Source organism: Lepisosteus platostomus, chromosome 15 (assembly GCF_059453375.1).
Source record: "Lepisosteus platostomus isolate fLepPlt1 chromosome 15, fLepPlt1.hap1, whole genome shotgun sequence".
Classification (NCBI taxonomy): domain Eukaryota; kingdom Metazoa; phylum Chordata; class Actinopteri; order Semionotiformes; family Lepisosteidae; genus Lepisosteus; species Lepisosteus platostomus.
Genome location: NC_142625.1, coordinates 27369222 through 27510130, shown reverse-complemented (window position 1 = coordinate 27510130; position 140909 = coordinate 27369222). Strand labels below are relative to the sequence as shown.

The following is a 140909-nucleotide window of genomic DNA, read 5'->3' as shown; positions in this document are numbered from 1 at the left end:
GGGAAACCAGAAGCCAGGAAAAAGGGCAAGAGAGACCAGAAGCCAGGGAAGAAGGAAAGGGAGAAAGGAACAGAAGCCAGGGTGGCCAGGAGACCGCTCACGGGTTCCAGTACAGACTCGGCATTCTGTCACGGAAGCTGGGGGCTAGCCGTGGAGAGAGACCGGCGAGACAGGAGGACCCTCTGTGTAGCTGCAGGAACGGAGCAAACGAGAGGGTTCGGTCCGGGCTGATGGTATCGGGCGGAGTCGGGGACGAGACACAAGCCCTCAGGTAGCAGACGTGGGGCGACCTGGTGAGGTGAGCCTCTCGACAACCGATCCCAATGCAGAGCGAGGAGGAGAGGGAGACCCAGAAATATAAAGCCCCAGACAACAAGACACACCGGAAGAATGAGTAAAGCACAGGGAAACTAGGAACAGGACCGAACAGATATGGAGGGCGTGACAGTTATTAAGAACAACAACAGAAATAGCCAAATCTCCTATAGCCCTAAAATTATTTATATAATTAATAGTAAACATGTGCGAATGGTAATAAATTAAAGCCATTTCCATCCACCAGGATTCCTGTGTATCCTGGGTATCCAAAGTCAGCAGTTTGTAAAACTGAATAGACTAGTAATATAAGTGGAAGTTAGGGGGAACCACACTCCAATTCTCCTGGTTTCAGCAAGATTGAATTTTTAATTATTTGTTTCTTTACACCACTTGGAACTTAGAAATCAATCTATCTAAAATTCCAAAGATGAAGAACAATAGCAAGGAAGCTACTGATAAAGATAAATCAGTTTTAGAAGGACATTCATAGGAAAGATGATGAAGTGGACAGTGGTGAAGAGTTAAATTCCTCAAGCTTAGCTTTGATTTTATTAATCATTCATAAATAAATATCTTTAAAAAGTGTACATTTAAATCCAGCTGGAATCCAAGCGAAAGTAAGAGTATTTGTCAAGGATGATTTTACGAAAGAAGCATTTGATTTATCAGAATTAATCGTGATTTCAGTGTTGTTGTGTTTCTCAGTAACAGGTAGTGTGGAGAGGAGCGATGATCCTGAGCAGCTGTTCCTGTCAGGTCGGATCTCTCCTCTTTAAACAGTACCATCACTCTCCTAACATGCAGCTTTGGAAATCTGAAGAACAGGATTCCAGTCCTGAAAAGTATTTTTGGACATAAGAAAGGAAAATCAACCATTAGACATTTATTTACGTTGAACAGAGAAGCCTGTGTAACAACAAAACTGTCAATAACAGTTACTCTGTGCAGCTCTGCTCTGACTCATTATGAAGAGCTCAGCAACACCTCTTGTCTTCCTCTGTCACAGGCTGCACTGCGCCAGCTTGTCTCCACAGACGTGTAGAAAATGTCATAGTGCCTGGTGTCTGTGTGCCCATCTAACTGTGCAACTAATTATTAGCAACAACCACATTCACTGGTACCAAAATCTGTTTGAAAGTCTTAAGGGTGCCGAATACTCAGATTGCCATTCCAGCCTGATCAATTATCTGTCTCATGATCCACTCTGGCCTCATTAAACTTTTGCTCATCCCAGAGCTCCCCTGTGACCTTCTGGTCATAGATGACATCACAGCGCAGGGGAGCAGCAGCAGAGAAACCCTTGATATAATCCGGCTCCCCTTCCCCTCTGTCAGAGCAGCCTGCGGGAGGTAAGGACCAGGAGTGAGTGTGAGTCTGGCAACGGCTGGGAAATGGGCTTAAGACAGGCAATAGCGCTGTAAGAGCATGATTTGTGCAATTTCTCAAATGTTCTGATTATATACAATGACACTGTCTCCTGTCCTCTGTAGCTTTCCAGGGAAAATCGTAGTCTTTTCACACACTAAAGTAGTCTTCCTTCAGACAGGAGACATGAAAAGCAAAGTTTCACAACTCTGCTTTCTAATTTCACCACATGAATTGTGTGCTGTGTGTGGTTTTATGTCTGTGCAGTAATTGTAGTTACACATGAATAGTATTTGGTGAATAATCTTGTTGCTCCTCTGGCCTTCCAGTGTTGTGTCAGGAGCTCCAAGGCAAAAGTAAAAAGACATTTTTTGTACATTGCAACTCAATAAAGCTTTTATGACATGAATCATTAAATATTACACTAATTCCTTTTATTTTTGTACAGATCCAGCAAAGCTGACAAAATGAATACTTCTGGAGACGTTGGGGGCATTGATGTAGCTTATTTTAAAAATTACATTCCTATGCAGCCAAATGCCATTGCTAAAGCTACTGTCACTATTGCAATGTATATAGTCACAAACATCATGAATGGAATGCTGATATTTACATATTTTAGGCATTCTATATTTTATGAGAATTCCCGTTATGTGCTCTTTGTTCATTTGGTTATTAATGATGTGTTTGAGCTGAGCGTAGCATTGACTTTGCACATTTGGAATGAGGTGAAGACCTTCATGCTTGTGCCTGTTTGCTATGCCTTGGTCATTTTCGCATGCAACACCACTCTGAACACTCCTTTAAACCTGGCTGTGATGTGTCTGGAGCGATACATCGCTATCTGCTACCCCCTGCGCCACTCCCAGATCTGCAGTCTGCAGAGGACCTACATCGCCATTGGAGTTATTTGGTTTGTGGGCATCATCCCTTCAATCACAGACCTCTTTATAGTCCTGGCAGTAGAGCAGACCAGTTTCTTCAGTACATCCATTTACTGCCTCCGTGAGACTTTATTGAGGCTTTCCTATCAATTTGACAAAAGACTGTATCTAAAGATCTTGTATTTTTCAGTGGTGTGGCTGGTCATAGTGTGCACCTATCTGCGGATCATGTTCGCAGCCAGGTCGGCCAGCTCCTCTGAGAAGACCTCTGCTAAAAAGGCCCGAAACACCATCCTGCTCCACGGGCTCCAGCTCCTGCTGGCCATGCTGACCTTCATCGCTCCCTTCACTGATAATTTCTTCTTAAGTCTGCCTCCAGAAATGCTCCTGGATCTTCACTATACTCGATATTTCTTAGTTTACATCATTCCCAGAACACTAAGCCCTGTTATCTATGGGCTGAGAGATGAGAACTTCAGAAAGCACCTGAAAGGTCACTTACCTTGCTTTCAAAACCCAGTAGCACCCAGTAAAGCGTCACATAATCACAGCTTGGGGAAATAAACTTTTTTTTGTGGTGTTGGGTCTTCGAGTTGCTGGTTGTAGGTAGAGAATCCAAAACAAATGAGTACTGAAATTAGTAACATTAGTTAATTTTTTAAAACGTCTCAGAATACAAATTAATATAATTAATAAACATTGATTTTCAGTACTTGGTTTATTTACAGTAAAAATGAAAAGGGAATTATTGTAATTTTGAATTCCAATATGTTTTGTAAAAAATGAATTCCAGTATGTATGTACTTATCTGACTTTATTGTGCCGAAAAGTTGACAGATTGGAATAAATGTAGTGCTTTCTGCTCAGATTTAATTCCAGCAGACATTACCTCATAATTATGGGTATGTAGCCATTTGAAAATAAAATGTCACAGATATAAAACTGAGTTATTTGAATATGTTAGAGAACGGCTCTTTTATTTTTGACAGACTTTAATAAACTGGTCTCACACTCTTTTGGTATGAGGGTTACAATTTTGGATTCCAAAAACATTTATACACAATTACATCAATACGTGATTGAATCATTAGTGATCATCTCCATCCTGGTAATTTCTAATATGCTATATTAAATATATACTTTATATAGAAAGTTTATTTAATTAAGAATTTCCAAATTCATCTTCATGTATTATTATCTAGAAATACTTTTATTTGCTAGAAATTTAGAAATCTAGAAAATTTTTCTGCTACTTCGTGTGATATAAAAAGAAATGAAATAACACAAATAAAAGAATAATAAATAATAAGCTTTAGCCTTAAATGGCTAAATTAAGCTACAAGGGCTGCAGCCAGGAGATTGACACGAACAACGCATCCCTGCCTGACGAGCTGAACCATTTCTATGCCCGCTTTGATGCTCTGTACACGGGCAATGCTGAGAAGACCCCAAGTGTGCAGGGCGAGTTTGTTCTGAAACTCTCAGAGTAGGATGTGCAGAAGACTCTGAGCAGGGTGAAAATCCGTAAGGCTGCAGGGCCTGATGGGATACCACCTTGCATTCTGAAGACATGTGCAGCCCAGCTGACCACAGTGTTTACGGACATCTTTAACTCCTCCTTGTCACAGTCCATGGTCCCCACCTGCTTTAAAAAAACACTATTGTTCCAAAAAGGCAAAAGTGACATGCCTGAATGATTACCGCCCAGTAGCATTAACATCTGTGGTGATGAAATGCCTGGAGAAGCTGGTGTTGTCACACATCAACTCCTCCATCACAGAGTCCCTGGACCCCTCGCAGTTCACCTACCAGAACACCAGATCAGTGGATGATGCTGTCTCCCAGGCTCTGCATACAGCCTTGGAACATCTGGACACTAAGGACTCGTATGTGAGAATGCTGTTTGTGGACTTCAGTTCAGCATTCAATTCCATCATACCCATTCAACTGGTGACAAAGCTCAGGGGATTAGGTCTGTGCAACTCTGTCTGCAACTGGCTGCTGGACTTTCTTATCGAGAGACCACAGGTGGTGCGGATAGGCAATAAAACATCAACACCACTCACCCTGAGCACTGGAACCCCACAAGGCTGCTGTCTGAGTCCAAGGTTGTACTCCCTGTTCACTCACGACTGCACAGCCGTCAACACAGCAACAACCGCATCATTAAGTTTGCAGATGACACCAGTATAATAGGACTGATCAGTGGTGATGACAAGTCCACTTACAGGGATGAAGTCGTACAGCTGCTTAGGTGGTGTCATAGCAATAACCTGGACTTGAACGTAAAGAAAACGAAAGAACTAATAGTGGACTTTCGGAGACACAGGCCACACACTCACAGCCCACTCAGTATTGATGGAACGGAAGTGGAAACAGTCACCAGCTTTAGGTTTTTGGGAATTCACATCTCTAAAGATCTGACCTGGACTGTGAACACTGACTCTATCACGAAGAAGGCTCAGCAGCACCTTTATTTCTTGAGGTGCCTCAAGCGATGGGGGATGCCAATACATGTGTTGGTGAACTTCTACCGCTGCACCATCGAGAGCGTCCTCACCAATGGGATCACCGTGTGGTATGGCAACACCTCTTCGCGAGAAAGAAAGGCACTGCAGAGAATAGTCAATATGGCCCAGAAGATCATCGGCTGTGGTCTCACCAAGATTAAACAGCTCTATGAGGACCGCTGCCATGGTAGAATTCTGTCCATCACAGAGGACAGTCACTACCTCGGGCATGATCTCTTCACCCCACTGCCCTCAGGCAAGAGATATAAGAGCATACGGAAACTTACCACTAGATTCTTCAATAGCTTCTATCCACAAGCAGTGAGACTGGCGAACACATTTAGCCATCCCCCTCGGACCACACCTACACCATCACCATCTACCTCATTATGATTTCTTATTTATTGCACATCTCCAGTCATTGTTTACACGTCTGTATTGTTTACATTCAAACTGTCTACATGTTTACTTGTACATTGTCTACTGTTTGTTTGTATATTGTCTTGATGCACTGTTTGCACTTTGTTTTGTTTTTTACAAAGTTCAAGTTCAGTTTCAAGTGACATAAAATATTGCATGAAAAACCTTATTTTGTTCATGCACAGAGGATGCACAAATATTGAAATAAAATGTACACTATTCGAGTAGAATATATCATTTATAACAATTTGTACACATAAAACCTTTATAAATCTTTATATGTTGTCGTCATACACTCTCAGAGCTACCTAGCGCTAGGTTATTGGTTTATTAGCCAACATAGCAAAACAAATGCATATATCTACGTTTTTCAAAAAGCCACATGTAGCCCCGAAACAAATAAGACACATGAGATGCTACGGGTATCTTGGGTTTTAAGGAGTACAGCCTGGCTTCCCGAATACAAGGGTTTTTTGGAACGCAAGGGGCAGTGCACTCGTTTGCTTATAGCACCTAGTGTCACGACTACCAGCCAGCAGAGATCAACGCGTAAGCGAACTAATCAGCACCAGCAGCCGATTGCTATTAACATGCGCCGCCGCACAAGTTAACACACCTGCAATTGCTCTACCGTGCGGCACGCCGGGTTATTTATACTATTCTAACCTACTTCCTGTTGCTCGGTATTGAGTTCACTTCTTGTTGCTCTGATTAGCGGTTCTTGGACTTCGGACTTCGGACTTCGGACTTCGGACTTCGGACTTCGGACTTCGGACTTCGGACTTCCCCTTGGATCGTTTGCTATCTGTGTCTATTTCGGATTTGACCTTGCAGCTCTCATTTCGACCACGATTCTGTGTCACATTTTGGATTGTTCGCCACCAGTGCTTTTACCGGATCTCGACGTACCTTACGCCTTCGGACTACGACTCGGCTCCTGGTTTTGCTCTGTTCGCTTACCTACCTCCCAACGACTCCTGCATCTGCATCGGATTCTTTTCACCTCTACAGAGCAGCGTTACAGAATACAAAGCCTGATTATGGATCCCGCAGACGCACAGACCCTTCGTTCCCTTCTCCCGCAGCATTCCCAAACTGGCTTTTTTTCTTCCCCTGTTTCGCCGGCTCCCGCACCGATTCCTGTAATGCCTTTTGTGCAAACACCTGGGGCTTTATTGCTCAGTGCTCCCTGGCTTTTCAGCTGCAGCCTGAGCGTTTTTCTACTTCTCGGAAGCAGATCGGATTCGCCCTTTCCTTGCTCACAGGCAAAGCATTGGATTGGGCAGCAGTATTGCTTGCTAGAGGAGATCAGCTGTTCTGACTTTCAGCTTTTGGCTGACCGTCTCCAGGCGCGTTTTTCTCAAAGCAACCCGGATTTGACTTGCCTTTGGCTTTCCTCTCTTTGCCAGGGTGACAGACCACTGCAAGATTGTGGCTGAATTCCAAGCCCTCGCCACAGAGTCTGCCTGGAACCCTGAAGCTTTGGTTTGCCTCTTCTCTAAGGGTCTCTCGGAGGATCTAAAGGACCACCTGGTGCTCATGCCTTTACCCACCTGGTCTCTAGAGGCGGCTATCGCTCAGGTGGTTGAATTGGACACCCACATTCGGCTTTGGAGAGCGGCGAGACACCCAAGAAGCAGACCTGTGCGCCCCATGGGTCCTCCCCTCTTGGTGCCCACCCTGCCACATGCACCCCTGTCCATGGAGGAAAAGGAAAGGTGCGGTCAGGAGGGGCAGTGTCTGTACTGCTCTGCGTCGGCTCACCTGCTCGTTACTTGTCCTTTGAGACCCCCCACATCCACCTCGAGCTCCCCCACTGCCTACTGTTAGTCAGTAGTGCTGTTTTTTCACAATCCTCTTCAGGGCCATTATTCCCAGCTGAGATTTCTTGGATGGACACGTACCTTCCCCTTTCGGTTTTGGTGGATTCAAGGGCAGCTGGGATGCCTCTTTTGCTAAGAAGGTGGGATATTCCTCTTGCCCCGCTTTCACCCCCTGTCTGCATTCAAACTTTGGATGGGTCACCGATCACTCCTGGATGCATTACCTGGCAGACCATTCCCCTATCCCTTACTGTTGGTGCCACTCACGTGGAGGACATTTCACTACTTCTCCTGGATTCCCCTGCTTACCCTGTGATCCTAGGCCTTCCCTGGCTCAAGAAGCATGATCCCCCACATCTCCTGGGCCAAGAATGAGATCATTATTATTATTATTATTATTATTATTTTTTTTTTTTTCAGCCGACCCTCAGGAACATGTCCATCACGTCCAGGATGTCTTGTCCAGACTCATCGACAACCAGCTCTATGCCAAGCTCGAGAAATGCATTTTACATGCTTCTAAGATTCAATTTCTGGGCTACATTATGTCTCCCCTTGGAGTCGAGATGGACTCGTCTAAGGTCGCGGCTATCAATGATTGGCCTGTGCCTCGCAATTTAAAGCAAAGCCAATGCTTTCTAGGTTTTGCCAACTTCTACAGGCGATTCATCCGGAACTTTAGCTCCGTTGTGGCACCCATCTCGGTTCTGACCCGCAACCGACCTAGTCGGGGTAAATGGAATCCGGAGGCTAACCAGGCATTCCTGCGCTTGAAACAACTCTTCAGCTCCGCTCCTCTCCTACGGCAGCCGGATCCCTCCTGGCCTTTCATTGTTGAAGTTGACGCCTCTGCCCATGGGGTTGGTACAGTCCTCTCCCAGCCCCTCGAAGAGGATCCCCTTCCTCATCCATGTGCCTTCTTTTCCAAGAAGCTCTCTCCCACCGAGGTTAACTACGATGTGGGCAATCATGAACTCCTAGCTATCAAGCTGGCCCTCGAGGAATGGAGACACTGCCTGGAGGGGGCTCATCACCCCTTTGTCATTATCACGGACCATAAGAACCTGTCCTATATTCAATCTGCCAAGCGCCTCAACTCGCGTTGGGGCCGGTTGGTCAGTTTTCGTCTCTTGTTTCAATTTTGTTATCACCTACACTCCTGGCTCCAAGAATGGGAGGGCTGGTGCACTCTCTCGGCTCCATGACCCCCCCCAGACCTGGACTACTCGCCTGAACCAATCATCTCTTCCAACAGAATTGTGGCAGCGATTCATTGCTCCATTGACGATCAAGTCAGGCGAGCCCTCAACGGAACTACAGTTCCTCTGTGCTGCCCCCTGGATAAACTTTTTGTCCCGGACAACTTGCGTCCTACTGTCTTGCAGTGGGGGCGTGATTCCTGGTTTGCCGGCCAACCTGGATGCAGACGCACTCTTGACCTCCTCACCAGGGACTTTTGGTGGCCTTCATGCGATCTGATGCAGCAGAGTACGCCCGGGGTTGCCCGGTCTGTGCCAGGAGCAAGACTCCGCGCTCTAGGGAGGCTGGCCTCCTTCACCCCCTTCCAATCCCACACCGCCCTTGGTCCCACATAGCTGTTGACTTCATTACGGACCTTCCTAACAGTCAGGGTCATACGGTAATCATGGTGGTCTCTGATCGTTTTTCCAAAGCAGCCCATTTTGTCCCCCTCCCAGCATTGCCCACAGCCCAGGAAATGGCATCTTTGTTTGTGCAACAGGTCCTTAGGATACATGGTTTGCCTGACGATGTCTCGGACAGGGGACCTCAATTTGTCTCTGCCTTTTGGAAGGCTTTCTGTCAAGCTCTAGGGACCTATGTATCTTTGACTTCTGGTTATCATCCTGGGGCCAATGGCCAGGTGGAAAGGACCAACCAAAGCCTCCTGACCTTTTTGAGAGCCTTCACCTCCAGCTCACAGGATGATTGGTCATCACTGCTTCCCTGGGCAGAATATGCCCACAATTCTCTTACCTCCCCCTCCACGGGTCTCTCTCCCTTCCTCTGTGCATTAGGTTATCAGCCCACTCTCATCCCTGTCATACTGCCGGACACAGCAGTGCCGTCAGTGCAACAATATATTTCCAAACTGCAAAGGACCTGAAGAATGGCGAGGGCAGCTCTCATTAAGTCGACCCAGTGCCACGCCAAATTCGCCAACCGACACCGCAGACCAGCCCCTCGTTTTCGGAGAGGACAGTTTGTTTGGTTATCTACATGGAACCTACCTCTACATCAGCCTTCCAAAAAGATTGGGCCTAGGTATATCGGCCCCTTCTGGATTCTCTCCCGGATCACCCCAGTTACCTTCTGCCTTGCACCCCCCCCCCCCCCCCCACCCTCAGAATGCACCCCTCATTTCATGTCTCCCTCCTGAAACCCTTTTACCGCTCGCCCCTTGTGGCTCCCCAACGTAGCCTGCCACCTCCTCGTCGCATTCAGGGGCGCCCGGCATATACGGTCCTCAAGATCATCGACTCCAGATGGAAGCGCGGTACCCTTCAGTATCTAGTCGACTGGGAGGGTTTTGGCCCCGAGGAGAGATCTTGGGTTCCAGAGAAAGATATTTTGAACCCTACACTAATCGGCTTTTTTTTTTCTCCAGGGACTATCCTGATCACCGTCTCGGGAATCGGGAGCCGCCTGTGAAGGGGGTGGTACTGTCACGACCACCAGCCAGCAGAGATCAACGCGTAAGCAAGCTAATCGGCACCAGCAGCGGGTTACTATTAACAAGCGCCGCCACACGAGTTAACACACCTGCAATTGCTCTACCGTGCGGCACGCCGGGTTATTTATACTATTCTAACCTGCTCGGTATTGAGTTCACTTCTTGTTGCTCTGCCTAGCGGTTCTTACCCTTTTGCCTTCCTGGAATTCTGTCTACACCTTTTGCCTTCGGACTTCGGATCTCGTCTTGCCCCTTGGATCGTTTGTTATCTGTGTCTATTTCGGATTTGACCCTGCAGCTCTCATTTCGACCACAATTCTGTCTCGCATTTTGGATTGTTCGCCACCAGTGCTTTTATCGGATCTCGACCCACCTTCCGCCTTCGGACTACGACTTGGCTCCTGGTCTTGCTCTGTTCGCTTGCCTACCTCCCAACGACTCCTGCATCTGCATCGGATTCTTTTCACCTCTACAGAGCAGCATTACAGCTAGAGCGAACTAGAGATCGTCTTTGTCTTGTCTGTTTATATGTTATTATTTCCAGCTATGTTTAAAAACAAATCATATTCTGTCACAATTAATAGGGTTGGTAAGAACTGTGGTACTGTTCTTGTGGTCGGGTCATTTTGTGGTTATTCTGCATACAGTGTTAAGTTTGCAGTTAAAAAGTTGTTGTGTAGTATTTTGGATACAGTGTTATTGCCTTTATTACCATTTTTATGGAAGCTCTGTGCATAAACGGTTGACACATGCCAAACATGTCCACTACCATCTCTGCCTTTTTGCCACAGAGCACAGGATTTAAATCCCAAAAAGACTGAAAAGTTGCAGGATTGAACAATTGACATTTTTTATTGTTTAAAGAGAGAGGCCCGTGTAGCACAGACACAAAACTGTCAATAACCGTTCCTCTGTGCAACTCTGCTCTAACTCATTATGAAGAGCTCAGCGACACCTTGTCTTCCTATTTCTCAGGCTACACTGTGCCAGCTTGTCTTCACAGATGTGTAGAAAATGTCATAGTGCCTGGTCTCTGTGTGCCCGTCTGACTGTGCAACTAATTATTCGCGACAACCACATTCACTGGTACCAAAATTTGTTTAAAAGTCCTAAGGGTGTCGAATACTCAGATTGCCATTCCAGCCTGATCAATTATCTGTCTCATGATCCACTCTGGCCTCATTAACCTTTTGCTCATCCCAGAGCTCCCCTATGACCTTCTGGTCATAGATGACATCACAGCGCAGAGGAGCAGCAGCAGAGAAACCCTTGATATAATCCGGCTCCCCTGCCCCTCTGTCAGAGCAGCCTGCGGGAGGTAAGGACCAGGAGTGAGTGTGAGTCTGGCAATGGCTGGGAAATGGGCTTAAGACAGGGAGCTATAATGCATGAGAAACAATACCTCAGTGTAATAGTACAATTTGTGCAATGTATTAGTATGTCTCACCTGTTCTGATAATATACAGTGGGTCTGCTCTCTGTCCTCTGTGGTTTGTCATAAAAAATCATTGAAATTTGTCGGTTTAAAGTTTACTGCACAATGCATTTCATATAGCAACTTTGTCTGTTAATTTCAGCACATTAATTGTACACAGTGTGTGTTTTTCATGTGTGTTCAGTAATTGTATCTTTGTTTAACACAGGTGTCCTGGGCTCCATTACAAATCCCTTTCTCTATATAAGGTATGTAGCAATGCTGGATACTGTGGGAAGATGAATAAGGTCCTTCAACCCTAAATCACCCTAATAAAACTGATTTATATAATTTGGTATCAGAGGTACTATTATTAGAAATACAATCGGAATAAGAAAAACATTTCTTTTGCTTTGCCATTCACTTTAGTAATATTTAGTAAATAATTGCCTTAGGAGTGATGTAATGCCTATGACAGTGAAAAGGAAAGGAATGTGTGAGGAGGCTATAGCTGGGCCTGCAGTCTCACGCTGCTATGATATGTAAAGGAGAGCAATGAATCCAAAACTTAAAAGAATATAAGAAATTTCATTTTTTGTGTCTCATTGTATATTCTAATAAGAATATGTTTAACTGCATTTTTAGTGAGAATACTCACACCAAATCTGGGGAAAACTCCTCACTACTATCTTGTGCACGGAACAGCCAGGTTCTTTTCTCCTACAGAAGGTACAGAATTGTACCTGCTAGCAGGAAAGGCCTGAAGGCACAAGAACTGCAATGCTGCCCACCTACTAAACATGTACTGCATTTGCAAGCCTCTCTGTTTTCTAGTGATGTTCTGCGCTGGCTTTTCAGTGTTTTACCAGCTACTGCAAAGCAAAATATATTTTTACTGGAATCCACTAAAAGTTCTCCAAACTGTATGTTTCAATATAACATTAATGTTTATATTTTTGAGCAGATCCAGCAGACCTGACTAAATGAATACTTCTGAAGACATCTCGGGAAATGATGTCGCCTTTTTTAAGAATTACATTCCTATGCAGCCAAGTGCCATTGCTAAAGCTACTGTCACTATTGCTTTGTATATCGTCACAAACATCATGAATGGAATGCTGATATTTACATACTTTAAGCACCCTATATTTTATGAGAATTCCCGTTATGTCCTCTTTGTTCATTTGGTTATTAATGATGTGTTTGAGCTGAGTGTAGCATTGACTTTGCACATTTGGAGTGAGGTGAAGCCCTTCATCTTTGTGCCTGTCTGCTATTTCTACCTGATTCTTGCTGTCAACACCACGCTGAACACTCCTTTAAACCTGGCTGTGATGTGCCTGGAGCGATACATCGCTATCTGCTACCCCCTGCGCCACTCCCAGATCTGCAGTCTGCAGAGGACCTACATTGCCATCGGAGTTATCTGGTTCATCGGTTTCATTCCCCCGATCACAGACCTCTTTATAGTCCTGGCAGTAGAGCAGACCAGTTTCTTTAGCACATCCATTTACTGCCTCCGTGAGAATTTTTTTAGGGTTTCCTATCAATATGATAAAAGAGTCTTTATAAAGACCTTGTATTTTTCAGTGGTGTGGCTGGTCATAGTGTGCACCTATCTGCGGATCATGTTCGCAGCCAGGTCGGCCAGCTCCTCTGAGAAGACCTCCGCCAAAAAGGCCCGAAACACCATCCTGCTCCACGGGCTCCAGCTCCTGCTGGCCATGCTGACCTTCATCGCTCCCTTCACTGAAAATTTCTTCTGGAGTTTTCCATCAGGAATGCTGCTAGATCTCCACTATGTCCGATATTTCTTAGTTTACATCATTCCCAGAACATTAAGCCCTGTTATCTATGGGCTGAGAGATGAGAACTTCAGGAAGCACCTGAAAGGTCACTTACCTTGCTTTCAAAACCCAGTAGCACCCAGTAAAGCGTCAGGTAATCACAGCTCGGGGAAATAAACGCTTTATGGGTGTCTAGGTATTCAAGGATCACTGATTGTAGGTACAGAATGTAAAATAAATGAGTATTGAAATTATTAGCATTAGTTGCTTTTAAAGCTTCTCAGAATATATATCAGTATAATTAACACATGTTGATTTCCACTGCTTGGTTTATTCCCAATAGATATGAAAGTGAAGTCCTATAATTTACAATCCCAATATGTTCTTTAAAACATTGAAAATAATATATTCATTTTCTGATATGGCTTTTTTTGCTGAAATGTTGACAGTCAGGAATAAATGATAATGGAGTCAAAAGTATGTACCTGATCTTTCTGATCAATACCTCATTAAGTATGCATGTGCAGCCTTCTTTTTTGAAAATAAAATATCACAGATATACAATTTAGTTCTTTAAATATGTTCTATAAGGGTTCAATTAAAATAAGCGTTTTTTATTTTTGACAGTGTTCTCTCACTCTCTCCGTATGATGTTTAAGAAAACATTAATGCACAATTACATCAATACATTGAATCATAAGTGATCATCTCAAGATTTCCTGGTAATATTAACATGCTATCTTAAAAATATATCATTATTTCTAGATTTCAGAATTTAAAGTTCATTATCACATTTTCATTACCTAAAACTGATTGAAAATTGTGCTTATTTGCAGTAAAATGTTGCAGAAACATTGTTTGATAAAGGAACAAAAGAAAGGAGACAAATAAGAGGCCTGGAATGCTGAGTATTGTGTTTCTCACACTGGTTGTTGTATCTGTTAGTTACATGTTTTAGAAAGAAGCTTTAGCCTAAGTGATATAAAATATCATATGAAAAACAATTTTTCATGCACAGCGGGACACAAATATTGTACATAAAACATACACGATTCAAGTAGAGTATAAAACTAGTAACTAGTAATTTGTACTACTAACAATTTGTTACATCTTTGATATTCATTCATGACTCATAAAAGATTCAAACATACTGAAAAAATAGCATATAAAATGTATATTAAATCCACACATATTAAGAAAGACATATATTTCTCAATTTAACCCATATAAAAATAAGTATTTTGAATATTTCCTAGGAAATAAATTTAATACTATATAATAAAATCCAAAATCAATTATTGTTTCAAAAGCTAAGTATAAAATGATTAAATAAAAGTGTTATTTTTAAAACATTAAACCCGAGAATACTTTAATCAATTGTGCTCTAAAAATAAGAATACTGTATGTTCATTTATCTGCAAAGGAACAAGTAAGGGTTTATTCCCTGCCGAAAGGAGAAGAAAAGAAAGACAGTGTTTCGGTTGTGGAGCCTCCTTCGGGTCCAAAATGTTGTGTTTCTTTTCTTCTCTTTTCAGCAGGGAATAAAACTTTTCTTGTTTCTTTGCAGCCTGTGCATGCTGACTCAGCTCCTACTTGAACTGCTTCCATTTATCTGGTTGTTTGTGTACCATGTTAACATGAATATTCCTGCATGCCTGTCATTTACAGCAGGTTTTCCAGAAACTACATAACCTGCTGCTGCACTCTGTCTCCACCCCACCACACTGGGCACACAGCCCACTTGCTCAAATAACACCAGGCTGTGTGGAATTGGCCCAAGCCCGGTTCTGCAGAGAGGGTGGCGACAGAGAGCAGGTGGGAGGCAGGTTTGCAGATTCCCGTGCAGGGGGTTTCCTTTACAGAGGAAGGGACAGCATGGAGAGATAAGGGGGGAGACAGCAGGCAGAGACAGAAGGGGGTACTGTTTCCCAGAGCTCGCCGTGCAGTGGGAAGTGGGCGAGCGCTAAGGGGGACCCCCTTATACAGGGCGTAGTGGGGGAGGAGGGAGCTGTGGTTCAAGGTCATGGGGCAGCAGCTCAGCCCATAACTCTGGGAGGGAGCAGTGCTCTACAATATCTACCATGCAGGATGAGCAGAACAGCAGAACATCATCTGAAAAAATGAAAGACAAACTGAACTCTGATACCAGTCTTTCAGCCTGTACTGTTGCAGTGAAGTATGTGTATTTTGGTCACAGTAGGGAGCGCTCACACCTCTGTCCATGACACGTCTCGTCTGCAGCTGTAGGTCGAAATGACTTGCCAGAGCGGTCGGTGGCTTCTGGGCTCGGAGGCCCGCGCTGAGCCCCAGGGTGGAAAGACTCCAGATAAACCAGCCCTCCTGCCCCACTGTGAGAGCGTCCTGCAGACAGTGGCGCCACAGGGCTGATCGAGACCTACTGCAGGTAAGCTCTGCTTAAAGAATTATTCAGGCATAACTTTAATGTCACGGGGGGTTAATGCAAAGCAGGAGTTCTCCACCATTACCACACTACCACACATACTAGAAAAACAACAGACAGGTGCAACGAGGTCAGAGCTCTGTGTTTTGTGTAATAATGGTGGTTGTGTTCTAGATCGCACATGTGTAACAAAGTCAGTTTTGATTTGTCCTAAGGAACTAAATTAGAAGCTTGCAGTAGTCCTTCTGCATGCCAACAGTCAGTAGTTCAAGTGATTCCTCACCACAGGCCGAGCAGAGGTGTGTTTCATACTTTCACACTTATCGGCAAGACTCACCTGGCTGAGGGGACGACAGCCTCAAAGTCTGTGAGATCCAGGCTGGGTTAGAGGGTAGAGCCAGGGAGCTGCTGAAGTCATTAGTCATTTTAAATAATGCGCAATTCATTGAGGGATGACAAACAACAAAAGATATTATTCTACAGTCAACACAGCCAGATCAATTTACTTTTAACATAATTAGTTCTCATGATCCCCTGTATCCCAGAACGCACTTCAATCCCATGTTTCTGCTCGTCCCTGGACTCCTTGACTACCGAAAGGTCACAGGATACATCACAGCTCAGACGAGCAGCAGAACAGAAAGACTCCAGATAAACCAGCCCTCCTGCCCCACTGTGAGAGTGTCCTGCAGACGGTAAGGACCTGCTGCCTGCGGCTCCACAGGGCTCAACACACACTGCGGTGCTTGACGCTGATCGGCCTGAAACAGGGAAGTGTTGTTAAAACTCCTGCCGTCTGATGTTTAGACACATACAGCATTAAATTGCTTTTGCCTACTGCAATGGAAGAATACTCTTCCATGACCAGCCTCAGTATAAACTGACAGGAGAAGATAGGCACATGCAGCACAGTGTAGCAGGAATATCAGAACACAATAACCTAAGAGCTCATTGGTTTTCTAAGCAGTAAATTGATCTGAAGATCTCAGCCAGCTGTTTCCTGACAGCAGCCAGGCTATGGGCTCCAGCAGTGTGGCTGGGCAGCTTGTTCTGTACTTCCACATTCCATTGTGTAAAGAACTGCCTCCTGCTGTCTCTTTTCAATTTGCCTTCTTGCAGGAAAGTTGCAACATAACATTTTTACTTACTATACTTAATATAACATACAACTTGCTATAAATGCACTTGAGTACCATCTGTGTGATTTGGCTGAATCAGCAGTTTCTGTAAATAATGTAAATCTCTTAAGTAGTATTTAATTACAACACTATACAGTAACTTTATTTATTGTAAATCCATAGTCATTCATGCTCTGTTGTTAAGCATTACTTTGTAACTGAATTTTCAGTTACTCTCTGTAGTCGTTTAGTTTAGATATCTTTTTAGCTTCTATCTTTTTAATTTTTGCTCTTTTTTATTTTGAAAGCCATATGACCAATGCAAGCTAATAGTGAATTTATGATAGGTGTGCCATAAAACACAGCCAGAGATCTAATGTACTTATTCTGGTCTGCGAGTGCTTCAGTTTATGCTAGTGAATTGCTTCCTGCTTAATGACTTTGACGGAAAGTTTTAGTACTGTCTCAGCACCTGTAACACCCAGCCATATTACATGTCTGCAATGAAATCATTCTTGTGTAAACGAGTACAAACTACTGTATGATCTAGCCACCCATTAAGCATGTTTAATACAGTTTAAAGCAGAGAAAAGTGAGGCAGTTTTCATACTTCTCAGAAACATTCCTTATGCCTACATAATATGTTTGTTAAAACACACAAGTCTTGCTAGTACTGTTGAGACGTTTATTTAAGCTGTATAGCTGTATATTTAAGAATGTTAGGAAATTGGGACTCTACAGACAGCGAAGCTGTAATCTGCCTTCTTTTTCTATTTCTGTGACAGTATTTGATTCCAGAAGACTGTAACATTTCTGTTTACTGGAGAAAATATAAGTATATCCTAAGCACCTCCATTGATGATGTGCATTACTGAACATGCTTTTTCTGTTGCAGGTGCTTCAACATTAATGATATGAATTCTTCAGGGGTTACATCAGGGAACATTCTCACTGTTAAGGATGACTATTTGTCTATTCTGCCTCTCACCATTGTTAAAATTTCTTTTATTGTTTTTACATATATAGGAACCAATTTCGTGAATGGGATGCTCATATTTACATATTTTCACCACCCTATATTTTATGAGAATTCCCGTTATGTGCTGTTTGTTCATTTGGTTATTAACGATGTGTTTGAGCTGAGTGTATCAATGACTATGCACATTTGGAATGTGGTGAAGTCCTTCATGCTTGTCCCAGTCTGCTATGCCATGTTCATTCTTGCATCCAACACCACCCTGAACACTCCTTTAAACCTGGCTCTGATGTCTCTGGAGAGATACATCGCTATCTGCTACCCCCTGCGCCACTCCCAGATCTGCAGTCTGCAGAGGACCTACATCGCCATCGGTCTTATCTGGATTGTGGGGATCATTCCTTCAATCACAGACCTCTTTATAGTCCTGGCAGTGGAGCAGCTCAGTTTCTTCAGCACCTCTGTGTACTGTATTCGTGAGAGTTTTTACAGGACTTCCTATCAAACTAAAATAAAGACAGCCATCATGTCAGTGTATTTAACAGTGGTGTGGCTGGTCATAGTGTGCACCTATCTGCGGATCATGTTCGCAGCCAGGTCGGCCAGCTCCTCTGAGAAGACCTCTGCTAAAAAGGCCCGAAACACCATCCTGCTCCACGGGCTCCAGCTCCTGCTGGCCATGCTGACCTACATTCCTCCCTTCACAGATCTTTTCCTTGTGGGAATACCTAGAGAGATGTTCTTGGACCTGGACTTTGTCCGGTATTACTTAGTTTATATTGTACCCAGAGTGCTGAGCCCTGTGATCTATGGCTTGAGGGAAGAGAATTTCAGAAAGCACCTGAAGAGCCACATGCCTTGCTTTCAGAAGAGAGTCACGACAATGATTAAACTGTAAGCGTTACAACAGATTCTGAAATGAGGTGGAATTGTTCAGGGGACAAAGGCAGTGATTACAGAAAAAAAACTCCAATGCTTATATTTTTCCTTTTCCATTCGATTATAATGACGGACATACCTTGTCATGATCTTTACGAATCATTTTAAAATACAGCAACACTTCAATTTTTGTGTCTTTGACCAACAGCTGCAGAATGAAAACCACTGGACAGACTAATCAAAGTGTATTAACAGGGAATTAACAGACTTGATGCTCCAAATATTGTTCTATTTTAAATGTTGTTTAATAAGGAAAACTACGTTTATATTTACTGAATTTTTACTGTTGAAAATATCTAAGAAATAATCATGATAACAATATTAAATTGTTGGTTTACTAATCTATCATTTGCAGTGATAAATTCCATGTAGTTTTACATGACATTTAATAAATATAGCTCAAATTACTTTTACATATTAGTCAGTCCATCATTATCAGCCAACCTGAACAAAGTTACATTATCTCCTTTTCCTGTGTTACATTGCTTTGAAGAGGTTGTGGAAGTGACTATAGAGAATACAATGAATTGTACATAAACCCATTCATTATCTTGAGTCTCTAATTTAAAAATAACCTTTGTGTCACAAAAAAATACTAGGTCTTCGTCTTGCCCTCTGGATTTGTCACACTCTCTTCCTGCCTCTTGGATATGACCCTGCCTGCTAACCCGGCTTCATCTTCGTCCTACTGGACTCGTTTACTGCCCGACCAGAGTAGGGCTCTTCACACGCCTTTGACACTTTGAAGCCAACCATTAGCATGCTTCTCCTGTTTTCTTTTGTCTGTATAATATATTTTCTGTTCTTTGAGTTTAAATGTGTCAGGCTGTGAAGCTCTGCAGAGAAGGATAAAATCCTTCATTTGACACACAGAGTGATTTTTCAAATTTGGACTCTTCTGTCCACCTTTGTCAAGAGTACAGTTTACTCTATAGAGTCTTGTTTTACTCAAGGAAAAAAAACTGCATACATTTTACACAAATCTGTAAATGCATACAGAAGTAATTTTACAGCCTCTGAACTAGACCCTGAACATTAGTGTATCTGGTTGTCAGCGACTGATTGAGGGATGACAAACAACAAAAGATATGATTCTATAGTCTACACAGCGGGATCAATTTACTTTTAACATAATTAGTTCTCATGATCCCCTGTATCCCAGAACGCACTTCAATCCCATGTTTCTGCTCGTTCCTGGACTCCCTGACTACCGAAAGGTCACAGGATACATCACAGCTCAGACGAGCAGCAGAACAGAAAGAGTCCAGATAAACCAGCCCTCCTGCCCCACTGTGAGAGTGTCCTGCAGACGGTAAGGACCTGCTGCCTGCGGCTCCACAGGGCTCAACACACACTGCGGTGCTTGACGCTGATCGGCCTGAAACGGAAGTGTTGTTAAAACTCCTGCCGTCTGATGTTTAGACACATACAGCATTAAATTGTTTTTTCCTACTGCAATGGAAGAATACTCTTCCATGACCAGCCTCAGTATAAACTGACAGGAGAAGATTGGCACGTGCAGCACAGTGTAGCAGGAATATAAGAACACAATAACCTAAGAGCTACAGTAGGTGCCTATTTAGCCCGTCTACTGTAGCTCATTGGTTTCCTCAGCAGTCAATTGATCTGAGGATCTCAGCCAGCTGCAGCAGTGTGGCTGGGCAGCTTGTTCCATACTTCCACATCAAGTCCTGCAAAAACTGCCTCCTGCTGCCTCTTGCCTTCAAGCAGGAAATTTACAACAATTAAACAATGGAATTTCTCTATTTTTACAGGGTTTTTATTAAATGCAACAGTATCTCTGGCTTTAATAGTTAGCAGAAGATCTCCTCTCTTATTTTAGAGGCTTTAGATAGACTTTATACTGAGAGAAGTGCTTGGCTTTCTAATTTCTCTGGATGGTTGAACAACTGTAGGTTTATTGTGCAGAATATCACTGTGAGTGTTGTCTTCCTTTGCAGCCACTGTGGTGTTCTTGGTTCAGGTGTGTGTTCCTCTCAGGTATGAGTTTCCACTAGCATTGCACTGTGACTGCCATAGTGTTTTATCTCAGGCATTCATTCAAGTGCTGCTTTTAACAGTGACTCACATCACTCTGTTTTTTTTAATTAGGATCAAACAGTATTCTTACTTTAAATGTACTTGTCTAGCATGTGTGTCATTTATCTGCACCAGCAGTTTGTGTAAATAATGTCCATATCTTAAGTAGTACTTAATTACAAAACTACAAAGATTTTTTTTTTGGAAATCTTGAAAGCTTTTTTCATTATTACTTTTTGCTCATTTTGTTTCATTAAAAAGCCATACAGTATGACCAATGCAAGCTAATAGTGAATTTATGATAGGTGTGCCATAAAACACAGCCACAGAAATCTTGTACTTATTCTGGTCTGCGAGTGCTTCAGTTTATGCTAGTGAATTGCTTCCTGCTTAATGACTTTGAGGGAAAGTTATAGTACTGTCTCAGCACCTGTAACACCCAGCCATATCACGTCTGCAATGATATCATTCTTGTGTAGACGTGTTCCAGCTTTGATCTCACCACCCATTTAGCATGTTTAACAGAGCTCAAAGCAGAGAAAAGTGAGGCAGTTTTTATATTGCTGAGAAAGGTTCCTTACTTCTACATAATGCATTTGTTAAACCCCACTCAAGTAATGTCTTGCTGTTACTTGTACTGTTAAAAGCTGTACAGTATATCTAGGAATGTCTTTTGGGTCTTTGGGTCTCTACAGACAACGAAGCTGTAATCTGAGCAGGTCTTCTATTTCTATGACAGCTTCTAATGCCAGATGACTCCCAGTGCTCTCCCACACTGTTTACTGTACAAAACGTAAATATGTACAAAGTACCTCCATTGTTACTGTGCATTACTAAACATGCTTTTTCTGTTGCAGGTGCTACAAAACTAATGAAATGAATTCTTCAGGAGTTACATCAGGGAACATTCTCACTGTTAAGGACGACTATTTGCCTATTCTGCCTCTCACCATTGTCAAACTTTTTATTCTTGTTTTTACATATATAGGAACCAATTTCGTGAATGGGATGCTCATATTTACATATTTTCACCACCCTATATTTTATGAGAATTCCCGTTATGTGCTGTTTGTTCATTTGGTTATTAATGATGTGTTTGAGCTGAGTTTAGCAATGACTTTGCACATTTGGCTTAGGGTGAAACCATCTGTATTTGTCCCTCTCTGCTATACCTTGGTCATTCTTGCATCCAACACCACCCTGAACACTCCTTTAAACCTGGCTCTGATGTCTCTGGAGAGATACATCGCTATCTGCAACCCCCTGCGCCACTCCCAGATCTGCAGTCTGCAGAGGACCTACATCGCCATCGGTCTTATCTGGATTGTGGGGATCATCCCTTCAATCACAGACCTCTTTATAGTCCTGGCAGTGGAGCAGCTCAGTTTCTTCAGCACCTCTGTGTACTGTATTCGTGAGAGTTTTTACAGGACTTCCTATCAAGATAAAATAAAGACAGCCATCATGTCAGTGTATTTAACAGTGGTGTGGCTGGTCATAGTGTGCACCTATCTGCGGATCATGTTCGCAGCCAGGTCGGCCAGCTCCTCTGAGAAGAACTCCGCTAAAAAGGCCCGAAACACCATCCTGCTCCACGGGCTCCAGCTCCTGCTGGCCATGCTGACCTACATTCCTCCCTTCACTGACCCTTTCCTTGTGGGAATATCTACAGAAATGTTCCTGGACCTGAGCTTTTCCCGGTATTACTTAGTTTATATTGTACCCAGAGTGCTGAGCCCTGTGATCTATGGCTTGAGGGATGAGAATTTCAGAAAGCACCTGAAGAGCCACATGCCTTGCTTTCAGAAGAGAGTCATGACAATGATTAAACTGTAAGTTTTACAACACAGATTATAATGACAGCCATACCTTGTCATGATCTGTCCCAGTCATTTTAAAATGCAGCAAAACCTCAATTTCTGCGTCCTTGACCAACAACTGCAGAATGAAAACCACTGGACAGACTAATCAAAGTGTATTAGAAGGGAATTAACAGAGATTAAATATGTTTATATTTTTTTCTATGTTATTTTATTATTAAAATATTAAATATTTCTCCCAATCTGTCATTTGCAGTGATAAATTCCTTGCGACCTTACATGATATACCTTTTACTGGCGAAGGCCCTTTTAGCCAATGTCTGCCTGGAATTTCCTCCCTCCCCTTAAATATTTTGTTATATCTCTGCAGCAGAACAGGAGCAGGAGCCTGGTTCAGGTCTTAAATTGAAGCTAACCCCCTTGGCTTTGAGTGTGAACAGTCAAATTTCTTGTACTTCTTAATGTGTCCACTCCGCAGACAAATGTAAAAAAAAACCCAAAAAACAGCATGCGGAAATTTGGTTTTGGTCTTCAGAGGTCAGAATTTTATAGAAAAATGTTTCTAGGAAATGCTTTGAAAACCTTGTTGTAGGTGTCTACTAGTTTGGATAAAAATCTGGGTCAAATTGATCAATTTGAAAAAAATCAACATAATGTTTTGTGAAGACTGGATCTGGAATGAAATTTCTCGCATATAATAAATAAATCATAAAAAATATTGAAAGCAATAACAATAAAAAAACATTGCAATTGCTATAAAAAACCTTTAGACACTGCTAGAGAGCCTTTTTCTGCTGTTAGGCATTGAAAAAATAACCTTAGAGTTGCCTTCTGGTGTGAAAAAAAGGAGCACTGATAAGAAACTGATGGCAGCCTGAGGCTTCTAGAGGAAGTCTCACCCCTAAGGGCTCTGAATGGCTGAAAATACAATGAATGACAGCGTATTTTACCAATCGGATCACCTTATTTCTGGCGGTCGTGCTTCAAAAATCTATTCCAAAGTCAATAACGTTCAGTTTACTCCAGGTCTGGAGGTGGGTTAGTCTAGCCTTTTGTGGATATATTTTGTGCTTCAGAATAAGGTAAAAACATTGGATATATATATATATTTTTTGCTGGTTTTTGCTTTTGCGGTCTTGTTTTGCTGGCTTATTGATTACCGTATCGATGCATTTTGGAAGTTTTGAAGTGCATCATCAGATAAAAAGTGACTTTGTGATCAAATGTCTGTTTTTAAAAAAAAACATTTTTTAAAGCTCAGGTTGTCCTTTTTCGATTGATAACATGTTTTTGTGGTTTTGTTGGTAAAAAATGATGAAATATGATGCAGGAATCAAAAGTAAATATTGATATACACCACGGACACTTGCGACTACGCCTAGCACGGGACACGTTTGATTAAATAAACGTTTTTTTTTTTTCGGTTCTGAAAACAGTTTTGTGAAGCTCTAGTTGAACCTTTTTCAATTGATAAAAGGTTTTCTGTAAGGTTTTGTGGTTTTGGTGATGTAAAATGATGAAGTGAGATGCTCTTTTTAAGTCGTTTCTTAGACAGTAGCTGCATGCGGCCACGTTTGCACTAAAAGGTTAACCTTTTATGACATACAGTCATTTAAATACAGTTAGCGGCTGCTCCTGATGTGGGATTATGAATTGAGGTATGGGCTACTTCCTATGTTTACATTTTTAGTACTTAACTTTATACAGGCAGCAATGGATGTTTCATGGTTATCAGATCATAGCAAAAGTACTTTTTGCAGAATTATTTTTATGAAAAGGGAGAGGGAAATTACTGTTGATGCTGAAATTGGACACTTTAACAAGCTTCTAAAATCATTGTTTTTAAATTCCCATCTGCAGACGTGAGGCAAAGTATTAGAAATTTATGAAGAACTTGTTCCTTGCTGTCTTTGCATACTAAGTCTATAATTATAAATTATACAATTATAAAGCTGCTCAGTTAAGACCTTACTTATTGATGTGTCATATATCCACAGTTCTGTGGCACATAATTCCTGTCCTCTGGGAATTGCACTGGAAAACTGAGATCTACAGAGGACTTTGAGGTTCTCCTGCTCATTTGTATGACCGTAAATAATGCACCTCCAGATGATCGCATGCATGTATTTTATGAATAGAGACCAGATGCTTTTCTGAGGTCTGCTGATTTAGACCTCTCTCTGTTGAAGACCAGGCAGCACACGGGGGACCAGCCACACTACTGCTTGACACAGAGCGAGCCAGCCTCCACCTAGTTCTGTCTGAGCCCATATTGGGCAGTCCCGCCTAGCTTGACTGAGCTGTACAGGAGTGGGGTGGGTGAATCTTGTTCCCCTGTGGGCCCCTGGAGCTGCAGCAGGGACAGGAGTGTGTCTCATGTGTGCAGGATCCCTGAAGGCCACCGCAAGGGGAAAACCCTCTGTGCAGAATGAATCAGACAGGTGAGACGATGGAACCCCATTCTGGAAGCAGATCTGGTGACCTTATAGATCAAGACATTCAGCTCAGCTCGGGCCTTGCTAGGGCTCTTCAGTGCAGCGTATCCTCGCCCTGATTGCCCTCCAGGCGTTGTGTCTTTTAGTTCAACTGGCAGCTCCAATCTCTATCCCGGATGAAGACAGTCACTGGACATCAATCCAGACTGGATTTAAAGACTGTGCTTCACCTTAGCAGCAGACACACCAGATGCCGATCAGTTATGAGCTCAGAAACTTAATAGTGGGTATTGTTAATTTCTGAAACAATCAAACTAAACAACCTTTATGATTTCAATATCCCATTTTTCAGCACTTTACCTTAAGAATTATACCATAATTAACAAGAAAATAACATCATTAACAGTTATAACAGACAAAGGAGATAATGTAACTTTGTCCAAGTTGATTGATAATGTGGATCTGACCAAAATAAATTTTAGGAATTTTTATTTCTGGGATTTTCCACAAGCAGGATATGGGTGTATATTAAAAGTGCCTTTTATGGTGTCTTTAATAAGAACTAATTTCTCTTTCCTGTTAATCTACCTCACCTTTCATAAGCAACAATCATTGCTATTTTAAATCAGAGGCACCAAATTATTGTTTCAGAAATGAACTGACAGGTGCTGTGCAAGAGATTTCATGAAGAATTTCAAGATGTAAGAGTCAGAAAAAGTTAAAGGTCTTGCTAAACTGTGAAATAGGTCCAGTCTCACTCTCCCTGGACGTGTTCTGCTGTGCTGCTCTGCCGTTATTCTTTCACTGCTTAACAAAATCCCCAAGTGCAAACCAGTGGAACCTTCCATAAGCTCAGCTTCTAGACAGGCCCTGAGAGGAAAGAGCACCCATGGGATCCTGCCTGATAGTTGCTCTTATGTGGTGCTGTGCTCTGTGGGGAGGAAGGAACAGGTACACCGTGTGGTGGAGGATGAGAGACAGCAGCACTTTCGTGTGCGGCCTGGGCACTTTTAAAAGAGTGGGAATATTCAGGCTTTCCTCCTGCACTTGGCTCACTGGATTCCTACTCTGAAGGTCATCAAGGTAACAGGACCAGAAAGCTTGAAGAGTGGTTTAGTGACATACGATTGAATTCACAAATGTTAATAACATGCACATTTATGTTTCACAGGTAGATGTGACTACATACTGTGTACCAGCTATGAATTCAACTACAGCTGCATTTCTGAACCAAGATGTCTTTTACTTTGCTTTCCTAAAAAACTTCACAGTGGTTCTCCTTGGTGTTGTCATCAACTACATGAACACAATCCTTGTCTTCACCTTCTTTAAGAACCAAGTTTTCTCGGATAACCCACGGTACATTCTGTACATTCACATGGTAATCAATGACATCCTCCTGCTTACTTTGACTGTGAGCTTGCATGTTTTGTCTTACATATTCCAGGCATTAAATGTTTCCCTCTGCTGCTTTATACTTCTAATCACTGCCAATGCCACTATGAACACCCCTCTGAACCTGGCAGGCATGGCCATCGAGCGCTACATCGCCATCTGCCACCCCCTGCACCACTCCCAGATCTGCACTGTGTGCCGCACCTACATCCTCATTGCCTTCATCTGGTGCGCAGGAGCCATTCCCAGACTGACAGACCTCCTTCATTTTGTTTGCAACAAAGCCTCTAAGCCTTTTCTCCTCGAACATTTTATGTTACAGTTACGATGTGTTCCAATTGCCCTATAAAGAAGAGAAGAACTACGCCACCCATGCAGTGTACCTGTTCTCCGTGTGGCTGACACTGATAATCACTTACTTCAGGATCCTGTTTGCAGCAAAGGCTGCCTCTACAGACGCAGCTTCAGCTAAAAGGGCTCGAAACACCATCCTGCTGCACGGAGCCCAGCTGCTGCTCTGCATGCTGTCCTACATCACTCCTGTGATCGACACCATTATGCTTTCAGACTTCCCTCAGTACCGCACACACATACTGTTCCTTACTTACCTGGTATCACACATTGTACCAAGGATTCTGAGTCCTCTGATCTACGGGATAAGAGATGAGCAACTTAAAAAACACATGAAAAGGTACATTTTGTGTAAGCAGATTGTAAAGATCAGACCTACTAAAGAGCCTTTTGCCAAGGCCTGTAACCCATAAAAATTAACTACGTTTTTGTGCTACTTTTGCTGCAGTACCATGTGGTGGAACATGAATTTTACAGTAACTGCATGTGCTCTGTATATTACTAGTAAATATTATTGATAATCTATAAATATTCAAAATCAAAGCATCACCTACTGCACCAACTTGAATCATACTATTACAATTAAAGTAAAATCCACAAAAATATTTTGCATTCAATTATGCATTATATTGTACTCATCTAATAAGACGTAAAAATGTCTGCAGTAGTGTGTGACACTGACAGAGGTGAGTTCAATTGTTGTTAAACTGTGTTGATCTGACGCGGAAGCATTAACTGTATTGGAAGTGAGAGCAGCACGTTACAGTGCCTTGCGAAAGTATTCGCCCCCCTTGAACTTTTCAACCTTTTGCCACATTTCAGGCTTCAAACAAAGATATAAATTTTTTATTTTATGTGAAGAATCACCAACAAGTGGGACACAATTGTGAAGTGGAACGAAATCTATTGGATTTTTGAAACTTTTTTAACTAATAAAAAAAATGAAAAGTGGGGCGTGCAAAATTATTCGGCCCCCTTGCGTTAATACTTTGTAGAGCCACCTTTTGCTGCGATTACAGCTGCAAGTCGCTTGGGGTATGTCTCTATCAGTTTTGCACATCGAGAGACTGAAATTCTTGCCCATTCTTCCTTGCAAAACAGCTCGAGCTCAGTGAGGTTGGATGGAGAGCGTTTGTGAACAGCAGTTTTCAGCTCTTTCCACAGATTCTCGATTGGATTCAGGTCTGGACTTTGACTTGGCCATTCAAACACCTGGATACGTTTATTTGTGAACCATTCCTTTGTAGATTTTGCTGTACGTTTGGGATCATTGTCTTGTTGGAAGATAAATCTCCGTCCCAGTTTCAGGTCTTTTGCAGACTCCAACAGGTTTTCATCCAGAATGGTCCTGTATTTGGCTGCATCCATCTTCCCCTCAATTTTAACCATCTTCCCTGTCCCTGCTGAAGAAAAGCAGGCCCAAACCATGATGCTGCCACCACCATGTTTGACAGTGGGGATGGTGTGTTGAGGGTGATGAGCTGTGTTGCTTTTACGCCAAACATATCGTTTTGCATTGTGGCCAAAAAGTTCGATTTTGGTTTCATCTGACCAGAGCACTTTCTTCCACATGTTTGGGGTGTCTCCCAGGTGGCTTGTGGCAAACTTTAGACGAGACTTTTTATGGATATCTTTGAGAAATGGCTTTCTTCTTGCCACTCTTCCATAAAGGCCAGATTTGTGCAGTGTAAGACTGATTGTTGTCCTATGGACAGACTCTCCCACCTCAGCTGTAGTTCTCTGCAGTTCATCCAGAGTGATCATGGGCCTCTTGGCTGCATCTCTGATCAGTCTTCTCCTTGTCTGAGCTGAAAGTTTAGAGGGACGGCCAGGTCTTGGTAGATTTGCAGTGGTCTGATACTCCTTCCATTTCAAGATGATCGCTTGCACAGTGCTCCTTGGGATGTTTGAAGCTTGGGAAATCTTTTTGTATCCAAATCCGGCTTTAATCTTCTCCACAACAGTATTACGGACCTGCCTGGTGTGTTCCTTGGTCTTCATGATGCTCTCTGCGCTTTCAACAGAACCTTGAGACTATCACAGAGCAGGTGCATTTATACAGAGACTTGATTACACACAGGTGGATTCTATTTATCACCATCAGTCATTTAGGACAACATTGGATCATTCAGAGATCCTCGCTGAACTTCTGGAGTGAGTTTGCTGCACTGAAAGTAAAGGGGCCGAATAATTTTGCACGCCCCACTTTTCATTTTTTTATTAGTTAAAAAAGTTTCAAAAATCCAATAGATTTCGTTCCACTTCACAATTGTGTCCCACTTGTTGGTGATTCTTCACATAAAATAAAAAATTTATATCTTTATGTTTGAAGCCTGAAATGTGGCAAAAGGTTGAAAAGTTCAAGGGGGCCGAATACTTTCGCAAGGCACTGTATATTCAGTCACCCGGACTTGTCAGAAACGGAAATTAAGAGGAGGGAAAATAAATCAATTGATAAATACATAATAACGATCTGTTACGTTTAATTTTAATAGACCTTATAGAAATTCTGATTTATTTAGAATAAATAAATCAGAATTTATTTATTTATTCACTCATGAATTAAATCGCCTTTTAATCTCCAGTTCAATATAGTGCATTTTGTTAATGCCCGTGATTGACATAGTTGTGCATAATGTCAACAATGTTGTTCACGACTGATACATTCACTTTACAAACGACCATTTTAGCTTGTCCAACGGGAGGGTTGAGGTGCGAGACTGGACTCAAATCGCAGGCGGAACGTACATGAAAGTGCATGAAATGTAAGTCTCTTTTGAATTAAAAGCATTTTAAAATTACATTATTAAATATCTAAATAAATACTAAATATGTACTACTGTAAATAAATAGCTAAATACTTATTTAATGTACTTTATTAAATATGTTATTAAATAAGGAAATGGTTAGGAATAACAATAGCAATACAGCTACTGAATCCAGCAATGATGCAGCAGGAACAGGGATAACAGAGCACTGCATGAGTAATTGCAGTCTGAGCTACACTCAGAGCTTTTTTTATTGAGTCAAAGCTTCTGTCGCGTTGAACAGAAATGTACTACAGGTGCTCCAAAACCGCGGAACTCGGAACCAGATGACAGGAAGAGGGTTTTATAAATGAGACGAATACCGTGTGTCTCCATCATCAGGTTTAATTTTGTAACATCATATTTTTGTGAATAGTTTTTTTTTTAAAGCCATTTTAAAATGACTCCCCCTGCTGTTTGTGTCGGTTTAAGCCGCTAGAGATCTGCAGGACAATTTGAGAGCAAGCAGATGAAGGCAGATGAAGGCATTCAACGCAGCCCTGGTGCAGCCGGAGACAATTAGGTTTGACTTTAAAAAGGGAGACGAGCTCTCTCTCGGTTACAAGATCTGAATCAGACAGCGTCTGCGCTAGTGTGGGTTCAGTGTTACCTTGTCGAAGATAATGATAATGATAATGATAATGATAATGATAATGATAATGATAATGATAATGATAATGATAATGATAATGATAATGATAACAAACAAACATCAACATCAACAAGGTTTTATTATAATGGTGTGCGAGAGACGGTTTGATTGCAAGGAGAACCGCGATTCGCTCTCTGAGCGATTAAAATTATTTACCGCTGGTTAGCGCCCTCTCCGAGGAGCCGGTTTGCTCTGCTGGGTGAGGAGGTGGGGGGACCCGAGCTAAGGTCCTGACCCAAAGGCGGAAGAAGTTCGCCAAGGTGGGCTGGAAGGTGATTAGAGTACGCAGGGCAGCGCGGTTATCGTTATTGTGTGAGGTGCGGAGACCCGAGCACCCCCTAGGCCAAACAGTATATCAAATTGATTTAAAGGTGGTTTGTGTGTTCAGTTACTATTAATCAAAGTTAGTGTTACCTTGTTTGGAATATCTACTCGCAAATACTGTACCTAAACATATTCTAGAGCAAATCCTAAAGGTGGAGGTGAGAAGGACATATTAGAATTATTTATTAGACCCTAATTAAAGCAGGTGCTGGGATCACAACTGTTTATTAACAAGGGGAGGCCTTTTAGCTTATCTAGCATGTTTGATTTTTAGTACGGGTAGCTATAATTTAATCCCTAGATCTCATCAAACACAACAGATCAACCATGAACCCCTCCCTGCACTGGCCCACCCATCCAGTGCTGCGCTGTTTCCTCTTCTGCCTGTAGAATGGATCAGACATCAGACCAGTACAAAAAACAGAAGTGCAGGCAGGAAACTGCTCCTCCTTCTGGACTACAACTCCTTTAACACTACTCAACCATAGAACAAGCTGTCTGTATCGCTTCACTTCTTGTTCTGATGTAGTATATTATCAATGACGTTGGCAGCCGTATTCAATAACTAGTGTCTGCAGTGTGTAGGTAACCCTAAAAATCCTCACTTTGTTCCTTACAAGATCATTCTCCCACTCTTCTTTCATAAGAACAAGTGTTCTAAAAAGTAATTCATTTAGAAAAGTAAATTAAAAGTAAAAAGTTTACTTAGAAGAGTAAATTAGAAATCTGTTTTAAAAAATTGCAGTAAAGTATTTACCATTCGCTTTTTAGAGAATGTACTATTACGCATTTGTGAGAAGTATTTTACTGGGACCAGAGACCAGTAAAAACAAGGCATTAAATATCAGATTATTGATGTAGCATTTTTTCAGATCTTCACCCTGCATTTAACAGAATAGCAAGTTATTAAACAGAGCAGATGGTTCTTGTCCTGATAGTGTTGAATGTACATTCCGTTTATTAATTGCTGTATATCCACCCTTCTTGTAATAAACTATTATAAATCATACACTTTTATCTCTGGGAGCACCTTGACAAACTGAAATTCAGCTGCTCCACTTCTGATTAAGTATATCAGCTTTCCTGTTTTACTGCTTAATCCTGTTATCCAGCTGCTGCACAGCGTAAACTCTGATATCTCTCAAAGGTGATGCAGACACGCATTCAGAGTTTTAACTTAAATACACACGCTCACACAGCATACTTGAAGTTAATTGTTGTTCATTGCTAATGACCTCTTCGCTCTTCTGTCTCAGTTAGAGCTCATGAGTAAAGACTAAGAAGCATCTCACAAATGAAATGTAGGATGCCTGCTAGAAAGACTGCTGAGGCTCTGTGGAGTATTTGGAATGTCGGGAATTCACACGTCACTCAAAAGCTACGCAGGAAGAGCGATAGTTTAAATATTACATTTCTGTCGATGAGGGTGTCTGCTAAATGTGGAAATGTGGTACTTTGCTGATATCGCATTTTACCAATAATTTAGTCCTCTAAATGATCTCTTGATTAAGAGAGAAGAAATTTAAAAGGGACATGAAAGAATATGTTTTTGCATTTTTCACAACATGGCTTGACAGCTTGTTCCAGACTTACACAGCACATTTAAATGTGCTTCTGTATAGTTTCCACTTGTGCTCTGGTTCATGTCTCACTGTTGATTGTCATGAATCAGGTCCCTCCTTGTAGTCTTCTTGGTCCAAGACTAAAGATATATTCCGTTTTTTCAGCTTGTCAGTGTAGAATACTCCTTTAACAAGAAGAGGGTGTGTGCCTTGCTCTTCCCAGCAATATCTTTTTTTGGCGATTGGTGAGAAGTCAAAAACACTGAAGACTGTAAATCATACTGTACAGTTTTAGCAATGGTTAAACAATGGTGCTTTAAATTGTTTTTAATCCTACATCTAGATTTTACTGTGAAGCCATGAATGGACTCCCCATGTAATATAAAACCAGAATAGGTTAGTGGAGAAACTGAAAATGGATCAATGTTGGACCTGTGCTTTATTTGGGATTAGCTGTACTGATAGGCTTCACTTTGCTGTGTAGTGTATATGACCTTTGAATTAAAGATTAGAAAACTGTTTGCTTTTTTAATGTTTTTTTAGTTAGAGATTAAATACTGACAATCATATTGTTACAAATGGAGAGTTACGAAACTGGTGAAAATCACTTTGACCAAGCAGTTTAGTCAATCAGTGAAATAATTATTCATAACCCCCAATTTGTAATTGATTTCTTGCAATATACCTGAGCAGCTAGTATGATTGGAGGCACATTTTTGTGGAATACCTTTGTTGAGAGGAGTAATAATCCAGGCACACTTGGTTAAAACAAATATTTATTACAATGACAAAACACACAAACTACACTACACCAAACATACAACACACAAGTTACTTTATGTACAGTATTTACAAACAAGGCATTTCAGGGGCCTAACATTCTGGTCACCCAGAACACCCCAGACTGCTACTAAGCGTTAAACGCTTAATATGCCTACAGAGGCCACACAAGAGATGAGCTGCCTTCTCACTGAATGCACTGTAACCTGCAGTTAAATCTCTCTCTGCACCCCAGATGCCATGAAATAAATGGGAGCCTATATCCCTATCCATAAAAATGCACCCTAAGCAGGAAAGATGTTTTCTAACTGAGGTATCTTTTACTCAGGAAACCCAAGTTCCCTAAAAACACAGAATCTCATAATTTCTTTTACCAAAGCTAGGAGGGCTGTTGGAATTGCCTCAGTACTTTCTTTGAATTGCTTTGCTTTGCATTCAATGTCATATTTTTTAACAAAGTCACCATATTCATAGACATCTCCATTAGCTTCTAAAAGATGCACCACTGACCAAATACCTTTATTGAACTAAGATTAGTAAAATATGCTCTTTTTCTTTTGCAGGATGTATCTGTTCCAAATACTAGAATTATGAGGGGTGAAGTTATGGTTATATAATAGTTTACAATATTGCTGTACTTGTTGATGAAAAGCAGATAGTCTTATTGGGAGCTTGGTTAGATCAAAATCACATCTCAACAGGAGGTCAATGCCTCCTAATTCTCCCATTAATCTCCTAGGAATAGCAACTCAAAAGCTGTCTGTATCCTCCATAAAGGAACGCGACCATTTTATCTTTATGGTACCATTCATGATATCAAAATCTATCCCTTTGGCACCACCCTCTTCATACAATTTAATCATTTGACCTTTTTATATTATGTACTTTCTTGTTCCAGATGTAGGAGAAATTTATTCTTTTAATATTTTTAATTATTGAGGTGGGAATGGAGATTGAAGCTGCTGGGTAGATAAATCATGAGATACTTTCTGTTTTAACCAAAAGAATTCTACCAAATAAGGAGATATCTCTTTGCAACTAGCTGTTAAGCCTAGCCTGAGTTTTGGAGATGTTGTTAGCTGGAGAATGTTTAATCCCTGTTAGTTATCATGTCTCGTCATTATTTCACATTTATTAATGTTTAAAGATAATCCTGAAGCATTTGAAAATGTCTTAATAGTTTCAATTGACAATGATATCTGATCTTTATCTTTTAGAAATAATGTTTTGTCATCTGCCATTTGGCTAATAATAATAGGAGTGCCCATGGCATTCAACGGCTTGATGTTACTGTTTTTGATTAGGATTGCTAATGTTTCTGCAGCCAATATAAATAATAATGGAGCAATGGGACAACCCTGTCTAACTCCCCGATTGATGAGGAATCGTGGTGACATTCCATTACTAAGAGAAACTGAACTGTTAATGTTATTATATAGTAATTCAATTATTGTAATACATTTAGAGCCAAAACCAAACTTTTGTAAGGTTTGAGCAATAAACATTGTTCCAGTTCTGTTCCAGTCTATTAAAAGCCTTGTAGAAATCTAAGAATAATATTTAACTGTCATCCGATATTAAGTTTCGATTATCTAACAAGTCCAACACTAAACATATATCATTATGGCTGTTCCTTCCTTTTATAAATCTTGATTGAGTCTCATTTATTACTTGCGATAACCCATTGGATTATCCATAATCACGACACACAGAGTAAAAACAGTCTCAAAGAATTAATCATAGATGGTGAAACTATATCTGACCAAAGACAAATTTCTATGGAAGTATTTAAATTCTATTCAAAACTATATAAATCAGAGTTCTCAGAAAATGTATCTGTACTCTTTTTTTAAGAAAAATTGAGACAGAAGTACCAAAAATAACCACAGAATTCAGAGCTAGGTGTGATTCAGATTTAACAATTAAAGAAGTTGATCTGGAATTTAAGAGGCTAGCTAAGGGCAAGGCTTCAGGCACGGATGGATTAACTGTTGAATTTGATTAATTATTTTGGAAAGACTTAAGAGACTTTCTACACCAGACCTTTTTGGAGTGCATATCCAATAATACTCTGTCTACTACTATGAGACAATGTTTCATTACATTAATCCCTAAAACAGGAAAAAATATAAAATATATTGACAACTGGAGGCCAATCTCATTATTAAATATAGATTACAAGATTTTCTCACATGTCTATGCAAATAGATTAAAAAAAATGGATTATCGCAAGTAATAAGTGAGACTCCTTTGAAGTTAGAAGTGCTTACCCTTCCAAGTGTCACAAAGTTATCTAAAATCTAAGAGACACTTCTCAGTTACCTAAAGCTGTAACAATATAGACACATTTTTTAATGAAAAGAAGTTATTGCAGGTATTTGAAATTTAGGATCCTGGCTGGTGATAAACTTTGCATGGCTCTTGTGTACAGTCTTATCATTTAGACAGAATTTAACTGTATAACATCAAATGATTTTTTTACATATCTGTACAAATGTCGCCTATCTATTTAGAAGAACCTAATTATCACTAACGTATGATATAAATATGTAAAACTACTGAAGATATTAAACACTTCTTCAAAGACTATTAAAGTAAGTCAATTTTTTAGTTCTGTGTTTTCTCCATAGTTTATCATGACATACTTTGAGACCATTTCTGATGTTGATGAGTCCCCAACTACGTGTTTGAGAGCCTCTATGGGAAATACATTTTAACCCCCTGCTTCCAGACATAGTAAACTGTCTCATTCTGCTTGAACACTTGAGGGCAGCATTTACAAATCCAGGAACAATCATTTCTCTCATTGATGTGTCTGTCCAGTTTAGATAAAGGGATTGGGTTCAATTCAGTGACCTGTGCAGATAACAGTGTGGTATGTTCACTGGCTTTGTGTCCTACACACCTTATAGGTTTTAATCCCCCCAGTGAGCCCCATCAGCTCTGATCTTCAAGCAAATATGCAAAGCAGCCCTTAGTGTTTCTGAGATCAAAGCAGCTTACAAAATGTTCTGAACTTGGGGTGAAACCAGCAGTTTCCCACAGTCTTGTCATTCTCATGCCCTCCTGTTTGAATCACTGCTCAGTTCCTGTCCTGTTTCACCATTGATTTCAGTGTACCTGTGTCTGCTGAGTCATGTGCCTCTCCTGTTTCACTGCAGCATACAGACAGACATGCATGGCTTTTATTACAATATCTGACTGGTACATGTATTTGCACCTGTTCATGCTGCGGGGTTTTCATGGTGCAATCTGACTGACAGGTTACACACAGTCTTCTCTTCCCCTCCACACTGCTGTCTCTTTAGGCCTCTCTTTCTATTGTTTCTGCCACTAGTAGCTGCTAATTCCTTTAATCGACCAGTGCATTCATTTTCCCTTTTGAAAAAATATAACGAAGCCCACCACACACTTGCCTCTGCAGAACAAATAAAAACATGCAAACACTGTTTCCTGGCATTTAAATAAATTTATTTTGGTAAAAGATTTCCAGTACTTAAGAAAATAAAATGTCTAAAAGTGTTGAGGAAAACATACCGTATGGACGGTCTGTAACTGTGTGTCGTAAGTGTCATCACAACATACAGTATTCGTAGATCCTGGTGCGGAGAGAGCAGGAGCTCTGAGAAGGGGAGAGGGAGCGGGAGGCTGTGGGCAGGAAGTACGGGCTTATCCACGCGGGGGGGCAGCCGGTGAGCCCTCGTCTGTGAGCTCCGAGGACCCTTGTCTTTTCAGTGTCCCAGTGGGTTGACCTGCCCAGCGACATGTCCAGGACACAGAGTGGCTCTGGTGCCAGGAGGATATTCAGTCCATCTAGCCTGTTGGGTAGATGGACACTAATTAATCTCAAGCTCTCATCCAACCATTCCTTGAAAAAAAATACAAGGTATCATGTGCAACAACATTGCTCAATAGCTTGTTCCAGACACCCACAACATTTTGCGTAAAGATGTGACTCCTGTTCTCCATTTTAAATGCACTTCCTCTAGTTCCTACTTCTTCCCCTCTGGCTTGTGCTTCACTGTTCACTCAGTGTTGAGTCACAGACACTATTCCTCTTTAGTTTGCACATGTGACCCAGCCCTGCTGCAGGCAGCGATGGCAGGCATGCACAGGGACAGCATCTACACTGGGCTGGAGAGACCCAGCGAAGACGTGTACAGCACCGTGAACCCCAGGGCGAAGGGTAAGGCCTGCCTGCTCCTCGTGACCCCGCGGCTGACTCAGGTAGCAGGGCTCAGCTGTGAAGTGCAGAGTATCACCTGCTCACCGAGAGCCTCTGATGACGCCAGAGACACACTGCCTTTGCTGTACAGCCGACAGCAGTGAGGTGTGGTCCTCTGTTAGATTAAGTCTAACTCTGTTCTGTTTCTATGGATATGCTGAGTGCACCATCTCAGATTAAAGTGTGTGGCACAGCTTCACAAGTACAGTGGTAATGAATTATTTTCAAAAGATTTAGTCAACATTAAAGATATTTTAAAGTGATTCACACGTATGTAGTATATTTACCTAAAACAAAGTAAAATGTGCTCACTGGGTCAAGGGGAAGTTCTGAAACACAACACTGCCAGGAGCGCTTGTGCGCTGTCAGGGGTCACCATGATTGGTGTGGTGATTAATAGCAGGAAACAATGAGAATGAGCTCTACCAAGCCTGCTCTACACTACCACACAACTTCTTTCTGTCTTTCTCATGAGATCTCATTTGAACTTTATTGCTATTTTGTAATTGCACACGATGTACATTTTGGACTGAACTAAAATTGCACACTACAGGAAAATAGAGACAATTTTATACAGGAGAGTATAAAATGGAATAAGGCAGAACGCAGTTATTTCCAGTGATTCCTTTACATGGAACTCTTTTTTTTGTGAAGAAAGATAAAAACCAATTCTCTGCTTTGCTGTTCTGCTGATGGAGTACAGCATTCATACTCATTAAAGGTTTCCCCATAATCCCCATAAACCACAAGTACGTGTGGCAGTCAGGTGTATTTGTACATCACTGTGGCAGGCTGGCCATAACCATCAAGCCTTACTGGATTTAAAGGCTGTGCTTCACCTTAGCAGCAGACACACCAGATGTCGATCAGTTATGAGCTCAGAAATGTAATTGTGGACTTAGTTTTTTTAAGCAATCAAAATAAATAACCTTTGTGATTTCAACTCTCCTCTATTCAGCACAGTACCTCAATGATTCAACAATAATACAAATCATATATAATTCTATTCTACGCTACTTTTGAAAAAAATATAAATTTTGAACTACAGTATGATACTGAGATGGTGTCTGGTTGCTCTGGTGTGCACTGAGGTGTTTTTCACACAGATGTATTATCATCAGTGCAGAGTCCACAAGCAGGAACCCCGTATAATAATCCTGCTGCTTCCTTCCTCCCAGCAGGCAAAGGCCCTCCGTACAGACTGGCTGCAGTGCTGCTGGCCCTGCTGTGCTCTGGCTTGCTGGCTGCGGTCGCAGTGCTCGCTGTGCAATGTGAGTACACTGCACATCACACACCGTGGAGGGTCACAAACAGAAGACGCTTCTCAAACCCAAAAAATGAAAATCAATACTTTTTTTCCCACTCGGTAGAAAGGAGAAAAATCAAAAAGTAAAAACAAGCAAACAATTTTTGTTGTTTTAATTGTCTGTTAAATCCCATTTTGTACACTGTAGAAAGGAGCCTGAAGTTTGCTGGAAGCTCCCAGTACCCTCTGTTCTCCAGACACTGTAGCCCTTTCAAAGTAATCAAAATGCACAGAAACCAGCTCTTCTGACTAATGATGAATCTGTTAATGGACACAAATACTACAAAACACCAGGGCTGATGCTAAAGTAGGTTTTTTGGGGAACAAACACATTTACAGCGTAAGCATCAGTAAAAAAATTGACATTTTATTTCTTGTCTAACAGAACCATATTATCCTAAGTGTTATCTGCCATGTGAAACTGTCGCACAGCACCCTGTCAGAAGGTTGTGGAGCCCCACGGCACCAGAGAGGAGGAAGAGAGAGGCAGAATCCAGCCGGCACGCTCTGCCCTGAACCGCAGCTATGCCGAAATCGCGGAGCACTACGCACAGCTCCTGCAAGCCTACAACGAGACCACTGAGAAATACAACACGCTGTACCAGTACTGTGCCAGCACCCGGTCCCGACAGAGTGAGTGACTGTCCGGCAGTGCACAGGCAGACCTGCAGGGGCTGCACTCAGGGGGCTTTTCATTAGCAGCAGTGCAATTTGGGCAATCTGCATTGAGTTACATCTTACAGAAGCGCATTGCTGCCACCAAGGGAAAAAAAATCCTCACACTTATCTCGTAATTGCCAGAAACGTATCTCGCAATTACGAGAAAATGATCTCGTAATTAAGACTTAGTAATTCTCGCGTACTTTGTGCTCACGCAATAGCACAATTGTCCTATAATACCTATACCAAGTAGGTAGCTACGTCAGCATGCATAGGCTGCAAAGGAACACGTTAAAGTTTTATTCCACGCTGAAAAGAGAAGAAAAGAAACACAACATTTTGGCTGTGAGGGCTTCGGCTGCCCGTTAATGCACTGAAAGGAGAGGCAAGCACTCTTGTTCTTCCACATATTAATTGGTTAAACAGCCTGTCTGACAAGCAAGACAATACAGCTGCCTGTTTCTGATTGGACAGACTGTGCAGGGAGAGAGAACCCCCTGTGTTCCCCGCATGCTGCCAGTGCTGGTCTCCATGTGGTACGTTAGGAGCTGATTCAACCAGCCTTCAGAAGTGGGACTGTTTGAGACATTTAGTCATCAGGCTTACAGACTGTCTCCCTCAGTCCTCTAACATGTGTAAAGTTTGTCTCCATGATTATGGGGTTTTTTACTACTGTCTCATCATGCACACCGAACTCCTGAGTTTAGATGCAGCAATGAGCTTTTCACTCAGCACTGCATCATCCTGAAGCCTGGTGTCCCTTACAAAAGTTGTTTTGGCATTATAATAATAAAGTCATAGTAAAGTCAACTCAGAGCACATTATAGCAAAACCATGCCAAATCACAAAGAGGTGTAATAAACCATGAACAAAGCAAAGGTGTGATGATGTGTGATGAAATAATTGAATTACTGCTGTTACAAGGTGAAAATGTGTCATGGAGGACTTTGAGACGAGATTCTTTCAAACATGTGAAGCAATGGGGAAAAAAAACTCCGCATCTGCTGCAGGTCAGGTCTTCACAGGCTGTACCTGGTTCAACAGAGCCAGGGAAGGAGTGTGGGAAAGGCACTGCTGTGTTAATACAGCTGGGTTTACCAACAGATTTCCTCCTAGAACTCGTCCGCTCTGAGCCGCCTCTCTCCCTCTCCTCGGAGCACCTCGGAAGTGATCGAGAGTGAGCAGGAGCAGGTAGAGTCCGTATCTTCCTGGTCAGGGAGAGAGGGGAGTAGGTCACACACTTGAGCACACCATCCAGGCAAAGCATTGGCTCAAAAATTAGAAGCTTATTTTATTACTGAATAAGCCAGATATTAAACACTATGATACATAACAAACACTTGACTTAAAGAATAAAGCCATTAAAACACAATAAGAACAGAAAATAGTGGGGAAAAAAATGGATAATTATGAGAAGATGTTTTTGGATGGCTGTAGAGGACAAGACATAGTACAGGGTGTAGATTCACTGACGTTGCTCTGTCTCTGTCCAGAGCTTCCTGGTAAGAGAGACCAGCGAGGGAGCAAGAAGACTGAACTACTGGATTGGACTGGTGTGTGAGACGGAGGGAGGCTGGCTGGACAGCACACCGCTGAGCACAAGACAGTAAGCCCAAAGAGTGAGGGAGCAGATCCTTACCGATCTCTGTTTCATCACCTGCCTGGTACCTGCAGTAGACTCACACTTCTGGAGAAGCACCAGAAAATGAGGTCATGAAGTCCAAAGTTTGTGTACTCAGCTCTCTTGTGACTCAGTATATTTACTGTGAAACATAGTGGTCTCCATCCAGTTTCAGAAATCTGAAAGTCCTGGCTAAGGGTCTGGGCATCCTGAGTGATCCTGGAAGTAAGGGAAGCACACTCTGGGTAGGGTGCCAGTCCATCGCTGGGAGTGACCACACCCATGCTAAGACTCCCGCTACCCTGTTCTCAAAGACATGTGCCTCTTAACCTCTCTCCGAGCTGGGGCTGCTGTGGGCACACCAGGGCCAGGAGACGCTGATGTTTGTCTCCATTCTTGTAGGTTTTGGTGTGCTGGGCAGTCAGAGAATCAGGACAGAGAGCACTTCTCCACTGGACAGGACTCCAGTTACCTGGATTCTGACCAGCGCTGCAGGAGCTACGGGTTTCAGATGAATCATCTTCTTAGAACGTGAGAAATCTGCTTGGGCCTGAAATAGGTTTTGCTTATTGCTCATTGCAACTCTTGTGGTAGTGTCTAAATGTATTAAAGTTTCCATGTTTAGTGTTTATGCATTTTAATATATATATAAATACTATATACATACATTTGAATTCTAAAGATGATTTATTATAAAGACCTTTCAATGTTTTGAACCACAATGGAGGTTTAGAAAAGTAAATGAATTAATTGTAATGGGAAAAAAAACAACAATTAAAATTAAGCAATAGCACTGTGTTAAATAAAAATTATTCCTTTATTTAGTATAATGTCAATAATAAAGACATTTCACAATTGAAATAAATGAACTCTCTCAATAAAGAGATCATCCAAGTTGAGCTGTGTTGCTGGACTGTGTTTTCTCAGAACCAAGGCTTTTACTATACCTTCTCCTCCAATACACCAGGGAGTCAGTTTCACCAGTAAAGTTGCAGACTCTGTGAGGACGTTTATTTGATTGCAGAGACATAAGATGCAGACAAACAAAGACCTCACTTCCACATTATGAAAATGTAAAATCAAGCTCTCAAAATCATCAACAAAAACTAAAACAACATGGGACAACTTCATACGGGACAACTTCATCATGTAGGAAGTTATTCAATGTGTGTGAAATTTAGAGATGCTTGTGCTGCATGTGTGTGTGTATGTTTTCACAGGACATACTCAGGGCTGGTCAGTGACACTGGGGCTGTTTCATGTCACATTATGAGCCTTGTCGAATCCAATTTCACAATGAAAGCCTTCCGTACAATGACAAATGAGCATTAAGATTTACGGAAGCGGACTGCTGGCACTAAGGGAAAAAAAATGTGTTCCCTTATCTCGTGATTACGAGATAGCAATGGTTACGTCAGTGTATGTACAACCTGTAACGTTGTGCACTGAACGCATGTAGAAGCTACGGTGAACTTGGCTGGCACTTTCGGTTTAACGATTGTGTCCAGCGCAGCAGAATTTGTACAGATTTCGACTGGGGTTCAGTCATAATGAAATCTTTACATTTTTAGCAAATATGATCAGAATCATTACAAGCATGGGGACCAGATTTGTGGGATTTAGAGATCAAAGCAATGATGGTTCCGTTATGAACAGCTAGTTTTTTTTATCAAACGTATAAAGAGGTTACAAATACAAATCCAACCAGAGGATAAGAAACTTGTACAAGAGATAAAAACACAAACAGAAAAAAACAATTAACTGCCAGAGGTAATGAAGTAAATTATGTGATCAAATTGTATTTTTTTACATATATCAAATGTTTTCCTTGCTTTAGCATTTTTCAATTTTTTATAGAATTTAAATAGTTTCAACTCCACCTCAAAAGTACTAAAAAGGGGAAGTATTATTAGAACATTTTGATTTATGAATGTGACATTTACACAGAATTACTAATAAATTTACTATAAATAAATGCTTTTTCCAAATTTTCTATTAAACAGTACAATAAAATATCAAAATCCTTAAATCTAAAAAGAACCTTTAACTGCCTGCAAAGAAAACTCTGCAAGTCCATCCAAAAAAAACTTCACAACCATACACCTAACAAAACTTGTGAACAATTTTAAACAATATCTCTTTAACTTTATTTGTAATACAATATCTATCAAAAGTTGTCCAAACTAATTTCCCATTGATATTTTCAAACATTGCATTCCAAAAAGATAAACAAGGAGGGATAAGATGGGGTTTACAAAGATTCTTTATACAGTATGCATGTTATTACATTTCTCATCCTTTATTTCCACACAATCCAAGAATAAATCAGTTGTAGGACCAGAAAGGAAGTCAGTCCTGATAGCGCGTTGATTTGCTTTTTACAAGTTCACTACACCTCCCAGAATGGCATAAAAAACTATTGCATATTCCTTAGGGGTGACAGGGAACTGAAACCTCTCCAGGAATTCAGGATAAGTAAACAATCTACTGTCTTCATTCAACAGTTGAGCCACTAAATAAATTTTGTTGTTGTACCAAGTCTGTAAAAAATATTTTTTTATTTTTATACTTAATGTCTTTATTATTCTAAATATAATATGTATGTGGTGAAAAATTGTATAATAAAGTCCAATATACAGTAATATAATTATAATGTTCCTTTATTAGCCCTATACAATTTCTTGCATTAGGAATTTGTCTTTTTGCATACCCCAGCTTTTCTTCATGGAAACAGACAGGGAGAGAAGCTGGGGGTCAGAGTGCAGGGTCGGCCATTGTACAGCACCCCTGGAGCAGCTGGGGTTAAGGGCCTTGCTCAGGGGCCCAACGGAGTAGGATTCCTCTGCCAGCTGTGGGATTTGAACCAACAACCTTCCAGCCACAGGCACAGGTCCTGAGCCACAGTGCCACTGCTCCACCCCTGATAATACCTGCTTATGAAAATTAGACAATTTAATTGGGATTTTTTATATCAAAGTTACATTTTAACAGACTCACCTCTATGAATAATTAACCCTTTGAGGCCAGCAATCCAAACTTTCATCAAACACTGTATTAAAATCTCCATCCAAGATTATTTTAGCTTCCGAAAATCTATTTAAAACCTTTTAAACTATCTTCTAATTCCTGAAAAAGAAGTCTATTTTGTATTTTATTATTGGTGGCATATACATTAACAAGTATAAACTGTTTCCCCCTCAATGTCAACTGTTAAAATGATCCATCTCTCAGAATGACACATACTACTGTGAAGAATTTTCCCCTTAAAGTTCCCCTTCAAGACAGCAACTGAGCGGCTGAGTGATTAGTACCATTGGAAAGCCAAATATCATCCCCCCTAAAGTGCAAATCCGATTGACATGCATGCATTTCCTGTATAAAATAAAAATCAGCACCCACTTTTTTACAAAACAAAAAATACGCTTTTCTTTTTACATTTCGAATACCTCTGTTATTAATAGAAAAAAAAAGAAAAAGACATATAACTAACTCTACGATAAGTAACTCTAATATAATCTATATTATTGAGTTTTTCAAGAACCAGAACTATAACAGTCCTTAAAACATGACTACACCATTCCAAACCAACAATAAACACTAGTATATGCTGATATAATAAATATAATCAAACATAATCATTAACTGGAACAAGCAGAAGTTATTTCCGCAGTGAAAAGTAGAAGAAAGAAAGAAAAAAAACGATGTTTCAGCTGTACAGCCTCTTTGCACATCTCCCCAGCCAAATCTCTCAAAGTCTTGAAACTCTTTCCAGGATTGTCAGCACTGTAACAGCAGAGGGCAGCACCTAACCTATAACGAAAAAACATAATTGAGAAGGACTAAATAAAGCATGAATGTGGAATTTAAAGTTTTATATTTTGCACTGTGCTAGATGTCAGCTCTCTATTGAAAATGTTCAGTATCTTAAATGTAATAGTCTGACGCATAATGGAATTAAACAGGATGTTCTTCTGCGAGTGCTCCCTGCGATCGGACACTCCTACACACGGGAGCAGCGCTTGGGCGGCGAGACAGGTGAGACAGGAGACCGGTGAAGATTTCTGCGAACTCTGAGAGAAACAGAGATTAAGTTCAATATTGTATCTTTTGAAACCTAGTGCATAATAGCAATTGATTAAAACCCCTGGGATATCTGGGACGCATATCAATGAAGACGTATATTGGTTTCCGAAATATTAAATTAAGATACAGACGGAACGTTTTTTGGCCAACCCTTCTCCGAGTTCAAAATTGTATCGGCCCCCAGTGTCGAAAGGGTATTACCCTTACAACCCTTTTCAATCCCAAATTTGAAGATGTACAGTCGTTTGCTCATCATTCATCAGTTTTTTCAAGTACAATACGAAACGGAATGTGAATAATACCGTTTCTACAATTTTCAGTTTGAACTTGCGGTTTGTTCTTCGCTAATAAGAATATTCCAAGACATTTTTCTCTTTTTCTTATTAACACTCTCTTGTCCTTAATAAACCTTTTCCAGCAGCAAGGAAATATCATTTTCAGCTTTTGGGAAAAACAATTTCTGCTGTGTGAAAAGGTGCAGCAGGAAAATACTTTTCATGTCATATTGTTGCATATATGAGGCTTCAGAAAATTCTGGCTTTCAAACTCCCTGCTAACACTTGCAAATACGTGACACAGCCAAGCAGCTGCTTTTTTCAGAGACTACAACACTTTCCGCATGTTTTACGACAATTAAACATTTTTATTGTGTAACTATTGAATTTGACAAAAATGTGGTCCCTTTTTTCTCATTGTTTTGGACTGTTGTTTTTCTGCAAAAATGAAGTTGTGTATTTTTACAGTTAAATTTCAATATTTTAACATTCACAATTCACCGTGCGCTTAATGATTTGAGTCGCTTGCTATACAGATGCGCTTGGAAGGCAAAATCTACACGATCCCTTGTAGAGGACGCGGTAAAATATCGATGGACCCTAAACTGTTACCTTCTATAAGTGACTGAGTGTAGCGAGGATTCAAGGCTTGTGCCTCAGAAAGCGTTTGATGCTTGGATTCAGGATTAGAGCGGTTCACGCACTGAGTGAACGGCAGCTTCACTTTATATTACTCCTAAAAAAAGACAAAAACACAAAATAGTTTATATTTTCATCTTAGTCTTAAGTGAAATTGCATTTTCAGGGCTCTAACTTAAGTTCGGGTTTAAAACCGCATGTGGACAAGTTTGGAAAGAGATGTTTGTTCCCAGAAGCTGACGTGGGACAGAGGATGTAACGCAGAGTGAGATTAGGAAAATTCCCAAGAAAACGATTCCCACCCGATCCCATCCAGGTGAGTAGTACTGGTAGCTCGCAATAAACCCATGTCACTTAACGCACCGTGTGATTACAGGCGGTGAATTAAAGACCATCTTGAAGATATCTTCGCTCCTTATTTATTGAAGTTCCAGGGTGGAGTTGCCGAAGGGCCATTAGACCACAGAGAGAGAGAAAACAAGGTTTGGGGTCGGATGCCCACTCCGTGAAGTAAATGATTCGTACTGCTGCTAACGATATCCTTCTTAAATTGGTGTGTTAATAACCTACCACAATAACCGTGTTTCCCTATTGATATAATTGGTAGAAATACTTTATTCAGACCAAATTAGGCTATTAGGCTTTAGCACTCCTTCAGCTCTCCGGGTTTAGACCGTGGTTAGTTCTGTATTCTTCACTCCAGCACGCAGGTTCAGAGCCGAGCTGAATTGCTCTGCTGAATTATTGACAAACTTTCTTTTTTTATGTCTGCAAGTGGGGCATCATCCTCCGCACAGCCCGGAGCGGAGAAGCGCTCGGCGCTGTGAGAGAGGATTGGTGTCCACCGGCCGTATGTGACCGGTCAGCCAGGAGCCAGGACAGCACAGGCCCGTCCGGGCACCGAAATAGCGCTGGACTGTGCGAGGAGTGTACCAGCTCTTTCTTAGTTCGCACCATATTTTGTATTGGAATAGTACTGTTAGAAACTCCTCGTTTAGTCTGAGTCATAAAGCTGATCATTTTCCTACTCCTGTTACTGCTGTAACAGCAGCCAAAACCCTATACTACTTACTGTACTCTCTGAGACTGATCCAGGACTTAGTTTAGAACAAGAGCTAATTAATCGAATTTTAATTGCTCCTAAATTGCATGCTAGATCACACTCTGCTGCAAATGATAATTGCACACAAGGGTTTTTAATAAAACCAGTGGAGGTAATACAACGATACTGAAGTTATGAGGTGTTAATTTTGACTGCACATTCAATTAGTCTATTTGGTAGCACAGCGCGTGCAATCGGCCTGCAACGAAATCAACCGGTAGCTGAACTGCTGGGAGCATATTGCTATCTTGTCTCTCAATGGCGCAGCGAAAAGCTTGACTGCGAGAATAGATATAACTACTTGCTTCAAGAAAAAACATGGGTGAAGTTAGTGGCTCTGTTTGTGGGTCCGATTTTAGTTATTCGCCACTGTATGAAAATCTGGGATACACGTGGATAAATACATCCATAAAGCATTGTTTTTCTGCCGGAATGTACTCGGCAGGCTGCGTTTATTTAAATAATCTTACGTTAACACATTAGAGTCTGCACGGCCGGGGCAGAGCGGTCCGGTTCCGTGGTGACCCAAACCTCTGAAGCATCAGTCTAAGGAGTATCAAATGTTTAATATTATTCGAAAAATGCCAGGCGTGTTATATTTTAAGAGAAATTCTGTGATTTACTTTTTTTAAGTCCTGAAGTGTGCCGTTAGGATGAGATCTCCTCACCCTGCCGAAGAGGCTGGGCCAGGCGCTGTGTGCTGGGCCTTTGGAGAGCAGAGCCGCGGCGCTCCCAGACTCTGAATCTCCATTACAGCCGGACGGGGCGCAGAGAGAGCGCGGCTGTGTTTAATGGGATATCAGGTGTCCCAGGCTTTACTTTCGCGCTGTCTCCCCGAGCAAATCCTATTATTATCAACAACTGCAAAGCTGAGAGACGTCCTAACAGTTTCTCTGCATCCGAGATCACCAGGGCTTCAAGCTAAATGTCAGTGCAAATTGCCAAGGCTCAAAATATTTAACCTGACTTACACCTCTTCTGTCAAGAGAGCAGCTGCAGAACAGGTGTTTATTTTGCTGGTCACAAAGATCTCGGGTACACCAGTGTTTTGTAACCAAAACGCTTCCTTCTCTGCTCTGCATTTGAGTTTTTCTACCACTTTATAAAGCAGATGAAAGAAAAGTAAACTGCATAAAAAGCTGTCTTGAGAACAGTCCAAGTTCACTTGTACAGAATTTACTCCCTCACTGTCCTTCTGTGTCCCCTCTAAACAAACCTCAGTAAAGCAACATCTTGCCGGTTTCTGAACGCCAATTTCCATACAAGTTACGTTAATTAATATGGCTGTAAAGGAAACCCATGTGGTTTTGAAAGTTGTTTGATGCTGGGAGAAATTTTTTTTCTTTTAGTGGTGTTTATGAGGCAGACAGAGAGCATCTATTTTAAGGACCATCTGTTGCAATAAATCAAACTCCTATCAGCATGACTGTTGGAAAGAAGCAAATCCAGAAACAATACAAGTCTCGCACAGGGCTGTGAAGATAGTTAACAGTTATCTATCAGTTCGCAATAACAGTTTTGTTCATTTCCACACTCTGTACTCCTTACCAAGAACAGAGTTTTCAAAATGTTTTGGAAGAGAGAGTTTTCTGGAAGAATAATTTCAGGAGCAGCTGGCTTCTTTGTGTCTTCCCAATTTCATGAAACCGGATGAAAGGAGTTTCTGGACAACGGGACAGCGAAACTGACACAAGAGTTAGAATAAAGCAGCACATCAAGTTCTCTCTTCCTCTTGATGATGCAGTGAAGTGCAGTGCTTGTATTCACTGATGGAGTCTGCAGTGGGTCTTTCCTCTTCACGGGAGGCTCAGTATGCCGCCCTAGAACCTCACTGTGTTTAACGTGTCTCAGTTTGATTTGATTCATGCTCCTGGATGCCTGCGCCTCAGTCTGCCTGGCGATGCTCTGCAGCTTGCTCTCCCCATGTCTGTGTTTTTCTGAAAGACAGGCTGGCAGCCTGACTGGCTGTGCTGAGCATGCAGACTCCACACAGAAAGATTCAGGCCCAGGACTCTAGCGCTGTGAGGCAGGAGGGCTGACTGACGTGCCTCTTTCCCACTCAATAACAGTGCCAGTACCAGTAACGGTTTCTGCATTTCATGAATCTAGTCTGACTGGTTGTACATGGATCTTTTTGAAGATGGGATCCTGGGAAACTGTGCTTGGTGTCTTGTTGCTCTTGGTCTGCATGAATGTGACCCCCATGAAGGACACAGTCCAGTGTCAGTCAGAGGTTTTGGTTCTGCATGAGATAAAATTGAATTACCTTGCGGTGATCCTGTGGTGGACAGCTGTCAGCTGTGAGCTGGAGTGTTTGTGTGGAGATGGTGGAGGGGTGAGCTGCTGGTGGCTAGTGGACGAAAGCCACAACGCAAAAACTCCAGCAGCTGCACAGGAAGCTGAGGGAAGCACTGTGAAGCACTGCAAAGCAGTGAAGTGTTTATTAAGTCTGTAGATCACGGAGAGATCTTAGCTTCAGGGAAACACTGAGACAGTCTTCACAGGAAATTAAATTGAAAGTTTTGTTGTTTTTAGATTAAAAAATAATAAAAGAACATTTTTCATGTTTGTAGCAAATTTAATCTGCATTTTGCATTTACATGTGCATCAGGTGATCATAGTAGTAATAATTATGTACATTTTTTAGCAGACCCAACAATCTAATTTGAATTACATTTAGCAATAATAGACATTAATAAAAGCCAAAAGCTCCATTCCATAACAGGAAAACCGGGTCCCTTGTTGTATGGTGGAGCTCGTGTTGAAATATCGGTTTGTTACGGCTGCAGCCCTGTAAAACGTGCGACTGATCCAGAAAGACTTGTTACATCCTGGTCCCTCAAACCCCTGATCCGCAGGCTGCCATGCGAGCAGGTTAAAGAGTAATTGTCAGGCTTAACCCTGTGGCTGACTTACCCCTGCACTGCACGCAGGATTTGTGGCAGCACAGAGACTGCAGGTGTTGTCGTGCTCTTGTCCGCAGGAGCTGGGTGGCCTGGCTGAAGGGTGGAGCTGGATGAGGTGACCATGGTGAGCGAGACCCTGCCTGCCTGGGACCCCAACCCCGAGGACAGCCTGGTGCGCGTCAACGTGGGGGGCCTGAAGCAGAGCCTGTGCTCCAGCACCCTGCGCAGGTTCCCTGACACCCGGCTGGGGCGCCTGCTGGCCTGCGAGTCCGAGGAGGCCATCCTGCAGGTGTGCGACGACTACGACGTCCAGGAGAAGGAGTTCTACTTCGACCGCAACCCGGGACTCTTCCCCTACGTGCTGCACTTCTACCAGACGGGCAAGCTGCACATCATGGAGGAGCTGTGCGTCTTCTCCTTCTGCCAGGAGATCGAGTACTGGGGCATCAACGAGTTCTTCCTGGACAGCTGCTGCAGCTACCGCTACCACGATCGCAAGCTGGAGGGCTGCCACAAGAGCTGGGACGAGGACAGCGACGTGAGCAGCGTGGACACCTCGGTGGACGAGATCTCCGACCTCAACAAGGACATGCAGCACTTTCAGGACGTGCGCTGCGGCGGCTTACGCAAGCGGCTGTGGCTGACGCTGGAGAACCCCGGCTACTCCATCCCCAGCAAGCTCTTCAGCTTCGTCTCCATCAGCGTGGTCCTCACCTCCATCGCCACCATGTGCATCCACAGCATCCCTGAGTACCAGCAGCTGGATCAGGACGGGCAGCCGCGCGAGGACGCCACGCTGCAGGCCCTGGAGTACTTCTGCATCTGCTGGTTCACCTTCGAGGTGCTGGCCCGCATGGCGCTGGCCCCCAACACCCGCAAGTTCTTCCTGCACCCCCTGAACATGATCGACATTGTGTCCGTCCTGCCCATCTACATCACGCTGGTCTTTGACCTGAGCGTGGGCAGCGATTCCGAGCTGGGCGACATCGGCAAGCTGGTGCAGGTGTTCCGCCTCATGCGGATCTTCCGTGTGCTGAAGCTGGCCAGGCACTCCACCGGCCTGCGGTCGCTCGGGGCCACGCTGAGGGTGAGGCCCTGCTCCCCGTCTCATCAAGCTCCACCAAGATGCATGTCTGCCCACTGTAGAGGACCTCATTTTCACACTGTTGAGGCACACTGGGGAGTCGGGGTCTTCCGCTCCTTTTGAAAGTGTGGGTTGTCTCAGGCCAGAATGTTCTTCCGTTTCGCAGAGCCCCGCAGCACGCAAACTGCTCATCATGCTTAAACCAGCATTAATACTTGGGAATTAATTGTTTGAAAGATCATACGGTTGGCAAAAAAAACAGCTTTGTGTAGGGTTGGAAACGCATATAAACGAGCTCTGTAGTGAATATTTAGGGAAGCCATTATATATTATTTAACCAGGAATCAGAGATGGTTATCGTCCTACTGTCCAGTGAAGGTGTAGTGAGTATGGGGGAGGTCCTGTTCAGCTCTATATAGAGTAAACTTAAGTCACGAAAGAGGACAGCAGGCCTAGGCAGTATCTTTTATTACTGTAGCATGAGTTCAATGTATTACCAATACAGAACAAAAGCAAAATATGGTTCATCCTGTTTCACACAAGACGGTTTACTCTGCCTCCTGGTCAGCTCCTGAAGCACGGGTAGGCCAGATCATCCCTGCTCTGCCAGGTGAGGCAGAGGTGGCTGAGGTGCCAGGCACGCGCAGGAGAAGGCAGTGTGTACCGGAGGAGAAGTGTCCTGCCTCACGATTCCAGAACACACTGTTCTGGAACTCTCCAGGAAGTCAAGCGATGCATAAGAGCCCAGATGTAACTTGAAGCATTAGGCTGGCAGCAAATCAAATGACCACGGCCAGTGAAAGTGATCCTTCCTCATTCTGAACCTTCCTATGATCTCCATCTGATAGAGAAATATTGTTCATTAATGAATTTAAGAATTTCCTGTGCCCTTTCTAATGTATCTCTAGGATTAGTGTACACCATACTGACCAGCCCCTGTCGTGGTATATGAATGTTCATTGATGGACTAAAGTATCACCATGTATCTCTTCTACCTCTTACATTCCTGTTACAGTTACATTATACACAACAGTGCTTTCTGGTTCCTGGTGATTTCTGTGTCCACAGTTCTTAATAGGTGCTAATTTATTAACAGACAGGGGTCCAAGTGGCACTGTATCATATGTCCACTGTAAGCATTACTTTCCTTCTGCAGATATGTCCTGTTACATTTTAGACAGCACACCTGACTAAGGGGAGCTCTGAAAATCAGAAACTGCTAGTAAGGTGCTACCAATTATTAATCCCATTCAAAATATTAAGAGCTGAAAAATATAAAATAATATTTCAGTGACAAAACTGAAACCAATTAACTTGTGGTTAATTCAGCTTGAACATAAAACAGGTGTTTGTGACTGAGTTAGAGAAATACTGATGTACAGCACATCATTTATATATTGTTAAACCTTATTTATATGTATTTTACACAACAATGATCATTATTCAATAATTGTAATTTTTTTAGAAGTGACCCATTCTGTCCAAAGTAATGGGAAGGTCCCAGCACAAAACGTGAGCACTGCGAAGTAGTAGCAGACAAGGGTTTTCCAAGGCTCAGGCTATTGTCCTCCCAAGAGGAAGTTCTCCTTTCTCACAGAAGGCAATAGCAGAGCTGGCTAATGCATTTATTCAGACACCCCTTGGGGGTTAGCAGGTAAAGGTTGCTGGATAAAAATGCAAACTGACACCAATACAAAACAATTCAGACTGGCCGCTGAAAGAAGCCACGGAGCTCCTACCCCCATTTATCAGAGAGCTGCGTCAGCTGTGGTCGAGTGTGTGCTTCCACAGCTCCACAGGCTGGTGAGAGCGCTCATGGAACTCCTGCCTTCACGTGCAGCAGCTGTAACCCCTCCCCACTAACAGACAGGCGCTGCTGTGGTGTTTTGGTAGGGTGGTGTATGAAACGGGTCTGTCTCAGCACTGTGCCGACTGAGGCCTTGTCCTGTCTCTCTCTCTGTCTCTCTGCCTGCAGCACAGTTACCGTGAGGTTGGCATCCTGCTGCTGTACCTGGCGGTGGGCGTGTCGGTGTTCTCGGGCATGGCGTACACGGCCGAGTACGAGGAGGACGTGGGGCTGGACACCATCCCTGCCTGCTGGTGGTGGGGCACCGTCAGCATGACCACAGTGGGCTACGGCGATGTGGTGCCCGTCACCATCGCCGGCAAGCTGGCAGCCTCCGGCTGCATCCTGGGGGGCATCCTGGTGGTGGCGCTCCCCATCACCATCATCTTCAACAAGTTCTCCCACTTCTACCGCAAGCAGAAGGCGCTGGAGGCCTCCGTGAGGAACAGCAACAGCAACAACCCCCCCAGCCCGATGGCGAAGAGGCACTCGGTGGCGTCGGAGGGCTCGGAGGGGGACAGTCAGTGTCTGGAGGAACTGGAGGACGATGAGGACATGGGGGAGGAGAGATCGGGGAGCATCAGCAGTGCAGGTTTCCTCACTCCCTGGAAGAGCAGCAGCCCCGTGGTCAAGAGGAAAGAGCAGCCCAGCTTCCAGTAGGCTCCTCATACAGCTCTGCCATATTAAAGTAAAGAGCCTTGCTTATTAGCATGCAGAAGAACTTCAAGGCTCAAAACCAGAGCAGCAAGGACAATCTGGTGGCTTGGTCATGTGCATGTAAAGGGCCTGACATAGGGAGACTCTGCAGAATGCCTTTCTCCATTTTCTCTGGCTTTAGAAGCATTTGTAGGTCGTGTAGACAATTGTATCGCACAGCTGAGCAGCAGGTCTCCGTGAGACAAGAGGTGGTCTAATGGACGACTAAGCTGTTGGAAATAGGACATAACAGGCTGAGGGACTGAGAGACTTCAAACACAATGCAGGGCTATTTACTCCATGGAGATTCATTCACAGAGCTTGCTTTTGTGTTTATTCTGTGACGGAAAGGAAGGGAAACAACTGGCGAGCAGCAGGAAAGCTCTGCTAACACGAGGCGTCCGAGAGCCTTCAACATCAAGGGCAGAACCGCCGACGAGTCCAGGGGCACAAGCGCTGTCTTGCACCTGTGGCTGGGTGCTCAGTGGGACCCCAGCTCACCAGCCCCCTGGCTGCAGCCGTCAGACACCACGATTCCGCCTCTCCACTGCAGCCCAAGACATCTGCCAAACAGAAACCTCCGTCCTCAAACCCAATTTACATCACTTTGGTTCAGATTCGAACCCGGCGTTCGCTACTTCAATACGCACACAGAACACAAGCAGACTGAAGAGGTTGATTCTCTGCTGTTTGCAGTAGCTTTTAGTCATAACAGCTTATATTAACCATGATGAAGGATCCACTCTACCAGGATGACGTTTAAGTTTTTATTGCCTTCATAGCCTGAGGGCTAAATAGACGCTCCTGAGAGATGATTTTATTAATGCATTGAACTGCGCAGTTCCTGAGAAAGATACATCTTTATTCGCTTAGTGCTTCCATCTGCTGCTATGCTGCTTTGTCTCTGCCTTTATTTGAGCTCAGGCTCAGGAACCTGAATCATCCTTCCCTGCACTCCTGCCTCAGGAGCTCTGTCTGGCTCCTCCCATTTATGCAATTTCTTCATCTTCACCCAGCTGATGAAAACAACAGAAATTGTAGTTGATGAATGTGAGTGTATTTGTGGTTCAAATCAATATTACAAAAAGCGTGCACTTGTTCACTTACAGTTTTGCTCAATTGCTTATATGAAATTCCTGAAACTGGTGACAATGTCGGAGCAGTGAACCCATATCCCCAAACTCTATCACAGTTTGCAAAATAATGCAAAATGCCCTAAGACACTCAAAATATTTACCACAAAGCTCAAAATCAAAAAACTCTGCCAAACAGTACAACAGTGTGGGTAAATGGGAAACTCTCTCTCTCAGTGTTCAAATAGCACCATACAAAATACTATGTATCAACACTATGTATGATCTTGAGTGCATGTTGGACCTTACAGTCCAGCTGTGACTGGACATCACTGCAAGTGTCTTTAATGTATCAACAGTTTTGCTGTAAATAAGGACATTCCCACACACAATATAACAAAAAACAATATATTTGGGGAAAGTCTTCACTCAGAAAACTGAAACCAATGCACATACATAAAGAGAAACAATGTAATATTGTAAACAATTTTTCATTCCATAAATCCAGTAAAACAAGAAAGATTAGTGGTCCAATTAAACAAAAACCAAAACAAAAGTGAAAGAGACAATAAAGATCAGTTGTACACACCTCACTGGCCATTCAGTCTCTCTTCACAGCTGGGACAGATGTTTATCCACATCGCACCTCATGGATTCTCTCTTAGTGCAAGTAAAACCATCCTGCAGCCTCCTTCAGTCCCTGTTCTGTCCCCACAAGCAGCCGTCATGACCTCCAGCAGAACCCATGTGATCCTTCATATGTGTTGCAGGAGGGGTAACGTGACCATTCGCACACATCGAGCAGAGGTCACATGACCATTCGCACACATCGAGCAGAGGTCACGTGACCATCCGCACATGTTGCGGCAGATAAACAATATATTAGGTCACCAGTGAATCAGTGTCTGTTATATCCATCGGGTGTTGAACAATTTTAGCAGTTAAGATTTGTACCCATGAGGTAGTTGACCACACTTGGAACTGGTTTCTCTGTGAGCTAATGAACACATTCTGTTGCTCAAGTCATAATCTATTGGTCTGTGTGTCAGTTGCAGAGATCTATAATCATTGATTAGCACAAATGTGCTTGACCTGTGCATCTTGTGTGAACACAATCATAAATGATATAGTGATTCACAAATCATGCTACTGTTGCAGGGATTGCATTAACGGTTTTGAAAAAGTAGATAATGTTTCAGGAATTATGTTTAAGCATTTGAGAAAAACTATAACACTTACCTAGTGACAATTTTTATTTTTGTTAAAAGATCAGCAGCACATGGTGCCTTACAGTTTACTGGAGAGAAACTTCTAACTTTTCATGAAGCTACAGTGGATATCAAAATATTCACGTCCCTTGGACTTTGTCCTATTTCATTGTCTTACAATATGAAATCATAATGTACTGTATTTAACTTTCCTGCTGTGGTTACTGTCCCTGTAGAAAGAGACACATCTTGTATAGAAGCTGCGTATTTTAACCAAACTGTTTATGAGAAACTTTAATATTTAAATATTTTTGTTGTCACAAGTGTCACATTTAAATACAATTTCCAAAATAGCTCTCCAAAACATAATTTTAAAGTAATGGCATCAGATTATTAGCCAGGTTGGATGGAATCAAAGTTCGACATCTAGTAATTTTTCCAATGACAGGTAGCTTTTTTCAAATCCCTTATGTAAAGTGAAAAAGCCGGAGGAGCTGCAGCAGCAGGCCTGGGTTACAGGATGGTGCAAGCCCACTGCACAAGACGATACTTTCTCACAGTTGCCAAACGCTGCTTATGAGAAACTACGGATCCTAAATATTAACCCAAAGCAATAATGGAAGAGTCTTCCGTTCTCAGGGTCTGCTTTACTGAGCTTTGTGTCTTTAAAAGCATTTGGTGTTAATGCTTTTAAGAAGGTTAAGAGTTTGATACTAAGGCAGGCAAGACCTCCCAGAAACAACTGCCTCTGTTGTACTGGGATTCCAGACTTCCAAATTAAATTAAACCGCTTCCACTCAGCTCCTCTAATTAGTTTGACTTGAGGCACTGCAAATTCCCAAGGCTAGCTTCAGGATGGCAAATCCCCATTGAGGTCTTGCACTGTGGCAACCAGGAACAGTAAGACAGAGTATTTCAGCACTGTCTGTATTTATCTCCCTGACATTCTACTAAACGTGCCAGTGCTTTCTTGGGTTCAGGATTCTGTTCCCTGTATCAACGCAGCCCTTGTGCATTTGATAGAAACTGCCAAGCAGTAACACTGAGGAACATGTGCTTTAACACACCAGCCTGCTGGTGCCACAGGTAGCACCTGACCTCACAAGACCTGGGCACTTTGACCCTGAGTCACCCAGCTCTTCCTCTCATGCCCCAGGAGAAAGCCCACTTCAACATACCAGTCTTCCTTCATGCACTTTGGCATCTCGTCAGTCTTCCAGCAGCTCCCCGAGACAGAGCAATGAACATACCGATCTGCAAACCACCTCCTCCTCTATAGGTAATACACTTTATTTCTTATTTCATGCTAGCACAAGGGTAGGGGGGACTTTAATATCTAAACATGCTAGTTACATTCGTTACCTCTCCAGAACACCAGGAGCTTCCGTCCAGGTGAAATTCAGATTTGAGGGATGACTGAGCTTGCAGACGAGCATGGCCCTGTAATCAAATGCAGTCTTCCTTGACCAGAGGGCTGTGAGGTGATACGGTCTGAGGATTGTATTCACAGTTCAGTTCCTTTTATTGGGAAAGAAGACATTTAAAAATAGCAAATGATTAATGGCAGGTCTCTTGCTTCCAAAGGCTTTATACAGATATTGTATAGTATTGCATCTCAGCTCTGAGACGCTGGCAGTGGCTGGGGAAAAACAATCCTGACCTTTCATTAAAGAGCACCTGCAACTGCACGACTTCGACCACATTGTCGTTATTGCCCTCAGGTGCTCATCAACTTTACACCTCACAAATAAAATGTCAAACTTGTGTTTTTCTCTGGGCCACTATCTCGAAATATGAAATCTCATTGCTCTACAGGCCTAAAAAAATCCTTATTAACCTTAGAAACAATCTGTGTTCCTGACACTGTTTTGGGGGCTGCCCTATGACACTGTAAAGTCGATGTAGTTATTCTGGGCATGTCGTATGCATATAATCTTGGGTATGAGCTGGATATACATGTATATATAAATGTGTTTTATTCAATAAAGATTAAATAAGAACAAGCATGGCTTTTATTTTTAATGTGTAGCAGAAATAGAAAATAGCAAGAAAATCAAACAGCAAAAAATATCTTGGCAGAAAAGACCATCTCCACCTCTCGTAAAAGGCATTTTACCAGCAGCAGTCCGCATTATTTTCTGGTAAAGAATAAGAAAGAAGGGAATGCTCATGTTACAAATTGAGAATCGTGTAACAGGAAAAACTCATTGTTGAGCGGAATGCTTGTGGGAATTGAAGAAAGTCAGTCAGGAACACTGAAAAGGTGAAAACGCCTGAGCCAAGCGATGCTGAACCAACCACTGCTGCAAACATAGTAAGGCAGGAAAATCTCTCTTCCTCTCCACTTTTCTCCCTCTTGGTTTACGACTTGCTCTCTCCTTCTCTTTGCTACTTGATTACGCAGAAAGATCATGCAAAAGGCTTTCTTTCAATAGGTATCGCAACAGTATACAAGCAAATTTTTTTAATCTGGACAAAGTGGAACAACTCTAAATACAACAAATCGAGAAAGAACAGTTATGTTTTACTGAATTTGCAAGGGAAATACTGTTAGCGCCTTTGTCCCCAGTATTACAGCGTGCTCTCCACTTCAGCTAAAGCACAATAAACAAGCCCACCAGACACCAGGTGACGAAAGTGGCTCCGTATCGGACACTCCTACTATTAAAAATTCATACCCTTAGCTATTTTAGCTAACCAGGACAAATCAAACAGGAACATAGGAAGAAGGGGATGGAAATGAGCTGGAGTTCTTTTACATTCAGGAGTTTTATACCACAGCACTAAAACTTTTAAAGGAGAAGTAGAGGACAGATTTGCAAAGGTATTCATACAAATTGCACTTCCTCCTCGTCAGTTATTCACCTATGGAACAGGAAAAAAAATAATCTGAAAAAATATTACTACAAAGAGTGAATATTAAATTTTTAATGTACAAACTCTACAAAACACTTTAAAAAATGTGTTATTCCACATTATTGCAAAATTAAGGACTATTTTTGCTACCGTCATTATGGAATAACAGATCCGTTCATTCCCATAAAGACACGCCCTGATCCAGTGGACACTATACTTCTATTAAAAATATCATTTTTAAATGAAAGACCAAAAAAACACAATTTAAATTCATCAACATAACATCACACATACTGTAGAGATTGCATTCTTTAACACAATGTGCCCCCACAGAGTTTGTCAGATAGACTATAAGGCCACTGTGGTAGTAAGGAAAATGTGGTTTAATGTTAACCCTTTTCAAAAATGTATTTGCAATTAAAACTCAACAGATAAAAGGAAAGATGCACATTCCTTCAAATCTAAGACACAGTTTTCATTATATAGTGTAGCAGCCAGGAGGTCTGATAATGGATAGGAAGGCAAGAGACTCAGACTCTGCTCACACTATTACATCACTCCAAGCTGAAACACAGAACTCGAATTTTACGCTGTGCGCTAACATACTGACATTTCACTATTAAAATCCCTTTAAATCATTTATACACATAACTGAAATTATTTGTAACAGCAATTGACTGGCAGCATTTACAAGACTTAAGAGGAAAGATTCCAGTTCTTCTGTGTGGTCACGTGGGCTTTATGACAATACTAAAATCACTCAAAAACCCTGAGCAAACCCTGACCCCGAGAAGCTGGTTATCGCATAATTAAAAACAAGAAAAGGCTTTACAGACATTGCAACTGCATTGCTACTGTAAACAAAAACTGAACAATTAAAACACCTGAACTGAAATGTTAGCCGGAATTAAAGCCATGATCAAGCGGACAAAAGATCCACCGAACAGAAGAGGCCGACAGCGCGGGCTGGCACTCTCTGAGCAGCCGCCTGCTGGGCTCTGCATTTACTTGGAGCCCTGATTCAATTACACAGCAGTCTGCTGCTGAAACCGGCTAGGAGAGAGCACTTCAGGAAGATGGGAAGCTGCATTTCTGGACCACTTCCCCTCTATGATCTCCCAGTGGAACCACGTTATCTCATGACTGTAAGCTCGCCATCAGCAGTGCTCTAACCTCTCCGTGCAGAGAATCCCACAGATGTGGGCACTGGGAATATTTTTCTTTCTGACCGACTAGTGACTCTTCCCATGAGGTGGAATCATGGTTCAACTGCAGTGCAGTAATGAAGTGCATTGATCTAGGTCCTTACTTTTACTATACCAAAAACAACAGTGCTGCAAAAACACAGATCAGAGGATAGCAGACTATGTTACTGCTCTGAAGTGAAGAATTCACATCTATCTAATGGAAAAACACATATGCATATACAATGTACCTATTAAACAGTCTCTGTATTGATATCTCGCTCAAACCACTCCCTTAGATGTTTCCTTTTGTGGGTGGATACTGCAGCTAAACAATGCTGCAGCAATTTTTTCAAACCAGCTTCTAGGAGCAATACTCCAGTACCACAGTAGTAAAAAAAATATTCAGCTTGCTCATACAGTCAGACTTACCTGTACTGTATAAAAACAATAATAGTAATAAGTTAAGAACTTTTCTGCACCTCAGCAGTCCAAATTTACAGCACATCACAGTCTTGTACCAAATATGTTTTGTATGAAAAATAAATTTTAAAAAATCGACTTCAAAATCTGGAAAGGAATAGAAAAATCAATGGGATCAGCCCGTTTTTTCAGTTGCTCAGTACAGTGCAGAGACAGACTCGGAGAAGTCCTGTCTTTGGGACAGAGGTCAGGGAGCAGTGGCCACACTCCTTTTCCACCATGCTCCTCCCACAGCTACCATGGTAACTCTGGGCCTCAGAAGTTCTTCTGGCGTCGTTTCTTGGCCTCGATGGCATCCAGGATGGGCTGGCGCTTGGTCTGATACCGCTGGCGGATCTCCTCGATCTCCTGCTCCATCTGGGGCTCCAGCGAAGTCAGGCGGCTTTGCAGCTCCTCCACACTCCAGTTCTTCATCTGCAGAGGCAGGAGTCCCTGTTAAACTAGCACCCCACAGACCCCAATATCCTTCTCACAGACCCCATAAACCCCTAAGGTGACAATAAATACTCCCCCAACACTCACAGTCAACACACTACTTTATACCAACTCCAAATATCACCTTGCCATTGTCACTTTTTCTTTTTTTTTTGTCAGCCCAGTGGTATCGTTTTCTACTGTAACCTCAAGTTCTCTCACTAACACTCTGGCTTGTCAGTCACTATGGAGGAGGCAAAGAAACTCAGCTTCATGTGGTTAAATTTCATGATCAGGGAAAGCTACAGCATAACTGCCTCTTGAATGAACGCAACTGAAATTCTGTACAAAAAACTGCCAGGGGTCAACCATACGAAAGCTTATGGCAGAAAATGTGAAGTCAGTTTTTTAGCTTTCAATAACAGTTTTCTAACCTCAAGCAAGAAAAGAAAATCAGAATTCTGCTTTAAGACTGGGGCACTACTGTACAAGTACTTGTTCACATCACATGGACTCCTATTACAGAAGCGATCAGGCTATTTAACGCTCAGATCAATGAAGTAAAAATAACATCAGTATCCTGTCTCATGGAGCCACGGAGAGCATGACTGAAGCTGTTCTGTCAAACGGACATGACACCAGCGAGCACAGGGCCAGGCCTGTCAGCCAGGCCTCCAGGAAAGCAGGGCTGATGAAGGTCACACTGCTCTCCTGCTCCTCTCTGGAAATCATCTGCATTCCAGGCCACACGCGTCACGCCAGCGCTCACCTCGCACGGCGAGCACAGAACGAGCACGAGAAGTGTGCGATTGCAGGGCAGAGGAACACTGCTGCTGGGCGCCTGGATGACTTTGTGACTTCCAGGAGAGGAAACGAGATGCCAGGCTGCTGAAGCTCCTAATTGATCGCTTGCCTGAAACAGCTGAAAGGGAAGAGTCCGGCCAGCAGAGCAGATTACAGAAGAGCTCTGGCCTGGTCACAAGTTCCGATACCTTTTTGGTATCAGCTCTCAAAGTCCACCATTACATATCCCTACACCTGGAAAATTAATTTCGGAATGAAACTGTTGAGTTATACTAAGACAGCATTTATGAAAATATATCTTAGCCAATGAAGATCCTCCATTTCAAATGAAGTGTCCTGTGAAGGGCACATTCCTCCTGCTGCTCCTTCCTCTTCCTCACCCCACCCTGCAGTGTCCTGTGAAGGGCACACTCCTCCTCCTGATCCTTCCTCTTCCTCTCCCCACCCTGCAGTGTCCTGTGAAGGGCAGACTCCTCCTCCTGCTCCTTCCTCTTCCTCTCCCCACCCTGCAGTGTCCTGTGAAGGGCAGACTCCTCCTGATCCTTCCTCTTCCTCACCCCACCCTGCAGTGTCCTGTGAAGGGCACATTTCTCCTCCTGATCCTTCCTCTTCCTTACCCCACCCTGCAGTGTCCTGTGAAGGACAGACTCCTCCTCCTGCTCCTTCTCTACAGTGGAAAACAGGCCTGAAAGACCAGAGACTCAGGTATTGACTCCTCTCTTTCACCTTCCTTTGTAACAATTCTGCATCTCATCATCCTACCAGTCCCCTGACATGGGATTTAAACATTTACAAAATCTGCCAATGATAGAGAATCTAAGATGCTTCCCTAATTTATGAGATGCACTGAATCAAGCGAGCACACACAGTATACACAGACATAAACTGCTTTTTACAACTCCTCCCTGAGGAGCATTCATTAGGCATTAAGAGACAGACCAATTAAATGACAAACTGTTCTTTAATTCAGCTCCCTAATCCCAGTGTCCCTTCCAGGCTCACAGTTTCAATTAAAAGCTGATAAGTAGGCTTGTTGGCCTATTTCCCTCAAGGGAATGCTTCTCTAGAACTGTGACACGGCTCTCCAGACAGCTGCAACAAATATTGTTGCTTCCTTCAGGAAATGTTGGGGGTAAAATGCATATCAGAACAATGAGACAGAATTAGATTTTATCCTGTTATTGATCATGTACCATATCTTTAACTATAAATAGTTATGAATATTATTACAGGGCTTATTTCACTGTGGTCAATGACTTGAAAATCAAGCAAAGAAAACATTTACCATAAATGAAGACACACAGAAATGACACACTGCCCCACACTGGCTTGCAAGGACTGAGCCGAGTGGTGTAACCGGTGCTGGCAGATGGAGTTAACAGAACCAGTACACAAGCAGCTCTTAAACTGCAGCCCTGAGCCAGAGACACGCCCCACACAGCAACCCACAGGCATCTCAGATTGAATCACCACCACACAGAGCGCGAGGAAGGGTGGGTATTCAATATGTCAATGCAAACCAGGTTTCAACTCTCCTCCTCAGACATCTGAGATCATTGAAGCTAATTGCCCTTTTCTTCTGTGATCAAACCTCCATCACTTTCTTCTGACCTTTACCAACTCACGGCTTGACTGTCAGGTACAGTGCGCAGAGCAAACACTCACTGTGATAAGACGCCTCCTTTCTGAAGGCAAATAAAAAGCACCAGATACACGCACTGTGTGCCACTGTGCATACTGAACACCACCTTGCCAGGCGAAGAACAAGCTTGTTTGTCCTCTGCTTGCAACAGCTCATCTGCTCGCTTTCTGAATTTGGTTTTACACCTTAATGAGCATCATAGCGATAGCCTGGAGATATGAAAGGCACAATCACCTTGCATTCATTATTTTATACTGAGTAATCATGTTTCACTTTACCAGTACTGTGTTAAAAGTCATCAATCAGAACTACAGAATACATTAAAATAGAAAAAAACAATGTATCTAACTTTTGTCCAATATACTTAGAACTAATGAAACAAATGTACTTTACTGCAGACTGTAATTTTCATGCTAGCCAACAGTAACAGGAGTGAAAAACTTCTGAAAATCAGCTTTGATCTCTTTCATATCTTATTTATTACTCAAATGAACTTCTCAGAAATCACAAAGTCATTTCGGATACAGACTCCTTTTTCACAAGTTTAAGATCTAATCCAGTTATAGTATTGTGGGGTGCAAGGGGGTGCCCTGTCCTGCAACTCTGAAGAAACTAAAGCAGTATAATCCCTAACAGATAAATATGAAGGATGGGTATGCAGACAAGAACTAAGAGTGACCTGCACATTAATGAGAGATAACTGGCATCCTTTTAAATTCATCCTAGGAGCAGTTCTTTATTTTCCAACTAAATGCAAGCGGTTGATACTGCTGTTCAGACCCTCGGCTTTCAGTGATGCTGCAGTTGCCGTTATTGTGCTTCTGAAGCAGAGGAGGGAAGCTGGCCCTGCGTGGAATTCTTCTGTTTTCCTGTTCCGCTGCTCAAGCTGAAAACAATGCCTGGAGCACATGAATAATGAAACGGTTTCCTTGTGGGAACAATCTTCCCTCTCAGGGTGCGAAAGCACAGGCTGGAAAATGATGAATTGCTTCTCATCTCACGTTATTAAAAAAACAATAAAAAGGATAACACAGACAATTCAACTGAAGCTCCCACCCCGTTACAATTATACAACTCTATGCAAGATACATTTTTTTAAATACACATGCTATTATATGCATGTATATATATATGCTATTTAAAGGAGGATACTCCCCAAGGAAGTCCACGAAAAGGACACTTGAATCCTCTTAGTTTCAATGGGAATCGAAGGTGCAGGTATCCGTAAAAGCTTCTGTCAAGGGTGGTTACCATCATGAACGGCAGGTTGCCTTGCCTCAGGGTAGTGATGGCTTGCATCCAGCAGTGCCCAAAGTTAATTCTTTACATATGGGGGGTTACCTTCAATGTGGGTTTAATTTTTCATCTAAAGCATTCAATTATCAATCAATTACATATACCGCTCAGGATCTTTCATTAAAAGACAATGCATTCTGGTATGTTTTTTTTTAATCACATTGCTCTCATTTTCCAGGTCTAATACACTGGTCCGAACAAACTAAGTATCTCACTGTCAGGTACACTTGGGTTAAAAGGTGGCATTTGGGGTCGAAAACTTTGATGAACCAGAGCGTTTGCGTTTCCCCCTGGAGGATTAAAACAGCTCTGACAGCAGCTGACAGCTGTAGAGATCATACTTAATGAGGTCACACTGCTGCCTTCCCATGCAGTAACTGCTGCCCCCGAGAGAGAGGCAGAGATAGAGACACAGAGACTCTGTCAGATAGAGAGTGAGAGGCAGAGAAAACACAAAAACAACCAGAGTAACACAGATCAACAGAGAAAGGAGGACGGGGAGCGAGATAGAGGACCTTGTCACATTCAGACCCCACAGTAGCTTGATGCAGTTCAGGTTTTCAGAGCTGACTACCTATTAAAGGCTTCTATTAAAAGAAATGAAGAAGTTTTTTTTTAAAGGACACCTGTCACTTTTTGCAAATATATTCTTGATAAGGTAACAGCCAAACTGTTGTGCTGGAGGTCTAGTTCCCTCTGGGCACTGTCACTGAACAGTTGTTGCTCAAAGCCGGTTTACCTGCTCCTGCCTCTTAGCTCTTCTGAGGGCATCAGTCTGAACATCACACCTGCATCAATAAGTCTGAGGACTAGAAATCCATAATGCAGCACATCCTGATGAAGCACTTTTGCATCATGGCCATGCAATGTATTCTAACATTTACTGTTATCATGTAACATTATTTTTGAATGATTAGAGTCTAACAGTGATGCAGTAACAATTCTTGCACAAGCTACAGATTAATTAAGATAATACTTTATTATATGTTTGAACGTCTTGGCACTTCCCTGGTAGATCTAGTAAGTGAACACCAGAAGAACCAGCTATTTCTGAAAGAGAAACCCTGGTTAGATTTACCTGCGGAGATAAGTTTGGAAAGAGTGCAGAACGAGTATTTGGCCAAATAAAACACAATTAAAAAGGACCAAATAAAAAAGATAAGACACATATGTTAGTTCAATAAAGTGGAAACTATTTAGAAAATGCAGAAAAGTGTCTGGTAATGGAATGTGAATATTTAAGACTCTGTTACCTCAAAGCTGTGCACGGCCCTGCAGGTCACATGGAGGAGGGAACTGAAGGCTGCGAGACAGATGTGGTCAAGCTCTGGGTTTGGAATAGCCTGACAACCGAGCTACTTCTTTACAAAAGTCCATGTTTAAGTTCTATATAGCCTTGTCTTCTGCCTCATGCCCTACATAGGTTGCCTGGATGGCAATGCACTTAGTCTGAAAGAACACTGGATGATGCAAATCAAATGAGTCACACAGTCTGGGCTGTCTCTGCTTCACATCTAGTTCCCTCAGCTGTTCTCTATAGTGACTGCATCTTAGCAGTATGCTTACTTATCGATTCAAAATGGGCAATCGATTTAATTGGGGTGGAAGAACAAATGTCAGTTCATTGAAGTATAAGATTAATTACCAGCTTTGTTGATTATTTTCATGATTGGCTGAAATGGAAACCTGACTTTCTTCAGCACATGCTTATTATCTCCCAAGAGAAAAAAAAACATCCAAAAAATGTTTATCATCATAAAAACCTTGAACATCAGAATTAATCTGCACAATGCTGCTTGGAAACCTGGAACAGCCACTTCAGCTCATCCCCACGTCACAGGGGAGCCCAGAGTTCCTATCAGTCTCCAGACCTCCACTCCTAATGGAGGAATGTGCTGAAGGAACTGGGGGGCAATGATTATTTTTCTAGAATTAAATCCTTAGACAATTTCAAGGGTGCATCATAGCTTAACCTGTGAGAGGGGGTGGGAATAGTCACTTACAAAATGACACAAAAGTTATTGATGCTATAATCCTCCCCACTCACAGCTCTAAGTCTTCCTCAGCTACTGTTGTAAATGAAGGATACTATGTCAGAGCATCCTCTTTCTGATTCTCGTCATGATGGAACCAGATGTCCTTACCAGCGAATATCTTGAAGAAACAATGGTCATTACACATCTAATGGACCTGAAACACTATTAAATCTGAAACTGCTTTGGGACATCTGGAATGAGGATCACCAGAAAGCATCTAAAAAGTAGTCCAAAAACTGTGAAGACACGCAATAAAATCATCCTGCAAAGAGCAACGCCTCATCTCCACTGCAGACACAGCTGGGCTCGGGTTCCAAGGCCTTGCCCAGCCCATTTAAAAAACGTTCTTGTCCAGTGGCGTCATGATGCAGAAGCTAAGGGACGGTACTGTGGCACTTTTTAAAGAAAGACATAGTAGAAATAAATGCAGAAAAAAGCACCCTTGACAACAGGTGCAAAAAAAATGTGAAGAAAAAACATTTCTAGTTTTCTTTCATGGTTTTAGTGTGGTAAACACTGCAGGATACTACAACTATTTTGCATCCTAGACATCCTAGGACCTCACATGGGCACTCAACACCTCCAGTCTCATCGAGAAGGCACAACAGCAGCTGTACTTTCTGAGAAGGCTGAAGAAAATCCACGGATCCTCACCAACTTCTACAGACGGACGGTGGAGAGCATACTGACAAGCTGCATCACAGTCTGGTACAGCAACTGCACGATATCCGACCGTAAGGCACTGCAGCGGGTTGTCAAAACTGCCCAACACATCATCGGCAGTGCCTTACCATTCATCCAGGAAATCTACAACACCAGGTGTCTGAAAAAAGCCACCAAAATTATGACTGACTCCACTCACCCCAGTCACAACTTGTTTGTCCCCCTACCATCTGGTAGAAGGTTCCGGACGCTACAGTCGTACTCAACAAGACTCCGAAACAGCTTCTTCCCCAGAGCAAGCTAGTGACCCTCCCCACTCCCACCCTCCAAATTATGATCTCTCCTCACTTTTTCCTGCACCCACAACTACTGTACTCCTACACCACTATATACACCATACTTCTGCCATACTTGAACTTAAAACTGTACTTGATTGTACTTGTACTAATTGATAATTGCTGTGTTATTTTGCTCTGTTTGTGTACTAATGTTACAGATTTGATGGGGAGAGTACTTTCACAGTTTTTAATACAAAATATAAAATTAAATCAAATGAATATGAACAGTGACTTTAATATAAATGCAACCAAAACACCAATCCCAGCGGCTATAGCACCAAAATGGCCTCCTTTCACAACACACAGACCATTGGATCTGTTTTTTATACCTACTTGCCTTTTCAAAACAGATTCACTAATCAAATCTGACTCTTTATATAACTTTGTAATGAAAAGCATTCAGTGGAAGCAACAAGAACCTTCTTCCTCTGCCTTAAAAAGGATATCTGTTTTTCCTGTGTGGTGGCTTCACATCTAGATCTTTGTGAAGCTCTTTGTACTAAAAAATGTGTGAAACTGTTAAATCAATAAATTTTACCAGAGTATGTGGTAAAACTGCACATCCAGCTTTGAATAACTTTATTGACAAGTGAATCAAATATCCTATTTCTGTGCATCATGACTAAAATGTCTAAAAGTAACTGAATCCGAGCATCAGTAATACATTCTGCCTGCATGCAGCTCTGTAGACACAAGGAAAAAATGTAATTCACATCGAGTGCTTGTGGACGAAGCTATAAGAATAGAGCACACTGTTACACTGTTTTTAGCTGTCTGTATTAGATAATGTGCAACTCCTAATATTCACCAGTGCTTGTCTTAAAATGAGCACAAAATGTATTCTAAATGCATTTCAGAGTGACACTATGACATTTGATTTAATACTGAATCATGCACACTGTAAAATATAAGGCAATTTTAGATATGAAGTACAAAGAGCTGTAGTTAGACATGGATGTGAACAACATTTTGAAGAATCAATGTTCCAAATCAAAAACAAAACAGATTGAAAGGGAATCAACCCCATTTAGAAAGAAAACAATTATTTCCTTCTCCGCTTCAAAGTTTAGTTTAATTTAGTTTTTAAAAAGTGTGTTCGATTTAACATTTAAAAGATGGAAGGTCCTTAACACAAGCAACGTGTTACAGTCTGACTGTGACACTTCTCCCTCATAAGCTGATATTAGAATTTCATAAAAATAAAGAATGGATTTTCTTCTTGAGCCCAAGTAAAATGTTCCACATAGACAGGCAAAAATAAACCCGTGCATACTGACTTATTGAAACCAAGATTAAAACTAATTTAGACATTAAAAGCTTTAGTGAAAAAATAGGCCTTTAAGCGAGTTTGAGGACGTCTACGGCACCAGTCTCAACAGAGCTGGTGCTGACGGGCTCCAGCTCTGCCATCCTTGTCTGGTCACACCTGTCTCCCAGGCTCAGTGCTACTTTCCTCATGGCCAGAAGTGACAGACAGCTGCTCACTTCAAACCAGTCTTGGGGGAAGTTTCAGTTTTCTTGGAATCAGAAGAGGAGCTGGAGCCATTAATAAGGACTGGAAACTGGGACTGCTAATTGTAAGCGGTTTCAAACAAGGCTGTCTGGAGCACTTGTCCAGCACCAGGCTAAAATAAGAAACTGAGAGAGTAAGCGGAACTGGGATGTGCTGGCTGTTCGAGCACCAGGCAGGACTGACAGGCGGCATGACACACCTTGCCTGGCAGACAACTGTCAGAGCGCGTTAGCAGTGCTGAGCGAAGCAAACACAAAAACAAAGACAAGATGAAAAAGGAGCAAACACCCACAGCCAGATCAATCATCTGGCTGCTGAGCCATGACTTTGGAGACCCACTGTCCTCCCACAGCCCTTTACCTTCAAACCACGGCATTCACTGGCTACTGAGCTGCTCTGGAGAAAGCCTGGACACACTGAACACAGCTCCTACACCCTCTCTCTGCCCCCATATCAGATGCTTAGGTGTAGCAACCAGGCTAACATCAGGTTACAGAAAAACCCCAAGACCCGAGCTGCCCCCTTGGCAACACAGAGTCACAGGTCCAAACAGCACGACCTCTCAGGTACTCACCACCTCCAGGTCGCCCTCTGCTGGCAGCTTCCTGCTGTCCGAGGACCCGCTGCCAGTGCCACTCTGGCTGTTCGCCTCCTTCTCCTTCTGCTCAAAGTACTCCAGGAAGGACGGCTTGGCTGACTGCACGGTCTCATCTCTCCCTGCGGAAGGAACAGGAAAGGAAGATTTGTTTTACTCCCTGCGCTTGCGTCAATGATACTACTTACATTACAAATGTGATGGCTGGAGGGCGCTTGATTGTTATAAATTTTGAAATGTTACAGGCTTTGCAACTGGGAAACCATAAATAAGGAGTAAAAGAAGCTACAGGGAATATTGTCTGTGTTGTGGCTGCTTGAGGACACTCAATACAATTATGAGTACTTTCAACACCAAGGGCCTCCAGGCCTTCCTTCTATTTTAGGCTCAGACCTTTCAGGACCAGTCTCTGCTTGGCGCTCATACAGCACAAATAAATTTCAAATTAAAATTTACCCGAAGTTTTTGGCATCCGTTTAAAATGCTAGTGTGGCACCCGTGGGCCTGGTGCAGTCTTATTTATTTGTCATCCTGCTTGAGCGCCCCATTCCCCTTCTATTCAATTTAGTTAAAAAGGTCTTCGCTAAAGAAATGTGACTGTGGGGCAGGGTGAGGAGCAGGAGCAAAATGTGTTACATATTCCTCGGTATATTTTGGATTTATGAATGTTGCGCCTAACGGGTAATAAATTGGTACAAGAAACTCAATGCCTGTGAAAAAAAGCACTGTAACACTAACTGTTCAATTTCACACTCCTGTGAGCAGAGGTCAGAAGTTAATAAATACTGCTCTCGAAATAGCAGGAAAGACACAACGCCAATCTATTGACTTCAGGCTGAGACTAAAATACACAGCAACAGAAGGGGTAGCTGCCAAACCCTCAGCAAAGGCTTTGTTTTTCCTGCCTTCACAGTTTAGAGCGATCCCCTTCACCTGTGACTGGCACTAATTCAAGGTTTTATAAAGATCCTGGAAGAGCCATGGTGTATCCTGAGTCACAGACTGGGGAAGAGATGAAAATTACAGAGCAGCAGACCCCCTAATGGGAGACGAGCACCCTCTCGAACGGCACCGTTAATCTCCCGAGCACTTCTGCTCGATAGCTGCTCTCGGGGTCAGAGCAGTGAAGCGTAGCTTATGTCGGAGGGAGCTGCTCAGTCCAGACCGCCCAGCACAGGACAGTGAAGTGACTGAATTCCACTCCCTGCTGTCCACACATCCCTCAGCCACTTGACCACTGGGTAGACTACACTTACAAAGGCAGTGAACAGTGTACGGAGAGATTTCCAGTGATTATACCATGAACACGCCTTGAATTGCCAGGAAAGTGAGAAAGCAGATGAACTAAAGCTATTTGTCTCTACTTCAGCAGAACTGCAATATCACTATTTTAACTGCATCAAATACAGACCATATTCTGTGTCCAAAAGACTGCCACTTGCACGGCAAGTTTCATGTACATTTTGCAGTATACATTTGACAGAGCAATTTCCCTGTACCTAACTTCACTATGCTCTGCTCGTATAACAGTGCACCACACGTCTGCTGTAACAATAGCAGAGACTCGAGTGAAGATGAAACCGCATGTCCCGGACACAGCACTGCAGCGGGAGAGAGAGGACGCCTTGCCTGGGCATCACCTGGGACTGAGCCGCTGCACAGAGCAATACATAATTAAAACTGTTATGTTAAATGTTTCCTCCTCCTTCCCACTTAAAAAGGGCCAAATGTATCCCAAAGGGATGTTTAAAGAGTAAGGCCTCCAGAATAGGTGTACATAAAGCCACAGCTTTAGACAACGCCAGAGAGGTCATGTCCTCTAAATAACTACAGGCAGAGTTTCTCCAAGGTACAACCCCATCACAGTCAACATCACAACCATTTGAGGGCTTTATAATTACTGGAAACACAAAACTTTACCCATTACAAATTGCATGTTTTTTTTAATTCTTACAAAGCACTTTTTCTCTTAAGTTTTAAATAGATCACAGTGCAATCAGAAAAGAATAAAGTCTTACTTATTTATAATCTTTAGTTACAGAATCAACACATGCTCTCTTTCTTATGATTAATTCATAAGACTTTAAATTATTAAGCCATTTCAATCCAATTCAGATAAAAAAAACCAATTGCATGTTTCATACAGGGAAAAAAATAAATCACCACATTATGCAAATCTGTAACAAGGGGCTCAGTGCACTCGGCAGGCTTTTATTCTGTGACAAAGGTAATCATTCTTAAGATTACAAAGACAGGAAGCTGTGATGAAATGATCCCCGTCTATATTAATAACGATCTGCCACCTGTCACTGCAGCCTGATAAATTAGACTGTGCACGTACTGTATATCAGTCGCCGCTCCCAGTTGCATACTTGTGAAAGGACTTCGGGAATAATCTCTGCAAAGCCCTGTCTTTCAGCAAGAGGCTGGCGAGGAGAAGAATTACTCCCTCTACACTGCCTTGTCCTCACAGGACACTCTTTACAGTCCAGGTCTATCTTCTGTACAGCTCTGCCAGGCCAGGGAGGTGGACTGGCTTCCCACAGTACAGTATATGTATGCGAGGTGTTTCCCATACCAGGGCGGGGCAATTCCACTTCATATGTTACTCCACTTTTTCTGTTTCAACAGTCCAGTAGTCTATTGATCATTACATGATGACTATAAGCACCTCCCTGACAGCCGGGAGACTAAAATACATATTGATAGGTAACAACAAGATTAAAAACTCTGACACAACGAGGGACTCAGAGGCTGATCCTCAGACACACCCACGCCCTGTCCAGGACAGACACAACACAGTTCGGTTAAAACGAAGGGCTTGCAAACTGGGAGCATGTTCATTCTTTTCAGTTTTCCCCTGGGAATGGACTCAAGTCCGTGCGCGAGTCTAGCAGCAGCGCACGCCTGCGCGAAGATGCCAGATCTGTTGCTTGCAGCTGGCAGGGTAGTGCAGAATGCGATACCCAGCCAGCAGACCCTGTGTCACTGCAACCCATTGAAACACCACTATCGCAGTCCTGCCGTCTCAGACATCAGCCGGAGGCCGGAGATACTGAAGCGCAAAGCAGGGAAGAAGAGAGCAGTGCCAACATTAATAATTCACCGGCTCCGCAGTGCAGCCCAGGGCAAGGCCTCTCAAAACTTTCTTCCATGACTTTTCGGTTTTCATGGACAATTAAATGAAATAAAAGAACAGCAGCGGAGAGAGAGACCTACTCGGGTGAGAGGTGCGCTAAAGGAAACACTATTTCAATTATTTAAAAACCCCTAACAAAATGTTTTAAAAGCAGTTGTGGAGTGATCCCACTGGCCCAGAAGGCACACTGCAGACTGCGGAAATAAATCTGAAAAGTTAAATAAATTCTCCCCGAGGTCAGCAGAATAAAAAGCTACTGTATCGGTCTTTTAATAATCACAGGTAATCTCCACTGTGGCCAGCGAGCTGGAACTCTGTGCAACTGCTGTCCTTCCCTGGAGCGCCAGCATTACACTTAGAGGAGCATTTTCAAGACACAATCCTGTCCAAGCACCCTCCATCTCAAATTGTGCTCAGCTTCTTTGTTTACTCTATAAAATCTTTTCCTCATCCTGGGAAGAAACGTTTTCCCATCTAGTTTTTAAGCTTTTATCTCTCTAATATGGATGAATGCGACAGATGTGTCTGGACTATCCTAGAAGTTCAGAGCTGTCAGGGCTTTATTCTGTCAAGACAGGCGGAGAGATATCTATTAATTGTCTGATTAGCTCAAGCAATAGATCATCACAGCTGTTATACAGCTGCTTGCAATATGAAGGAGGAAGATTTACACAACAGCCTGTACCAGGGGTAATTTACACTGATATAGCATCACAAAAATTAGCAGACAAATGTCTATAAGCAGAGAGGGCATTTTTGCAAGGGGTGTTGAGAAGAAAGGCCTTCTGGGCAGTAAGCAGTGCTGCGCAAGGCGAGATAAACACCATCAGTAATGATGTGCCAGACAGGAGGCCAGGCACAGGGTGAAAATCACCTCTACACAGTTCTTACCAGCCAACACTGCTTATTTCCCAAATGCCACTGTCCTCACTTGTAGAGTTTTGTTTAAAGCTCAAGTCCCCTTCTCTTGCTGGTATACACGCCAATCCTCTTGTGATCAATACAAGTATATAAATATGTAAAAATAACCTACAGGATTGAGTATACATGGAGGTCTTCATCAAGGAGGAGAAGAGAACGCAGACCGCACATCCAAGCAGCATCAGAGTTTTTGCTTGTTATTTGCTTCAAGCAATAGAGACCAGCTTCGTCGCCTTGTGCTCAAGTGGGTTTTTGCAAAGCAACCTCCAGTCTCCCACAGGCAAGCAGATAAGGTCTGGTGGGTAATTCTCACGTTCCTCCAAGAGAGCCTGGTTCTTTCCTTACTAAACGCTGCCATCTCCTCAACACGGATGGCCCATGATAGAAGCAGCAGCAGAGTGGAACATGTTGTGTCCTTCAGAACAGATTATTTAGTCAATGCTCAATGTCAGATACGAAAAACCTTTTTCTAGTTTTAACTGCTCACGCTGCTCAGAGGACAGTGAAGTCAAGATGAAAAGAGACATCACCTTTTTACACACTGAGGTTTCTGTGCAAAACTGCCCAGACTTTGGTCATCCCCAATCATAGCCATAAGCCATAACACTCACCTGAACATGAGAACATAAGCTAATTTGACAGCGACAACAAGTCCTCAAGATCAGCAAAGCCCAAATTAGTAAAACTGAATTTTTAAAGACTCCAGTGCGTCAAAGTCAACAGCATGATTTGGCAACTCATATCACACGCAATTACAAAACAGGAAAGCTTCTTCTCAGACTGATAAATGCGGCCATTCAGAGCATGAATACGGCAGTGAGCCCTGTTGCTACATGCACATAGAAGACACGCAGACAAACACGCTACAGGCAACTAGATGAAGAGACTCAACCTGCAGAGAGGCACTGCCACAAGACTCACATTCTGGATCAGTCTACCTTGTTGAAGTCAGTACGTGTTGTGTTGGGTCATCTCAGACAAATGTGTCTGTCAAAGAGGAGAGGACCATGCTGTAGTGCTGAGTGGCAGCATGTTTCTGCAGCACTGAAAAGCACAACATTACGCACCCAAGGACAGACTCTACCTGGCAGCAGCACAGAGCTCCTGTCCTCTGGGGCTGAGAGGGCACTTGCTATGGCCTGCTGCCGTGATGTGCGAACTACTGAGCCCCACAGGGAACCGAGGCAGAACCGAAATCACACCCAGCAGAGATCTCCACTGCTGTCAGTCTGGACAGTGAAAAACTAAAGCAAAATCATTTGCTAAGTTCACTGCTTAACGACATTACCACAGCTTCCTGGCAGCAAGATGACACAGACGTTTAATTCCAAGAGCACCATTAGCAAAAATCAATGATTTAAGACAGTGAGAGCCCCCACAGGAAGAATACTTAGTTAAAGGTAAATGCCGAAGATTAGAATTAGAATCTAATATGTGGAAAAGTTTATTTTCCTCACGTCACTTGACCTATACAAATTAAATAAATGTTTTCCATTGAAGGCTTGACAGGACCAGTGTGCTGTGAGCCTGTCGGACTGACCAGACTCCAGGGACTCACCTGGCAGTGGCTGCTCTTCTGTGCTTGATGTCCTATTTGACCAAGTGCAGTGCCCTCCAGAGGTACTGGGTTTCAGAAGTCGAAACGGCTAGTTTTGCTGTATACTCAAGCAATTCGGATTTGAGATGAAAGGATGAATGCAAGACAAAAGTACAGAATGTCAACTTTTATTTCTGGGTATTTCTGTTTATATATGTTGTACTATATGTTGTATAGGTATTGGGGCAACTGATTTGTGCACAAATAAATGAGCTGTGAGTGTCTGGTGCTGAATTTGGCCTTTTATGAGGCCTAAGCCTATGGAGACTGGAGAACTGTCTAAGTAAGAAAAGCAAGCAATTTGGATTGTTGTGTGCGAAACATTTGCAAAGTAGTATGAAGTTAGTTTGTCCCATGCTCTCCTAAAATGGGGGAATTAAACACAAAAAGTGGTTTTGTTCTGAAATATTAAAGCATACATGTGCAGAAATACTCAGAAATAAAAGGTGACATTTCTATACTTTTGCCTTACATTCCTTTCATCTCAAATGAGACAGCAAAAATAGCCATTTTGCCAATGCACAATGTAAGTCATATTGCTATCAGTGGTTCACAATGAACTATATGAAACATCCTTCCTGTGTTGCTGTTTCTGGGTGTCTATAACATATATACATTATTTTAAATGATTATTACTACTATATAAATGCATTGCCCTAAAAAGTGAAGTGTGTCCCCGGGAAGTCAGACAGTAAAAGCTTTGTTAATCCTTATCTGTACAAAATCCCAACCCATGTCCTGGCTCATGAAACCAAACCTGATGATTAATTAATAATTCTGGGGATGATGCCCCGGAGTAGACTGCTCTCTCTCCGCTCTGTCACAATCTTTATTTTCTAAACCTGCCACTGCAGCACTTGTGAAGTACAAATTCACCCAATATGTACTGCGCAAGTACAATGTATTAATATCCCTCTAGTATTTTATTCTTGTCCATTAGTATTTATTTTAAAAATTTTCATCTAGTGTAAAAGTCTACATTGGGAAGAGGAGCAGAACAGAAACTTTGATGATCAACTCAGAAATGTAGACATTTATCAAAAAATAAAATCCTAAGAACTTGACTGTCCTATTGTGCTCTAGTTTTCACCTCAATAATTGACTTTGCATGTGCAGCTGAAACATCAAAACCTTTTCATCTTCTAATGAACTGCATGCCCGCAGTTGGTGCTCACAGCATTGCTCTGGGCACTGGGGGTACTTTCAGTGTGCTGCTCTGAGGACACCTTGTGGACGACATTGGGATAGCGCCATCCTGGAGAACTGGAGGCAGTCAACCAGCGTTTAAAACATAGTAGAGCAGATTTTAAATCACTTATTGATTCCATGTCAGACAAAACACTAAACTATTAAAGCTTTACAGGTGTTGGCCAATAGTAATTTCAAAACTCTGGGTGTATCCTCCTCATGGATCATCAATCAATTGATCTTTTTCCAAATATTTTAAAATATTAGCAAGTTGCTTACTCCTCAAATGTGAAAGTAGCAAACAAAAAACCCAAACTTATCCCAGAAGCATAAGATATTTTTTAAATAAAATCACTGAAATAATAGCACTTAAAAGCTGCTAAAGAAGGACAAGCGCAAACATGATCAAGGAGTCCCACTCTCAGACCCAGAGCACTTCACCAGTACAAGGTGCTACAGGTGAGTGACTGAGCTGGGCAGCTATACTGAAGTTGTACCTGTTAAAATTTTGAAACTCTTTTTTCTTGTTTTAATCAAGAACCAGGAAACAAACAGACCTGGTGTTTAAAGTTGCCACTAAATCAGTACCAAACAGGTGATAATATTAAACAAACAAGACCGATATCATTGCTTAATGGCCACAGCATGGAGAGAACAATTACTGACCACCAGCGAGTTGGCTGTATGTGAAACCTTCCTCTTAACGAAGGAGTACCTCTATCACAGCATGCATGAGTAATGAAAGCATTATTATCTCAAGCTGTTTCAATTAAGGAGAGCTTGAGAAAAGAGGCTGCTTAATTAATTCCTAGTGCCGAGTCAGAGGTGGCTCAAACACAGCACCTGCAGATCTGTGGCAGGTGGAAGCTACTAAAAGCCCCGAGCCCTGCTGGGAAATCCCAGGTACAACCCCATGCCAGAAGCTGCTCTTACGCTTCATGGTGCCGGCATCTTCCTCCTCGTCTTCAGTGTTGATGACCATGGTGCCGAGCTGCGACCCCAGCGTGCCGTCACACTCGACCATCGTGCGCGAGGTGTTGCCCAGCGCTCCGGCAGCACGGATCGTGCCCGAATCGGAGGCGTTGGCGCGCACCATGGTCCCCGAGTCCACATCCTCGTCGTCCTGCCGGCAGAGAAACGGACACTGCTCACACAGCCTCCCTTCGACTCCCACGCCCCACCCTGTGCTTCTGTGTTTATTTTCTTAAAGTCAGCAAAGAGCTTCATTCATGAGGACGCGATTGATCTGAAGTAAAGCAATGAATCTTAAGCAAATCGAATAAAAAGTGTGTGAACAGCAGAAGAGGCACATGGAGGAAAAATTTGAACCGACTCAGCTCACTTTTATTTTGAAAAGCCAAATTAGTTCTTAGACACATCTTAATGAGTGCTGTTTCTGTCCTGTACTCTTCTCATAACTGTAATCTACTGCTCAAATAATCTTGCATTGCATGTCTAGCAAACCGATTTTAGCAGGGCACTCCGAGTCAAGTCTAGGCTTCGTGTGACATTGAGACACTGATGGTGACGATGCTCACCGAGTTCTCATCATCCTCCTGGTCCTGCTCCCTCTGCAGGGCCTCCTGCCTTTTCAGCTTGACTTCCATGGCCTCGTTGATGAGGACGCGCAGGATGGAGTTGGGTTTGGCGTTTTTTATGAATGGGTGCTGGAGGAAACAGTGTTAGGAAAACTTTGAGCTCAAGGCTGGTAACCCGGAAACATACATTTTTGTTAATGTGCTTTAAACTGCGTGATTTTTTTTTTCTTATTGCTATTGTTATTGCTTCTATTCAGCTGAGGTTTGTCCTGAAGCAAACATCTGGAACCATTACCAAGGATAAACTACACACAGTACTGTGCAATTACAGATTTCTGTAACAGCATAAGGGAATCTACTTCTGCCATGAAACAATAATGGGGCAGAACAGCTATTGCAACAATTCTCTCCAAATGGAGCACCAGCCACATAAAAATGGAAAATAAAAACATTCAGCTAAATGCAGAGGAGGGAGCTGCTGCCAGAGGTGGCCCCTGTGCCGTGTCAGGCGGGCTGGTCAGAGGATCGGGCCCGGAGTACCTGCAGCAGCTGCGTTGCAGTGGTTCTCTGCTCGGGGTTCTTCACCAGACACTGCTTCACGAAGTCCTGGAAGGGCTCCGACCACGCCTCCAGACTGCGGAAGGTGGGAGGGGGATTCGTCGGAATCATGAAAATCGCCTGGGAGGAGAAAAGCAGATGCGTCGGTCTGATGAACACGTTAAGATTGGTGGTATTTATACGGTGATGAACGCTCTTCATTCCAAAGCATGGCAAGGCCTCTTCACTTATTGATCTTCCTGGGTGTCACACAGCTGCCAGTCTGCACCAGCAGCCACTCTGTACAGCAGATGAGGAGCATTGGGAGGAGAAGCAATAAATTATTTCACCAGATAAATTAAAGGGGAAATATTAGGGACATTAGCCAGGATGTTTTGGTTAACCCCCTGCTTTTACAGACTCTACTAAGGGACCTTCAATAACAAAGTATCCAGAAGCTCAACTTAAAATTTCATCTGACGGACGGCACCTCCTTCAACTCCGTGTCTGCTGTCACCATACTAGGGCACTGCACTGGAAATATTGGTCCAAGCTAAACACAACCAATCAGGAACACATCTATATTAGGACAATGTTTCAATGACCTCTTTAAGGTGAGCTCTGGTGTTATAAGAGATATGATTAGTTTCTAATTACAACATGGAACACCAGAGGAATGCCAGTGCACATGGATGAACAGAACAGGGGCCAGATGCACGATGACCTACTCTCATAGGGTGGATGTCTGCATAGGGAGGCTTCCCTTCAGCCATCTCTATCGCGGTGATGCCCAGAGACCAGATGTCAGCCACACAGTTGTAGCCAATTTCCTGTATGACCTCAGGAGCCATCCAGAAGGGTGTCCCGATCACAGTGTTGCGCTTTGCCATGGTGTCCTAGCAGAGGAGAGGGGAGAGGGAGTCAGTGGTTGTGCAGGGGCAGCTCACTGCCATGTTCCACCAAGCTGCAGGCTCACAGTCCGCCTCCTGCAGAGCTAAAAGCTTTTCTGCGTTACAGCTGCACTCATGAGGGACAAATGTGTTTTCACACAAGGTTAGACAGCACAGCAGAACAGGAACCCTGTTCAGCGAAAAACAAAACCTCTTTTACTTGTCAAATCCTGAACTACACTCCCTCAGTTTCAGACAGAGGAGTCAGGCTCTTTATTTCTCCAGGGTGCAAAAAAGTTGATTTGTGAAGAAGAAATGCTCTTCTCACACCAATGTTTTCCCCACATTTTCTTTCTGCAAAGATAACTTTAAAGAAATGAAACTGCATTTTGGGCTGTCAGTGGGGTGTGAAGTGGGCGTTTAGGAATTTCAGCAGCATTAACCGAACACACAGGAGCCCTGGGTGTCAGTGTACTCCTGGAACGAGTCCGGAGGTGCGACAGGCCGTACCGTCAGTTGTCCTGCCACACCAAAGTCTGCGAGCTTGGCCTGTCCTTCTGAGTTCAGCAGGATGTTTCCAGCCTTGATGTCTCTGTGGATCTTCCTCATGAAGTGCAGGTACTCCAGCCCCTTCAGAGTGGACTGCAGGATGGTGGCAATCTCATCTTCCGTTAACTGAGAGAAGGACAAGATAGAGGGCACGCATGAGAAAAGGGTAGTTTTTATATTCACATTCAGCACAGGGCTGGGGTCATAACTCATTTTCATCTGAAGGTATTAAAGGAATAAAGCAAAATAAAGCAACTAACCGTCTTATTTCTCAGACGAATGATGTCTGAGACAGAACCAGCCCCACAGTACTCCATCACGATCCACAGATCGCTGTTCTTGAAGTAACTTCCATAGTATCTCACCACATGTGGACTGCAAATACAAGAGACTTCCTTTTAGGGGAATGAATTCTGATTTACAGGCATTCAGTCATACTCCCACAGACAGTAACTTTGCACTGTTGCCAAGACATTGCCATTTAGACAAGAAAAACAATCACATCATATCTATCTAAAGAAATTTTAGACTTTTGTATCTAAAAAAAGAGAATGAAAACAGGTGAAAGGAAAAACATATTCTGGTATAAATTCACAAACCCCCTTACAATCCTCCACATACCATTGTAGGGAAACAGGGTGGTGATGGACAAAAAAAAGGTGAAATGGTACTTTTGTGCTAATAATAACCACAACAATTAATAACACGTTTTCAGCAACTGAGTTACAAAAACCCACAAAAACAAAAATCGACCTTGTGATTAGAATGCAACTGCTGAATGTGCTTGCTGTGCTTTGGGGGGAAACTAGACATTACTTACCTGTTGCACTGCTGCATTATAGAGATCTCCTTAATGATTTCCTGAAGGTCTGACTCCACAGGAACCTGCTTGATTGCCACAATCTCCCCGGTTTCTTTATAGTTAGCTTTGAACACGCTGCCATAGGACCTGGCCAACAGGAGAGAGAGGGGAAGTCAGACAGTCAGAACCCTGCTTTGCTCAGAAAGGCATCTACTTCCATTATTTAAAGGCTTATTTCTGGAATGTTTTTCATAAGCAGCATCTCACTGTGCTTTAATTTCCCATTCTTCCTTGGACCTATTTTCCTGTGGTGCAGCTGACACCAGTGAGGGTTTTTTTTAATCACTCAGCTATTTCTACAAGTGAAGATGGGACATGTAGGGTTAATTCCATTATCTGTCCTAGAATAAGTGAGAATCTCTGCTGGTTTCCCCATGGATTCATGTGTCTGCTCCACTGTGCTGTGCAGCTCACAGGAACTCCCACCTCACAGCCACTTCATACACAATACAAATATTTTTTACACACTGACAAGGAGTCTTTTAAAAACTTTTAAAAACTCCTTTAATCTGAATCATCTCTGTAGACATTGAAGAGACTAAGATCTTTCACTCATTTCTAAGTAGGTCACAAATCTCCTTTAATGAGGAATGAACCGCATTTCCCTAGAACAGCAGGTCCTCAACCTTCTCTTTCTTTGTCTTGTTTCTTGTAAAGTGACAGCTGGCGCGCAGCCAGAGTGGCGTGAGGTGGGCGTTTCCGACTCGCAGGGGAGATGCCGTCTGCAGGCAGCACGGTGCCGGAAGCCGAGAGCATGTTAAGAAACAGGAAGGACACAGCACTGCTGAACCTGAGCGGAAGAGATGGCGTGTGGCAGGCCTACGGCCTGGGGCCCCTCCTCTCTCAGTGTACAGAAATAGATGACTCTAAAGAGCAGAGTGAGGCAACTTCCACTGCACAGACAGCAGGTGGCCTCCACACTGAATACACTGCAGTGGAGCCTGAACCCTCAGTACAGCACAGAGTAGACCTCAACACTCCCTGTACATTGCAGAGGCCCAGTTTGCAGACAGGCAGTGAGTAAGAGGCCTTCTGGGCAGTGGAAATCAGAGATGTGGAAAACAGAGATGGGATGATGTGCGTTTATAAAAAAAAACAAATACACATTGTAGAAAAATACCTTAGTTTCCTAAACCAGGTTTCATCAGCAGAATTAACGACAGATTGGTCACAGTTGGAAGAGGCACCCAGTGTGGTAAACTTAGAATGCTAAATAAACTACACTCTATAGGCTGGACTGCTCTGCCTTACAACTGCTTTCTCTCACCTGTGGTCGCACCAGAAAAAGAATCAAAGAAAACTGCACTCAGAACCTCAGTCTCGCACAGTCTGCAGGGCCTGACACAGACACTCAGCAGAAGGCCACCCTTTATGCCAAGGGGGTGGAGATCTTGTGTGAAAAGGGGGTAACAGGGCTGGATACCAGTAAACAGCCACATGGTGCTTACCCCTCTCCCAGCTTCTCCAGGATGTCAAACACTTCCTCTGGCTGTTTGGTTAAACTGTCTTCACTCAGCCTCTTGAACTGCCTGCAGAGGAAAGAGTCAGAGAGCTGTGGGGATGCTTTTTTTCAGGAATCCCCACAGCTTACACACAAACTAATAGCATTAAATATAACTGGCATATACAAAAAAAAATCATTTAGCTGATGCCAGGCCCAAGGCAACATACAGTACAATAAACAAACAATGAAAAGACAATATGCTAAAAATACATCATGCAGAGACATTTATACAGAATACTGGTTAATGCAGCAGAACTCAAGAAGATACAATAATGTACAATAATCTCTACTACAGTATGTAGTGACACAAAAGCAATGCAGCACAAGGTACAGAAAAGACAGGGAAGAGCAATGGGCTCTGGCATTGCTGGTGTGAGAGAAGGTCCCACCTTTTCAGTTTTCAAGGTTTCATAGTTTATGTGAGGATTATGGTAATCTCTTTTTTAAGTAGCGATTAAAAGGACCATTTGTCTTTTTCCCCCCATGGGCTTCCCTCACACGTAGTCCTTTGAAATCTTTCTATTCATCTGCTATGGTGCACAGCTCTTTTCCACCTGCATTTGCTTTGTCTCAATTGTTGGGTTGCTTCTTCTTTTGATGACAAAGTTTCCTTCAAAGTGATCAGTTATCTTTACAGCATTTCAAGCTGTGTTGCGTTTAAACATATGCTCGTCCTACCAACTCAAAGGGGTTACAAAGCTTAATATTAAGCAAACAGAGCTGACCGAATACAGCAATGCAGCTGCCAATCAATGAGTTTGGAAGATCAACAACAGCGATCTGAGATGAGTGTAATTATTTGACTACTCTACTGCAGGCCTTCAGCTGGGTGGCACCATCTTAGCATCTCAAGAAACCAGGTTTGCTCTGTTCTGTTCATGCCCTCTCTCCTTGCGTGCCAACACACAGGCAGATTACAGTGTCGCCCGCTACAGTGCGACTAGATCTCCAGCAGCTATCATGCGACTGTAAACTGTACTCTTACAAATACACTGGAGGCAGCCTGTTAAGAATTTCAAGAGAAAATGAGAAACCATTCCCTTCAAACCTTCAGCTGCCACACTCATTTCATTTTGTCACTCCTCGTGTTTTAGGGTGCTGATGACATAAAGGGATTTACAAAATCTACTGGATTGGAGAACCTACTGTAGATGACTGCATTGGGGGACCCCAGGACTACAATTCATTGAACCCCTTTTTTGTGTCTTTCGCAGAACTGGAAATCTCCAGGGGGGGGAACAGACGAACGGTTAGTTCACCGGTGATGAGCATTTAAAAGAGCGAGTGAGTTAACTCTTCTTGTTGCTGGATTTAAATGGAAAGTCTCATTTCAGAACAGCCCAAAGCAGCTTTATCCCCTGTCTGTGATTACCCAGGGCAGTAACTTCCCCAGGTCTGTGAAACTTTCTGAGGCACAGCAGAGCATTCAACAGACACATTCAAGGCTCTACACTCTGTACAGAGCACCGCTGCCTGAGAACTCCCCAGGCACTGTTCTCGGAAAGCTGCGAGACAATCTCAATGGAAAGCCTTCATGGCAATCGAGGAAGCTGACGCTTCTGCTGGGGCTGGAGGGCCCTGATAGCACAAGGCCAACGGCTGCCCCCAGGATCCCTGCCACAGCACAGAGTGGGCAGGGCTGATAAGACAGGCTCATCCTCATTGCACAATGCGTGGAGGGGCCCAGCCCCTGGCGCACACCACACCCCTGTGTCACCGATAAGGCAGAAGATGAGGGGAGAAGACAAGGCCGTCTCCTGCGGGAAAGGGCTAAACTCCTGTCCTGTCCTGCAGACTGGTGGGACTCCGACAGCCGCTTGTCTTTCTGGGGTATGATGCCTGGGGAGGGGTGGGAGCACAGGACAGCACTGCGCTGCGCTCTCCCCCCAAGGAGCTAGAGGACCCCAAGCACCTCAATGTCTGTCTCAGAGAAAACAAACATTTTGAAGTGGTTTATAGCATTTTCTCTTTCAGGTATTCAACAGCATTTAAAAACCCCCGGTTACATACTTTTTATACTTTTTTAAATCCCCTTTATGTATTTTGATCACTTCCTATCTCTGATCTCCCTGTCGAACCCCAGAGGCTGACTCAGCTCTGGCAGCCTTGCTGCAGCATGCAGAGAGCTGAGGTGGGGGGGGGAGAGACGAGGGGGAGAGCGTCCGGGAGCCAGAGCCCGTCGGCGCGTGCGGGGCATTCCAGTGCAGGAGTGCAAGCAGGGACTGGCCCGGGACAGCCAGCCACGCTCCCCGCCTCCCACAGGAGCCAGCAGCTCTCGGCACCCTCGTCAGAGCAGAGGCAGACAACGAGCATTTCCCAGTGCTGGTGATGGCAAGGGGCCTGCTTTCAGTCTCCACTTCCATAACCCTTAATCTGCCAGTGGGCCAAACAGAGCAGAGGTCTCCCAATTACTCCACTTACAGTAGCACCATTTATCCAAGGTGACCTTTCGGAAATTAGGGGATGACCTATACACAGTGCTTTTCACAGATCGGCAGCAACATAAGGCACCTGGTGGTCCGAGCATCTTTAGTAACCAACTGAAGTCTCTGCAAAAGATTCCCGGGCAGCTCTTCAGCACAGCCAGAGCTCCTTTCCCCCTGTAATCAACATACTAAGAACCATGCAAACACACAAAGAGAGGCTTGTGCCACCAGCTTGCAACAGATCGGACTGGGGGGCCTTGAGTTTGTCTTTCCCTGAAGCAGAACTTAAGAGAAACCGATCGGTTCCTAAACACACCGGACACCCCACTAAGCAAAAGGCGTCCCACATCATTTCCTAATTTCCCCTTCAAGCACAATGACGCCAACCTCAAGACCGATGTGTCTCAACCACCCAGGAGAGCACAGAAACTCTGGCATAAGTCAAAAGCCCTTCACATTAAAGAGGAAGCTACAAAAAATTCCTGCCCTGGTTTAAACCAGGAGTTTCAGAAACATTTCTCTCAAATCCGTGGCCGGTTCAATTTCACAACAGCGTAACACGCAGAGCTGGTCTGCACATCAACATCTTGAGTGAGATTACTGGTAATCTGTACTGTCTAAGCCATCACGGTCGTCCATTTCTTACTCAATTTACTCTGTTACTCATTCCTACAGCCATTTTTCTGTTATACAAAATGATGGAAAGACATACCCCAACTTTTAAAGACAGAACAGCAGAAAACTCCTTTAAAGCATTCCTGACCCCTCTCTAGTAAGATCTGGACACAAAGACAGACATGTTCTGTAGCTCCATGCAACAGCAACAGCAAAAGGTAACATTCCTTTTTTCTTCATTTAAATTTGAAGTCTGACAGAGCACAAACGGTTAATTTACAGCAGGCACACGAACGGGAAGAACATGTACAGCGATACATTTTCGCAGCAGAAGGGACTACTTCTGCAATTCTAACACCAGGCTACTGCGACATCCCTCGACTGCCTGTGTCCCAGGCTTAAGGGCACAACCAGAATCTGGGGGACAATCTTCAGGTACAGTCAGTGCAGAGGAACCCTGGCTGCTTGTCACTGTGCCAGTGTTCCCAGAACACTCCTGCTGGTTCCTGACACGATGCCGGCCATTAAAACAGAAACAGAGACAATCAACCAGGTCACGTACCATACAATGGGGAGCCAAAGACCTGCAGGGCTACAGCTTGTGAGCACAGAGCACACAGCTTTGCTCCCATCAAAACTGTTTATGTAGTATTGATACTGAAAGAGTCCAGGCTGATGGGGCTTCATGTTATTTGAGATTGAGCCAGATGGAGCCAGTGTGCTTGTGCATGATTTCTGTTACAAACAGGTGGGTCTCTCGACTGTCTTACAGCAGGGCTCTCCAACCCTGGTTCTAGAGACCCCAGTCCAATCTGTATTCTGTCAATTTTACCTTGAAGGACAAAATTAAGAGAGTTTCCGCAATAGAACAAGTTTTCTTTCAACTTTTGATCACTCAGTTTTTGGAATCAACTACTATACAGTACAATATAGTACATGTCTAATATACGTCTTACAGGCCACCTTAAATCTCTCTTCTTTTAAAGGAATACACAGATCATTGATCAATTAAGCAAGTAACGTGCTCAGCAAAGGGTATCGGAATCTGGCAGCATCTTTGGATGCTGATTGGTATTTTGATTTTTGTTTCCAATCATTTCTGAATTCATTTAACAATTCACTGGTTAAACTGATAAAAGCGGGAGCGGTGCAGATTATAGAAGGTGATGGGTGTCTAGGACCAGGGTTAGAGACAAGCTGAACAGCCTTCCAGCGAGACTCGAGGCTTCATCTGGTTTACTTCTGACAGCTCACTGCATTTCCTGCTTTAAAAAAAGTTTGTTGCGCTTCCGTGTTGGGGACAACACATGCCCTCATACCGCTAACAACAGTCAAATTCAGTCACGTCTCCTGCGCGAACCTCGGACTGAAACCGCACAGTTTTCACACACGAGTTTACACTTCAACCCGCTCCATCACACTCGGTGACAGACCGGTCCTATAAGGTACACAAACCAGAAGAAGACTCCAGCTGCTGCGGATGTCAGTTTCCGTATTTCTGCCGAGACACAAGCGCAGCTGCTGTGACTAACGCACTTCCAGGCAGGGGAGGCAAAGATGCTGTTCTGAAAACAAGACTTTTCGTCTAAATCCAGCAACAACACGAGTTAACGCGGTCGCTCTTTTAAATGCCCATCGCCGTTGAACTAACGAAAAGGCCAACATCGTCCGTTCCCCCCCTGGAGAGTCCCGGCGCAGCGGGAGTTCCCATTTCTAGAAAAGCAAGCACCTGGCCATCCTTTCAGGCAGGAACGGGCGCGGTGGGCAGCCCGATACTGGGCAGTTTTGCCCCGACAGGGCCTGTACCCCCCTGCGGGTGTGAGCGCCTACCTGCGCGGGTGGTGCCGGAGCTGCACCGTCTCCATGGTGGCCGGGCTCTGCGCTCCTTCCGCCCTCGTGCTGCTTCACCCGCCGCGCACACGGAGCGCGGATGAGCCGAGCCCGTCAGGCGGCGCGCGAGGCTCGGGGCACCGGCTTCCCTCGCGGCGGCTCGCTATTGTCTCGCAAGCCGCGCGGCGCTTCCCTCCAGCCCCGGCTGCAAAAAAACACACAATAAAGCCCCTGACAGCTGCTTTTAAGCGCTTTTAAGCTCCCATCTCCCAGCTGCAGCTCCGCTCTCGGCTTGTGTCACCGGCTGGCTCGACGTCCCCCGTCTCCCACTCACTTGCTCGCTCAGTTCCCCTGCAGTTTCTCGCCCGAGTCTGAACTCTTTCTTTCTCCGTCCTTCCGCCTGCCTGACAGCTGAGACAGGAAACCTGCCCACGGGTGCTCGGCAGGCGTGGGGCGGGCCGTCTGGGGACAGGACACAGCCGCACCGCCGCAGTGGGGCGGGTAGGGGGCGCTGGTCCCGGGGCTGAGGGCTGCAACACCTGACTCGTGTGCAGCGCGCCCATTAGCAGATGGTCGCCAGTAATTCCGCGAAGCCACGAGGTGTGGAAGAAATCTTAAATGACTTGACTGAAGAGTCTGTTGCTGAAAGCAAGATGCTCTGCTTGCCAGCTCGTACCTTACAAGGTTACAGCTGTACTTAGTATCACAGAGAAGTGCACTGTCTTGAATTATTTTGCAGAAAACGTTATACAATGTATTTGTCAGGCTTTGCCCAAACAAAACAATACACAGACTGCACTACTGAAAAGCATCTCTTACTTCAGCCAATCATTTCAAGTCTCTTAATCTTAATTGTACATTATCAGTGCCAGCAGAACTCCGTAGCAAGTTGGAACCCAAGTCATGATGTACCACAAGAAACAAGTTCTCCTGGTCCTACAGAGTCCTTCCATACAGCCCAACTAACTACTGGGACCAACAGCCGCAGAGTTAAACAGTAAAACCACAGAGGGGTTTCCATTCTGCGTGTCGGTAGCCTCAGGGACCAGCAGACAGACTCTCGTGTGGCTCCAGACAGGCCTCCAACACACCCTCTGTTTTCTTGTTCTTGTGATCCAGTCTGTGCTAAAGATGCCAAAAAAGGGCACCGACAAAGATAATCTTACTCCTGGGAGAAGGGGTATTCTGCAGCCTTCAGTCAGTGGACCTTAGAAACAGCTCTAATGCTATCAATGGGAACAGCACTGCTGTTGCAGTCAGATCTCCATCCTCCTTTAATGAGACTGGCTGTTAACAGCTCCATTATGGATAAGAGGACGGTGACTTTACTGGGAACATTCAATTTCTGGTTCGATCAGATAAATTAATGAGATTAATGTCTGTGTAAATATGCCTGAAGTGGAGTCAGTCTGACGTTGCATATGTCCAAAGTAAAATGTATAACAAAATCCCAAACCTCACAACTGTGTTTAAAGAAACAGTTTATTATATTGTGTAAGGGCACACACAGAACCCGAGCTCAGAGGTGACAGTAAAGTCGACATCAACGAATCATCACAGGATCGCCAAGGTGCAGGAAATTCTGACCCAGAGGGGACAGCAGGCTTGACCTGGAAGAGGAGGAGGAAGTGGTTAATGGGCCACACTGACCAGGTCCAGTCACAGCTCTGGTGCCACAGGCACATCTTCCTAACTGCTAGGACCTCGTGCAATAACTCACATTGCCAAGAAGCATACCACTCCAGCAACGAGACCACACTCTGTGACAGCAAGGTAGGGCATCAGACTGCTTCAGCAAGAACAATCACAGTAAAAACTCACTTCTGCTTATTTGCCTGAAGGCCTGACGCTCTCAAACACACCAGCTTCCCTCATCGCCTCGAACTCCTTCATAGCGTCATATCGCTTATAGAAATCTGCATACGCCCGTTTCCTGGGATCTGCTACTGTGAACTGGGGAGAGAGAAACTTGTCACTTTAAGGAGAATCAGTCATGTATCATGTATACATCCACAAAAGGAAAGAAAAACAACAGTCCTCATAATTCAGGTGTGATTTCTTGGCTACACCCTACACACTCTGTCTGGGTTTAAATCAACAGCATTGAATCAAAAGCACAAAAACACAAAAACAAAGTTTGCAAAATGGGGCAGACACCTAGTTCATTTTGTTCTCATTAGTCCCAGGGCCTCTGACAAAGTGTCTCATGTTCTCCGTTTTGAATTAATATCCTTTGCCCTGGTTTGTTTTGCTGTTGATTCTGAAGAGGTCCCGTCTTTGAAGACTTTGAATATCTCCCTCAGTCCACTGTTTGGGACTAAGATTTAGTTCCTTTACCTTATCAGAGCAGAACATTTTTCTAGCCTGTAACTGCATCTCTACTTCTCTGGACTGACTGCAGCAAAGGTTTTATAACTTGGTGACCGCATGTATACACTAATCTAACTGGAAATCTAACGGTGGAAACTGTAGGGAAATGGATTGGAAAACTGAGAACAGGGCTCACTCTCACACACAAAGGGATGTGGGAGTCTGGAAGAGCTGACCAGTCATATTGCTGTTCAATAACCCTGAATCTATGCAGGAATGACCAGACCTTTCTATTAATGAGCTATACATGCCCTATTGAGATTGACGGGATGAGTGGCCTCTTCTCACTTGTAATTCGTGTTCTTTACTGCAGCCAAGAACATCACTTCAGACCTTATTAGAGACACAATCCAAGGCCCAGGCTAATAAAAAGAAGAGCTCATTCGCTACGGACATTGAATTCCTTCCTTTGACGCCGTTGCTGTATAGGCAGGACAGGCCACAAATACTTGAGAGAATAACCTTGTTTCCCGTGCTACAGATTTCAACGACTGAGCACATGCAAGTAGAGCAGGCCCAGGTCCTCGAGGGGCCAGGGCCCCGAATCCCGCAGCAGGGCAGGCAGGCCGCCCCGCTCTCACCTTGAAGACTGCGGCGGTGGACAGGGCCAAGATGAAGGCGATGGGCAGGTGGAACCGCAGGCGCCTGGCGAGGAGGCCGCGCATGACGGGCTTGGGCAGGGCTCCGGCCGGCATTGTGGGATATCTGGCAATCACAGACCATCACTGGCACAACGTGTCATCACACACACGGAGCGCTCAGTCGATTAGCAACTGGCTCCTTTCACAGCTCATGTTGTCAAGAATAAGAGCTACACGAAATGTGAAACTGCAAGAACCTCCCTCGTTCTCTAACCACTCGTATCCACTATAAACAGATTTATTCCGTACTCTGTTGCACACCGGTATTTTCTCATGAAATCAGTGAGGCTTTAGAGACTTTCGCAGCTGGGGCGCAGTGTTCAGATGCCCCAGGGCCCTGCCCTCTCTAGATCACCTCCGACCTGGAGAGACGAGCCACAGGGTGGCCTGCTGGGCAGAACTGGACACATTAGCACAGTTCACTGCTACACTAATATTCTGAGTTTTACCTGCATCTCTTTCTGAACTTCATAAAACTTCTCATTGGTTTATGAACTCAGATACTAAAAAGTTATTACTTTTCGGGTCTCGCTAAATCTCCTTTCTTTTTTGACTTCCGAACCACTTGCAGCAAGCGTCATTTCACACGGACACTTCAGGGATACAGTCACTTTCGCGCATTTAAAACTACGCATTTCTGTGTTTGTGGAGAAAAGCAGCTTCAGTAAGAAGATAAAAATCTTTCAAGGAACCCGAGTGTTTTATGACGAAACTCCCTTTGTATTTATGTCACAGAAGGAAGCAAGTCGTTTTCACTTCAGGAAGAAGGCAATGAAAAAGCCTAGATTTCGACATAACTGCGTGTAAATAATCTTTCATTAGTTTAAGAAGAAAACATTAGACGGTATTTTCAATAGGCATGCTTTCGTATTTCATTAAACCCATGTTCCGAGATTACATTATCATTATTCTACCGGTTTTTACGGATGTTACGGTGACCTACCGTGCTCCTTCCGTAAAAACAGAAAGGCAAAAACAGGATTAACGACATGAAAATCAGCTCAGTTTACATTTAAGGGCTTGAGTCTTTATAAACTGCATAATTTTATAAATAATTTAACCAAACGTTTTAATTCTGAACTCACCTGACGAAGACACGACCTTCACCGAACACGCAGAAGACTGGATGAAGCTACGGAGCCCAGCGAGGGACAAACCGCACCCACAAGCGCTTGCGTACGGTGGCTGAAGAGGTACAAACAGCACCAGCGCCGGGCAGTCAGCATGTTTATTTTACACCTAAGGGGAAACAGGGATACAGGAGTCTGCGCGTTTACGATTCATCGTCAGCTCGTTCTGCCCTAATTTTGAATGTGCTAAAAATGCACACGAGATTATTTTCCGGCATTCAAAGAGGAGTCAGGACGCAGTAGCACAGCATGAGTTTATAATTGGAATTTTAATATGGAACTGTAACTCGGAGCGGTCTTATTGAGTAATTTATAACATTAGAAAGTATATCCAATGCTAAATGCTTGGACTGTGCATCCAGTAATTGCAGTTTAGATTTTTTTCCGTTTACAAAACAGATTTACGAAATAATCCGTAAAATACTTGATGCTTTTAGGAAGGGCATCATTGATAAACTTCATTTTTTTAAGAGGCCACGGTGTGGCGGAAGAGAGCCGGTTGCTCACGCTGTGCGTGTAGTGGGAAACTTGGCCAGATCTCCAAACTACGGAAGAAACGAAACTGAAATATTACACCGGCAGAAAGCAGGCCAGCTGTGCCGGGGTGTCAGCACACGGAGCAGGACAGCGGCGTGGCCGGGTTGTGCTGCAGAGCTGAGGGCAGATATTGTGCGCTATCTCGGGTCCGTCTGGAGATGCCCGTTTTGCCCACCAGGGAAGGCAGTCCGACCCGCTGACCCCTCATCCCGCAGAGCAACACGCACAGAGCCTCAAACAAGCGGCTCGTCCCGGCTCGACATTAGCAGGCTGTTTCTGGTAAGGCTTCCTCTTTGTCCTTCTTTGGCTTTACTGCCCGTCCGAGCCGGCGCGGCACTGACGTAACCGGGCGCTGTGTTGCAGCGGCGCAGGCGACCCGGCTCGGTTTGGACGCCATGCCGCAGAAGAGGCGCTCCTCGCCGTCCGTAGCGCAGCTGAAACAAGCCGGCAACGACTGCTTCAGGAGCGGGCAGTACGGGGAGGCGGCCTCCCTCTACTCCCGGGCCATCCAGCTCCAGGAGAGGTCAGGTGAGGGTCCCGTCGCGCCACAGGTTTGAATCGGCGGCCCGTCTCTGCGCCCGTGGCGCTGGACTTGCGGGGAGTCTTTCCGGGACCATTAACTGCTCCTCTGGCCTAGATGGAGGTTTCTAGAAGTGCAAAGGCTGTCTCCCTGCCGGTAACAGGGCCGCCCGATCATTTCCCGGCGTGAAAACGAGGATCCGGAGCTAAATGACACCGGGAATATGACCCGATGTCACAGCTTTAAATCTGCACGAAAGCGCTCGATGTCGTTAGCACACGATGAGCTGCTGACCTAGTTAAGTCTTGTCCCACTCTCATAATACAGAGCCGGAGCCCCAGTCCAGTTACTCTTACAGGCCAGGACAAATCGCCCCCTATTCAAAGATCAGGAGCACCTATTGGGCCGGCAGCGTTTCCGAGAAGGAAACAATGATCCTTGGGGGCTAAAGGATATTCTGATTTTTGTTGCGATTGGTATCTATTACCTAATTGACCACCCGTCCTGTTTAACTGAGCTCAGATAAACCAGAGTTCAGTTGCCCCAGGTCTTTAGAAATTTAACAGTTACCTGTAAGACCTGTTTTTGGGGTTCCTGTGAGATGTAGTAGTTTATGTTATGACTATAGGTTTAGTATGTATGTACAGCCCCAGACACGTGCTCCTGGCAGCCCAGCTGGTCTCAGTGGGTCAGACTGCTGCAGGCGGCTCGTCTCCGGTGGCCTGCAGCCAGGGAGGCTGTGGCTCCTGGGGGGTAGGGTGCTCTGCACTGCGGTGAACTTGCTGTTTGTGCTGCAGGCCAGAGCAGCGCGGAGGAGCTCAGCATCCTGTACTCCAACAGAGCCGCCAGCTACCTGAAGGATGGGAACTGCACAGAGTGTGTGAAGGACTGCACCACGTGAGCACACCTGCGACCGTGCCTCCCGTCTCACTCACACACACACACTCTCACTCACACACACACACACACACACACACACACACACACACACACACACACACACACACACCATGGCCTCCCATCCCTCTCACACACACACTCAGCACAGCCTCCCATCACACACACACACACACACACACACACACACACACACACACACACACACACCATGGCCTCCCATCCCTCTCACACACACACTCAGCACAGCCTCCCATCACACACACACACACACACACACACACACACACACACAGCCAGCTGCCTGCGGCCCAGCCCCTCACTCTCCCCTCTCCCGGCCCCCAGCTCTCTCAGCCTGGTCCCCTTCGCCATCAAGCCGCTGCTGAGACGCGCGGCCGCCTGTGAGGCGCTGGAGAGGTACCGGCTCGCCTACGTGGACTACAAGACCGTCCTGCAGGTGGACAGCAGCATCCCCGCGGCGCGCGACGGCACCAACAGGTACTCCAGCACGGGGGCCACGCTGCAGGCGCCTGTCCCTGGATCCACAGGGCTTGTTCCGGACCGGATGCACAGATGCGTCTGTTCAGCTTTGTCCTCTTGCTCTTTGGCACAGAATGACAAAGGTGCTGCAGGAGCAGGATGGTCCCAGCTGGAGAGAGAAGCTGCCCCCGATCCCTGCCGTCCCCCTGTCGGTGCGCGAGAGTCTGGCGCAGGCCCCTGCCCCTGTGCCCCCGGGGCAGCGGAACGGCGTCAGCAGCCCAGGTAAGAGACTGGGGTCCGGCTGCGCCACACTGACGTGCTCAGTCAAGACACAAGTGAGAGGCCATGAAGTATTAGCCTGCTCTGTGAAACACACGAGGGGAGCTGGGGTGTGCAGCATGCAAAGGCCACTCAGCCTGTCGGCCATGTGTTGGTCCCGAGTCCCTGTCCGTGCGGGAAGAGAGCGGCGTGCCACAGGGCACCTGTGGGGTCTCGGGAGCAGAGCCGGCACGCTGCCTGATTCGCTGTCCTGTCTGCAGGCGTCGCGGCCGAGAAGCTGGCACTGGCGCTGAAGGAGGAGGGCAACGCGCTGGTGAAGAAGGGGGAGCACAGGAAAGCTGCGGAGAAATACTCCGAGAGCCTCAAGCTCAACCCCAGGGAAGCCACGACCTACACGAACAGGTAGGGGTCCGCACTGCGCCAGCGAGGTGGGCAGTCGGAATAAGAGCCACTTCACGTCTGCCTGAACCCTCTGTCTCCACTGCGCAGGGCGCTGTGCTACCTGTCTCTGAAGATGCACAAGGAGGCCGTGCAGGACTGCGGGGAGGCGCTGCGGCTGGACTCCAAGAACATCAAGGCGCTGTACAGAAGAGCTCAGGCCCACAAGCAGCTGAAAGTGAGAATCCCAGCGACCTCATGACCTTCATCACCAAAAAGCAATTTCAGAAAACACCTCGTTAGTCTTGCCGACACGTTCCAAGAGAGTGCGCTGATCCAAAAAAATCAGGCAGTTCTCGCAGGAGAGTAAAGTCCTCAAAAATACTTTGATGTATTTTTAACATTCCTATACATCAAAGAAAAAGAACATTTATTGGAATTCTGAGTTAATGCACTCGGAATGTACAGCAGAACTCCAAAGCAGTGTAACAGAAAGCAAAGCCTAAGCACGAAGGTTGAATTCCCTTGTCTATTCCAGAGTGATTTCTTCACACTGACGGACCTTTCTCTCCCCTCTCTCAGGACTACAAAGCCTGCACTCGAGACCTCAGCGCTTTACTGAAGATCGAGCCAGGCAACATGGCTGCTCAGAAGTTGCTGCAGGAGGTGCAGAAGACAAAGTGACCCAGCAGCAGGAGCACATCGCCGCCACAGCCCTGACAAGACGTGTGCGAGGCCGCAACACGACTCCCACTCTAGTCAGGAATCAGTGTCTTGTACATAGGCTTCAAATCGTTAGTTTATGAGGCTGGTTTATCAGGGACTTTTCACCAAAAGGGCAATAATGCACTTTATTTTGAAAAAAACTGAAAGCCATATGTAATCAGCTACAGTATGAAGTCTTTTTGTTTGCATAGAAAATAAAGAAACCTGAAAACTTTGGTGTAAAAAATCTTGATAAACCTTGATCTGTTATTACTTTATGGAAAGCTTGAGAATTACGTTAGAAATACTTTAAAACTGAGGAGTGTGGTTTTCTACTGCAGATATCAACTGCTGGTTGCAGCTCCTCTGAAAGCGTTAGTGGCACTGCTTGCATGGCTCCCTGTTCAGCTGGATATCTACGATTAAAAAGCTGGTTTGTACTAAACCATTTCTGTTCCTGATGTTCTTAAAGACAGTGTTGCATGTTTTCTTTTACCAAGAGGTATGGCTGGATGGATGATAAAATAAGGTGGTCTTGGGACAATTTAAATGCATTTGTTGCAGGAAGCTATTCTGTCCAGTCTAAGAACATTTACCAGTTAAACTGTTACAGAAAGGTATTTTCATTCCTCATGGATGTTTCACAACTTCATCAGTTTTACTATTTACTATAAACACTTTCTATTCTTTCTTGGTGTGCCATAGTAAATTCTTAAGACTATAAACATTTGAAAATCTCTTCTCTACAGTTAGCAGAGAAGACAGGTTTGAGGGTTTTTGTTTTCAAAGCAATACCCATCTCCCTTTTCTGGAAGTTGGCCAGAAGTCTAGCAGGTGATGGCACATGAGAGAGTTGAATATTAGTGCTTCAGTGTTCAGAAAATTAACCAGTTACAAAAGCACTGTTCAGTGCTGGTATAGGAGATATACAGGACCTGTGTGGGAAAGATATCCAGTCTATATAAGTACATTTAATCACAGAAATCCTGGGCACATACACCTGTAGTTAAAGATGGACAATGTTAAGAAATGCTCTTTAAATGCAGTTTATGAGAAGTCTAATGCTATTTCAAGTTAAAAAAAGGAAATTGGACTGTGGAAATAAAAAGGTCAAATAAGTGACGAGTATTTTTACAAGAGCAGGAGTCTTGTAAAAGCAGGGACTTGTGCCGATTTCTTGCGCTGTTTGGGTTAACTCCTGGGTATTGCAACCAGCAATTTTACCTAAAGTCTTCACTGCACACAAGACACTGTGGTTAAACCAACAGTGGTGTTGCAGAAACTGCTTGAATGGCCTTTTGCACTCCTGCAATCCCCATGGGTCACGTTGTCCTGGTCCTGCCCCTTCTCCTGTTTCTCAGAGCAGTACAGTGTAAGCAGATGTACACCACTCACAAGGAGCGCTACACTGCTCCCCAAATCTACCAACCCCCCAGCCAACCCCACAAATCCTCGCCAAGATTGAACGGCAAAGAACAGAAGCGTATACGCCATCTCCGACTCCCAGGCTGTGGACCCAAGTGTGGGGTCCAGTACAGTCCAGGGGTCGAGTCGGGTCCAGCGTGAAGCTCGGGGAATCAAACATCACTCCAGATCCACTTAAGGTTTTTTTTTTATTTCATGCACAAAGAAAACAAAATGTAGTACCAACTACAAACATGTATATATTTTTTTTTAAATAACAAAAGTTGAATAAACATAACCTTCCCTTGCAAACAGCCTACTGGCTCCTTCAACTTCTCTTTCCAACAGGTTACTTTGCCAGTCATCATTCACTAAACAAATGCAATTTGCAAGACTAGTATTGTCATTTTACAATTTTTTCCTTTTTCCTTCTTCAACGAAGCACCTTTTTCCATGGTAGTGGCTGCCTGCGACACAAAAGAGTTTTATACACCTTTTATTTAGCATCGTGGACAGCAGAGCACTCCAAACCCAAGGGGCTCTGCAGAGCTCCTCAGGATGCGGCCCTGGGACAGGAGCAGAACAGAGACGGCGTCTTCCGTTCCAGAAGGGGGGTGGGGATGTACAGGGAAACGGCGCATAAAAGCCACATTCCACCCCCATAGCAATACAAATCTTAAAATCGGCAGATTGCCCGTCGACATGTTCAGGGTCACTTAATCCTACTTTTAACATAACTCGTTTCCAAACCACTGAAAAAGAATTAAGCCCTTTTCGGAGTCAGAAAACGGGCATTTTAACGGTTTTTGATGATGCTGCATGACATTCTTATAGGTCAGAGGTACAATCCTCCAAGCTCCTTACAGAGTGCACACAGGGCTGTGATTATTCTGGAGGAGCCTTTCCACAGCCCTGGAGTTGTACCTGAGGAGCGCCAGTCACTTCTTGGGGGAGAGATCCTTGGCCTGGTGGGCCTGCAGCACGGCCACAGCCTCCTCCACCTGGCAGAGACAGGCGATTAGAGCCAGGTCCCACCTGACCAGCCCAAGGTCTGCAGCTCACAAAGCACATGAAATATACAGATCCCCAGACACGAGGTACTGACCCAGGAAAGACACTAATTGCGTTTGAATCTCTAGTCATTCTCCCAGTACAAAACACCCCAGGCCCCAGCCTTGCAGAAAGTTTAGTCAGCCGCCATGCAGGGCTTTGCGCAGGCATCCATCCGAGCCTCTTCTCCACATGCCAGGAGCTTGCAACAGCATGCCCTGGTAGCGGGCTCCAGGCAGGAGACGGAAGCTTCACTATCCAACTGTGTAGACTGACTGAACAGGCACTGAGCTGCCCTCGACATCGGAAACCACCACCATCCGGCCATTTTATGGATTTTAAGTAAGCAGTACCATCATGAACATCTCATTCCTGAAAATGTTTTTTTTAATATATGGCATAGTACCCATGTGTCTGACAACTTCCCCTCCGAATTCCATCTGCGCACACGCTGTCCTCGTACGAGAGGAGCGCCGAGGCGCCCGCCGGCTCACCTTGGACTGCAGGGACTCGGGGGACTCCAGCATGTGCAGCAGCTCCGAGTTGTCGATCTCCAGCAGCATCCCGGTGATCTTGCCGGCCAGCGTGGGGTGCATGGCCTGGATCAGCGGGTACAGACGCTCCCCTGCCGCCGGCAAGAGGAGTGGTGACCCACGGAGCCCGCGCCGCCACGAGCCGCCGCGCCAGGGCAGAGCGGCCGCGCAGACTTACCCAGCAGCTGCTTCTGCTCCATGAGGGGGGCGGCGGCCAGCATGGAGGCAGTGAGGGGCTCCTGTCCTCTCACCACAACCGCCGGCTCCATCACCTGCTGCACAACACAGGTTCAGCCCCCCCGCCGGCCTGAGACCCCGGCACGCGTCGCCTGCCCCCCGGCGCCTGCCAGTCTACCTGCTGCACTGGGACCTGACCCGGCATGGCGATGACGTGCTGCACGTTCCTCACCCCGGCGGAGTACTTGTACTGGCTCACCCCTCTGACGATGGCGCTGGACAGGGGCGCGCGGCCGTTGGTCGTCTGGGTGCCGATGTTGGCTGGAGAACGAAAGGTGTGCAGGAGTCGCAGATCAGCCCAGTGTTCCTAAACTCCAGTCACTGATACTCCTCCCCCATCTGGCCCCAGCACTTGCACTGGCATACGGTATATTCCCTGGTGTATAAACCCCCCCGATTTCAAATTAAATGACGCAGAGTTTCCAATCCACACTGCGAAGATTTCTGAAGAACTGCAGCAGAGATTTATCTAAACAACTGAACAAAGCACATTCAAAGGAGGTCATTAACATGAGCCTTGATTAACAAAGATGGAAACGAGGGAAGCCATTCGATTACAAGTCCTTACATTCAAATATACATCACTTTTCAGTCCATCTAGCTTGCTTGGCAGCTAGTAGCCGATTGATCCTAGGACCTCATCCAGCTCTTTCTCGAAAGAAGCCAGGGTATTGGCTTCAACAGCACAGCCATATAACTTCTCAAGTGCCTCTTCTCAGCTTTTCCACATCATTTTTACTTGTCTCGACCCGGTTCATGTTTCAATGATTCTGAAAAGGTCTACTGGATTGACTGGGTCAGTGCCTCTGAGGAGTCAGAACACTTGAATGGGGGCAGCCTCAGTCTTCCCTGTTCAAGACTAAAGAAGTCCAGCTCTTTAAGCCGGTTTGTGCTGCACATTGCTTAACACTGGGGAATGAAGCTGGCTGCTCTGCTCCAGACTGCTCTCTGCTTCCAGAACAAGCAGCTCTTTTTGTAACACTGGCACCAAACTCATAAACAGTAATCCTAAATGGGTTCTTCCTACTGTATTGTATACTTTTAAAAATTGTATCTGGCAACTATAAATTATACTTGCTTCTGCGACTTGTATGCAATATTCCACAGAACACTCTTCCCACATCGCACATCATCTGGCAGTATAGGAAGTGCCCAGAGCTCCCCCAGATACATCAAGACTTGTGCTACAGCCCTCAAGGCAGTCTTGCTTTCAAGCAGCCTGGCACAGGGGTGCTCAGGCAGACGACTGCGACACGGACAGGGGCGGGGCAGCGTGTGGCCGCAACCCTTCGCAGTCTGCCTACCCATCCTCTGCGTGTTGCTCAGGACACGCGGCGCCTGCGTGGAGGCCTGGCGCATAGTGCTGATGGGCGTGGAGGGGCGCCGGGGAGGGGCCGGCCTCAACAGCTGGGTCGGGTAAGGCCCTGGGGCTGGCAGGGAGAGGCAGAGAAAAACATGACAGACACACACACACACACACACACCTGCAGGAGTGTCTTACCAACTACAGTCCCCTGCTTTGTTAGGGGATTTCTCCTTCCAAGGGATTCCCCCCCACCCCCGAAGTGCTACCCCCACCTGGGCGACACACAATAGCCCCACTGCACAGCAGACTGGGGACAGGGGTGATACACTGCATCACCAGGTGAATGAGCCCAGACTATTCAAACAGAGGGTTTTAGCCAAGACACCAGGGCTAACAACCCTTTCGTGGCTGAGTAACCAGAATCGGATTAACCCGTCATCCAAAGGACAGCAACTCCTATAGCACAGCTTCCCCGGTCACCAAACTGGAGAGCTGGCTCGGAACTTGTAATGCAGAGTGGATGAGCTCCAGACACTGGTCTTCCTTACAGTAGTGGTAATCCCAGGAGTGACCAAGCTGACTGACTGGCCGTGCCAGATGAAGCTACAAGAAGCCAACCCTGCTGTTTTGGGCATCACGTTTAAAGTACTAGATTCTTCTATGAAAACTCACGTCTTGAGAACTTCACCCCACAAGTCCTGAATCAAAAGTCGCTTGTTAGATCAGGATCACGAAGCCTGCCCAAATGCAGCTCTGATCAGACTTACTGACCAGCTAAGTTTAAAACAAACAGCTCTAGTCTACCATGTTGAACATTTCTTCCAACGTTGGACCACGAACGCGGCCAAGTATCCCACCCGGGATTCCTGGGGGACCTACCCTGTGGTCTGGGGGGCTGGGTGGTCCAGCGAGGGGCTGCACGGATCGAGGCCACTGTGTTGGGGGCATAGAAAGAGCGGCCCTGGGGCTGCAGGGAAAGAAGAGAAAGATCTTTAGGGAAAGACCCAGCTGTTCCATTGAAGAAGGTTCAGACAATATGCTACGGCCCAGGATTAACATGTGGATTGATATGCATTGCTTAAAAACAAATCAGTGCTTAGGATGGTTAAAAAAAAAAAAGACATCCTACTTGCACTGTTGCAGACAAAATCCAGAGTCACCTAGATGTACAATATGGTGCAGACAGCAGTATCCTTTGAACACACAGGCAGACATGACCTCCTCAGATGAGTAACCTTCTTGTTATCAGTGGAGGTCTTACCTGTGGAACAGCAGGCACGAAGTACCCTGAAGACTGCTGGTAAGACCCTATGATCGGGCCTGGCATGGCCCGAACACTTGCCAGCCTCTGCATGTACTGGTTGGTCAAGATGGCCTTCCTCTCCTCCTTCCTCTGGGCCAGCGCCACGTACAGCGGCTTGGTGCTCACGATGCGGCCGTTCATCTCCGTCACAGCCTTCGTCGCCTCTTCAGGGGACGAAAAGCACACGAAGCCGAAGCCTTTACTCTTGCCCCCATCGGTCATCACCTGAGGGGGGGGGACAGCACAGCGCCATGGTCACTGATGGTGAAACCTGACTGGGCTTGCAATGCATCCTCTACAGACACAGGCTCTCATCCCACGTTCTCTGCATTCCAGCTCAGAGGCTCTGCAAGCTCCCCATTCTCTAGCTAGCTCAAGGAGGCTGCTTCAGCATCACGAAATCAGAGGCATGCAAGGAGAGAGCTTTGTAGAACAGACAGTTTCCACCTTGGCACTGGTGATGGTCCCGTAAGGCGCGAACTCTTTCCTCAGCCTCTCATCGTCGATGCCATCATCCAGGTTCTTGACATACAGGTTGACACCCTGCGAAAGACAAGGACGGAGCAGCAGTGGCGTGAAACACCTTTCAGTACTGCTCTACACCATTTTCAGTGTCAACTGCCCCAAGCAAAGTGTGCACGTACAGTACGGAGACAGGAGTTGGGAATGGAAAAAAGCACCTAACTTTCAAGATCCCTACCCCTAGCTCAAGATCAAGCCACACATGATCTACTGCTCAGGTGACAGCCATGCCAAGTCTGACAAGCGGAGGCTCTGTGCCTAAGGGGGCAGTTCTGGAAAACCGTGCAGCTCGTGCGCGTCCCTCCTGCACTGTACCTGGTACCGGTGGATTCGCTCTTGTTTAATTTGCTCAAACTTGCGTTTCAGCTCGCCCTGCCGCTCCAGCCTCTTCTGGGCCCTGCCGACGTAAATAACCCGCCCGTTCAGCTCCTTCCCATTCATCTCCTCCACGGCCTGAGGAAGAGGAGGAGGAAGACCAGTTCTTTAGACAGAGCATAGCAGACCTCCAGTCATGGAGGTCCACCACACGCCTGCAGATTCTCAACACTCTAACCCCAATCCTGCTGCTGCAGATGAAAACTACATCAATTAGTTCCTTTATGTTTTAAAAATATTATGGACTGCAACTGGACAAGTCACTTTGTTAAAAGGGCTTCTTAGTGGACTTGTTGGTGCAATTTCACTTGGTTCCATGAGCCCAGCCTTCAGTGCTCAGATCTGCGACAGTTGCTTCCATATCGCAAAAATGAAACCCTAACTCCGAATCAGTCTCCCCATAGGAACAACACTACACATGAGGGGTTGGCTGATGAACTATGGCAGGATATTCTGTTTTCACTAGAATAACAGAATTGTCTCAATTACAGGCACACTATACTCATGGAGACATAGGAAGGATTTTTAAAACTACCAGCAGTTCTGTGCAATGTGTTTACTCAAAGCCATACAAGTTGCAAGAAACTAGTTTATCACACAAGAGCTGTGCAGGAAGACATCATTCAACACACAAACAAGAGTGACGAAGCAGGGCCTGGCTCCGACCTTCTGCGCGTCCTCGTGGTTCTCGTAGTTCACAAACCCGAAGCCCCGGGACCGTCCCCGCTCGTCCACCATCACACGCACGCTGAGCGTCTTGCCTGGGGGGAGGGGAGGTTGAGGACACACGCAGAGACCCCCCCTGAGAGTTTCCCAGACGGACCGCCTGACCCCGGCGCTCACACCACACTTCTGCTCACTCACACAAACCCTCCTGAAGCTGGACCTTCTGCTGAGCCGAGAGAGCAGGCTCATGTTTTAGAAGACTGCCATCGAGTCCGTATGAGAATCTGTTTCAGGACTCCGGGAATTCACAGATTATTTGACTTCGAAGGCCTAGTCGTGTAGGATAAACACCTTTACACAAGTCAAAAGAGTATAGCCTATTATAAACTAGTAGGTCTAGTAAATTGCTCCTGTAATTGGTTTCTCTATGTCTTGCACCTGGAGAGCAATGCAAGCAGAGGTGTTCTGAGAAGCACAGAACCACACCAGGGTTGCACAAGCTTTCAGGTCCCAGTGTCTCACCTCACTCCAGCTGCCAACAGAAGACTCCATGAGCACTTGTCTCACCGTATTCCGAAAAGACCTCTCTCAGCTTGTTGTCGTCGAAGTCCTCTCCGAAGTTCTTGATGTACACGTTGGTGAATTCCATCGCCTTCGCACCAAACTCCGCCTCCCTCTCCTTTCGGGATTTGAAATGGCCAACAAAACTGCACAAACCCCCACCCACCCCCAAAACAGACAGTCACATTCTCTGCTGCAAGGCAAACATGCAGAACATAAGCGTCACCCATCACCAAGACATCAATGCTAGTAAAGAAATTCACAATAAATGGCTAGCTCCTTTTCAAACACATTCCTATCCAGCAACACCTATACAGAAACTCTGGTCCAGATCTGGTGCCCAGCTCACACCACTGGCTGAAAGCCTAGAGATCAGGACAAAGGGAGTATCACTTACGAGGACACAAACCCCACAGCGTCTCAAAGCAAGGCTGCCCTTTCCCAATACCTACACTTTGCGATCATTGAGCAGCATCCCGTTCATCGTTTCAATGGCCCGGTTTGCTGCCTCGTGCGTTTCAAAGTGAACAAAACCATAACCCTTGGAGCCATTCTCATCACATACGACCTGCAAAAAACAAGAAAATTGGGGATTCAAGACGGCACCAGTCTCCAGCCACAAAGAAATGAATGGATATTAAAATACAGCTGCACATAAACAAGCACTTACAGGAACAGTTTAACTATTTGACTAGTTTTGCAGTCCCAGCAACTCAAGATGGAGGCACTAGAGAAAAAGATGCTCAGATACATTTCTGAGCTAATTTCCAGCCCACTTCCCTATGCGGCTGGTTCTGACCGAAATTAATCTGGGAGTCTCTGACACAGGGCAGAGGGGAGAGGGATGTTGTACCTTGCAGGAGAGGATGTTGCCGAAAGCAGAGAAGGTGTCATACAAGGCCTTGTTGTCAATGGACTCGTCCATGTTCTTGATGAAGATGTTGCCCACTCCTGACTTGCGCAGCCCGGGGTCGCGCTGAGACCACATGATCCTGATTGGCCGGCCCTTGATGACCTCATAATTCATGGTGTCCAGCGCACACTCAGCTGAGAACGAGAGGACAGGACTTCAGCAAAGCCCTGAGCCACTTGGGTTCACTGAGGCTGAAAACGTCCCCGCGTGGAGAATTTTCTCATTGAAACATCTGCCCCTGGACTGCGCCTCCTCTGAAATCTGGGATAATCTGAAAGCGCCTGCACCCATCGCAAGGGAACACCTTAGTGACGGCAAAAACCGCAGCTATATTGACTGGGAGCAGGAATGGAACAGCAGCTCTGCCAACACTGCTTTGAGCTCAAGCATCTTGCCACATGGGTGCTGCAGGGTCCACACACCACACTCATCAGACCAATAACATCCAAGCTGAGGAGTACATTAAAGACCTACTTGACTCTGCTTGGACTCAAAATCCTTTGACAGGGTAACCGAGACTCAGGACCAGGAGGCCCCTGTAATGTCATTATGCCCGACGCGCTGCGTCACTCTACTTTTCGCCAAGGGCAGTGGCCCAGCTCTCGCATACTGACCCAGCTGTGAGCACTAAAGCAGCTTAAGGCTGCAGGAGAGGAGCTAAGCAGGGATCAGAACCCTGGATCCCCAGCACTCCGTGGGACAGCCCTCAGCAGGGGCCTTCCTCTTCCTCTGGCAAGCCAGGCAAACACACTTCGCTGCAGCAAGGGCTCTGCAAGAGGCGTTTACAGAAGGTGAAAAAAACCCTACCCATTACAAGTTTACTCTAAACGGCAACAACTGAAATTCTGAAAATTAGCCATTGAGCTTTACTGACAACACTTAATTCTTAATTCGCCAACACTTAATTCTTAATTCCCAGCGTCTCTTGCAGAGCTGGTGTTATGGCGGAAACGCTCACAGATGCTTTGAGCAACAGACCAACTTGCCGAGTGTTTAACAAGCCCCACACCACCAGCACCACAGATTCACAGCTTCAGTCACCATCCTTCACGATGATCCTCACTCCCCTGCCCACAGCGCTGACCCTGCAGGGAGCCAGCAGAGCCTCAGCCCCAACACAGATCGCCCCCCAACCCCCAAACATCCCAACACTCCAGCCCCCCCCATCTCCTCTGTCTGCACCCCAGCCTCACAATACCCCCCACACCCCCATCTCCTCTGTCTGCACCCCAGCCTCACAGCACCCCCATCCCCTCTGTCTGCACCCCTGCCTCACAGGACCCCCACACCCCCATCCCCTCTGTCTGCACCCCAGCCTCACAGCAACCCAACACTCTAGTCCCCTCTGTCTGCACCCCAGCCTCACACCACCCCAGTCCCCTCTGTCTGCACCCCAGCCTCACAGCACCCCAGTCTCCTCTGTCTGCACCCCAGCCTCACAGCACCCCAGTCTCCTCTGTCTGCACCCCAACACCTCAGTCCCTTCTGTCTGTACCCCAGCCTCACAGCACCCCAACACTCCTACCCTCTCTGTCTGCACCCCAGCCTCCTGTCCCTCACCGTCGGCGGGCTGCTGGAAGTTGATGTACGCGTATCCCAGGGACCTGCGGGTGATGATGTCTCGGCACACCCGGATGGACATTATGGGCCCAGCGGGGGAGAACTTCTGGTACAGCATGGCCTCCGTAACGTCGGGGTGCAGGTCCCCCACGTACAGAGAGGCCAGGGGGTATGCGGGCCCGCTGCTGTTCATCAGGAGCTCGCTGGGGAGGGACAGAGAGAGGGTACCGCCACTGCACACACTCACCAGCCTGTGGGTTTCTATCGCTCACAAACATGATAGAAGAGCTCAAATGTGCTATTCGGGTCTGTGAAGTGCGAATACTGGACAAACTACTGTCAGCCACAAAACACTTTGCCCCAGATAAGCCACACCCACCGTAAACGCTGAGCAACAGGTGATTTTTTTTTAATGAGATAGAAGGCTTTTTATTTTACTTTTATATGATCCCAAATAGATTAGTTAATCTGAGAATTTCCTTTACGCAAGCACATCAAAAGCCCATTTTGTACAATTGTTCTGGCGACCGCTTACTCCAAAATATCGCCCGACCCTGCTCAAGACACCGCGAAGAACTTACGAAAACTAAAATAAAAAAAAAGTTAGCACGGCCGCCGAGACGGGAACAAACGAGTAGAACTGGGTTTTAAACCGGATCCCTGTGGCGCCATTTCCCTCCAACAGCGTCGCGCGCGGCACCCATCAGCCGTGCTCATTCTTATCTGGCGGCCCGGGCCCCCAGCAGACCAACGCGGCCACAGCCGAGCAGAGCGATTTACAGGGCGGGCTTCGAAGCGAACCCTTTGCGTTTCCAAGTAATGGGCGGAAAACGAAGCCCTCAAAATTGTGAAGAAAATAAAACTGCGTGAGCTGTTTTATAAATAAAACAAAAAAGCTCTTACCTGAGTTAGCAATGGGGGTGGGGTGTCTTAAAATGTTTGTTCACGCACAGACCTCTTTCTTTAAATGTCTTTTTAAAGCCCCAAGTCGCCGTGGCTCGGCCAGGAATCGGCGGGCCGGAAGGTCAGGTGTTTTTAAAGGCTTTGCTCAGGCCGCACCCCCGGGCGGGCAATCGGATAGGGAACGAGTTAAAAATACCCGCACAGATAGATAAACACGGGTAACTATGTAGTGAGTTTAAGCGAGTTATTTACATATATATGGGCCACCACATTGCTGTGAGATGGTACCTTTGGGCAAGTCATGACGTTTAAATACGTGCTGGCCTTTAAATACCGAAATTAAATAAAGATGTATCTGTAAGAGTATGATCTTTATTTTTGTTACCAAGTTTTAATTCATACATCCTCCAAGTGTGTCATTGATCTCGACTGATAAAGCTGTAAATTTTAGGCCGAACCAACTAAAGCCTATTATATAGAATAGGACGAGATGTTCATTAATTATTGTTGTAATGCCCTTTGTGAGGTGTGTACTTAGGAGATACAAAGGGTGTTAAGTATGTTCGAACCTACGATATTGAATATTCCTTAGTCTTGTTTGTCAAAAAAGATAAAATAAATCCCATAACGAAAAAAAACATTATCATATCTTCTTGATAAAGGATATGTAAAAAGAAATGGTTTGCACTTCTAATATGCCCAAAGAAGAATCCTTAAAGGCTAGAAAAGCACTTAAATTTCCTTTGTGAATTGGATGGAGAAATTAACTTCTGCATTGTAGTGTGATCTTTGTTTATCGGAACAGTGTTGGCTCTCAGCTCTTAACAAGAGCCTTGTTTTGCTTTGGTTGTTCTGTCAACAAGAGTAGAATTAAGCACTCTAGAAAGGACCCTGAACTTGGCACGATATTGGTGTAAAATGAAATTGTTCAATGTGGTTCAGTGACAGCCAGCTTACACAAACAGTACCAGTTCCTGTCAAAAGCTCAGCCATTTAATGCAGGGAATGTTTCATTAGTTTAGAGTGCGTGCAGATCAAACTCTTCTGTGAACAGAGACGTGAGGTATTGAGAGGGTCAGGCAGTGTGAGCAACTATATTCTGACACTGGCATGGACATGTTCCCCATCAGTACATTGTCTTTTACAATTGTATGAAGCAAAAAAAACTTGTCCATCTAGGTCAAAAGCTAGGCAAGGCTGAACCTGATTATTACTGGAATGCAAGGGAAAAAAAGGTTTGCTACTCTAGGTGGACCAGAAAGCAGTGTTCTTGAAGTGTCTGCACAGTTCTCCAACGTGACCTGGACTCACTTGGTCATCGAAGATCCATTGAAATTGCACATAAAAGGCAGGGGTGTTACCCTTAGCGTCCTGACCGAATTCCACTTTGGGTTTGTGCAATCGGACCTACTTAAAAAGTAGTCTCACTCCTCCCGTAAGTCCACTGTGCAGTGGTGCTGCTGGTGCAGAATGGTCTCCATGTCTCACTCAGGTGGGGTTGTAAATATAATAATGGGATAATGCAGGTCCCCTCATCTATTTGAAGTAACAAGTAATAGGTTTATTCCAAGCTGTTGTGTTCTTTCTTCTCTTTTCAGCAGGAATAAACCTATTGCTCCATTGCAGCCTACGCATGCTGACGCAGCTCCCCACCTGATCTATTTGAAGTATACAAGTATCCTTTACGCTTTCACTCCTTTTAGGGTGAAAAGTATTATATGAATACAATGAATTATTAAAAACAAGAATCCCAAAAATGAATTTACCACTTATTTCTACTGAAAATAACTTATTTACTACCTTGTCAACTGAAGTCACAGTATAATTTTACTTTTTAAAGGTCACTTCAAATGGCAAGTGTTGCTTTGAACTTTCAAGTTTGTTACAAACACCACCTTCCTAACATAGAACAAAAACCATTTCACCACATGTATGCATTCCAATAGCCACCCCTGATGTCCTCCTTACATCATTGAGTTCTACCTTGTCCAACATGTACCAACCAGGCTGCTTGACAGGTTCACAGCTTGCAAATGTTGATGAACAAATCTGGCCAATACTCACATTCTCACGGCCTGGACAGACTTCTGTTCTGCATTACCCTGCGTTTCCAGGCTGCTCACGGTTAACACTGTTGCCTTCCGATCCCAGTGGTGTGCAAGATTTAAAATGTTTGGAAACCATTGACCTAGATTGCCAAGCAGCTAGTGGTTCTTGTGTGGATATTTATTTTATAACCCAGTTTCCTCTGAGCTGCCTGAAGCTTGGTTGTGCTCACATTAAGTCAGTGACTTTGACATACAGTAGTCCTTTTCTCTCATTATGCTTCCCAAGAAAGTACCGCTACCATTTAAGTAGACAGTCAGGGTCAGGAGAGTTGTAGATTCCATCCATGACCTGTTTTCTCTTGTAGTCTCAACGACTGAAGGATACCCCACCAGAGAATTTTTCATCTATTTAGCAAATGATGTTCTTATTGATTCTTAATTTGACAATTGTTAATTTTACACCCAAAAAAACAGTATGTCTTATCTGACATTCTGCAGTAAACACTCAGTGCCAGTACTGTTATTGTGCAATTTCTCTTCATTACACAAATGAAATGGATTTTATTACCCTTCACATATTAGGTACAAACCTAAACAGGAAACAGGATATAGACATCTAAAGCCCTAGGCCAAAGTTTTTAAAACACCTAACCGGAGAAAGATAAGCTTTTTTTTTTTTTTAAGTGTGGCAGTTTTTTTTAAACAGAAAAGCAGGAAAATTCTGAACTGATAAAACTTTTATTTCACTTTAAATTGTCTTTTACACTTTCCTGATTATTACATGTAAGGTGAAACTAGAACTGTTTTAAAAGACATACACAAATCTAGTATTACGTCAATAACCAGGTATAATTTTTTTTAGTTTTTCTTTTTTTAAGCTATACTAAATTTTCACAACCACGTGCGCGCTAGGCGATAAAACCGTCACAGAAGCAAACTTTAGGCAGAATACTGGTCAGTAAAAACAAAGCAAGTAGAGATACCAGATATACAGACAGGCTCGGTTCCACATTCACTACTGCATTTATCAAGCGTAGAATATTAACTGCCATTTGTTCAGCTAGAAGGGAGATTTTATTCAGTGCATGAAACATTGTCTTCAGCAAGACAGACTGACAGACAGATGAATTCTACACCTATATGGAATGTTATGGTAGTGGCTGTGTATTGTGACACTGAATTAATTCAGCTTAATCTTTCACTTCAATCACAGATCTTAAATCTACTCCAACCCCACAGTTCAGAGCTACCAGGTGCCTATTGGGCAACACCTGTCCTCTGTCCCAGTGCTAACAGGTCAGTCCTCTCAGAACCACAGATATCAGCAGTGGTCAAACAACGGGTACCATTCCCAAGCCTCCAAGCCACCAGGTTTCCGGAAACTTCAGGTCTACGATTAGTTAGCACAGGTTATTATAACAGGCTTTTCTAGCATTTTCACGTACTGCTGTTCAGAGCACAGAAAGTCATTTTAGTCAGTTTGAACTGTCAGCTTAAGGGTAGGCTTCAGAAACGCCAACTGGAACAAATTAAAAGCAATGGCTTTAAGGTGGTTCAATGCAAGCACGTTCACAACATTATGATGTAACATCTTCTTTAAAATAAAAGTTTAAATTTACATTTTAGGTTTCACTGAAAAAAGCTATCGTTATGCAAGGAAAAAAGGGAAAAGTCACAACATGAGGTTTGCTGTACTGATACCAAACAGCACCTTTATGTTCATTTTACCTGGACAGTGCAGTAAGAGAATACTTTTGTTCAAAGGCAGCCAATTTTCAACAAATGTTATGAAGGAATGTTTTTAAAAAACCCGAACATATCTGGAATGGAAACATTGGGTCCCTTTATGTTTTTATGCAAAATAAAATTGTGAACATGATTACATAGCAATATGCACATTAGTCAGTGTCACAATACAGCCTATCAATCCATTCTGTATGAGCCGACAGCAGAATTGTACGGTTTCCCAAACACAGCACCACACGGCCTTCTGCATTTTACAGACCAGAATTACTAATTTACATATATATACACAAACATATATATATGTGATGGGAAAAAACAAAACTAAGCGTCACAGTGTTTGGTGAAAATAAACTGCCAGTTTAATAACCTTAGAATAAAACCTGCAAATGCCATGACAGATTACACTATAAAAGTTAACAATAACAAAAAATGATGTATACTATAATGCACAATTTGCTGGGTGAAAGAACATAAGATTAAAAATAAAAAATGGAACTGACGAAACTGGAGAGGGTGGGGAAGTGGGGTGGGCAAACAGAAAAAAACAGGAAAATATCCTCACTGCTAGACCTGGTGCTAATTCACAAAAACAAGAGACTGTGAGCCTGCTATTAACTGAATGTTACCCTGTCACCTCTGAGCTATTTGAGGAGGGCACAAATGCTAGGTCAGGTACAATTCTTGCTGCTTGTCATACAGAAGGGGGATCCTGATGGAGCAGGGTACGTATGGGCTGAATGTGTGTAAGATAGAGTGTGGGTGGATTAACAGTGAAGTGCAATGCCATTAGTTTTCCCCGTCTCCAGCATCTGCTTCGTCGCCCTGGTTTTCTGATGTCCACAGCTATAAAGAGAGAGGAGACGAATTTAAATATCCCAGATCAGTGCAGAACTAAGCAAAATCACAGAGTCCCGTTGACTAAAATCCTGCAATTCACCCCAGTCTTGTGCATGATGTTTGAAACGTATAAAGACCAATATGAACGTCAGTAATGTCTGTGCTATCATACACAGAAGACCAGCATTCATAACTCGGTGCTCATTTCTCTGAGGTATGACTCAGACTTGCTAAACCCAGGATCAATTCCATCCGTTTCAAAGTCAAAAGGGGCATCAATTCAGATCGGAAACCAACCCAAATACGTTCCCAAAACCAAAAGAACCATTAGTATAACAGTACATTCAGAAAACTATCCCCAAAACCGGACCCCAAATCACAATTTTGAAGCCAGTGATGGGAAATGTGTTTGATTCAGAAAAGGGGAGGATCAGAACCTTCGCAATCTTTGCTTAAAAAAGCCTGGAGAGCCCCACAATCACATTAGGCTGGGGATTCAGATTGCAGATATCATGGGTGAGCAATTTTAAAATGAAGAAACTAAGATCAATATCAGTGCAGAAAAGGTCTCACAGGAATCTGATAACAGGACGTCTGTATGAAGAATGAAGAGGATGAGAAGGCCTGCTGTCCGAGCTGTGAATGTCATTCAGGCAAAAATGGAAAGGTTCTCAGGAAACTTTCCCTCTGGTTTTTTTTTTAAAGACTTACGTTCCTTATAAGCATGCAACCTTCAAAATATTAATTTCAAGGTTTAAGGACGAAGCACACCACAAGGAAGGCAGCTTGTGTGCTGCATGCCTTTAACCCTCTGCATCTTCTTTACATTCACAGCACTTGCACATCTTGTGCCCGTTTCTTTCCTGCAGACCTCATTGACAACTTACAGTGAGGTTGTCCCTTAGTAGCTGCATGATCAGCGTGCTGTCTTTGTAGGAGTCCTCGTTCAAGGTGTCGAGCTCAGCGATTGCTTCATCAAAAGCCTGGAATGAGAAAGGGATTAAAGAAAAGGACTGTTATACACCTGGAAACACTCACGAATGCACGATCAGCACTTCTGCAACATCAAACGCTGATCCACACTGTTGGTAAATCGATTTGGCGAGACCGGAGAACTGAAGCTCAGCAAACTGGGAAAAAGGACCTGGCAGCTGATAACCGTTTGTCAGTTCTCTCTGACCATGGCACACCATCACTGTCAGCTGAAATCCAAGCTTCATCACTGAGCTATTCTGCAACAAGAGGTTTTAATGGTTTTCAAATTAAAACATTTGTAGTCCTGCTACAATATTCACACTGATAAAACATGTTTTTCAAAGATGCACCTGCTGATTTTGAAACCACCAACAAGAATGTTTTAAAAGCTGTGAAATAAAAGGAGAGGAGGGCTGCAAACACAGAAACCAGACCCTTCTGGGATCCACGAGGCACCTATGTAGGTGAACTACCCTGTATGAAACAATGGAAATCAGACCAATTTTTAATTGATAAGCACCAAGACCCATACCCTGCAAAAGGCATTTAAATTTTTCCACCATCTAAATGCAGAACAAGATCGCCCAAGTCTGTTCATACCAATGCATATTTAAAACACAGATAGTTATTCAAATCAACACCCCACCCACACAAATGCTTTACGCATTCCTAGAAGCAGGACAAGTCAGACACTAATATGTAGTTGAACCAAGACTAAAACAGTTAAAAAAATGTGACCAAGCACACTAAAGGCACTCCAGCCTGTGCTGCAGGGGTGGAGAGTTACCGACAGTGACAATCCCAGTGTATTGATCGTCGGGAGCCTGCGCTGCAGCGGGGTGGCCTGGTCCCCTGTGTGAAAGTGCTGGCTAATGGAGCTCACCGTCTTTGCCAAGCTGCAGGCCTGCTCAGGGGAGTTGAGAATTTCGTAGTAGAAGACAGAGAAGTTGAGAGCCAGGCCCAGTCTGATGGGGTGCGTCGGCTGCATCTCCTTCTTGCTGATTTCAAAAGCCTCCTGGTAGGCCTGCTGGGAATTCTCAACTGTGGCTTCAGTGAAAGAGAGGGAGAATTTATACCACAACTTTTAACCTAAAGCCACAGAAATCTTACACCCTAGATATCTTAATGCTTTCTTAAAAATCAGAATTTCTACCATTAAATCAAATATAAAAACTTTATATATATTATATAAATATATATATATAATATACAATTTTCAATATTTAAATACTGATAATGCTAAATTAAAGAAAGAAAAGAACGACCTACGCACAACCAATTATTAAAATCAAAATAAACTTCAAAATAAAATACTGCAAACTAGAATATTTAGTGTTAACTGAATCCAAAAGATTATCAAGATTACCATTTACAGCAAACTGCATAACAAAGAAATTATTTTTTTTACTATTAATAAGTTATTTAGCTCTGATGCCTGTTTGAGCCGCTCTCCTATGAAATAAGTGTTTACACTCTCCTGCCTCTGAGGATACTTTAATATTACTAACTCTTCTTAGAGTCACCGGATGCCACTTCAGACAGGTATCTGTAATAGTCTCCTTTCATTTTCAGGTAGAAGACCTTGCTTTCTGCCTGAGTCGCATTGGCAATGAGGTACTTATCAAGAAGTCCCTGGAAAAAAGAGAAAACCGGGTATTAAAAAAATGAATTACTTATAAAAATGAGCAATGAAGTATAGGTTACCACTTTCATAACCTTATTAAAAGGAAAAAATAAAACCAAACAACAATCCAGGGTATATGTAAGACAATAGGTTAGCTTGCTCAGACCGAGCCTCTCCCACATGTTTTTCAAAACTTAGGCGGTGGGGAAGGCAGTCTAAAACACTTTCATACCCAAGAGATCTTTACCATTTATTCACGGCTTTAGGCGTGCACTTACTCAAACACATGGCAGAACTAAGGAGGCCCAAACCTCCTCCCATTTAAACACCCCAGCTCTGCACAGCCTTTTCTGCACACCCCTATCCGAGACAGCATGAGGGGAAGGAGGGATTCGAAACAGAGGTGGGACGCTGAGACCGAGACGCTGCAAGCCCTTTGAAAGCGAGCTACCCCGTTCTCAAGGCCACAGAACGGAGCCCGAAGTGCGGAAACTCACCAGCACGTCGTTGCAAATGTCCTGCAGCTCAGCCTCGATCTTCTCGCGGTACTCGCGCGCCATCTGCTGCTTCTTCTCGTTGCCCTCGGTCTTCTGCTCGATACTGGAGATGACGCGCCAGGAGGAGCGGCGGGCGCCCACCACGTTCTTGTAGGCCACGGACAGCAGGTTGCGCTCTTCGTTGGAGAGCTCGTGGCCCTGCTCCGTCACCGCCTTCATCGCTGCCGCCATGTCGTCATAGCGCTCGGCCTGCTCGGCCAGCTTAGCCTTCTGTACCAGGTCGCTCTTATCCATTTTCAAGAGGCTGCAGAGAGACGGGAGACAGCTGAGGACCGGCTGCACGACCCCGCCCCCCAGGCCCTGAACCCCCCGCGAGCTGGCGCTGCTGAAGAGGCACCCAGCACTTCCCCACCCCTGAAACTCTGAGAGCGAACGGAAACCCCTCATTTTTAAAGATGGCTTAAAGCAAAAATAAAAATAAAGGCAGGACAGGCAACACAGAAGGGAGGGTGAAGGTGATGATAATGGTAAATACTTGGTATTAGAGATTCAAGGAAACACTTAGAAAAGGAATACAAAACCCGAATTTCAAAATTAACATAAATCATATTACTAAAGAGATCGATATCCCCGTAACAACGACGAACAAGCTTGAATAAAAACCTATTTTCACTGTCCAGAGCTACCCTCTTTCACCCCCAAAACCTAACGAGAACGTCCTATCAGACCGCAATCCCCGAGGAAGGAACTGAACACAGGCAGCCTCTGCCCAGCCTTGAGTGGTGCCAACAATACTGCAATCACTACCCTAATGCGACACCATCAGTGACGCTTTAGCCACTGGGTTCTATACAACAGCACACATTATAAAATGCACTCAAGGATTTCTCTACTTTGCCAGTTCAGTGAGGACTACACTGTTCAAATACCGGTAGGATAAACATTCCCATTTGGGCCTGCTTTGATAGAGATCTAAGAGGGCCTCATGAGATAATTGACCCACAATGTAATTTGCCCTGCCCATCCACTTTCAGCCCACTTGTCCTTGCAAGGCTTGTGGTGCAACTCATCAACCTAAGGTCTCATGTTCTATAAAATCATATTCCTCCTGAACCCTAATTTGATCTATTGGAATTTTTACCACGTCTGACTTAAACCTTAAGAGGGAAAAACCTGCAATAGTCTCTTCCTTTGAACATCCACGAACAGCCCCCGTGCAGTATGATGAACACAAAGGCCAGGTCTGAAGGGCCACATTCAGCCAGGTTCTGGCCAGGACAGCCCAGCCGCCCGGCCCTCTGGGCACCTGCTCCAGTGAGCTCGGCTCAGGCCCACATGGCCTGGAGCAGAGTCACTCCCTGCAGCGCCACCTCTCCAAGCTCTGGCTGTCAAATGACAGACAGGGGCGGTGTCGTCTCTTGGACGGTTTCCGATACTCACCCCCCAGCTGGCAGTGAGATTTCCATACTGCCCCTTTCCATACCTACCTTATCCCATTCCACAGCAGGGAACAACTTCTCTATGACCTGAGCGAGTTTAGCCCTCACCTAAGCACAGAGCCTTCTGGTCTGTGCTCCTACTTATTTGATCTTTTTAAGACATCAAGGTACATCAGGGGCATAATGTGGCCATTTAAAAAGCAAAAGCATGTACTGATATCTCCATGCTGGTAGCTCACAGCTGAGGGATTTGCATTAGGCCTTAAAGTCATAGGCTTTCATAGCCAGAAATGTTAGAAAAGGATATGCATTCCAACCCTGTGTGAAACTTGAGAACTTCACCTCCCCAGGTATCATCACCTTTTTTGTGTTACTTGCTGACTTTTGAAATCAGTCTGTCAGTAGAAACTGTTTTTGCCTCCGACTAAACAAACACAGAGGCAACATATTTCAGACTCCCCAAAGGTTTGTGTGTCCCTACGTGAAAACGGCATGTTTTGAGATATGTTTGCAATCTTGAGGACAATCCTATCAGGGCGATTCCGTGCTCATAACCAGCACGAAATCAGATACGCGTTCCGATATTTATGCGATGACAGACTATTGTCAAGGAACCGCACTGCCGGGTACCAGGAAGCACTCGGCGGTTCTCGTCACGCTGTCTCTGTCGTGAGCAGCCCGGCTACGGCAGCGACCCACCACTCCCTGCCCGACTCCACCCGGTCCACTAGGTGTGACGACTGCCGCTCCCACCCCGGGCCGATCCACCGCAGGTCTCAAGAAAAATGACTAGAACACAAAAACACGCGAACCGAAATCGGCGAGAAGCTCCCACACGGCAAACGACCGGTTTAAAAACGTCCGAGTCTGAAATGAAAAGCCCGCATCGCGCTACAGATGTACAACGAAACCTGACGTGAAGACACCATCATACGTTTAGGAATAAACGGCACACTAGGCGCAGAAAATACCTGCCTTGTATTATTTAAAAGTGGATTTCATTGGAAATTTGTCAATATCGCTGCTGCAGCAACTTAACAACTCCTCCATTTTATTTACCTGCATAATCAACAGCTCGTATTTCATTTGCCTACAAAATCATTCAGAATCGGGGTGCTTACACCATACTTACAAATTCAGGTCAAATAAAAGAACGGCTAACTATCGTGCTACCAGGAAACAGCCGTCCAAAAAGCCCGTTGTTCAATACCGACTCGATTTCCTCAGCCCCGTCGTGTCATCCTAATCCGTACCGGCGCTCAAAAACACACCTACACCATCTCTGCACCGTCGCTCTGCGGTATCGCGCCGCAATCGAGAGATTTTGAGGCTGGGAAGCAGCCCCTGGGCGGCGTGGAGGCCAGGCGGTGCAGGACGGTGGCCGGTTTATAGATATCAATGGCATTTTTATTGTTGTTCATCAGCCGCACAGGCCCGGCCTTTCCTGTACTGCTCCGATAAATACCCCAGGCGGCGAGAAATATCCAAGCCAGGACACTCGTCTGCTAGGGGAAAGCGCATGATACGACGATTCCCGGCCTGACCTGGTTATCTATGCGATAACACCCGTCTCTTCCATTTAAAAAATCATTTTTTCTCAACCCTTGAATCTGGGCGCTATTCATCACACGGCCTAAGTCCTTGCTCCGAGCCCAAACCACAATAGGCACCTTCCGCTAGAGACCGTCATTCCACCCATCATTTATGGTTTGTGAATCCCAATACCTCGCCCTCGACACATAAAAGCGTCCTAAATTCGTTCCTGTGCTGATAAACTCACATTATTAATGTAATTTTAGTCCTGCTTTTATCTCTAGGCGACGAGAGTCTCTCTCTCCGTCCTCCGTCTCGCTGTTCGGGATCTTCAGGGCAGTACCACTTCCGCTTGCACCGGCACTTCCGCTTCCTCTAAACCCCGCCCCTCCCCCCACCAGTAACCTTGGTTACCGCAGTACGGGGTCTCTCTGGCACTTTTTCAGGGTCATTTCGTCACAAGAACCATGGCAACCTCAGGTGTGACGTAAGTTATCACCATGGCTACCGTTACTAGGAGGAGCATCGGCCCAGTGCGAGTGGCGGTCATTGAAACATCGCCGCTCTCTTAACTGTATATAGACAATGTTTGATGTTTTCTGCTGTTGCTACAGTATTGGCCTCAATACTATGGGAGTCGTAACTGATCTCAGTATTCTTTTCCAGTGTGGAAAAGCAGCTTTGTGTGGGTGTCCAAAATTGTTCCAAAATCAATGAAAAAGGGGCAAGACAGAAGTGTATACTATTGACTTGCATGCACCAGCCTGATTCTGATATAGTTCCATCCACCGTTTGGTGTTTTCAATAAGGAGGCAATTAGAATTTATCATGTCAGAACTGCTACTGCGTGCTAACGCAGAACTAGCGTCGCGATCAGATGAAATGGCGGTACCCGAGGTGGAAAAGCTCTGCCGCAGGAATAGCGCAGCCAGTGTGGAGCCGAGTGAGCCCACAGCCGCGGCCCTGCAGAGCCCAGAGCTCCGGGCTAGTCGCAGGACTGCGCCCTCCGCAGGCGGAGCCCGGTGAGCGTGCCGGAGCCCGACGAGCCCTTCAGCAGCACTGAAGAATAACACAAAGAACGATGAGTGTGCGACCAACACGGATACAGAAATATTTCATTAGTGGTCCCAGCTTTTTATCAAAGCAAAATAGAAATAAAACAGTAAATAGAATTATATTGTATGATACACGCATGAACATGTTTGATCAATTTAGGAGAAAATAAACTTTAAAACAAATGCCAGGCATTGTTATATTCCCTTAGTTGTAACAGTTGAGCAAGCCAAGTTCAGCACAGAGTAGTGGTCTTTTTAAGAATAATTGAGGACAACAGCGACCAGAGAAGATCACAGCAATAAATAGTGAAGAGCGAAGAAGGACTTTCCTGCCCTGCCAGGGAGGATGACCTGCGACACGGGCTCAGAGGTGCCGGAGTCCAGAAACAATGACGTCACAGCGAAGGCAGGCGCAGCTCCGCACCAGGGAGAGCGCTCATCCCTGCACCCAGAGAAACACCTGGCCTGCACAGCATACTGCCATAAAAACAGTTCTGTAACAGAATGCAACACGAATCACACCGTATACAGTGAGAGCAAAGACCAGCGACTCTGCCCTCTCTGATTTCAAACAGGACTGATTTTCGTTCCTCCTTTCGCAACACTAATTATCACAATATGTCACCTCGGGCCCGAGAGTGAAGCAGCGAAATCCAACCGGCTTGCAGTTCTCCCTAGTAGCCACCAGATGGGGTACAGAAACAGCACACATGCTCTCACAAGATGTTTGGTGGATATGTGCATTTCCTTTGAATTCTCGCTTAATTCTGCAAATTCCAAAATAAAACTCTAATTTGATTTTGCTTCGAAACTGGATTACAGGGGTGGGGTGACTTTCTTGTGGCCGGTAGCCTATACTGCGCCTGGCCGTTGTGGAGGGCTTCGCTCTGCAGTTTCTGGCTGGGGGCACAGAGGCTGCTGAGGTAGGCCCTGCTCGGTATCCTGGTCTCATGGTCTCCTGGCCAGCTGTCAACACACAGTCTGTGTTCTCGAACCGTGAGCAATCTAAGCCCAGTGGATCTCCTGCATGGAAGATGTGACAGGAGAGAGCATATAGCCACAGAAGAGCTCTCAAATACAGTAAAAGCAATGTTTTTTCAGCCTTCATAAGATAACAGTATAGTCTATAGCAATATTATGCAAAGGAGAACAGGATTTTGATGGTACTCATAATATGTTTCAAGTATAATTTAAAATCTCACCAAAGGATAAGACTATATTATTTGGAGTAAACTCAAGATTATGAAGTGATGATCTTTAAAATTAGCACCCTGATGCAAACTAATGAAAAGTCTGATACACCTATATTTTATTATCCTCATAGCATTTATATAAGCCAAATCACTATTGTTTGAGTATCTGAGTTACATGTAAGGTAAGATTGATTGTCATCAGCATAGAAATGTTATCCATTGCCATAATTTATAGATTTGTTCTCTAAAGTAACATATAAATGACAAACAAGAGAGGTCCCAGTAAAGACCCCTGTGGTACACCAGGACCAACAACTGTTTTGCCAGACATACAATGACCAAGTGATGAAAAGGAATTCTACTGCAGAGACCAGACTCAAAGCACCATTGCACAACTTTGGCAACAGCAGGCAAATCATTGAGGCATTTAGGGAGGATGTTGTGTTTAACAGCATCAAAGGCATGGGACAGATGAAGGAGCACAAGAGTGGCCAAGCTACATCAAGTTATTCACAAACCTAACTAAAGACGTTCCTGTAGCGTGCTGTAGCGAGGAGGAAAGGTTTGGAATGACTGATATAGGCCAGTTCTTGCTAGATGTAACCAAGTAACTACAACAGGTTGTTCTTCTATTAAAGATAAGAAATAGAAAAGCAGATACTGTGCATAAAGGTACGGTTTTGTGTTAATGTCCTTTCTCACTCAGTCTCTGAGGCCCAGAGGCTGTGAGGCTGGGACATGGCCAGTAGGTGGCACGAGAGAGTTAGAGAGGAGCAGGGTTGTGCTCACTACCCTCCCAGAGGCCTGGGTGTCCAGCCCTCCTCCGTAATTCGATCTTTAAAACAGCCTCCAGCCTGGGATACAGTGAGCTTTCACAAACCCACTGCATCTACTGCTCTGAAAATCAGTGCTGCTCTGACAGCACGCAGGCATGTACTGGATGTTATTTAAGTCAAGAAAAAGCACTAGGAAATAGAGCTGCACAATGCCTGTACGCAGTGTACGCAGAACAAGGTTCTTTTGGGGCTTGCTTTTACAGCAAGGTACTGCATGAACACATCTAAGAAATTAGTCTGGCATCAGAGATACAGTCACTTTCCGTTTGTCTCAGCCTGTGTCCTGTGGTACTTCTGTCTCGAACCACTAAAGCTCTTGATGAGACATGGCGTCCCTTTGTCAAGCACTGTCAGGAGATGCCATTCTCACTGTTCCTGCCTCATTAAGACCACAGGATAGGAAAACTGGGGCGGGATAACACTGACAGTGGAAGATAAATTAGTGCCGTGATTCTGTCAGCTCCTTCCTTATTAACAAGTGACCTTGTGAGTTTGGCAATGTAGGTCAGGGTTCCTGAAGTGTGGATAAAGCCCAGCTCACTCCTGGAGCTTCCCGCAGTTCCGGCCTCTGTGCCGAATTCAGCCTTGGCCGCACACAGCATCCTGCCTCCTGGGGGCAGCAGAGAGAAGAGGGCAGCGGAGTGGGACAGGCTGCTTTGCTTCACCTGCTGTTTGTTTGTGTGCTCTCCTGAGCTGATCCTAGTATAGTGCAGTCCTGTGATGTACAGTGTAGTGTAGTGCTGTCCTGTGTTGTGTAGCATAGTGCAGTCCTGTGATGTACAGTGTAGTGTAGTGCTGTCCTGTGTTGTGTAGCATAGTGCAGTCCTGTGATGTACAGTGTAGTGTAGTGATGTCCTGTGTTGTGTAGCATAGTGCAGTCCTGTGATGTACAGTGTAGTGTAGAAAAAGTGTTTATCATAAAAAGGTTTTGTTTTTATCATAGTCTATGACATTTTCTTGTCATGAAAATACAGTGACAGAATGGAAATCGTCGTAACCTGTCAGCACAGAACCTCAAAGGATGTCCCACACAGCTCTTCCAGTTCCTTAGGGATTGAGCGTGTCTGGAAATCCCTCCTTGAGTTTGCAGGAATCTCTTACCCAGATGGGCACCTGCCTGCTTTTGTAAAAAATCCCCCCATCTTGCTGAAGCCATGAGGCGCCAGATATTTGTTCATATTCGGGAGAGAACATGACAGCACATACTGTAGGAAGCCAGTCCAGACGCTAGTGACTGGTCCGGGAAAAGGAGCCTCGTCTGAGACCAGCAGAGAGGAGAGCAGACCCCAATATCCAAGGGAAGCCCATTCGGGGTCTAAGAGAGTTTCTAGGGAACCCCTTGAGCTTCTGCCCGAGGACTGTGGCTGGGGCCACCTCTTCAGGGGCCCTTACACAGTTAGCTTTGGCGTGACGTGCGAAGAGCACAGCCAAGCAGGAAGAGCTGTGTGGTAAAGCATTAGGCAAACCTCAGGAAACCACAGTGAAGTATGGTGAAGCCCTGGGAAAACTGCACACAATACCACAGCTAACATTTACACAGCTGATCACTGTTCCTTTCTAATTCTGAAGGTGGTCTCTCCCTCCTCTGTCAGCGGTATCTTGCTCGGACAGATCCTTCGTTCTCCCTGTCACACGCTGGCTCTGTGCAGATGTGAGACAGCTGCTGTGAGAGTTTCTCTCAGCTTCTGATCTTCGCCAGGGGTCACTGCTGCCCTGCTTGTGACTGACCGACTTCACACCTATTCTGTCAGCCTCAGTGGCGACTCCCTCAGTCAGACCTGTTTGCAGCATTTAATGCAACCAGGTGTTTAGGCCTTAGCTTCACAGCTGCCCATCTCTGCCACCTTTCAGAGCACCAGCTACCAGTTACTGGGGCAGTGAGAGTGTCTTGCTGGGACACCGCAGGCACCCAACCTCAGTGCCACTCTTCCGCTGGACTCAGCTGATCACATGGCCTAGGCTCGAACCCACAACAGCAGGACAACAGCACTCAATATGAATGGATCTGAGCTCCTCAGGAGCCCATAATGAACCTTTTACTGCAGGACTAACTCTGAAGATCGGTAAATAATTAAGAGACCTTTGGAAGAAAGATTTGCAGTGGAAAACAATGGGGTGACAAAGCAGTGACTGAATCAGTGGTGCACTATAAATGGGCTTCAAAAGAAAAAGAAGAGACCTGGAGTCCTGATTTCATTCTTCTGTCTGCTTCTGTGTACATTTTCTGTCTTTTATATGGGTCATTGCCTAAGATGTTGGCACAAATTAGGCTGACCCACATTATGTAAGTTAAGGAAATCTGAGGCATGTTTAGAAGATGTGTTCAAAGGCTGTGAGTTCTGTGTCTGATCTGTTGTCCAAATACCATCGCTGGACCTCTCTGCTTAAATCAATCAACTCCTTCGCAAAGAACCAGGCATAGAAAGCAAAGGTCTTGTCAAGTGCTTAAAGAATTCTCCCTTCTGCCTGTGTGGGACTACCCACTGACACATGATCCACTGATAGACTGAGAAGACTTTTTTTAAAAAAAGAAGATGGGGTTAAAAGGTAGGAATGTCACTGATAAGACGAAGGGCTTTCTAAATAAATCCTCCACACAAGGAATCAATGAATGTCATGGCACTGCTCAATTAACCTCTATTGACTTTGAAAGAAGGAGATGAAAGCCAGTCTGCTCCTGGGCCTGTAGGTTTACACTGGGGCAGGGGCTGGACTCCTTTAGCACAGTGCTGCTTTCTTATTCCACATCTTGCTGTTAAATCCAAAGGAAGTGGCTAATTCTGCAAATAAATCCCCAAAGGAATTACGAGAAGGTCTTTGCTAAAAAAGTAGCTTGTCTTTCTCTTCCCAGCAAAGGGGTAAAGAACCAGCACAGCTGTATGTGTTTTGAGAGAGCAGGGAGCTGCAGCATGTATGAAGACTGCACACCGAGCAGCAGAACAGCTCCTGTTGAAATCACTGAGCTGCATGGCTGTGCACAATTACATAAGTGCAAAACCCAGGTTACACAGCATGATAGGAGTCAATGGTGTTTTAATGGGTAAAGCATCAATGTAGGCTGTGAGTAAGTCAATGATGCTGATAACGTAAGGATATTACATCTAAATGCCAATTACAAATTACAATTACTCATTAGTATATATATTTCTCTCTCTGTTTATGTACATATAAAGTATAAAAGACCAATAGACTAAAGGTTTTCTGTTGCTCTCAGAATCAATAAAAGCCCAACTAAATGACTGCCATGAAATGCGTTTTTTTGAAAGGGCGATATTAGTAATCCATTCTCCTTGTTATATGGCTCTGTAATGGTGACCTGGGTCATCCCCCTGAGCTCCAGCCTGTGTCAGTGGCTGCAGTGCGAGCTGGTGTCAGCTCAGGGCTCCAACATGACCAGCGCACTCAGAGGGCAGAGGGCGTATCAGTGGCTCTCCTTTGCCAGATCAACACCTCAAGGCAGCTGCATCCTGCATCCGAGGGCCGGCCAGGAGCACGCTCAAGAGGACGTCCTGCACCAGCTGGTACAGGTAGTTAGTCTTGCGCAGGGGAAATGTGCAGGTGGGCGCTGCAGTGGCAGTTTTCAGGGATGTTTAAAAATTTGAGCTAGATATCGAAATATCATCGGTATTAGACAGCTGAATATCCTTCTCCTGCTGCACATGTTTCTGGCCCTGCAGGGTACTCTGACTCCTTGAAAACACACATCCAGGGTAGATGTGCTCTCCGTACCTCCCTCCTCCTGCCTTCCTACAGGCTGCAAAGACAGAGCATCTGAACCCACAAGGCTGCCTGACTAGAGAAGCACAGCAACAATGGCTAAATATACAGTGTGGGAAATGCAGTGGAATGTGGAGGAGGAACGGTGACAGGAATATAAATTATGATTCCTGGTGTTTCAAATACATCTGACAGCAGCTACAACTGGGATTCTTCTTGGTCTTATTTTTAAATCTCACTTTAATTTCCGAGGTGCAGAAATATTTCAATGTACGTCACAAACCTGCAGAGACAATGGATGTTCTGCAACACGATAACACCCCACCATTCACTGGAAAGGCTGTGACCAATCACTGTTTTTTTTCTTTCCTCAACAATGGGTTTAGCATCAGATTTAACTGTTCAAAGCACCCAGATACACAGACGTGCATTTCTATGATTTGAATTAGAAATACTTGCGAAGCAGCTTACATGGGTTGTGTACTATATGCTGCTTAGGCAGTTGCACAACAGGAGGTAGTTAAAACTTTTTTATCGCTGCCAGTTAAAACATGGTTAACCCTGTGCAAACCCTGGTACGACTCGTTAAAAGATGTGTGGAGCCTGGATATTTAAGTCCTGTCTCCATTAAGCATGGCTTAATTGGAAAGCAAAACTGTGGGCAATAATCTGTCATCCTTCCAATATAATGAAACCCCTGCTTGAGGGAGTGTGGACAGTGATTATTTGAAAACGGTAGAGGTCTGTCTTGTGAACCTTTTTAAAAACACGGGCCATTGGGAATGAAACTCCAGACAGGGGCAGGGCTGCGCCCCTCATGGCAAACACACACATTGACCGTGTGCTGTTAGCGAGGCTCCAGCTTGAGACGTGGCGACGTGGAGACCACACAGGCTTCAAGAGCCCGCAGGCCAGCAGCCTGCACTGGTGTGCACGGGTGTGTACAGGTGTGCACTGGTGTGCGGCCTCCTCTCTGGGAAGTGGATTCTTCTGCAGATCCCGTCTTGTGAGTTTTCCTGACCTTATTAGGCCCAACAGTTTATAACATAATAACCTTGATGCTTGCGGATTCTTCCTCTTTCAGGATCGGCAGCTCGGGGAACTCACGTGGTTTTGCTGGCCGCTGGAGAAGGTGAGGTAGTGCAGTTGTAGGACTGATCTCAGAATGAGTCAATTACTCTGGTCCGGCTCAGGGGCTGTGAAAGCCTTCCTGTGCATTTTTCTATCCTTTTATTAATAAATCAAGTTTTTGACGAAGGACAGAGGATACATAATGAACCTGGCGACAGTTCATTCTGCATTGTGCCACAAGAGCTCTGGGCAGGAGATCCTGTCTCCTCAAAGGCTCCTCCTAGCACTGGTTATCCTGCTTTTCCCTGAATCAGAGACTCGGCCAACAGCTGCTTCAGTGAAGAAGTGTGTGACGTGTCACAGGTGTCGTAACAGCTAAGCTGCTGATTCACTGGGAGGCTGCAGAATTTCCGCACCAGACTTTGCGTCTGTGTTTGTGACTTTCTTGTGAGAACTTTGGCCTTAAAGATCAGACATTACAGGAAAAAATTCTATAACAACGAACAAAGAGCCATCTCTTTCTTAGATGACTGTTGAAAATCTGTTTCATTTGCATGCAGATGAGCACCTCTGGATGTGCTGCTGTACGTAACAAACACATTCCAGTTTCATGGCAATTCCGTTTCCTGCTGGAGCCCCAGCTTGAAAAGGGCCGTTTTAAAAAATCAATGTCACCCCCTTCCCTGCTCCCCACCTTGTGAAGGAGGCTTGTGAAAAGCGTGGAAATTAAGGCTGTCAGGCCCCATTACAGGGAACAGGCTCTGTTCGCACAGATTCCGGCCTGTCGGGTCTGGTTAAACAGAGCCCAGCTCTTGCAAGCCTCAGCCCCCCCAGCCTCTCGCGCCGTCTCCTCCAAAGTCTCCGGCGGTGGGCGTCTCTGGGGCCGCCTGTCTGGTATCCTGGACTGCAGCAGCGCAGAGACGAACGCTGGTCTCTCCTCTGCGTTTCCCCTGTCCTGCATCTGTTTCTCCAGGGAAATTTCAGAGAGACGCATTATAAAGAAGACAAGATACCTTGTTTTCTCAGTGAAAAAAAACATGGAAAAGATGAAAAAACGAATTAACACATCAGAAGCACTTTGAAGGCGTGAGCAGCTGATGTGAGGTACAGAAGACAGGTGGCTGTTTCACTCTTTACCAACTGCAGCATGAACACGTCTTTCTCCTCCATCACTTCATTGGCTTCTTTTTCTTTCTTGGTTTAGCTGAAGCCTTTTTTTCTAAGATGACTTACATTTAAACATTTACTGAATGATACTTTAGAACAAGCTACAGTAAGCAGATTGGTGATGCAGAAGTAAAGAAGTGGCCAGACCGAGGCAGCTGGAAAAAGATTCTGACTTTAAGTAGAGAGGTAATTTCAGCTATTGCTTCCTCATTGCAAGTAGAAATTTGACCTTCAGAGTTATCCTCCAAATTATCAATCATGTATTTAAAGAGGTGGTCTCAAGATTCTGCAGTGCAGCATAAAACTGGTCAAGTATAACAACAGACCAGGCCTTAGCAGTGCACTGTCGGCAGACTGGCAAATCCTATTTCCTAGTTTAGCAATCAAAATCCTTTGTAAAAAATGTTACCTGTTTGATAATCCTCCCTACAAATCTCTCTAAGACAATATTAAAGGTCCGTGAATACTCTTAGGATCCTGGGAGGGCCGTGCAGTGGTTCTCCTGGTTTTCCTACACACTGCTGCAGGATGAGGATGAGGATGAGAGGGCCAGCGCCAGAGAGCTCTGGTGACATCACAGGCATTACTGTCTGGCTCAGGCATGAGCTCAATGCTTTCTGGGACCAGGAGTTTCTGTCCAGTCCCCTCCTCCAAGAGAAAACACTGCAGTCAGTAAAGACCTTTGTTCCTGCCTGTGTTTTCTGCCAGTCTCACTTTTTGTAAATTAATTCCATGTGCAAAATATTAAGATCATTAATACAATTAGACAACCAGCAATTTGCCAATACTGAGGAGCATCCAGGAGATCCTGTTATTTCATAAGCCAACACACTGAAACAGGATAAACAATGTGGAGTCTAATTATATTTCAACAAACCCCACAGTGCTGTACAGACAGGAGGATGTGCTTCATCCCACACTGGGCCACCTGTCCTGGCAGCAGGAGCTCATGTCATGTGAGATGAAAGAGTGGAGAATTGTGCACAGCTAAGATTATTAGCTACTGTAGAGCCCTGAGCTGGCACTCCTGCCTTTTGATCATTGATCTATAAGGAACACGAAGTCTCAGGATCTTAGTTTGATGTCTCAACCAAACAACTACCAGCCCAAGAATCAGAATCAGAATCAGAATCAGAATCAGAATAAAGTGTTATTCTATGTTAGCCTTGTATATGTTGTGAATAATACTTCTCCCAGGTATTCATTTTGCCAAGTGACAGTTAAGATTCTGTTGCCTACCTGAAGATTGATGTCTGCAACTCCACAGACCTCCACAAGTGTTAAATGAAATCAATGGACATCAATATGTATTCAATCAACAGACATCAATATATGTGCAGTCTTTTGGCGTGTTGGCTCATGGGATAAGAGAAAAAATAGGGAATCAGTAAAATGCATTTCTTCTTGATGGAGTAGCTGTATTCAACAGCAATCATACAATATCACTCAAGGGCAAATCAGGTCGAATCTTATGAAACAAAACCACAGCAGGTCTGACCTACTTCAGCAGAAGAGAAGGACAGGCACTCTGCCAGGTGTTGCCATGGAAAACTGCTCTGGGAAGATGCTGTTCTCCAGCTTCATTTCTCTCCGGACTGTGCTTGAACAATGCTGAGGCACTGGAATTTGTTAACACATTTTCTGAAGGCTCACGTTAGGCGCTGATCCCTCCTCCTCCCTCCCAGATGCTCAAGCTGCAGGGCCCCCACAGCTGTGACCCCAGGGAGTCGCTCCCTCTGCCTCTCTGAAGCCGATCAGACATGTGGTAAAACAAGAGCCCTTCACACCAGACCCACTCCTCTTGTCTTCATTGAGCTGATACCCGAGTAAAGATCAATAAGCAGACAGAACAACCCCAGATTCTAAAGACTCTAGTCTCAGCAAGGCTCTCGAAGGACTGTTAGGAGGGGTTCATGGTCATTTATCTCGGAGGCCCGGACTCTCCTGAACTGTTTCTGCAGCTGTGCATTCAGTAAAGGTAAATGAGGTGATGAGGTAAGGGCAGGATCACACTGGCCACGGCTGGAGAAAGGTTTCTGTCTCTTTTCCTCAGAGAGATGCAAGCTTCCATTCCATTAGCACTACATCTCTAAAATAAAATTCATATTTCATCAAGACCTTGAACTTAAAATTAAAAACAATTTAACACTCTTTGCAGTAGAAAATATTCTTCATTCCTCTGTGTGTGCTTAACAAGAGATGCAGGAATATAGGCTTTTATTTTGTATCCTTGTTACTGTATGTCTGGGGTGAGCCAGCGTCAGCCCTGCTCCCTGCGCTGGCTGCTGTGAGAACCAGGGGGCGCTCTCCACCTCAGCTTGGGTCCTGGAGCAGCGCAGCTCTGTCAGCCCTGACCAGCACCTGGGTCCTCTTTGTGCCTCGGGATCAAGCTACAGGTCCCGTCTCTGGAGCGCAACATTACAGCCTTAGCATGCAGCACTTTGAGTAATTTCAGATGTGGAACCTTAAAACACACTTAAATAATAAAAAAAACATAAACATAATTTGTTCAAAGTCTATTTTGGATTTTGGCACTTCTGTTTCTATGCAGCACCTGTGGCAATAGGATCCACACATGGTAACAACATGGCATAATGACACATTTCTTACATCACTCCTTCACTTTGGCTCACACTGAATTACCCCACAGTGGAGAGCAAGCATGCCCAGCAGGGGCTGCTATAAATGGCCTGTTTGTGCCCTCATATACTGACATAGACCGGCCTTGCATTCAGACCCTGCCTCGTGGTGAGCTCTAAATACACCGTGCAGATACTGCAAGCAATTAGTGAAGTCTGGTTCCAAGTTATAATTAGGGTACTCTTAATTAACCTAGTTTTCACACAGAAAGAGCAGTAATTAGATTAATTAATTGGCATGAGTTGCTCGATTAAGGCGCTTGTGTTTTAGGTCTTCTTTGTTAGGAGCTGTGTTTGCAGTCTCTCTCTTTCCCTGACGCCTCTCTGCTCTGTACCCTGTGGGTGGGGAGGCGAGAGTGTGCAGTGTTTTAGACAAACACAGGAGGAAGAAAAGTTGCCGCAGATCTGACACCAAAATGTATTCCAATACACTTGCCCTCTGGTTACATCTGGCACCAAACCTTCAAAGGTTTTAATTAGAATTTTAAATAGAAAAACCTTAATATAGATCAATATGCAAAGAATAATTACCTCTAGTTTCATCACGACAGCAAGGAACCTTTATGATTAAAGTGAATGGCTGCTTATTGATGATGAAGTGATACAAACATTGTTAATTAACCATGAGCTGTGTTCACCTACTGGGCTGTGCATTTATGTTTTCTGCTTGTTTTACAAATAAAATGATCAGAAGAAACTGACAGAAAAAGCCCTTTAGATTCAGGGCTGAGTGCTGCGTTGCTGCTGATCACAGACATGTTTTGGTGGCCGTAAAACTACTGGATCTCCTTTAGCATTGTGCTCCTTCTGCAGTTGCAATGCTGCCATGACCACAGCAGAGGGCGCACTGAAGCAGGTAGGTCAGAGGACAGGACCCTTTCTTACTGCATCACATCATCTGACAAAGGCCCACACGTCATTGGGAGCCTGTGGGTGTGTGTGCTGAGTTACTTAGAGATCCAGAAGAGTGTTGGTTTGATTTCCCTGTGTCTCTCGCTTGGCATTCCAAATGAATTTCCTGGTTCTGATCCTTGCCTCTCCATTCTATAAATCCTGAAATACAGTGCAACTTCATCCCCCACCCTAAAAACAACCCTGCTGAAGTGATGTTCACTCCTTGAACCAGAGTTCATGAGACAGTATCATAAGATTTCTGTGCTGGGCTCAGAGGGGCCTCCATAAGGCAAACCATGGCACTGTCTTCATAGATTACAGACTTGCCTCCGAGTTGCATGCGCTTTTCTGACAACATCGACACTCCAGAATTCTCGGGCCTTGTAGCCATTTGCTCTTGTCAATAATAATTCAATACTTGCGACTGACCTGGAAAAGCCAGACAAGCCACCGACTTGGGGCTGAGGACACTCTGCTTTCAGCCCAGGAAGAAAACAGTCACTGGAAGCCCAAGAGGTCAGCAGGCCTGCGCTCAGCGCCCTCCTGGGGTTTCCTGCCTGTTCTGGAGCACGCAGGAATGGCCCCACAGTATTGTGCACTCTACAGGAAAATGGTGCCAGCCCCCCAGTCCTGTATACAAAGATTTTGTTTTCCCAGAAATGAACAGCATTGCTGTGCTGTGTAGAGTGTAGCTGAGATGTGAAAAATACAGTCTAACATTAGAGAAAGGAAGGCTGGGTAGGTTGACTCCCATAATAGCTCGTTTTAAAAATATCCCAAATTCAGGATTCCTGCTCAAAGTCCTCCCGCACCCCTGTTCTGAACACTGTACATGATTGATGTGATTAAGATGGAATGTTCCACTTACAACAGAGGAAGTGAGAAATCTGACATATCACTTGGAAATATCCCTGTCCTGTGACTCCATATCCGTCAGACACCCGGGGTTATTTATAGGTTTTTGAGGCTCATCTTGAAATATTTAGAAGAGCCAGTGAATGAAATTCCGCAGTCAGATGAGTTGGCTAAGATCCTTCTGTTTCTTCTGTCTGTGGGAGAGCAGGGTTCAAATGTCAAATGTCCCTGCTGCCCAACAGTGGAGAATAGCAGGGATTTTTACACACAACTTCAAACAGCATCTCCTTCAAATAGTCTCACATTTCACACTAATCTTCACCCCTGCATGGGCAGCACTCCCCCCATGAAAACTGTTCTCAATGTAGATAGTCTCTGAAAAATATGTTTTATTGATTCCTTATTATTTAAAGAAATGAAGTCTGAGGAAGACCTGAGAAGGTCTGAGACCTGGGAAATCGCTGTCCCTGTTCCAGTTCTGCGAAGCTGATCCTGATCTATTTGAAATATTAAAAGAAATGAGCAAAGACTTTAACCTTTACAGAACTGACCATGATGACTTGTTCAAGATAGGGTAAGCCTATATAATGACCAACCTATAAAAACATAAGAAAAGGAGGAAACAAAAGAGAGAAAGCAATTTGTGTTTCTTCAAGCACATCACTAATCTCACAGGCTGTTGCATGGAATTTCTTTCCCTGAGTTGTTTTTGACCACTACCTTCATATCAACTTATTATTCCACTGAACTCTTCTCGACTGAGCCACAGACTGCAGATCCTCTCAGTGACGCTCTCTGTGAAGACTGGAGCCTGCAGGGAAGATTAATGACCAGCGAAAGGATGCTGGGTACAGTAGGTCTCGGGGACTGAGCAACTCCATCGACACACTGTCCAGTGTAGCTGCTGACCGTGTATGGGCAAAGGCCACCTGAACAGCTTGTTCAGCGCCCCACTGTAGAGGTCCTGTACAGCCAGAAACAGCACAGATGGCAAGACGCTGGTAAAAGAAGAAATCTGACATCAACAAGAAAAGTGATGATTTACTCAGCTTTTTTGTGCTGAACGTCTGTTTTTGAAAAGTTCTTTTTTATTGCACTGCTAGTTTTTGCAGAGCTGAAGAATTGTTTCTCAGGCAATTTCCTAGAGCAAAGGCCGACGCCAAAGTATGCAGTGTTGGAATGGGGCCACCCACCAGTCTGCCGGGTCAGAACAGAATCGGCCCACTGTATCAGGACAAGACAAGTGCCTGACCAGCTGGGTCAGGACACGATCGGCCCACAGGGTCAGGACTGGACCGGCCCACAGGGTCAGGACAGGACCAGCCTACAGGATCAGAACAGTACTAGCCCTGACCAGCTGGGTCAGGATAGGATCGGCCCACAGGGTCAAGACAGGACCAGCGCCTGGATTAGTACTGGAGCAGCCCACAGGACGAGAACCGGACCAGTGCCTGACTAGCTGGGTCAGGACAGGACCAGCACCTAAATGAAGGGGCACCAAAACCTGCAAAGGGCTGGATTAGTTTCTCAGTGGCAGGCCAAGGCCACTCAGCTATCATACTCATATTTGCAGTGCCGTTGTGTTTGGCCTCAACCTTCTCCTCCATACCTGTGCTGCAGGTCCACAGTCAATGCGCTGCTGCCCTCCTGACTCACCTTGCAGCTGTAACTGGAATTTCATGTCCCGTGGACTCGATCTTGTAAAATATAGCAGCAACATAAAAGGGAAATCCAGTCCTCCTTGATCTGGGGCTTTTATTTGGCAGATGGTAATCCTCAGAGAATTCACTTGCAGGCCCAAAAGCAAGCTGCAGGGAAGAGCAAATCACAAGATAATGGCAGCCTGCTGCTCAGGAAGAATTCAAGAAAGCCTGTGACTCCCAGTGGATTTCTTCCGATTCAAGAGTAAAACTCAAACCAGAGGACACAAATGGAAACTACAGGAAAGAGCTTTTAAAACTGAGGACAGGGGGCATGTCTCTGCATAGAGCTGTGGGAGTCTGGGACAAACCGCCCCAGCTTTGTTGTCAAAGCTGAGGCAGATGAGGCTAAATGGCCTCCTGTAGCCTTTCTTTGGGTCTATCAATTCTTTCATCCAGAGTAATGGAGAATTAAATGTATCACATTTTCCAAAGATAATATAAAGTCCTAGATTTCTTTAAGATCACAATAGATACATTGGCTTTATTTTGAGCAAGAATTTGTACATGCATTCAGGCAAAAGAGTGATACCTTATGAGAAATATAAGATACCTTGTATGTCTCAGAGAAAGGGTGAGATTGAGAGAGACAGAGATTTGACAGAGTGACAGCTGTCTGAACCTGTGCTGTGCAAAAGTCCAAAGCGATTTCTCCCACAATGCAAGAGGCAGAGCCTGCTGCCAGCTGCAGGTGGCTCTGGACACCCAGGGTGTGGGCACACTGGCTCGTGACCATGCCCTCTGCCGGCATTCCAGGCACACATGGGTCGCACAGCAGCTCTGCTGCACTGTGCTGTGATTTGTGCATCAGTTCACTACTTTCACGGATTCTGACTGAAATCACAATATTTAGGCACAAGTCTCTTGTGAGCGTAGGTAACAATACATTCTTCTGTGCTACTGAATTTGATATTGTGCACTAACCAATCTTCAGGCATGCAGATAAGATCATAATAGAACTGTCTGTGTACAGCCTCAGTAAATTACAAGATGGTGCACAAGTTTCACAGGTGACATTGTACAGAAAGACAAGCCTTTGGTTGTTGATTCTGGTCTTATGAATCTCCCTAAACCGTTATGCAATGAAATCTATTAAATAAAGGAGGATTTAATTGCTTGGAAACCAAGACTTGCACTCATGCAAAATCACAGCAAACCAACATTTTTTGCTCTGATGGTTTTATAAGTTCTTGATGTAAAGGTAAGTGGGTGCATAAATCAATGTTATTGTGTCTGCAAGCACAGACTGCGTACCAAGATGAAGACATCACAAAAACAGATAAATCAATACAGCAGCCTTCATGATGGAGCAGGTACAATCTCTCCATGTTTATCGATTTGATCACCAGTCAAATTAAAAATGACTATGCAACACATGTAAGGGATTCAACATTAAGATTGAATTATCTGTAGAGTAAAAAATGAGAATCTTTGAGATTAAATCCCTTTGCAGTGCATTCATGTGTGATCCTTGCTGTGGTGTGACCTGCTCAGTTCAGTGGAGCACTGTGGTGTGAAAGGGTTTCAGCTCAGCGTCTCCGCACTCAGAGCTGGACCTGGGCTGTGGCTCTGGAGGACTGGGAGCACTTGCACAGGGCTGGGTGCCTTCAGCCTGCTGGGTACGCTGGGTTCACAGCTCGCTGCAGCGTCTGCTAATGGTGCCACTTAGAGCAACAGAGATCCTGCCTTTGCTGCTGAATCTGCCAGGGCTGTGGGGCTACTGGTGTGCAAAGCTCACTGCAGCCAGAGGATTAAACCCACTGTTAGCAAATCAGAATTTTGCTTGTAATGTGAGAAGTAACTATGAGAATCAGATTTAAAAAATAAAAAGCTGAACATAAAAGTGAGTCCCACTGGACACAGAGCATTACAGTCTCTTTATGCATCCTTCTAATTCTGACGTCAGCTGCAAAGAAATTCTCCTGAAACACTGGCTCTCAAAGTGTTACTCAAAGGTAAGGCTCTGGCTAAAAATAAAAGTTATGCAGGTTTGGGAAAGTTGTAGAATTAACTGATTAATTTTTAACAAGTATCAGTATTCAAGTAAAAATATCATTCCTCCCATTGCATAATTTATTAGAATGAAATCTATAATTGGATACCAAGAATCTCTCGGACTCTTTCAGGAAATGGAACAGTTTGGTGTTCACTTGTCACATCCAGCAGATCAGGAAAGAGAAAGCTGACAGATCGTTTGCACATCTCGGAGTGGCTTGGCCACCTCATTGGACAGGAATCTTCCTTCGTTATTCCGATCACATTCCCTCATGCATCACACTAGGGGCTGCTGCAGAGCAGGGTCACACTCGGAGCTGTGGGGGAGAAGATGTGGCTCCTCGTGTCCTTCTGTCTCCTCTGTGTGCAGCTGTGAGAGCCGCTGGATAACGAGGTAACAGAATCCATGTCTTAGCTCTGGTTGTTTGCTGGCTGGCAGGGTTTGCTCTACATTCTCCTGAAACTAGGCTGAGATGTACCAGAAGAAAAATATCACAGTACCAGCTGGCACACAGACACAGCACCAGTGCAGTTTAACTCTTAAACTCACCATTCTTCGCTGTTGGACTAGAATGGTAAATATGTGTCTCAATATGGTGGTACTGAAGAAGAGTATTTTAATAAAGATTTCAGATTCCTGAAGCTGGAAGCAGTTTAAACTGGTGGTTATCTGTATTGGCTGGCAGGCTGGTTCAGGCTCGACAACCTGAGGAAAACATAATCGGACCTGTGGACACGATCAGCGCTGTGGTCTAACAGGTCTCATGGCTTGCGGTGTGGCTCTCTGCGGCACTGGTGCCACAGTGAAGCACTAAATCTAAAGCTCTGGTTTCTAATGCCATATGACATATGAGTAAGCCCGTAGTGCTGGCATGGCATAGTGTAGCCTGTACAAGCAGAAGTTTGCAATTGCTTTGGTGTTTCTATAAGAAAGTGTAATCGAGTCCCGTCTCCGGAGCTCCACGGCACAGCCCTTTTCCACACGCAGCAGCCCTCTGCCCCACCTCCATAAAATGATCAAAATCCCTTTAACAATACTGCACGCTGGTGCATCAGAGAGACCATCATTAAGGAGTCATCAGATATTTCTGAGCCCGTCTTACTGATGGGAATGTGTGCTACTGGAACTGACACAGCGTTAACAATCCTGTTAAGAGGCAGCGCTGTTCCAGGAAGGATGAACCTGCCTGAATGCCTCTGGAGGCTCTGGAAACACAGATCAGTGTCAAGACTGGAGTGCAGACACCCATTAAGATTTTAAATAATAATATTAATAATTATAATAACACAGTAATTTAGAAACATCAGCATTGATCTAAAATCTCCCTAGATTGCATTTCATTCTCGGTCGCCTTCTTTAGACCTTGACCTATGTATCCCAGCCAAAGTCTGCAACATAGTGAAGGACGGACGCAGGTCAGTGTGCCTGGGGCTTCACAGGCGGTCTTTGAGTCTGACTGCCCTCGCACCCTTGCTGCAGTGACAATCCCCGGCGGATAGCGAGCATCGCCATGACCCACTGGGGCTCCGGCAGGCGAGACGTCTCCCACAGCGCAACACAGCCCTTCATAGTCACAGCCTATGATATAAAAACAAATCAAACAACAATCCAGTCTCAGAGGCAGAGAAACAATTATAAAGAAAGCAAAAGAGTGAAAGTCCTTCCTCTTCCTCTTATTCTCCAAGGAGGCCACCTTCCTCTGACTCAGCGTGGAGTGAGGCAGGTGCTGGAACGCGAATCTCAGGCAAAACTCATTTTCCCTCCGGGTACCAGGGATGGAACGAGAGAGCAGAGGGGGGAGGGCAGGGAACAGCAGGAAAACAGCTGCAGCTTACAGACATCTCTTCCGACTAGAAGATTCCATATATTTGGTCAATTCTAGCTCGCGTTGCGATTTTCCTGGTGCCATGGGACGAGGCTCCTGTGTAAGCAGGTGTCCTCTGAGAGAAAAGAAATGTGTCATCTCTGCGCTGAGCACCGCTGGGAAGACAATGACGCTCAGGCAGGGGTCACAACAGCAGCTGGTAATATCACCCCTTTCTGAGTGAGACTCAGTTCTGCAGTTTTTATTAAAAAAAACATCCTTAATACCCCAGTCTCTTCTCTCGCGCTGTAGTTCTGCTTCAGGCTCTCACCTCTCTCTGGGAGAATCCCACTCTTCCGCCTCTACAGACTTTAAGCTCCTTGATTTAAAGGTGAAGCAATAATCAAAGCCATCACAGCGGCGGGCTTGGAGTCGGAAGCAGCGATGTGGCAGGAGGGGAGAGACCAGGCTGAGCAGCCCAGTCCTCATGACCTGCAGGAAGCTGTGAGAGCCGGGCCCTGAGATGACCATTAGTCATGACTCCCAGCCCAGACCTTCAGCTCTGATTCACCTTCCTCCTGGGCATCTTCTCGCTCAAGATTTCCACCTCAGAAACACAGCTGAGCATTTCAAAAGCCTGCACTTTTTAAAATATAATTTTTCAGTGTTTATGGAATCCTGCTGGGGGGGAGTCTCACACAATCACCAGGACAGGAGCCAGCACAAGATTAGCTCTAGAGAAACTGCTGCACACTTAGACTTCAGGTTTGCCATGGATAAAGGGTACAGACTAGCAAAAAAGGTAACACAAGTGTGTAATTACAGTGATACTACAATGAAATCTGCTGTGCGCCTAAGGCTTTCTGACAGACATATGGGGTGGACAATTGCTGTTGAGTGTGTTACTTTAGACCCCAAATCAGTTGTATTTGTCCTGGGCTGATGGAGCTGGATCCAGTCTGTTTTGGGGGCCCCTCTGATTCTGACCTTTCCACTGACATTCTTTCCCTGTGCCTTATCATGACCCCACTGAGCTTCATCACACTCGACTGGGCCTCTGTAACAGGGGACGGCTGTTGAAGTTCTGGCAGCCCAGTAAGCCCGTCCAGCCCAGCGTGAGCGCCCCGTTCGGACTGCGCAGGCTGGCTGCCAGGGCATGATGAGGAGCAGCCATCTTCTCCCACCTCTGTCTAGGTTTCACTCAGCATGTTTGCAGTGAGGAGCCAGTTAAAGTTTCTTTCACAATTGATGGAAAAGTCTGTTATGTCAAACTGCAGCAGGGAAGCATCACACAAGAAAGGGAGAGAACTGTTTGTACCGAAACTCCCCAAAAAGGTTACACAGACTTTCACAACAGAAAATAAATGTATGTAGTGAGAATGCAAGAACATTTATCACACAGGGCATTTTATGAATACAGATAACTGCAGTGTTATAGGAAATATAGGAAACCTGATATTTGATTAATGTTGTTTTACAGAAAAGAAAAGAAACGTTGGTAGCGATTCTGTAGGATGAATGCTACCAAAAGATGAAAAAAGATGCCCATTTCTCCATAGGTGTGTAAAATTATTTTTAAATAGTAAATATGGAAAATAATTCTTGTCTTTTAACAACATTAGTTGTTTGTGCAGCACAGAAACACAACAATCCATCATTTTCCTCTTTAACCTTAGTACTGTAGTTGTGGACGTAACTGTGCCTCTATTCTCCTCTAAACAGCCCGTGTCACTGGTCACCCAATTGAAACCCTGTCATTTTCCTGTGGATCTCGGGTTCGACTGGTGGGTGCTGCTTGAAGGACGGGGCTGGGGAGCCCAGGGGCCTCAGGAATGGTGCAGGTGTGAATATGTAGCTGCCCAGCTCCCAGGGGTCTCTGCAGACCTCTGCTCTGGCTCTGTGTTGCTCCTTCCAACAGGACAACATCTCTCTGCACTTTTCCCTTCTCAAGAACGAATTCACTTCCTGCAGTTTCCCTCATGATCGCAGTGGTTCATCTATTACATTAAAAAAGCATCTGGAAATTAGATTTTCAAAGACAGGCTAAGCATTCTTAGGGACATTTATATCAACTATTTACTGCCACATTTAGTTACAAGCACTTTTTATCTAACACTGAATGCAGAGAGCATCCCAATAAGCACACTATCAATTAGCATGAGTCCCAGCAGACTGACTTTTACTTTTAAAATGTGTAATTATTTTTTTCTTTTTGTTCCAAGCAATATGGAGACGCTCATTGTGAATGGTTGGGTTGAGCACGAGCACATTCACTGAAGCTCCCCTCATTCTTGTGTTGTCACAGTGGGAGCGTCTCTTCCTTCCCCTAACTTGTCCGTTCTTCTTGCTTCTGTTTTATTCATTTATGGTTTCACCTAGTAGACATCGGTGTCGTCTTATCTACTGGAGGTGTTTCATGAATACTGAAGTGCCCATTGCACATGAGTCTCATGTGTCAGGCTCTCTCATGCTGGGCTAGGATGGGTTAAAGAGCAATATTCTCAGGCAGCAACTTTAATCAGTACCTGGAACGTCACAGGTCAGACGTCAGCTTTCTTATTTTGGATAATATCTGTTCCATGGATTCTCACCTATTGCCAGCTCGTTCATATTCCATTGTTTATAAGTTCCCACTTTAATTTATATTAATTTGTCCATTCTGCATGGGGAGCTGAATCCATTGTATCTGTTTTAAGGAGAAGAAAACGAGTCTGGGGTGACGGTTCTGCCCATAAATCTGAAACCATGTTAGAGGATTCAGGAGTCACCGCCAGAATCCAAACGCTCCATGACATACCAGCCACTTAGGTGATTAAAAAAGGAGAGCCTCAGCCTAGAAAAAAGGAATGTACTATTGTGCTGAGTTAGATTTATAGATCCCACTGAATGGACATTGTTTCCACTGTGCTTTGTGAAGCACAGACATTGTCCTGCCTCGCTGCTCTTCTGCTCGGTGGCTTTGCTTATGTACTTACTACTGTATCTGAATCTTTTTCTATTTACTTTATGTTATTTTCTCCTGCAAATACATAAAGACAGCTGTGAGAGTCAGAATGCTGGAGCTACGATACAGTTAGTGCTTATGTGCAGACATAATGGGAGATTCCCAAATGTTAATAGGCTGGAAAGATGCTTTTTACTTCTTAAAAAAAGATTTGAGTCAACAGAGGACTTGTCTTTCTTCAATGTGCTGTATGGTGTTCTTGGTTTGAGAGTGACCATGATGGGGATCTCACCCAGTCAGCAGCGCAGAAGAGAGGAGGGAGCTGGGAGCAGGAGTGACCGAGGGAGAGAAGAGCGAGCCCATCAGGGAACGCTGTAACAATGTGCTCCGCCAACAACATCGCTCCGCCTGCGCTCCGAGGGGACCGCGCTGCAATAAATCTTCATAAAGCCTGTGCACACAGCAGAAGGTTTGCTTTGTTTCTAGGTCAGGCTGAGGTGCGCAGAAGAGAAGGGAGAGAGGAAGATGTTAATTTTTCACAGTCGGACTGGGAGATGAGGAGACACCTGCTGTCCGGTCCTCTGGAGACAGTGAGAGACGGGGATCAGGGGACACCAGGCAGGCCAGTGTCTCACTCACAGCTGGCATGCAGTCACGGCAACAGCTTGTCAGCCAAGTTAGACCCTACCGCTGTACACACATACAGACACAGCTGGAGGGTTTTAAAGCAGCGCAGGAATTAACCAGTAATGGCTGGGGTATTAACCAGTAGCCAGGAATTAACCAGTAATGGTTGCTGTATAAATCGGATCATTTAAGGTTGGGGGGGGGATTGGAAGTGGACACCCCCATTCCTCAGTTAGTTCCAGTGTTCAGGTAAGTCTGTGTCTGTGGAGTTGGGCTGTATTCCAATTCAATGATGCCCTTAGGCCAGTTATTGAAGATTGGAAATTAGCCTGCTGATTTGCTGCAGCCAGAACATTTATTGGCATAACAGTCTGCACGGGGCAGCCAGAGACAGGTTTTCCCATTTTGAATTTTATTTTGATGTGATATATGGTATCTTTTGGTATCTTATCAGACAGTACACATGGTAGTTTGGCCACGTTCTGACTCCCCACGGAAGACAGACGAAACGCAAGACAGCTCCGGAAGTGGGGTTGGGGAGGAGCTCTGACTGCGCGTGTCCTGTGAGCAGCACCTCCCGAAGCCCTGACTGGCCCTGACAGCCCACTCAGCTGTGGCTGCAGACGCCACTTCTCAGCAGGTGTCTCTGAACCCAGAGGCTGATTTATGATGATGTGGTTATGTAACGTTTATTCTTCTACCTGACCTGTGGCACAAGAGACAGGATTTATGTTTCATGAACATCCATCATGGTTTTGCCATAACCAGATACTCACAGGGGGAGGAGACATCAGCACAGTTATGACTGTACACACAGAGTTGTACACACACACGCAACATACACACACACATACATAGCTGCACACACACTCACACACACACAGCTGCACACACTCACGTACACACAACTGTACACACACAGCTCTAAACACACTCACACACACTGTTACACTCACACATGGACTTATAAACTCACACACACATGCACAAACACTCACACATTCACACACTTGGACACTCATAGACACACTCACACAGTTACACTCACACGTACACACACTTACACATTCACACATAGGTTGAGCAAGCAGAGGCATGTCACTGGAGTTCATAGAATGTGCGATGAATCAGTGGAATTTGATTTCCAGTCCACTGTGTCCGAGCGCAGGAAAGCAATGGGAGAGAGGAGCCTGGAGGCATGACTGTCACTCCGGGAAAAATCACTGGGAACAGCATCCCCACAGTGTTAACAACTGCTCACAGTAGAGCCTGAGTTCACTGCAGTTTCGTAAACCTTCAAAATCAGGCCCTGATGCTTTAAACAAAGAGTTCCCCTGTTGAAAACAAATAGACAACAGGATGGAGATACACTGCAGAGGAACTTGTGCTCCTGTGGATGTGCTTCAGGAATCCATCCAAGGATTGCTTACTCTACACATAGCTTGACAAAAACATAGAAACCAGCATGATAACCTTCTGAAAAGA

General features: G+C 44.6%; 11 protein-coding genes and 1 pseudogene across 17 annotated transcripts; 8 read left to right on the top strand and 4 right to left on the bottom strand.

The window, feature by feature from the left end:
- The first annotated feature begins 2150 nt into the window (after positions 1-2150).
- On the top strand, positions 2151-3169 carry LOC148648448 (odorant receptor 131-2-like). Its single transcript, XM_088608309.1, has one exon. The coding sequence runs from the start codon at positions 2151-2153 to the stop codon at positions 3129-3131; it is 981 nt and encodes a 326-aa protein (XP_088464435.1). The 3' UTR covers positions 3132-3169.
- An 8497-nt stretch (positions 3170-11666) lies between these two features.
- On the top strand, positions 11667-13680 carry LOC148648447 (odorant receptor 131-2-like). Its single transcript, XM_088608062.1, has one exon. The coding sequence runs from the start codon at positions 12410-12412 to the stop codon at positions 13388-13390; it is 981 nt and encodes a 326-aa protein (XP_088464188.1). The 5' UTR covers positions 11667-12409; the 3' UTR covers positions 13391-13680.
- A 3974-nt stretch (positions 13681-17654) lies between these two features.
- LOC148648446 (odorant receptor 131-2-like) lies at positions 17655-18930 on the top strand. The gene has a single exon (XM_088608099.1). The coding sequence runs from the start codon at positions 17779-17781 to the stop codon at positions 18604-18606; it is 828 nt and encodes a 275-aa protein (XP_088464225.1). The 5' UTR covers positions 17655-17778; the 3' UTR covers positions 18607-18930.
- Positions 18931-21545: 2615 nt separating this feature from the next.
- LOC148648445 (odorant receptor 131-2-like) lies at positions 21546-22541 on the top strand. Its single transcript, XM_088608091.1, has one exon. The coding sequence runs from the start codon at positions 21564-21566 to the stop codon at positions 22521-22523; it is 960 nt and encodes a 319-aa protein (XP_088464217.1). The 5' UTR covers positions 21546-21563; the 3' UTR covers positions 22524-22541.
- Positions 22542-26143: 3602 nt separating this feature from the next.
- LOC148648444 (odorant receptor 131-2-like) lies at positions 26144-27101 on the top strand (annotated as a pseudogene).
- A 2270-nt stretch (positions 27102-29371) lies between these two features.
- LOC148648443 (uncharacterized) lies at positions 29372-41524 on the top strand. 2 transcript variants are annotated; one of them, XM_088608126.1, is made up of 5 exons: positions 29372-29453; positions 38217-38309; positions 38777-38977; positions 40498-40610; positions 41028-41524. In XM_088608126.1, exons 1-4 carry the CDS (start codon positions 29447-29449, stop codon positions 40563-40565), a joined length of 369 nt encoding a protein of 122 aa, XP_088464252.1. In that variant the 5' UTR covers positions 29372-29446; the 3' UTR covers positions 40566-40610; positions 41028-41524. The 2 variants fall into 2 exon arrangements, with proteins under 2 accessions (XP_088464252.1, XP_088464251.1); XM_088608125.1 differs by lacking the exon at positions 29372-29453 and adding an exon at positions 36852-36999.
- A 4101-nt stretch (positions 41525-45625) lies between these two features.
- On the top strand, positions 45626-57540 carry LOC148648442 (delayed-rectifier potassium channel regulatory subunit KCNS2). 2 transcript variants are annotated; one of them, XR_015926750.1, is made up of 4 exons: positions 45626-45938; positions 49708-50717; positions 52690-55104; positions 55169-57540. XR_015926750.1 is itself a non-coding variant. In XM_088607961.1 (3 exons), exons 2-3 carry the CDS (start codon positions 49752-49754, stop codon positions 53218-53220), a joined length of 1497 nt encoding a protein of 498 aa, XP_088464087.1. In that variant the 5' UTR covers positions 45626-45938; positions 49708-49751; the 3' UTR covers positions 53221-57540. The 2 variants fall into 2 exon arrangements, 1 of the variants encoding a protein (XP_088464087.1); XM_088607961.1 differs by having other exon boundaries at positions 52690-57540.
- On the bottom strand, positions 54724-87437 carry LOC148648441 (serine/threonine-protein kinase 4-like). The gene is made up of 12 exons (XM_088607962.1): positions 87292-87437; positions 86958-87162; positions 82031-82111; positions 80541-80669; positions 79981-80095; positions 79682-79846; positions 79010-79177; positions 78285-78422; positions 77745-77873; positions 77140-77329; positions 69341-69483; positions 54724-60474 (listed from the first exon to the last, which is right to left on the bottom strand). Exons 2-12 carry the CDS (start codon positions 86990-86992, stop codon positions 60316-60318), a joined length of 1452 nt encoding a protein of 483 aa, XP_088464088.1. The 5' UTR covers positions 86993-87162; positions 87292-87437; the 3' UTR covers positions 54724-60315.
- Positions 87438-88421: 984 nt separating this feature from the next.
- On the bottom strand, positions 88422-91213 carry cox6c (cytochrome c oxidase subunit 6C). The gene is made up of 4 exons (XM_088607965.1): positions 91054-91213; positions 89909-90032; positions 88779-88910; positions 88422-88567 (listed from the first exon to the last, which is right to left on the bottom strand). Exons 2-3 carry the CDS (start codon positions 90020-90022, stop codon positions 88785-88787), a joined length of 240 nt encoding a protein of 79 aa, XP_088464091.1. The 5' UTR covers positions 90023-90032; positions 91054-91213; the 3' UTR covers positions 88422-88567; positions 88779-88784.
- Positions 91214-91592: 379 nt separating this feature from the next.
- Positions 91593-95339, top strand: tomm34 (translocase of outer mitochondrial membrane 34). Of its 2 annotated transcripts, none has more exons than XM_088607964.1 (8): positions 91593-91914; positions 92007-92163; positions 92953-93052; positions 93398-93550; positions 93666-93814; positions 94072-94213; positions 94301-94427; positions 94772-95339. In XM_088607964.1, the coding sequence occupies exons 2-8, from the start codon at positions 92031-92033 to the stop codon at positions 94871-94873; spliced, it is 906 nt and encodes a 301-aa protein (XP_088464090.1). In that variant the 5' UTR covers positions 91593-91914; positions 92007-92030; the 3' UTR covers positions 94874-95339. The 2 variants fall into 2 exon arrangements, with proteins under 2 accessions (XP_088464090.1, XP_088464089.1); XM_088607963.1 differs by having other exon boundaries at positions 91595-91914; positions 91999-92163.
- A 1149-nt stretch (positions 95340-96488) lies between these two features.
- Positions 96489-106408, bottom strand: pabpc1l (poly(A) binding protein, cytoplasmic 1-like). 4 transcript variants are annotated; one of them, XM_088607959.1, is made up of 16 exons: positions 106228-106408; positions 105325-105527; positions 103705-103898; positions 103304-103419; positions 102858-102997; positions 102291-102385; positions 101565-101702; positions 101175-101270; positions 100686-100952; positions 100304-100391; positions 99423-99548; positions 98237-98379; positions 98060-98153; positions 97843-97973; positions 97223-97299; positions 96489-96765 (listed from the first exon to the last, which is right to left on the bottom strand). In XM_088607959.1, the coding sequence occupies exons 2-15, from the start codon at positions 105515-105517 to the stop codon at positions 97237-97239; spliced, it is 1884 nt and encodes a 627-aa protein (XP_088464085.1). In that variant the 5' UTR covers positions 105518-105527; positions 106228-106408; the 3' UTR covers positions 96489-96765; positions 97223-97236. The 4 variants fall into 4 exon arrangements, with proteins under 4 accessions (XP_088464085.1, XP_088464082.1, XP_088464083.1 ...); XM_088607956.1 differs by having other exon boundaries at positions 98060-98156; positions 106228-106407; XM_088607957.1 differs by lacking the exon at positions 106228-106408 and adding an exon at positions 105906-106014 and having other exon boundaries at positions 98060-98156.
- A 2586-nt stretch (positions 106409-108994) lies between these two features.
- Positions 108995-117332, bottom strand: ywhaba (tyrosine 3-monooxygenase/tryptophan 5-monooxygenase activation protein, beta polypeptide a). The gene is made up of 6 exons (XM_088607955.1): positions 117174-117332; positions 113955-114258; positions 113342-113465; positions 112717-112880; positions 111746-111841; positions 108995-110864 (listed from the first exon to the last, which is right to left on the bottom strand). Exons 2-6 carry the CDS (start codon positions 114246-114248, stop codon positions 110808-110810), a joined length of 735 nt encoding a protein of 244 aa, XP_088464081.1. The 5' UTR covers positions 114249-114258; positions 117174-117332; the 3' UTR covers positions 108995-110807.
- Between the last annotated feature and the right edge of the window lie 23577 nt (positions 117333-140909).

Excerpts from the sequence above, each read along its gene's own strand:
- LOC148648448 (XM_088608309.1), top strand. The coding sequence starts at position 2,151 with ATGAATACTTCTGGAGACGTTGGGGGCATTGATGTAGCTTATTTTAAA.
- LOC148648447 (XM_088608062.1), top strand. The coding sequence starts at position 12,410 with ATGAATACTTCTGAAGACATCTCGGGAAATGATGTCGCCTTTTTTAAG.
- LOC148648446 (XM_088608099.1), top strand. The coding sequence starts at position 17,779 with ATGCTCATATTTACATATTTTCACCACCCTATATTTTATGAGAATTCC.
- LOC148648445 (XM_088608091.1), top strand. The coding sequence starts at position 21,564 with ATGAATTCTTCAGGAGTTACATCAGGGAACATTCTCACTGTTAAGGAC.
- LOC148648443 (XM_088608125.1), top strand. The coding sequence starts at position 36,912 with ATGGCAGGCATGCACAGGGACAGCATCTACACTGGGCTGGAGAGACCC. Across the intron at positions 37,000-38,216 it reads CGTGAACCCCAGGGCGAAGG|CAGGCAAAGGCCCTCCGTAC; the intron begins GTAAGGCCTGCC and ends CCTTCCTCCCAG. Across the intron at positions 38,310-38,776 it reads CGCAGTGCTCGCTGTGCAAT|CACCCTGTCAGAAGGTTGTG; the intron begins GTGAGTACACTG and ends ACTGTCGCACAG.
- LOC148648442 (XM_088607961.1), top strand. The coding sequence starts at position 49,752 with ATGGTGAGCGAGACCCTGCCTGCCTGGGACCCCAACCCCGAGGACAGC. Across the intron at positions 50,718-52,689 it reads CGCTCGGGGCCACGCTGAGG|CACAGTTACCGTGAGGTTGG; the intron begins GTGAGGCCCTGC and ends CTCTGCCTGCAG.
- LOC148648441 (XM_088607962.1), bottom strand. The coding sequence starts at position 86,992 with ATGGAGACGGTGCAGCTCCGGCACCACCCGCGCAG. Across the intron at positions 82,112-86,957 it reads CTCCGGCACCACCCGCGCAG|GCAGTTCAAGAGGCTGAGTG; the intron begins GTAGGCGCTCAC and ends TTTCCTCTGCAG. Across the intron at positions 77,330-77,744 it reads AGGAGGATGATGAGAACTCG|GACGACGAGGATGTGGACTC; the intron begins GTGAGCATCGTC and ends CTCTGCCGGCAG.
- cox6c (XM_088607965.1), bottom strand. The coding sequence starts at position 90,022 with ATGCCGGCCGGAGCCCTGCCCAAGCCCGTCATGCGCGGCCTCCTCGCC. Across the intron at positions 88,911-89,908 it reads CCACCGCCGCAGTCTTCAAG|TTCACAGTAGCAGATCCCAG; the intron begins GTGAGAGCGGGG and ends CTCTCTCCCCAG.
- tomm34 (XM_088607964.1), top strand. The coding sequence starts at position 92,031 with ATGCCGCAGAAGAGGCGCTCCTCGCCGTCCGTAGCGCAGCTGAAACAA. Across the intron at positions 92,164-92,952 it reads CCAGCTCCAGGAGAGGTCAG|GCCAGAGCAGCGCGGAGGAG; the intron begins GTGAGGGTCCCG and ends TTTGTGCTGCAG. Across the intron at positions 93,815-94,071 it reads GAACGGCGTCAGCAGCCCAG|GCGTCGCGGCCGAGAAGCTG; the intron begins GTAAGAGACTGG and ends TCCTGTCTGCAG.
- pabpc1l (XM_088607956.1), bottom strand. The coding sequence starts at position 105,517 with ATGAACAGCAGCGGGCCCGCATACCCCCTGGCCTCTCTGTACGTGGGG. Across the intron at positions 102,386-102,857 it reads AGAGGTCTTTTCGGAATACG|GCAAGACGCTCAGCGTGCGT; the intron begins GTGAGACAAGTG and ends CCCTCCCCCCAG. Across the intron at positions 99,549-100,303 it reads CCAGCCCCCCAGACCACAGG|CCCCAGGGCCTTACCCGACC; the intron begins GTAGGTCCCCCA and ends TCTCCCTGCCAG.
- ywhaba (XM_088607955.1), bottom strand. The coding sequence starts at position 114,248 with ATGGATAAGAGCGACCTGGTACAGAAGGCTAAGCTGGCCGAGCAGGCC. Across the intron at positions 113,466-113,954 it reads ACATTTGCAACGACGTGCTG|GGACTTCTTGATAAGTACCT; the intron begins GTGAGTTTCCGC and ends TCTTTTTTCCAG. Across the intron at positions 111,842-112,716 it reads CCTGCAGCTTGGCAAAGACG|GCTTTTGATGAAGCAATCGC; the intron begins GTGAGCTCCATT and ends TTCTCATTCCAG.